This window comes from Dipteris shenzhenensis, chromosome 33 (genome assembly GCF_047967505.1).
Source record: "Dipteris shenzhenensis isolate YYH24624 ecotype China chromosome 33, Dip_SZ_1.0, whole genome shotgun sequence".
In the NCBI taxonomy this organism is placed as follows: Eukaryota; Viridiplantae; Streptophyta; class Polypodiopsida; order Gleicheniales; family Dipteridaceae; genus Dipteris; species Dipteris shenzhenensis.
The window spans coordinates 27,118,861-27,263,039 of NC_141628.1; the positions used below are offsets into that span (position 1 = coordinate 27,118,861).

The 144,179-nt window shown below is 43.1% G+C and overlaps 2 protein-coding genes and 1 pseudogene across 2 annotated transcripts; 2 read left to right on the forward strand and 1 right to left on the reverse strand.

Moving 5' to 3' along the window:
- The first annotated feature begins 1,406 nt into the window (after positions 1-1,406).
- Positions 1,407-82,945, forward strand: SCAB1 (plectin-like protein). The gene is made up of 12 exons (XM_087371563.1): positions 1,407-2,096; positions 2,182-2,310; positions 2,564-2,656; positions 2,927-3,067; positions 3,176-3,244; positions 3,721-3,804; positions 6,106-6,286; positions 44,308-44,427; positions 81,060-81,118; positions 81,361-81,495; positions 82,122-82,271; positions 82,415-82,945. The coding sequence occupies exons 1-12, from the start codon at positions 1,836-1,838 to the stop codon at positions 82,457-82,459; spliced, it is 1,467 nt and encodes a 488-aa protein (XP_087227689.1). The 5' UTR covers positions 1,407-1,835; the 3' UTR covers positions 82,460-82,945.
- Positions 82,946-97,421: 14,476 nt separating this feature from the next.
- On the forward strand, positions 97,422-113,814 carry LOC147879905 (phosphoenolpyruvate/phosphate translocator 1, chloroplastic-like). The gene is made up of 9 exons (XM_087371510.1): positions 97,422-97,961; positions 110,461-110,583; positions 110,723-110,875; positions 111,229-111,314; positions 111,407-111,491; positions 112,853-112,972; positions 113,070-113,138; positions 113,276-113,405; positions 113,585-113,814. Exons 1-9 carry the CDS (start codon positions 97,542-97,544, stop codon positions 113,653-113,655), a joined length of 1,257 nt encoding a protein of 418 aa, XP_087227636.1. The 5' UTR covers positions 97,422-97,541; the 3' UTR covers positions 113,656-113,814.
- A 27,016-nt stretch (positions 113,815-140,830) lies between these two features.
- Positions 140,831-143,813, reverse strand: LOC147879906 (uncharacterized; annotated as a pseudogene).
- Positions 143,814-144,179: the final 366 nt, after the last annotated feature.

A 144,179-nucleotide genomic window follows, 5' to 3' on the forward strand; every position in this document is an offset into this window, starting at 1 on the left:
TGGAATAAGGTGCACTTAGGCTCCTTATGTGGCCTAAAAGGATGCATCTTAGCATCATTTACAATGTGGGGTGATTGCTTTTCAACAATCATAGCTCATAAGGATTATGAGGAGCTAAAGGAGCTAAGTGGAATCCAGATGGAGAGGACGCCTTACAAAATGTGAAACTAGAATTGTCACTTCATCAATTTGTTGCTATTATGTTTTTAAATAGACTTTTGATGTCATGATCACCTTTTGGGAGTGCATAGGTTTTTTTATATATTTTTATTGATGAGGATAAGTCTATACCTTGATCCATACAAAAATCATTGTACGATTTATTTAAGGCCCAATTCGCATGGGATGCACATAAATAATAAAGCTTGGAAAATGTGTAATTTTATTGAAAAAATATGGTGTAATGCATAGCGGATCTCATAGATTTAAGTCATGAGCTTGCATGTTATAGAAATATGTGATGGTTGAGGAAACAACATATCTCCAAAGCTCTCAAAAATATAACTACCATTTAACATGAATATACATTACTATTGATTGCTCCTTTTGAGAAGGTAAGCACGTATATTGTTTTATATTATTCAAAGCAAGCACATTTCTTCAAATCTCACTAATAATAAATATTAGTGCCTGACAAGTGCCATGAGGAGTTTGCAAAATTTATTTGAGGAGTACCACGTCAATGGAGACAAACAAGAACACTTTTCTTGAATAAAGTTAGTGAGATATTTCACTATTGCACTTGAAAATGTTGATTCTTGCTTTATTGAAGTGATTACATATTATAAGATACTCTTAATTTTTAGTCCCATTCATGGGTTAAAAGAGCCTTTTTCTTATACTTTAGTTGCCACACTGTATTTCAATTAGGCAAAATGTAGTGGTGAATGGAGTATTGCAAACACAACAAATCCATGGTCGATTATGCTAGTTGCTATGCTCCAAATTTGCCCAAAATAACGTTTAAAGTACAATCCTAGAATCAACATCTTTTTCATTAACTATGGATATGATATGAACTTTCGATGATACTTGCTTTTACCAATAGGATAGGATAACACTTAGACATATTCAGTTGTCATGAAGATAACGTATTGATGTCTAGGCACTCATCTTTTAGTATGGTGAGGGTCGTATGAGGAGAACAAGAAGGCAAAGGTTTTGTTCAAGGAGTTGAGGTGTCCTGATTTCTTTGATTAGGTGAAATCTGAAAATGAAAGAGAGGTTTGAATCCTCACTATGTTGGTTTTGTGTGGGGCACTTCTTGTTTACCAAGTATTGAACTCCATTGTAAAGTAGGTGATAACATACATTTTACATGCAAGTAGTAAGAAGGTGATGGGTGTGGAAACCTATCAAGGAAAAGGCTCCTTGTCGTATTGTTTGAGGATGCACCCACTTTTTGAAAGTGTGTTGCAAAAATAGGTGGAGGTTTTTTGTGCGAGCCAGAGAGATGGCACCAATGGAATGATGTTCGGTTAAGGCTTAAAATAAGGTACGAAGAGAGAAGTTTAGAATATCGAGGCCGGGAAGAGGCGTTCAAAAACTTGCAAACAAGTAAGCTCAGAAGCTCAGAAAGAATCAGAAAAACGCACACACACACACACTGACGGGATTCTCCTTCCTCCTCCAAGCTCTGTCACTCTTGTATCTGACCGGGCGTCTTCTTCGCCATCATCTTGCTTAGCTCGCTTCCTCGCTTGCAGTATACTTGACTCCACATTCTGCTTGCTTGCCTCCCTCGTCCTCCTCTCGCCTTCCTCCATGCTCTCCTCCCCTTCCCCTTCCTAGCTCCTCCAGCCCTCCCTCCCTCCCTCCCTTCCCCCTCCCCCATCATGCAGCGCGCCTCCGTCCAAGGCGTTGCCGCAGATGTCACCTTTCTTTCCACCCGTTTTCCCAGCTATGGCGCCGGGCTTCACAGCGACAGTATGGATGACGACGAGGAGGCTTCCTCCCCTTCCATCAGAGAACTCGTGGCTAAAGAAGCCGCCGAGCTTCTGGAACAGCAGAAACGGTTCTCAGTCAGGGACCTTGCCAGCAGATTCGAAAAAGGGCAGGCTGCTGCACAGGCAGCTGTCGCTCAACTCTCCGACGATGTAAGAGGAATGCCGGCCTACTTGTCTTCTCGTTCTAATTGTCATCGCCGGGTTGCTGAACGTACTCAAGCTTTTGAATATGCAGATGCGGGCGCGGGAGGCCGCGTCACTCGATTGGCAGGTTCTTCTCGAAAGACTCCACGATGTTTTAGAGGCATTGCGGGGTCGCGTTGCAGGGCGCAACAAAGACGATGCAGAAGCAGCCCTAACCGAGGTAAGTGATTCCATCACGCGTCCTTGATCTTCGCACTCCATCGTTGATAGTTGCAATGTCACTTGATTCTGCCGTTTCATATGTACGGATAAACAAGCATGGGGAATATAATGGATTTCCGTATTCGTTAGGTTTCAGACATTCTGTTCAATGTCCTGTTCGTTCACCTACGTATTGAAACGAGTTTAAGCTTTGCTACTCAAGTGTCATATCGTGACGGCTATGTTTTCCATCGAATCTGGCTGCCCTGCAGGTAGAAGCATTATCTGCCCAGCTGTCGCAAAGGGAGGCAGAACTAGCCCAAGAAAAAATAGAAGTCAGAAAACTAGCTGCTCTTTTCAAACAAGTAAGTTGTACAGTGGAAGAAGTTCCCGTCTAAGTGGTAGGGTTTGTCAGAAGATCTTCCACATGTAGAGTACAATCTCCTCCCATATCTACAATTTATGTTTCTTGTGTACGATATTCTGTTTTGTTTGTGTGCTCTGACTTTGCCTTGCTTGGAGGATATTTAAATCTTTCCATTTCCAAAGAAAGGTATAAAGAGTGTCTTTATTTCTCTCTCTCTCTCCTCCCCATTAAGCAATGGCACATTGGGCGGTGCATCTTCTCTGGTCAGGCCTCCGATGATGCCAAAAGGATGGTGGAAGAGGCAAGAGCAATTGCACATGTAGAGATCGAGGCTGCTAGAGCTTCTGTACACAGAATCGAAGAGGGGCTTGAAGACAAGGAAAGGTTTCATGGAACGTTAGATAAGCAGGTATATCATCAATAGCTGATGCCTCTTCGCTTTTTACTTCACATAAAATCTTAACGGTGATTTATATAAATCACTCACGTGCCACGTAAATTTTTTGATTCGTCAAAGGAACTCGAAGATATGAGAAGAGAAGTTCAAGAAGCCAGAAGAATAAAGATGCTGCATGAGTCTAGTAAGGTGAAGAACTTCATTATACTACCGTCTCCTCAATTTGGGTGCATTCCAATACCTAGTTTTTTCCATGTGCTGGTCTTTTCTCAAGACTATCTTGGGTCACAAATCTATTGAAAGGCTTAAAATCTGGCAGAATGCCTGGTATGTTGAACGCAAGCTCATGAAATGTCGTTGAACTTTGATTTTCTGTTTCTCATTGTTCTGCTATGCGTTAGTTCTCTTCTTATTTTCTTCAACCTTATGTGTTCCTACTCGAAAGCCTTAAGTTTCGTAGTATCGGTTTTTCATTTTGTGTGAGAGCGAGCTTTACAGATCACATGGTCAAGTTGAAGATTTCACAGTCCTGATTTGTCTTTGTTTTTATCATTTTACTCATTTTCCCCGGACTATTCAAAGCCATGTTTTGAAGAATCGCTGTGAGCTTGAAATTTTAGAACTACGCTATAGGTAACTTGTCTTAACCTTGGATGCTTTAGCAGGCAATGGATATGGAACATGAGCTGGAGGGATTGAGGCAGCAACTTGTCCAGAAAACAATTGAGGTCACAAGGCTCCGTAAAGAGGTTAGTCAGATCCACATGCGTTTACTGGAATGTGTGGGTTGTCAAAAACTCCTTGAAGCCTGGATCATACTGAGTAAAAAAGGGTAGAATGGAAGAGGTTTGTGTTCCTGTGTTTGCAAGTTATTTTAGCGTAATGTGTTAAAAACTGGCAGTGGCTAACTCTAATTTCATTAAAGGGCAGGCCTCATAGGATTGGCAATGGAAAGTGAGAATATTCCTCAGAGAGGACACGTTATGGATCTTTTATGCTCTCTCCCTTTGGTTGATGCTGCTTGCGGGGATGCTATAATTAAGAGGTGTTCTATAATAAGGTATCCTGTCATTTGCCTTAGCCTAGATGATTGTCCAGCTAGACTTGAGTGAAAAACCAAGTCTGCCCGGTAAGTTTAGGAGAGAGAAAGGAATCATCCATTGAAGAATCCTGGGAACTGATTATTTTAAGTGCGAGAAGCAACCACTTTATTGTTTGAGTAAGGACGTGGAACATGTGCGCATCAGTTTTGTGACATTGGGCAATAATATAAACATTGTGCAATAGTATGTCCAAGTCAGTTGAAGCCGAAAAAAAGATGAAACAGATGGATATTGGTTCTATGAGGTGAGTTTGTCAAAGCCGCTCTTTGACACTCTTATTTTTCAGAAAAAGTACATTTTATTATAACTTTGAAAACAATAAAAACAGTCTATATCTGTTGCCCTGGCTTGGAGTAGCTGCAGTAGCTCAAAAACAACAAACACGCGTGCAGAAATAGGTCAAACTTTTCTGAAGCAGCCTGGAAGTGACTGCAGCAGGTGGCGGAAGCACAGGACAGATCTGTACAGCTACTGTGCGACAGCTGTACAGCAATCAGGATTGCAGGATCTAGCTCCAAGGGCTGAAAAACAGGTTTTCGCGAGAAAAGTGCTTCCCCAGGGCAGGGGAGGCACAGGGGAGCAAGAGGCAACCTGCTTTGATAACCAATTTGTAAGAAATGGAAGTGAGGTGCAGGACAGTGGAGGAGAAAGAACTCATTGAACTGTTGTATTGAGAATGAATAGTACAAGGGTCTAAAATCCTAAAACCCTAGGGTGAAACTCAAAGTGGGATTAAGACCTTTGAAACAACTAACTCACCACTAACTCAACCACTAATTGGTGGTTAAGGGGAAAAACCTCAATGAAGGAAAAAAGGTCCCTAACCTTATGACTGGTAACATTGATAACTGACTTAAGATTTCTTGGGCCAAGAAGAAAGGAGCTTTAAGTTATTGTACGGCATGAGCTAGAAATGTTTAGGTATATGTTGGTCGAATTATATCCAACGCTGAAGAAACATTTTGGGGCATGTTTTCATTCTTGGTAGGTGTTAATGATCGGTGATAAGGAGTCTCTATGCAAGTGACAAATAAAGGAGCCTGTGTGATGGGATTGTGTCATGCCAAGTCCTCACTTAATCTCTATTTGATGTTTTTTAATTGTTAAGGTGACTACCAAATGTTATCATCACTTCGATTTTATACAATTGTGGGCATTTGCATGGATTCCTTTACATACGATTAGAATGATGTCATTGATTACACTCTTCACAATATTTTTATGGGGCATTCTCATGGAGGCATTTTAATATGATCAGCGTTCACAACAATTTCCTTGTGAAGTCATTGTCCAACTTGCAGCGTCTTGATCTTACAATAATTCTTAGAAGTGACTTTTCCTGTCAGCTTTCTTTTTGTAGGTTTTGTGTTAGAAATGCTCGTTTGGAAGAAACTAACATGAAAACTCTAGACTTCATTAGTGGTTGTAGCTTGGATGAAGAGGATGTGGACGATTTGATTAATCTTCTCTTTTAGTGCTAGCCTTTGTCATGACTGAGTTTGCCCTTTGAATTTGGAGTATTGACAGAAACTCGTTAACAAGGCCCTTGTGTAAATGGATGTTCATGTGTGGGTGTGTGTATGTGTGAGAGTACACATTTTTACTATGTTCTACATCCATTGTTGTGCATTGATGCTGTCAGTGGCTGCCAAATTTTTGAACTTCTCATCTAATGTTGGAAAATTGGGTAGAGGCCTCAAGGGAAAAGTGCCTACTAGTTTGAAGCTAATTGTAGTAGGGAAACTAGCAAGTAAGGTATAAGTGACCCTGTCTTTCTTTTGCTAGTTCTGAATTCGCTCCGAATACATGAATGCCTCTTGTCAAGCCTAATATTTGAAAATGATTACCTGCATTTTGCTTTTAAGTTCTTATGAGCTAATATGGGGTTGTAATTTGGTGTCCTTGAAATTTTCAGAAGTGTTAAACTGGTTTTATTTTTTCTGCCAGATGGAGGCTGTACGATCAGTAGATGGGGAGAAGAGCAAGTTCTTCCGGTTGGAAGGTGTAGAATGCTTGGGTTTGTGTTTGCAAGTGGCAGTTTTGGATGAAACTACTGTAGATATTTCGCAATGCTGTGTTCAATGGCATCGCATATCTGCTGAAGGCAACAAGACAGAACTTATTTCGGGTGGGTTTTACTTGCTTCCTGTTTTGGTAGTTTCCATTGAGCATTGTAACAACTAGTAGTGAATGTTAGAAAATGAGGCAATCATTTGGCTTTGGGGCCAAGAATTGGGAGGCCATCCCATTCATAGAAAAAGGAAAATAGGCGTATGGATAGCCTAAAAAACAGCCAGACTTTGCAGGCCCATAACATTCGATCACTAGATCCAAATTTGATCAAGTTTTTTATTAAATCAAGTGGCAAGGCCTGCAGGATCTATACGAAAAATTATTTTACTAGAGTGATATTTGCAAATGTGTGGATTTTTATGAAGTTACACTTAATTATCACCTCCAAATTAGGCCTTAAGGAGACAACATCACTGAAATGTTTTAACAAGGATGGGATGTTGCCTACTTTAGGCTATTTTCTCCCAAAAAGGTTAAAAAAGGGGGGGGGGGGAGAGCTGTAATTCTTCAAGGGGGACCTCCAAGCACTACTGGGTAGCTGGACAGAATCAATGTATCTTTCCAGAAGAAAACTCTCATAATTGTGGGAACTATTGACCACCATGGCCTTTCCCTATGATAAGTGTACAAAAATTAACTCGGTTCTCAAAAAGATTGTGGTGCATTAAGGTGGGGCTATAGACCCTGATGAGAAGATGAGATCAAGACCACATCATCGGCATCTAAACATATCATGGGAGAAGAAATCTTGTGTAGAAAAAGAGGCTCTAGAAGATTGTTTTGTGGGCTGATAAAAAGCGGTTCTAGAAGATTCTAGAAAGATGTGGAAACTTTATTTTAGGCTTGTTTTCTGATGCTTTTCTTGCAAATTCGAAAATCTTTTAGAGAAGGCGCTTTGGGCCCAGCTTTCCATGTTTTTTTTCTGGCTTTTTCTGTTTTTGGCTTACCAAAAGCAGGCGCCTAGCTTTTTGAGCAAAAACCGCCAAGTTTTTGGGGATTCTTGCCACGCTTATTTAATCCTGATGAGGCGCCCCATTATCTTACATCAGGTCAGAGTTATTTGAGCCTTTTTATAATCTTCTATCCTCTCCATTGGTTCTAATTTTTTTGGGTGTGTTCCAGCCTGTTATTTTCCTCTATCTCCGCTCCGACTTGCAGCCTTCCGTACCTTGGTTAGATTTAACTGCAAGAAATTTCCCCCAGTTGGATGTATGGATGATATAAGGTCATCACTTACGGATTTTTTGTGGATGATTTTAACTGAGTGTTGTGTGATCTTGGAAGTTTATATGGAAGGTCATAAGGTTTAGGATGTCTTAGATGGGAAAAAGAAGGCTAGGAGTGGTAGTCCTAGTTGATGTTAGAATCCGCAAAAGGAGCCATGTGTCACCAAGGGGAGCGCCGGGTGTGGGGGTCCAAATCTCCGCCCCATACCCACGCATGCTCTCTCTCTCTCTCTCTCTCTCTCTCTCTCTCTCTCACCTACCCCCACCCCCCACCCCCCAAAAAAATAAAAAAAAAAGTTTCGAGAGGGATCAGAGAGATTATGTGTGGCTATGGGGCAGGGATTGGGATCCTGCACCCGCTGCTACCCTTGTGGACACGTGGCATCTTCTATGGGTTTTAACATGGTATCAGAGCCAGTTGTTTCAACGGACTGTTTGGTGGCAGTTGTCGTGTGGTTGACGTGTGGCTGTTGTCTCTGGCTCCTGATCTGTAGTCTGGTTTGCAAGGGATGTGATGACCCGCTTCCATTTGATGTAGTACTCAATGTAGGATCTTTTTCTGAGGATGTGGTCTCTGAATCCAATGATCTTCTTAGGTATGTATTGAATATGGCCTTCCTCATCCATGGGAGGCAGCTCTTCCATAACCTAATCTGTGGGGCCCATGTATTTCTTCAAAAGGGATACATGGAACACATTATGAATCCTGGAAGACGAGGATAGCTCCCACCTCACCGATTCTCTGCAACACCTTGTAGAGTCCATAGTATCTGTGTGCCAGCTTTGTGTTTGTGTTCCAATGAAGCATATCTGGAATTATGGAGCCTGAGGAAGCATAATCTCCTTCTTTAAGAGCAAGCTTCCTCCTATGATCATCAGTATATACCTTGGGTTTAAGCATGTGGTCCTTGCATTGCTGAAGTAAGGCTGCCATGTGTGCCAAATCATCAATGCCTCGCTGGTTAGTCGTGGCTCCATCCAGAACAGTTTAGGGAACATGAACTTGTACCCATACATTGCCTCGAATGGGCTCATCCCTATGAAGGTATGCTTGGTGGTGTTGTAACAAAACTCAGCCAAGTGTAGCCATTTCTCCCATGTGGTCTGGGTGTCAAAATAGAAATGTCTAAGCTAACTCCTCCAGCCAATTATTGACCCTTTCAGACTGGCCATCACTTTGAGGGTGGTCAGCAGTGCTTAGAGGGAGGAATGTTCCTATTGCCTTGAACAATTCCTGCCAAAACTGGCCCATGAATTTGGTGTGTCTGTCACTCACTATGTCCACTGGCAGACCATGTAATTCGAATTCATTTTCCATGAACTGAGCAGCTATCATAGTGGCTGAATATTGTGTCTTTGTGGGTATAAAGTGTGCTGCCTTTGTGAGCCTGCACATAGCCACAAAAATAGGTAGGCCAGTTATGAAGGCCATTGAAATGTAGGTCCACTTACCCTATGGAATGGGAAGAGGCTGAAGCAAGCCTTCTGGCCAGAGGTTCAATTCTCTGTTTCGTTGGCAGGGTCTGCAGCTTTGAACATATTTTCATACATCCTTCCATAACCCTTTGCATATAAAGCTTTGCTTCACCCTTTCATAGGTCTTCAATAGTTTAATATGACCAGCCATAGGAGAGGAGTGCATCTCCTGCGGGACCAGCAGCTATAGGTGGAGTTTTGCACAAGAATAATCCTCCCTTTGTACCATAACAGTCAATTATACAATTTGTAATTAGGATGGTCATCACCTTGTTGGGATCCACCCTGATTCCATTGCTGCCCACAATGTGTCCCAAATACTCCACCTCATTTGCCATGAAAGTACACCTACTTGGCTTGGCATAGAGCTGGTGGGTTCTTAAAACCTCCAAAATCTGTTTCACATGAGAGAGATGGTCCTCCTAAGGAGTCTTGCTGTAGATAAGAATATCATCAAAGAATACCAAAGCAAACTTGTAGAGGTAAGGCTGCAAAATTTTGTTCATGAGGGCCTAGAAAGTAGTTGGGGCATCGATGAGGCAACTGGTACAACCCCCTCTCAGTTTTGAAGGCTGTCTTTGTTTCATCCTCTTTTATCCTAACCTGATGATATCCTGATTTGAGGTCTGTCTTGGTAAAGAACTTGCTCCCTTCAATTCATCTAAGAGATCATCAACCCTAGGTGTAAGAAATCTGTTCTTTATGGTAACTTTGTTGAGGTGTTTGTTGTCAATACACATCCTGTAGGATCCATCTTTTTTCTTCGCTAGGATAAGTGGGGCAAAGGGGGATTGGCTGTGAGTAATAAAGTCTCTCCTTCACCTGCCTAGCCACCTTCTTGCTCTCCACTCTTGACGACTTCTAGGGAGCTTTGTTGACTGGTTTGGAACTTGGTTCAAGAGTGATGGAGTGGTCAATGTCTCTTTGAGGTGGGAGATCTTCATGGCTTGATCCTCAACCATAACCTCCTTTGTGTCCTTAGATTTGGAAAGATAAAGGGAATAGACTGCATAAATATTTTTGAGGTCTCTTGCCAACTTTTTGGAAGGAATGACAGCCAATTTATGTGCTTCATAGCCTTCAAAAGTATCTCCTTACCTTTATGAAAGGATCTCATATACATGTGATTCAAATCACAGTGATCTCACCAAGTCGTCTCAGTCGTTCACAGCCTAGAACATTGTCAATAGGCCCCATATCCAAAGCAAATTATTCTCCTTGGAATGTATAATCTGGTGACAGCCATATTTGGGTGGCTTGACAACAGTACCTACTCAGAGCATGCTCCCCATTAGCCACTTGTACTAGACTAGAGTCACCATTAACCATGGTGTCACGTGGAGTAGACCACTAGGGTCATATGGGAAGGAGGGATCCCCTTTGGATCCATGAGTAGACTCAACATCACCCTGGCCTTCAGTCTCACAGCCATGTAATTCTAACTCTGCTGCAGGGTCTTCTGGGATTGGATTGTCCTTAATCTCAATTATCATGCTCAATTTCTATGTTCTGGTCTCCATTTCTCCCCACATAGATAGCATAGGTTTTTCTTCCTTCTATCCTCACTGATGGACTGGGATAACTGTTTTACCACTTTATATTTCTTGTCCTTTGGGTCCTCCTTGGGGGCTGGGTCTATTTGAAGGCTTTGCTTCCTCAGCCTTGTAGGGCTTGAGGTTTCCCATATGGCTGGGATAAACTGAGGAGATCTAGGAATAGGAGTTCCTGTTGTACAAGGTACCACTTGTTTGGACACCATTGGAGGGCTACCCTTGTTCACAGGTCTGCTGTCCATGTGTCCAGGCTACCCTTGTTCACAGGTTTGCTGTCCATGTGTCCAATACCCACACCTTCTCCTTTAGGTTGTGCTGGGATTTTGGATTGACACATCAGCTGCTATACTTGGATGGAGTCCATGAATGAACCCGAGCAGCCTGCTTCTATCATCAATCCCATGGGCAAACAAAGATAGCTTCCAGAACCTTCCGATATGGCTCCTACTGCTGAGTTAGTTCATCCCATTCTTACACCAACTTGTCTCTTGCAAGGGTCGATACAAAGGTCTGGAACATTTGCTCTTTGAAATCCTCCCAAGTGTGGATAAGATTATGTAACATGCAACAGTAATCTGATCGTGTAATTCACAGCAAGACCTTCTTTAAACCTTTAGTGAGGAATTAGCGTAATCCACCATAGTGAGAGAAAGGAGATGAGGGTAAGGAATTAGCGTAATCCACCATAGTGAGAGAAAGGAGATGAGGGTAGAGAGAGAGTAGAGTCAACAACCGATTGGGTCCTTGTACCCATTGAGGGCCCCCTCCCCCAATCAAGGGAGAATTTGCTTTATACTTGGAGAACTGAGAAATACCAAGAACACTCTTCGAGAGAGCATGGAAACGCGCTTTTGAAAAGCTCACTGCGCACATGTATAGCAGACCCAAAGACCTGGGAGGCAACGCCGACCAATACCGAGACCTTGATGCTGTCCACACTGACGATGTAAGACGCATCTGCAAGGCAAGGGAGAGGCTTGTGCTGTCCACTAGAATGTAGGGTTACTGCGTGAGTGAGAGAGCGAAAGCTAGGAGTGATAGATCCTATAAGAGAGCTCAGAGATGATTGAAATAAAGAGCTGAGAATGAGCTGTCTAAAACTGTAAAAGATAACTGAAAAGAGTTGCTGAAACAGACCCCAAACCTTACTCCGTGAAGGGGGCCTAGAAGGGCTCCTATCTTGGGTTGCATGAACACCTTCCCAGAGGGCTGAACTGATGCCAAAGGCTGAGGCTGGTTAGAGGGCCATTGGGGGTGAGTGTCAGGCTGTTCAGAGGGGGCTGAGGAGGAGCTGTAGGAGGCTGAAGTGCTGGGAGAATTGAATGAGAAATGAGGCAAGGGGCTCCCCCTTGAATAGGGGGATGGGGCTGAGCCAACTTGCCCTAAACAGGCCGACTTCTAGTTGGCTGTTTAGGGCTGGATTTGCAGCCCTTTTCCTTATAAATGCCCACCTTGGGTGAGGTGCAAGGCGGCCTATATAAGCAGTCCTCCCCCAGCCCATTCCCCTCCATATGTTCCCTCTTGAGGGGGCCTAGAAGGGCTCCTATCTTGGGCTGGACCTAAACCTAAGATGGAAACACTAACCTACTGTTCTCTAGTGGGTACCAATGAAGAAGAATTGATCTTTTGACTTGACCTAAGGCTGAGAGATTGACTTACGTAGCTTGTGCCTGATTGTCCTTGGACAAGGGCTCACAGAGGGGTCACATCATACGAGAAAAACTCTTATTAGGGAACTATTACGAACTTGTCGATGTAGCTAGTGTGTCACTTTGCAGCCAAGTGCAGGGGTGCATGTGACATTCCCTCCTTAACTTGGCGGTAGGTTCATTGCTTCCAAGTAGTCCGCCAATATCTTGAGAAACTCATGGAAAAAATCTTCGTCTAACCACACTCCTTCATGGGTATCTCGATCACGGAACTTGGTGTAAAACTCTCGGATCCTGCATCTTGACCCATGCTTGAATTTATGAAGAAGGATCTGTTCTGGTTGCAAAACTTCGGCTTCATCAAGAAGTTCAGGTTGTTGCTCGTCGGAAATCCCTGAAAGAGGAGGTCCAAAATATGGCTTCAACCAAGCTACATGAAACACATTGTGCATAGTCCAACTGTCTGGAAGGCGTAACTTCATTGAGACATCATTGATCTTTTGAATAATAGGGAATTGTCCGAAGCTCTTGAAAGACCACTTAAAGCATCGCTTGCCACTTGCTTCAATCTCGCAAATACACCCATTGATCCTCTTTATACTGCATATCTCGTCTAGATTTGTTAGCTTGGCGTGTATACGATGCTTGAGCTTTCACGGACTCCGTAATATCTGCCATTGATTCGGTGGTTTTGTTGGCCTTAAGAGATGGAGACACCATTTGGGTGAGGAGTGATGTAAACCGCCGTCCAAATGCCACTTCATAACGTGTACGACTAATAGTCGAAGAATAGGTATCGTTCAGAATGGCTTGCACAAGTGAAAGAAACTGCTTCCACTTTCCTTGAGCATCATGACAATATGATTTCAAAATATCAAATGCCATACCATTATACTTTTTCGTTTATCCGTTCGATTGCGGATGGAAAGTGTTGGACATTTATAGCTTAGTATCAAATTTATCAAACAAGGCTCGCCAAAAGCTAGACGTAAACTTGGAGTCCCTGTCGGATGTGATGGTCTTTGGCAATGCTCCAATGGGATTCCAATACTTAATAAACAAACGAGCTACATCTTCAGCGTTGATCGTTTGTTTGCAGGGAATAAACATACAATATTTACTAAAGTGACAAACAATAGTAAGACATTGAGTATTACGCGTCCCTACCAATGCTAGAAGTGGTCCCATGAAATCCATACCTATGTCTTGAAAAGGACTGTTGGGGATTGGCAATGGCATAAGTAAGCCCGTCGCTTTCTTGTGGGAAGCCTCGACCTTTTGGCATATTTGATAATTTTGAACATAGCGGTATACTTGCTTTCGTATCTTTGGCCAATAGGAATAGTGCTCTAACTTCTCCAAAGTCCCGTTGATACCTCTGTGACCACCGGTAAGGGCGTCATGGGCATCATGAAGAAGCAACTGTTGTTTGTCTTTGAGTACACATAATGTTTTCTTATAGAAAAGCCAGCCGTCCTCTAATGAGTAATGGCTTGGAGCAAGTGTCATGGCTAACTGGAACTGCATGCCAAACTTTGCTGACTCCACGTATTGTGTCTTCATGCTATCAAGATCCTTTCCTTTGATTTTGAGCACAGTGGCCTGCTCAATGGTTTGGATGGAACCTTTCCGATTGAGAATGTCGGCAACAGGGTTGTTTTTGTCGGGAACGTACTTGATTATTCCCGCAAATTGTTGGAATATGTGGCTCCATCGCTCCATTGTGAACTAGGCATTGTCTGAAGCCACTGAAGGGCTTGGTGATTTGTCTTTACCGTGAAAGTCCGTCCATATAGGAAAGGCTTCCAATGTTTTAATGCCTAGATGACACCGAGGAGCTCTCTATCATAAACTGGATAGTTCTTTTCGGCATTGTTAAGCTTTCTATTGTAATATGCCACGTGCCTATCTTCTTGCTATAATCCTGTCCTGATGGCGACATTGCTAGAGTCTGTGATTACCAGAAATGGATCATCTCAAGAGGCGATCTTCATAACTGGTGTTGTCGTGGCCAACCGTTGCAAGTCATGGAAGGCTTGCAAAGCTTTGCTTGTGACTTGAACTTTTTGTTTGCGTGGCTTTACCCCCTTGAGTAGATCTATAAGAGGGGCTGTGTGTGTCGAGAAACCATCCATGTGCAAGCTGACACAAACCCACAAAGGATCGGATCTCCTGAGCTGTCGTGGGGACAGCCCAACTTGTGATAGCTTGGATCTTCTCTTGGTCAAATCGAATACCTTGAGCACTAATGATGTATCGCAAATATTGAATTTCCAGCAAGCCAAATTCACTCTTCTTTGCGTTGAGGTATAACTTCTAGTTGGCTGTTTAGGGCTGGCTTTGCAGCCTTTTTCCCCATACATGCTCACCTTGGGTGGAGTGCAGGGCAGCCTATATAAGCAGCCCTCCCCAGCCCTTTCCTCTTCATATGGTACAGCCCTGAGGGGGTCCAGAATGGCTTCTATCCTTGGTTGGACCTAGACCTATCACAAAACCTAAGATGGAAACAATAACCTACTGTTCTCTAGTGGGTACCTGTGAACAAGAACTGATTTTCTGACTTGACCTAAGGTTGAGAGACTGACTTACGTAGCTTGTGCCTGACTGTCCCTGGACAAGGGCTCACAAAGGGATCACAACGTACGACAAAACTCCTATTAGGGAACTATTACGCACTTGTCGATGTAGCCAGTGTGTCACTTTGCACCCAAGTGTAGGGGTGCATGTGACATATTATCCTCTTGTTGGTGGTGTCTCCACTATGTATGGGCATAATCCCTCAAGTGTAGCACAACAAATCTATCCCTGCTTTGGTCACTCTTAGAACACAACCTAAAATAGTCCTCCATTTTACTCAACCATTCCTCCAACTCATTGGGGATACAAGGGTCACCCTTGAACTTAGACAAAACAAATTTATCTTTAGCATCCTTGTCTTGATGAGTTGATCCCTTGGATTCAACAGATTTAAGAGTGTGAATATCCTTTTAATATTCTATGGGCTATCCATAGGTGCCACTTATTCCTTGGCATGTACCTTGTAGGCCTAGTTATAGTCAGTTAGGACTATTGGTATAGTTAGTACATGTACCACCTAAGTTAGTTAGGACACTTAGTCCAGTTAGGGCATTTAGCCCTAGCGTTTTGTATTATTGGCTCTCTCTTGATCCTCCATTCATTTTAGCAGCATTTTCAATACAACAGCTCGTTTTTGGCTTTCTCCCACTCATTTCTGAGCTTCCATTGCCTGCCATAGCCAACAATGGTATCAAAGCTGGTTAGGGTTCCATCCTCTAGCCATTTCCAGCTTCTCCAAGCTGTTGGTGACCCGTTCCTGCCTCATTTTGGCTCATTTCCTTGCTGGTCTGCACATTTAGCAAGGCATTGGTGCTTGCTGTAGCTACCCGAGGCAGTTTCCAGCCTTTTCATCGAGGGAAAACATCTTTTTCAAGTTGCTTCTGCATTGTTCGGTTCTTTTTCTGCCTTGGTGAAGCCGTTTAAGTTTGTATGGAAGTCCGTACACTCTGTACGGACTGCAGGCCTCGCACGTGTGAGCCGCACAGCCTCATTAATTGCTGTACGGAACTGACTGAAGCATTTAAGATGCAGTACAGACTGCTGCCAGGTCATAAATAGCTGTACGGACTGTGTACGGATGCATTTAAGGCTGTACAGTCGCATTTATTGCAGGACAGTTCACATGTGTGGTCCATACACTCTGCACGAACCTTTACAGCAGCTCTTGTTACAGGTACGGACCTGCTGTATGCACATTGAATGCTGTACCTGTAGCACCAGAGGCGGTAGGTGTAGCACCAGAACTTGCATTACGTGTAGGCCTGGCCTCATAACTGGAAATTCTTGGCAACCAAAACATGCCCCATCATGTATGACCACATGGGGTAATTGGTGCCATCAAGCTTGTCATCAGCCCAAAGCATACCAAAAGGGTCATCTTTGTTGCTAGCCATTCATGCAAATAGAGCAGCAATATCACAATGGACAAAGGCAAAAGGAGAGATACAACTCTCAACTGCAAGAACTAGTGACTGCACAAACCTCAAGGCTCTCAACTACACAAATATCTTGCTGTACCAAATAAGCAAATGTGTGGCTTCAAGAGTGCAAGAAAGAGCCCCAAATGCTAAAATTGATGACTTTGAATGCTCCAAAGCGTAACAGCAAGGCCCAAACTCCAAAGTCGGTGGAAATAGTCACCCCAAAATGCTGTAGCAAGCTCCAAATGCCAAAGTCGGCTGATGTATGTACTCCAAAAGCTTGCACACTTCACAAAACAGCACCAAACTGCTCTGAACTGAAGAGAAATGCAGGAAAACACCTTCAAATGGCTGGCACACACTTCGAGACACTTCAGGTGATGGGTCTCATGCTACTTCTAGAGCAGCTGCATCTACTACTGCAGATGCTTGGCCTCCTCAGGAGCAGATTCAGTGGGATGGTCGTGATGCCAAAGCACATGCCTTGATTGCTCTTTCAGTGAAACGGGTTATTATTCCTCATATCCGGTCTTGCAAGACAGCTAAGCAAAGCATGGGATCAATTTCCATCCTTGTATTAGGTTCGGAATGAGGCGAGGGTTGTCTATCTCCGCAAGCAGTTAAAGGACTTGAAGCTTGAAGTGGGTGGTAACATGGATGCCTATCTTACTAATGTGAAGGATTTGAAAGAGCAATTGGCAAACATTGATGAGATTATGCTTGATTCTCAGCTTGTTTCTAATACCCTTGATGGGTTGCTTGATTCTTATCAGGGCTTTGCTACTACATTGAGGTTGGTTGTAGGTGGCAATGCCAACCATTTCTCTACTAGCTGGTTGCTCTTCTCCTTCAAGAGGAGCAAAGTCGCACAAATCGCAATGCTTCTATGGCTAGTGATCAAGCCTTTGCCGCCTAGCACAAAAACAAAGACAAAGGCAAGGTTTCAGCTGGTAAACCCCCTCATTCATATGTTGATCATTCATATGGTGCCTCTTCTTTAGGGGATAACAAAAAGAAGAAGAGATGTAACTATTGCAAGAAACCTTGGCATGATATTTCTGAATGCAGGAAGCGGATTGCATCTGAAAAGAAGAAGAAAGAGTCTGGTCTTACAGTATCTCGTTCTTCTAGTGCAGAAGATCGACATGAGTCAGCTAATTTACACAAGACTAGCATTGGGCTTTCTTGGTTCATGATGCTTGCATGGCAGTTTCAGACGTTCATGATGCCTGGTTCTTTCATAGTGGTGCTACCAAGCACATCCCTTCTTGTAGGAAGTTATTCAGCTCATTTGAGCATACATCTAAGACGGGCAGTGTCACATGTGCCAATAATGCATCATATACTGTGAAAGGTATTGAGCAAGTTCTTCTTACTTCTGTCTCTGGTGGTATTTGCTTGGCCTATGCCCATGTGCCTTCACAGACACGCACCAAGTTGGATGATAAAGCTGTCAAGTGCATTTTTATTGGGTATAGCTCAGAGAGCAAGGGCTATAAACTTTATCAGCCTCGCACGAGCAAGTGTTTTGTTATTTGGAATGTTGTGTTTGATGAATCTACCACTATGCCTTCGTTGGACTGTCAAAAACAGCCCATTGTTGATGCTCAAGATATCTTTGACAGCTTGATGCGCCTTTGTTTCCATCGGATGCTCATGATGATGTTCCATCTGAGGATCTCCCTCCTCCATCTATTGGTCATTTGCAGCCACATGTGCAGCCAGATATTCAGTATGATATTCAGCCTGATCTGCCTCTGATTGATTAGGACCATGTGAACATGGCTGTTGACCAGGAAAGAGCTCCCATACAGGAGCCCAAAAAGGTCTCCCGTTGGCTCCTTGATACATTAAAAGACAGCAAACAGGATACTCCTCTGCCAGCCCGTACTAGACAAGCTGTCCGGAAAGAGCATGCTAGTTTTGTTGCTTATGCATTGGTTGCTACAGCATGCAATGAAGAGCCATTATGGCATCAAGATGCCATTAGAATGATTGTTGGTTGAAGGCTATGCAAGCTGAATTGGATTGTATCCATTAGAATAACACTTGGGAGTTGTGTGACTTGCCTCCTGGCAAGAATATCATTGGAACTAAGTGGGTTTATAAAATTAAACGGAAAGCTGATGGTTCAGTGGACTGTTACAAAGCCCATCTTGTTGCTAAAGGCTATGCTCAGTAGCAAGGCATGTACTTTGAGACTTTTACTCCCACTTCCAGGATCACAGCTATTCACATTGTTATTGCCTTTGCTGCCCACTTTCATTGGGAGGTACATCAGCTTGATATCAAGACAACCTTCTTTCATGGGCATTTGCAGGACGAGGTCTATGTTTCCCAACCTCCTGGCTTTGAGGTTGAAGGTTCTGAAAGCAAGGTATGCCGCTTAAAGAAAGCCCTTTATGGATTGAAGCAGGCACCTCGGGCTTGGTATTCTAGGATACAGACTCATTTGCTCTCACTTGGCTTTCAGAATAACCCCACAGAGGCTACCCTTTACATTTGTAAGAGTGGGACAGATTTGCTGATTTTAGTCCTTTATGTGGATGACATGCTTGTGACAGGGACACATGCTAAGCGAATTGTAGATTTTAAGCTTGATTTGTAGAAGAGATTTGCTATGTCTGATCTTGGTTTGCTAGCAGTGAGGGGGGCATTTTGATGTCACAATCAAGTACATTGGACAGCTTTTGCAGCGTTTTCAGTTTGAGGATTGTAAGCCAGCATCCACACCATTAGAGCTTGGTTTTCACTTCTCTTTTGAGGATGGGAGTGGTACATGTGATGTCACTCTCTATCACGAGGCAATTGGTTGTTTGATTTACTTATGCCATACGAGACCTGATCTATGGTATGCTATCTCACAGTTGAGCAAATATATGCACAGTCCATCTACGCACCATTGTCATGCCGTGAAGCGTGTCTTCAAGTATATGAAAGGCACTCAGCATTTGGGCCTTCTTTATGGGGCTGATACTTCACTTGTCATGCATGGATTCACCGATAGTGATTGGGCTGGTTGTTTGGACCCTCGTGTGTCACATAGTGGCAACTGTTTTATGCTTGGTACTTCATGCATTTGTTGGTTCAGCAAGAAGCAAAGTACAGTTGCTACTTCTACTTGTGAAGCTGAATACAGAGCAGTTTTTACAGCTACAGTGGAGTGTGTTTGGCTTCGGAAGCTACTTGTAGATCTTTATGCATGTTACCGTCATCTTTACTGATAATTAGAGTGCTTTGGCTATTGCACGAAATCCTGTTTTCCATGCTTGCACAAAGCATATTGAGGTTCACTATCACTATGTCAGAGAGCGATTATCAGCAGGTGATATTCAGTTGTCTTATGCTCCCACTGAAGACAACTTGGCAGATCTCTTTACGAAGGCTCTACCTCGACCTAAGTTTGAGGCTTTTCGGCAAGCTTTAAACTAGTATCTTTTGTAACTTGATCTGTTGTACTTTGTACAGTCATAGGTTGCTATATCCTACAGGATGAACATGTGCAACTATGATATTAGATATTCAGGTATCCTGAGTCATGTCCAGGGTACTTCAGTCCATATCCATAGGTGCCACTTATTCCTTGGTATGTGTTGTAGGCCTAGTTATAGTCAGCTAGTACTATTGATACAGTTAGTACATGTACCACCTAGGTTAGTTAGGACACTTAGTCCAGTTAGGGCATTTAGTCCTAGGGTTTTGTCATGTTGGCTCTCTCCTAAGCCCCCATTCATTGTAGCAGCATTTTCAATATAGCAGCTCGTTTTTGGCTTTCTTCACTCATTTTTGAGCTTTCATTGCTTGTCATAGCCAACAAGATTTCCATTAGTGTTTTGCTTCTAGGAACGAGTTGCTTGGACATTTGAAGTGTCATCATTGAGCTCTTGTCTGCTACTGCCAAAGGGGTCAATAATTTCATTGCCATCCCTTGGGATTCCCCCACTGGAGCTAACACCCATGTAGCATCCATCACAGAATCATCCTCAGGGATCGGACTGATTTCCAGACCTCCCGCAAGCATCTTGATAATCCAAATCAATTTAAATTTGAGGAGACTGTGTTGGACATTGTCAGATCTCTGTTGGAGAATTAAAACACTGTCTAAATATACCAACACTCTGTAAAACACTTTCTGCAGTCTGTTAGAGGCACTGTTAACACTGAGTAGAGCATTGTTTAGATTCACAGTTTATACATTGTAGAGAACTGTTTGGGAGTTAGAACACTTGCTGAATCGCTATTTGGAAAAAAATGAACAAGTGTTTGTGTTTGGACAGCGTATACCAGCTGCCAAGATAGCAAAATCAGTCCACGTGGCAGTTGTTAAGCATAGCTGGCTGATTTGAAAGGATTACGGTTCAATTTCCCACCAATGCTCCAATCTAGGCTATGCGTGATGGAGTTTATGATTTTTAACCTAATAAGTGACTATCATGACATTGAAACTGCACTATATTGTGTTTTTAGAGGATGGGTTTAGGCATGGTCTTGGACTCATCTAGGTATATGCTTCTGTTGCATTAGCGGCATTGTGTTTTTAGAGGATGAGTTTGGGCATGGTCTTGTACTATTGTTGAAGTCGCACCCAACAATCCAAGAGTTGACATATGGAGGCCCTCTATTAGACACCTCAAAAGTTGGCCGATGTTACCTGCGGGCTCATGCATAAACGTTCAGGATGCCAATCTTGGACTCGCCCTTGCGGAGGCCCTTCCAAATTGCTTGACCTGGGATCATCTCTTCCTGATCAAAAACCTCGCGAGCCACTGCCTGGAACTTGGGGATGCCGCTGTGCTCCCCCCTCTCTAGCCTACTGCGTGAGACCATACCTCCAAGCCTCTCCTCGAAAGAAAATGATGGCATTGGTTGATGCCTTCTGCTGAGAAACATGTGCTCTTGAACAAAGAGGAAGTCCATTGCTCATTCTACCATTGCCTTTTGTAACTCCTGTCGAAGAAGCAAGTGCTATGGTCGACTCCGTGCATGACAGTGAAGTCCATGCACATTTTAGCTCACCATGGCCTTGCTCATTAGGAAGAGGAGAGAGTGGACAAGGCTCGCCAATGTATGGGAGCTTGCACCATGATCTCAGACTTCTATGACTTCGGGGAGGGGGGGGTTGGACAGGGAGCAGTTTGTATGTATGCGCCTTTGCACCAGGGGCATGATCAGCTCAATGCCAACCTTCCTTGCCCAGTGCGTCATGAAGGACACCCCCATCCCAAACCTGTCAGCATACCGTTGAAGCGACAAGTAGGTCGAATGTGTGATCTCCACCTTTGGGGGCAAACGGATCACGGCCACTGCCAATACCTCACTGCCAATCCCTCATGTTGTTGAAAAGCTAAGTTGGTAGATAGCAATATCGTTGTGGTTGAGCCACATGTCAATTTATTGCGGGCCCATCCATTGCTCCATGATGCGATACACGTTGATAGGACAAAACCTGTATCAAGTTTTTGAGCACTGTATAAAGCTGTAGGTAGGCACATAGTTGTACACATCTAGGGTAGGTGTGGGCTTTTGGCCTTCTCAATCTCTCATCATAGAGCTACTTCTCACCTTCATTTCAATTTAGAAAGCTCAGGAATCTACTTTTTGGACTAGAGCAAGAGTGTCCAATGTGTGGTCAAGTGAAATGTTTTTGGGTCATGTAAATCAAGTCATGAAGGGTTTCTTTATTTTATTTTTCTGAGCCAATGTGCACTTGCATGCTACGGGAATTTGATATGTTTTGGTGACCACGTCAAGGGGCTTTTCATTTGTGTGAATGGGGTGGCATGCAAGCTTTAATGTGCATGCTAATGTGTGTGGGAATTGTGTGACTAAAGGTCCAAAATGTGCATTTAATGTGCCTTGGGGGGGATATTTGCATTTTTTAAATGGGAGTGGTAAAATGTCATTGATGAGGTGGCAAATTAGGCTGAGGTGGCTGGACTGATTGGGAAGACATCTTGCTCATGCAAAGGTGGCTACGTAGCAAGGAATGTAGAGCGTTTGGATTGCGATCGATCACGTGTAGAGAAATCTAGAATTTCTGAAGAAAAGAGGAAACAATGCACGTAACTAGCAGTCTCGTAGATGAAAGCGAGAGACTAAGCGCCCATCAAAAAAAGGCCTATATACATGATGGGATGGGGATTTTCGACTGCATGCTTGGCACAAAGGGACTCCGGAGTGCTCCGTTGCTACAGCTACGTGGTGAATTTAGATCGAATGGGAGAGGGGCTATTGCGGACGCTGTTGATTGTCTTCACGTAAGGGAATTTGTGAGCTTGTGTGCGTTGAGAAGACCTTGGCGCTGGAGATCTCCAGAAATAGCGAGCTGTTTGTCGTTGGCTGAGCATGGCTACCACACAGGCAGGACGGTCGTTGTTTGCACGTGAGCTGATGCAGAGAATGCGTGGTCTGGCTGAGATCATATGGAAAGGCTGTTTTTTTTTTCTGATTGAGGAAGCTACCTGGCTGTGCGGGTGACGCTATACATGTGAGCTAAGCTCTCCGTGACAAATGAAGATAGCAGGGCTATTGTTGGAAGTGTCTTCCGTCGGGTTGGTGCATGGTTGGTGATGATTCATGGATTAGGACAGCTTGAGGCATAGCTGTGTATCGTTTTCTGCTAGCTGAAGGACTTTGGGCAACAAAGACTCCTTGAACTCCGTATGCAAAGAGATAGAGGGACCAAGGAATTGCAGGCTAAGGCGCAATGGAACGTGACCTTTCATCGATGATTGTTGTCCTAAGCGAGCTGGATAGTGATAGAGAAGGAGAGGAGGTGGCGCTGTTGTAGCTTTGTGGGAGTTACAAGCTGTTGTCCTTGATGGAAGCTTAGGAGTGTGGGCTGTGGGTTTATAGTATTCTGAGGCTGACTGTTCTCTGAGTTTTGGGGGAAGTTTAGTTCAGTTCTAAGTTTATCTGTTTCGGGCTGTGTAGTCTTTTGCCTCTCTCTGAGTCTGTGTGATCCACGTTCAGTCAGTTTTTGTGGGGGGTTTGTCTCGGTGCCTAATACAAAGATACCTGCTCTGGAACCTGGTTCATAAGTTCATCATCTACGGGCCCACATTGCAGCTGATCCCTATGAAGTCTCAGCTATTTGACGTGGTGAAGTACATAATTCTTGGTTGTCTTTCCTTTTTTCTCCTTATCAACGTGCTCACTCATCATGCAATCGAACAAAGACGGGTTTACTGTTCATCCGGTTGAGGTCCCTAGAAAGAACGAATACATTGATGGAGCCCCGTTTTAGGGGCAATAAAATTAGCATGGTCATCTTCAGTGTCAAAGGATACATATCAGGAACCTCGAGATAGCTGTGTATCGTTTTCTGCTAGCTGAAGGACTTTGGGCAACAGAGACTCCATGAACTCCATATGCAAAGAGATAGAGGGACCAAGGAATTGCAGGCTAAGGCGCAATGGAACGTGATCTTTCATCGATGATGGTTGTGCTAAGCGAGCTGGGTAGTGATAGAGAAGGAGAGGAGGTGGCAGTGTTGCAGCTTTGTGGGAGTTACAAGCTGTGGTCCTTGATGGAAGCTTAGGAGTGTGGGCTGTGGGTTTATAGTATTTGAGGCTGACTGTTCTCTGAGTTTTGGGGGAAAGTTCAGTTCAGTTCTAAGGTTATCTGTTTTGGGCTGTGTAGTCTTTTGGCTCTCTTTGAGTCTGTGTGATCCATGTTCAGTCAGTTTTTGTGGGGGGTTTGTCTCGGTGCCTAATACAAAGACACTTGCTCTGGAACCTGGTTCATAAGCTCATCATCTACGAGCCCACATTGCAGCCGATCCCTATGAAGTCTCATCTATTTGACGTGGTGAAGTACATAATTCCTTGTTGTCTTTCCTTTTTTTTCCTTATCATCTTTTTGGCGATCCTGCTAGGGACAGGAGGAGTTTGGAATTGAGATTGGGTACTCAAGACAAAATGGCCCAGAAGATTGGCTGGGGAATGTTGCTTAAATTTCTGTGTGGTTAGGGATGGAAACTATGAAGACAAAGCCTCGCATGAGAGTGATTCATTGTGAGTTATGTGGGGAGTGTGGACACAGGAGAGAGATAGATGCCTTGATGTTGAACTTCGGGTGATACGTCTGCGTGCTAAGGTTCAAAAGGCTTTGAAAGTGATTGCTCTTAGGAAGAAGAATGCCAGTCAGATGCAAGGTAAGTTTTCTTCAGTAGAGTGATTATTTTTGTTTTCTTCTCAGAAGAGGTTGGGTGGTATTTTTGGTTGGGAGTGTGTTTGAGATAAGTTAGTCAAGAGGAGATATGGCTCATGAATTTCCTCGATTTCATAGGTTGCCCAATGAAGACCCAGAGAGGTTTTTAGAGTGCTTGGAGTTCACAGCTCTTATTAAAGACATGAATGCTCTAGAAGTCCTTCTTCAGATTCTATCCTTTTGTCTGTTGGGAGAAGCGAGAACTTGGCTGCAGACTTTCTTTGCAAGGATGCGTGATGATCAGGGTGTTCACAGAAACCCAACTTATCCAGAGGTGAGGACAGCTTTCTTGGACAGGTTTATGTGTGTTAGAGATCCTGATGGCATTTGGAGAGAGCTATGTTTATTGCAGCAATAGCGGACTCAGTTAGTGGATGAGTATGTCGGTAAGTTCACTGTGTTGTGGAATAAATGACAGGTGGCCTTATTACCTGAAGTTCCTCCTAGAGTCATAAAAAAGGATAGATTTGTTGTTGGTATGAAGCCGGAGATTAGGATAAAGATTGAATGTAAAGAGCTGGTCACTTATGAGGATGCTCTCAGGGTAGCAAAAGAGAAGGAGAGGAAGTACATAAGATTGTCACAAATGATGCAGGAGATGCCAATGGTTCAGCATGTGCCTGATATTATCTCTCATGTGAAGCTAGAAATACAGAAAGCCTGAAGTCAGGAAGGAGGAGAATATAAAAGAAGAAATTTATGAAATGTCGGAGCTTATGAAGAGTTGGAGTTTGAATTTGATGAACGGTAGGGGAAGAGGTAGATCATCGGGTGGTTATGGTAGAGGCAGCGTGCCTTCTTCAAATAATTCAGGCCCGTGGTAAGCAGGACGAGGTCAAGGGTCATTTGCATCTTGCGTGTAATTGTGGAGAGTGGGGACATTATAGCACACACTGTGATAATCCTCCTCGTGTTGGAGGTGATGTTTATCCATTGCCAACAGGGTTAAATAATAGGGTGAATGATCATAGTGTAGAAGTAAAAGATGCAGGTCAGCCTAGTATCTCTGGAATCCATAAAGCCACTACAGAAGAGAAAGGGAAAGGTAAGGTAGTTACATTTGGCTTCAACGTTGGAGTTGGAGGAAGTTAAAGATGTCATGTCATTAGGGAAGAGAGATAGAGAAGAGGAGGTTGGTCCGAGTGCAAAGAAGGGGAAGCAGTCTGAGGAGATGATGACCTACCAAAAGAAGAAGAGTAGGAAGCCCAGAAGGAAGTACAGAACTGCAAATTATTCCATGGGGAAGGAGCAGGAAGATTATGATTTGGTGGAAGATGTTTCAGCGAGGAAACCGGACATTACATTTGCCCAAATGATTGGTCTATGCCCAAAGCTTAAAAAAGAATGGAGGCGAGCTGTAAATCCATCAAAGAAGAACTCTCATAAAGGTACAATTAAGCTGATGTCTGTCTCAGAGTTGCCAGATCTTTTACCTGCTGTAGAAGCCTGGCATAAAGGAAAGGGCTTTGGAGAGGCCTATATAGATGGGGGTGCACATATTTGTGTGATTACCCAGGCTTGTGTAGAGATATTAGGACTGAAGATATCCCGCTCCTCTAGTTATCGCATCAAAATGGCAAACCACTCCAAGGTGAAGACTTTAGGGATAGTACCTGGCCTGGAGGTTGAGGCATTCAGTGTTTCATGTCGAGTGGATTGTCATGTGATGCCTGCGGGGTTGGGAGCCTATCCTTTGATTCTTGGAAGGCCGTGGTTGAGGAAGGTAGGTGCAATTCAGAATTGGCAGAAAGGAATCTTTTGTGTACATATGAATGGGAAGAAATTGAATTTCGATATGGTAAGCATGGCTGAAGTTTCAGATTCAGCAAGTGAAGAGGAAGAGAGAAGTGAAACCAGTAGTGAGGATGAGAGCTCGGTGACTTCAGAAAGTGATGAAGGAACAATAGCATGGGTGGATTTGGTAGATGAGGATTCACAGGTAGATTTTGTGGGGTCAGCAGGGTTCAGTGAGAGGGAGGTGGATAGGTTTGAGGTTATCAAGGATTTAATGCAGCCCAAAGTTCTCAAGAATCAACCCAAGTGTTGATTGAGCAATCATTGAATCTTGATCTCAATGTTGAGGAGAAAGAAGAATATTTGAAGATGTTGCAGAAATACCCCAATTTGTTTATCATCTCTTATGAGGAGATTAGGGGATTTAAAGGGAAGCCTCTGAGGATTGAGCTAAAGGTGCTAAACCTGTTTTTCAAAAAATAAGGAGATTAAGTTTTTGGGGATAAAGGCATAATGTGCTATCCCTTGTATAAGTGGTATTTATAATGCCACGTCATCACCTTATCTATTCTTTGTATAAAAGGCAATAACAAAACGTGTGTTCTCTCTTTTGCTCTCTCACCTTTCTCCATCTCCCTCTTGCTTCCGCTCCTTGCTCCCATCAATTGGTATCAGAGGCTCCCTACCCACCAGCTTCTCCTCGTTCCCTAGCCTCCCCTCGCACTGTGTGACCTTTCCATCTCAGGAAGTCACTTGTTCTTGCTGCCCACGCAGTCCAGCCACTCTCCCTCGCTGCCCCCAGCTGTTTTGTGGAGTTTCATCGCGGGAATCGCTTCTATTCTTGTGCTCCTAGTTGGAGACATCTTTTGGGTGAGTGTACTTGCTGTTTTTCAGCATTTTTGACTGGTTTTTGGGCTGTAGCAAGCGAAATACAGCGAGAAAGTGGTCAAGGACACTTTCCAGTTGGAGCTTTTGGTATTGCTACACCTTCTACAGCAGGGCGACTTCTTTTGGATCACATTTGGTCAGATCTGGTGCTGTTTATGCTGGGCGCACAGTTTTCAGCCACACAGGAGCTGAATTTCGTCTGTCATTTTGGGGTTTTTTCTCCAGTTTTTTGCACTAAATCAGGTCGCCTACACCTGTAGAGGAATCGTGCCAAGTTTGGTTGGATTTTGACTGCCCGTTGCGAAGTTCTTGCTGATTTTCAGTTTCCAGCCACAGGGCAAGTTGCAGATCTGTGGATTTCGCACATTCTACGGCTGATTTGACATCATAAAAGTGGTCGCCTACTTGAAGGGACACTGTCTGCCAAGTCTGGTTGAATTTCGCCTTCGTGGTGCTGAGTTATCATCACTTTTAGGGTTCAGCCTGTCAGAAAGTGACACGTGGCAGTGGATAAGGCACAGAAATTTGGGGCTTTTGCAATTTTATGCATTGGAAGGCTTGCTCTTGCACATTGAAGCAAGAAATTTTCAGTTTGGGACACATTGGAAGAGGGAATCTCAAAGAATTGAGAATATTCCTTGAGCTTGATGGTAGAGGTTATGCATTTGTGAAGTAGTGCTTGGAGCACTTGGATGCATTGACATTGTTGCAAAAGTGGTACTGATTTCCTTTATGCTTGGATTGTGCACTTTTGTGGTAGTCAAAGTTTGACTTTTGATCTCAGAAATTGGGGCTTTTGGTGCACAAGTGCTCAGCAATTTTTTGTGACACTGGAATAGTGTCTTGGATGCCAATTTTGGATGCCTTTGCGTTGAGAAAAACAAGAATATTGTTTGCTGCATATTTATGACTGTTTTTACTGTCATTTTGGGACAGTTTTCTCTGAGTTTTGGATGCCTCTATCTCTGTCACAAGTTGGGACAGAATTTTGAGTGAGTTACACTCAGTTTTGCAGGCATATTTCACTCAGTTTTGGAGTCATATTGGTGCAGGAAATTAATTACAGTTTTGGTACTGTTTATGCAATCAAGGTTGGAATATATATTGGCTGCAAGTTCTCTTCAATAGAGGACAGATTTTATAAGCTCTTTTAATTTCCTTTGCTGTTTTTTATTTGCTGAGATATGGCTTCAAGTGGGAGTGAAGGTGGTTCACTTCTTAACATCAAGAAGTTGGAAGGAGTACACAATTTTGCCATTTGGCAAAAGTAGTGCTATAATGTGCTTCTTCAAAAGCATCAAGCCCGTCCTATCAAGGAAAAGGGAGTGAAGCCGGCAAATATATCAAATGATGATTGGGAAAGCGTTGATGAATTGGCACGTTCTACAATCATGCTTTCTATTTCAGATGTGCTTCTATTTAATGTTGAAAATGAGAACACTGCATGGGATATGTGGAAAAGGTTGGAAGATTTGTATGCTCAACAAAGTGCAGCAAGCAAGGTTTATTGGCTCAAGAAGCTCATGGATCTTAGGATGAAGGAGGGCACAATTATGAGTGTGCACCTCAATGAGTTCAACTCTATCATCAAGCAGTTGGCAAATCAAAAATTCAACATTGATGATGAGTTTAAAGCGACATCTTGCTTTGCACTCTTCTTGAGAGTTGGGATATTTTCAGAACAGCTTTGAGCAATTCAAATCCTACTCTTATTTATGCAGATGTTGAGAGTCAGCTTCTCATGGAGGAGATGAACAAGAAGAACAATTCTTCAAGTAAGTCTTCCACTGCTCTTAACACAAGAGGAAGACCTCAGAATAGAGGCAATGACAACGAAAGGAATAGATCCCGCAGTAAGTCACGTCCTAAGAAGGATATTGAATGTTTTCACTGTGGCAAAAAGGGGCACACGAAGAAAGATTGCTTTAAGCTGAAAAGGGAGCAGAAAAAGAGCAACAATAACAATCAGGATGCCAAATATGATAAAGGCAAGCAACAAGTAGAGAGTAGTAATAGTAGTGTGAAGATTGAAGAGGTAAATGCTCATGAGAGTGAGGATGACATTTTGTTTGTTTCATCACTTGATGCACATGCTTTGGTCACATATGAAGACGGTGACATGACCACTTGGATCATTGATTCAGGTGCTTCCTTTCATGTGACACCACACAGGGAGTTGTTTTGCTCATATACTGGTGGTTTACAGGGTGTTGTGCATCTTGGAAACAATTATGCATGCTCTATTGCAGGGATTGGAAATGTGAAACTTGCATTTTCTGATGGCACACATTTTATACTTTATGATGTTAGGTATGTGCCAAAGCTGAAAAAGAACTTGGTTAGTACTGGTCAATTGGATGATCAAGGCTACTATACTGTGTTTGGTAATAGTAGGTGGAAGATAACCAAGGGAGCCAGAGTCATTGCAAAGGGGTACAAGTGTGATACTTTGTATACTTTGCATGTTTCTGATGTAAAGAATCATGTGGTTGCCGTAACTGAGGTGCCAAAGGTTTCATTGTGGCATGGCCGGTTAGGACACATGAGTGTTAAAGGAATGCAAGTACTATCTCAATTGGGTTATTTACCGTCTCTGAAATTTTCAGAATTTAAACATTCTGAGCATTGAATTTTTGGTAAGCATCCACAGTCACCACATAAAGTGACATTGCAACAAAGATTGACACCCTTAGATTTGGTACATAGTGATGTATGTCAAATGCCTCAGTTGTCTATGGGTGGCCATGAATACTTTGTTACATTTATAGATGATGCCACAAGAAAAGTGTGGGTCTATTTCATCAAGAGGAAGGATGAAGTTTTTGGTGCATTTCAAAAGTTTGTTGCCTTGGTTGAAAATTAGACAGGTAAGAAGTTGAAATGCTTACGCTCTGATAATGGAGGAGAATATGTCTTCAAAATATTTCAGGAATTTTGTGACATGAAAGGGATAAAGAGGGAACTCACAAGCCCTCATAATCCTCCACAGAAGTGGTATGGCAAGCCACCTTCATATAAACACTTGAGAGTGTTTGGCTGTGATGGGTATGTGCACGTACGAAAAGAGCAGCGCAACAAACTCCAACCAAAGTCAAATAGATGCATCTTTATTGGATATGGTGACAGTGGTGAAATGGGGTATAGATTGTGGGATCCCATTTGAAGGAAGATTATACGCAGCAATGATGTGATTTTTCATGAGGAAAGCATGAAACTACCAACTAGAAAGAATGCCTTACCATGCAAATGGGTTTATAAGATCAAGATCACTCCTAATGCTGAGAACAAATACAAGGTAAGATTGGTTGCTAAGGGGTTCAAGCAACAGAAGGGCATTGACTTTGATGAAATTTTTTCTCCTGTGGTGAAAATGACAACATTGAGGGCTGTTTTGGCATTGGTTGCACATGAGGATATGAACTTGTGCCAGATGGATGTCAAGACTGCATTTCTCCATGGTGATCTTCATGAGGAGATTTATATGGTACAGTTAGAAGGGTTTGTTAGTGAAGGCAAAGAAAAGTTAGTATGCAAGCTGAAAAAGAGCTTATATGGGTTGAAGCAGGCTCCAAGGGAGTGGTACTTCAAATTTCATACTTTCATGCAATCTTAGGGATTTAGGAGAAGTGATGTTGATCACTGTCTCTATACCAAGAAAGCAAAGGATGGTAGTCTTATTTGGCTCATCATTTATGTTGATGACATGCTTATTGCAGGCAAATCTCGGTATGAGATCGATGCATTGAAGATGGGACTGCATAAGACATTTGATTGAAGGATCTTGGTGATGCAAATCACATTTTAGGGATGCGCATCATACGGGACAGAAATAAGAAATTGCTCTATTTGTCTCAGAAGGAATACCTTGGCAAGGTTTTGTAGCGTTTCAATATGGAGGGAGGAAACATTCTTGGTACTCCATTGCCTCCATATGCGAAACTCAGTCAGCAAGACAGCCCACAGTCAAATGATGAGAGGGCGGAAATGGCCAAGATTCCTTATGCATCCGTGGTTGGTAGTCTCATGTATGCAATGGTGGCTACACGTCCAGATATTGCCTTTGCAGTGGGAGTTGTTAGTAGATACATGGCAACACCTGGCAAGAAGCATTGGGAAGCCGTGAAAGGTATCATGAGATATCTTAAGGGCACAATGCATGTGTGCATTTGCTTTGGGAAGAAAGACTTGGTTCTTCATGGGTTCACAGACTCAGATTTTGCAGGATGTGTAGACCAAAGAAAGTCTACTACAGGATATGTTTTCACCTTAGGTGGTGGTGCTATTTTATGGATCTCTCGGTTGTAGAAATGCATTGCTTTATCTACCACAGAGGCAGAATATGTTGCAGCCATAGAGGCGTGCAAAGAAGCCATATGGTTATCTCGTCTAGTGGGAGATATTGGTTTATCAGGAGAGGTTCCTATTTTGCATTGTGATTTTGCTCTCTCACCTTTCTCCATCTCCCTCTTGCTTCCGCTCCTTGCTCCCATCATAAGCTCGGAACAGAGAGATGTGTTGAAGGAAGAGGTAGATAAGCTTCTTAAGGCAGGAATAATTTATCCTGTAGTTCACTCTAATTAAGTCCTGTGGTCACCACTATTCTCTGCCTTTTCTGGATGATATTCTTGATAAAGTGGCGTGTCATGAAATGTACAGCTTGGGTGATGGATATTCAGGGTACTTCTAGATAGCCATAGCCCAGGAAGATCAAATCAAGACTACCTTCATTATCCCTTGGGGCTGTTTTTGTCATAGGAAAATGCCTTTTGGAGTTACCAACGGCCCCTCGCACTATCAAGAGAATTCATATCTGATTTTATCACCTTTCTTGGGTAAAATTTGTAAAGTGTTTATTGATGACATCTGTGTCTACAGTGGAAGAAGGGAGCACTGTGGCAAGGTGGATCAGGTATTTTATGAGATTGATAATAGTGGTGGTCAATTAAATCCTAAGAAGACTCAGTTAGCTCAGACCAGCATTAAAATATTGGGGCATATTGTATCTGAGAATGGGATTGACCCAGATCGAGGTAAAGTAAAATCTTTGGTTATGCTGTCCTCTCCTGAGAATACCAAGCAGTTGCATATCCTTCTCTAGAAGGTGAAGTATCTGTCGAGATTTATTCATATGTTATCTTAGATTTTGTATCCTCTTGAGCAGGTGGTAAAATCTGAGCCTTTGAAATGGACGACAGAGAGTGGAGGTGTTTGAGGCAGTTAAGGAATCCTTGACTCATATTTCAAGTATAAAGCCACCAGATTATTCGAGGACTGTTTATGTGAATCCGTCTATAGGACCAGATGCTATTGGTGCTATCCTTTTGCAGCAGGAAGAGGGTTTCAGATATATGAGGCCAGTCTATTATGCCAGCTGGGTGAAGAGTGAAGTAGAGAGGAATTATTCAGCAGCTGAATTGGTCCCGGCTAGCCTCTTGTATGCTTGTAGGAGATTCTATTGTCAAGGCCTTTTGTGGTTCTCACCTCATGTTCACTACTGCCTCATATGTTGAATAGTACAAACATCTCGAGGAGCATGATTAAATGGATAGTAGAGTTACAGGAGTACTCTTTTACCTTCTTAGTTGAGAACTCTACCAGAGCTTCCTTGGCAGATCTCCTCACCTATACAGAAGGACCTATTTTAGTTGAAGATGTGGAGAAGAACACTAACATGAATGAATAAAAAGTACTAGAGGATGCATTTGTTTTACACTTTGATGGATCTTACAAAAAAAGTTTAAATAAAGTACATGAGGAATTGTCATTTATGATCCTGGACGAAAGGAGATTCGGAAAATGGGAATTTAGCTCGAAGCCAGCAGTAATAATGAAGCTGAATATGCAGCCCTCTTCGAAGGTTTGAAAGTATGCATTAGTCTGGGTATTAAGAGACTCATGATTAAGGGAGATGCTCTGTTGGTTGTGAAGCAAATTTTAGGTGTCTGGAAGGTTAAGCATGTTCATTTGAAGAGATGGATAAGTGCGGTGAAGAAACTGCTAAATCGATTGGATGCCTGGACACTCGAGCATATTGAAAGAGGTAAGAATGTAAATGCACATGATGCTGCGCAGGAAATTACAGCAGCTTATGTTGATGCAGTAGGAGTGCAGGAGCCTTTATACAAAGGAAGGGAGACATTGGCTTGTGAGGAAGGCTTCTTGTTAACTGGTAAAGTGCCTGAAGAAGTTCCGAAACAAAGAAAATACAAATTTATTAAAAGCTGTACTTCTTATTGTCTGATAGATGATGTTCTTTACATGAGAGGGGCTGATCTGGTGCTCAGAAGAATTCCCTGGCATGAGGAAGTTTTTCATATTCTACAAGCTAATCATGAGGGAGTATCATGGTTGTTAAGACACTCGTGTCTTATGATAAGACGCTTAAGACACTTAAGACACGTGTCTTACCTTAAGACACCTTAAGACACTCTTGTGTTTTTTTTTTTTTTGGGTGGGTGGGGAGTAACAACACACATTGAGTTTGACTTAGCCATGCTATCATTGATGGTGACTTTGGATCTAGCGGTGGCAGTGACCTAATAGATTCAGATTAGGATAAATCTTTAGAGATTTGAGTCTTGAGAGTCGAAAGCTTCCTTTCAATTATATGTATCGAGATGCAGTTTTCATTCATGTCACATGTGACAAGATTCAATTATTAGTTTAAACCTTTAAGTACTCAAAACTTGCGAGCTCTTCAGCCGTGAGTCTTAACTTTAACTTTTAAGACTTGAGTGACAAGTCTTGACTCTTAACTACATTGTACAAGTGCATTGTTTCTTCTTGCATTATTTAAGTGTAGCTTATTGTACTTCTAGAATCTAGCAGCTAGCTATGCTAGCAAGTTGTACATTTGTATACTTATACATATATTAATTAAATATTTATTATTATAACCACAATGACGTGTCTTACGTGTCTTATCTTTAAGACACTTTAGACACTCGTGTCTGAAGCGTGTCTAACGTGTCGTGTCTTAATGTGTCTTACAACCATGGGGAGTATGTGGAGGACATTTTGCTTTCAAAATCATGCTGAGGAAAATACTTACAGAAGGGTATGTGTGGCCATTACTCCAGAGAGACATAAGACATTGGTGCAGGTCATGCCTACAGTGTCAGCAGATGAGTAAGAGAATCTTACATCTAGAACTTCGAAATATCGTGCTTGCTTATAATATTTTTGAGAAATGGGGAATAGATGCCATCGGTCCTCTACCCATGACAACCAGGTGAAATTGTTATGTGCTGACAGCTGTAGATTGTTTGACGAGATGGGCTGAAGCACGAGCAATACGGGCTGTCAATGCGAAATCTGTATGTAGATTTGTGTATGAGGATATCTGCTGTAGATTTGGTGTGCCACTAGAGTTGCTTTTTGATAGAGGTCCAGGTTTCAGGAGTGAACTGATGGATTTATTATGTGGAAAGCTGAAGATTAAACAAAGATATGCAAGTCCCTATTATCTTCAATGTAATGGGATGAATGAAAAATTTAATGGTGTGTACTAATATCATGGGAAAGATCATGAGAACACATGAGAAGGAGTGGAACCTTGCTTTGCACTGGGCTTTATGGGCTTACAGAGTTGCAGTAAAAGAAGGCACCTAGTTTTCACCATTTCATCTTGTTTACGAGAAAGAAGCTCTATTACCCTTGGAAGTAGAAATTCCTGCATTACATATGTTAATGAAGATAAACGAGGATTCAAATTCTACTTTTTAGAACCAGTTTTTGGATTTGCAGGAAGCACAACTAGACAGACAAAAGGTGGTGGAACATTATGCGCTAATTCAAGAGGAGAATCATAAGAGAGCAAACAGGAAATTCAGGGATAAGAATATGGAGGAGGGTGATCTAGTTTTGTGATACAACAGTAGTTTGGATTCTACCTTCAAGAAGAAATTTGTGACCAAATGTGATGGACCTTTTTGTGTGACGAAGAAATTAAAAAATGGCTCATATCAACTTGAGGATTTGGATGGCTAGCAGCATAAGAATAGAGTCAATGGCTTTAGACTAAAGAAATACTTTCATAGGATCATGAGTATAGGCAGTTGTGGACCTACTGTGATGAAACTAGACAAGCCGGAAGATCTCATGGATGAGGATATCTCTGAAGAAATGCAAATCTTATATACCCCTATCTGCAAGACATGAATGTCTCCAGACTTGGGGATGGGCAAAATGATAGGACAAAACATGTATCAAGTTTTTGAGTAGTGTATATAGCTGTACGTAGGCACATAGTTGTACACATCTAGGGTAGGTGTGGGCTTTTGGTATTTGTGGATTTTCTTTCACAAGCATGATGGACTAATGTATAGTTTTTTGAGACAATAAAGTATGTTTTACAGGGACTTTAAGGGAAATGATGAAATGCATTGTGGTTGTACCAGACTTCCAGAGCAAGGGTGTCCAGTGTGTGGTTAAGTGAAATGTTTTTGGGGTCATGTAAATCAAGTCATGAAAGGTTTCTTTATTTTATTTTTCTGAGTCAATGTGCACTTGCATGCTACGGGAATTTGATATGTTTTGGTGCCCACGTCAAGGGGCTTTTCATGTGTGTGTATGGGGGTGCATGCAAGCTTTAATGTGCATGCTAATGTGTGTGGGAATTGTGTGACTAAAGGTCCAAAATGTGCATTTAATGTGCCTTGGGGGGGATATTTGCATTTTTTAAATGGGAGTGGTAAAATGTCACTGATGAGGTGGCAAATTAGGCTGAGGTGGCTGGACTGATTGGGAAGGCATCTTGCTCATGCAAAGGTGGCTACGTAGCAAGGAATGTAGAACGTTTGGATTGCGATCGATCACGTGTAGAGAAATCTGGAATTTCTGAAGAGAAGAGGAAACGATGCACATAACTAGGGGTCTCGTAGATGAAAGCGAGAGACTAAGCGCCCATAAAAAAAAGGCCTATGTACATGATGGGATGGGGATTTCTGACTGCATGCTTGGCACAAAGGGACTCCAAGTTTGGAAAGGATAAACTCGGGGTGCTCCGTTGCTACAGCTACGTGGTGAATTTAGATCGAATGGGAGAGAAGGGCTATTGCGGACGCTGTTGATTGTCTTCACGTAAGGGAATTTGTGAGCTTGTGTGCGTTGAGAAGACCTTGGCGCTGGAGATCTCCAGAAATAGCGAGCTGTTTGTAGTTGGCTGAGCATGGCTACCACACAGGCAGGACAGTTGTTTGCAAAGGCTGTTTTTTTTTTTTTGGATTGAGGAAGCTACCTGGCTGTGCGGGTGACGCTATACATGTGAGCTAAGCTCTCCGTGAGAAATGAAGATAGCAGGGCTATTGCTGGAAGTATCTTCCGTTAGGTTGGTGCATGGTTGGTGATGATTCATGGATTAGGACAGCTTGAGGCATAGCTGTGTATCGTTTTCTGCTAGCTGAAGGACTTTGGGCAACAGAGACTCCTTGAACTCCGTATGCAAAGAGATAGAGGGACCAAGGAATTGCAGGCTAAGGCGCAATGGAACGTGACCTTTCATCGATGATTGTTGTCCTAAGCGAGCTGGATAGTGATAGAGAAGGAGAGGAGTGGCGCTGTTGCAGCTTTGTGGGAGTTACAAGCTGTTGTCCTTGATGGAAGCTTAGGAGTGTGGGCTGTGGGTTTATAGTATTTTGAGGCTGACTGTTCTCTGAGTTTTGGGGGAAGTTTAGTTCAGTTCTAAGTTTATCTGTTTCGGGCTGTGTAGTCTTTTGCCTCTCTCCGAGTCTGTGTGATCCACGTTCAGTCAGTTTTTGTGGGGGGTTTGTCTCGGTGCCTAATACAAAGATACCTGCTCTGGAACCTGGTTCATAAGTTCATCATCTACGAGCCCACATTGCAGCTGATCCCTATGAAGTCTCAGCTATTTGACGTGATGAAGTACATAATTCTTGGTTGTCTTTCCTTTTTTCTCCTTATCAACGTGCTCACTCATCATGCAATCGAACAAAGATGGGTTTACTGTTCATCTGGTTGAGGTCCCTAGAAAGAACGAGTACATTGATGGAGCCCCGTTTTAGGGGTAATAAAATTAGCATGGTCATCTTCAGTGTCAAAGGATACATATCAGGAACCTCGAGATAGTTCCAGGTTCCTAGCCTCCAGAACTTCTTCCGCAAGGGGCAGTAAAATTAGCATGGTCATCTCCAGTGTCAAAGGATACGTATCAGGAACCTCGAGATAGTTCTAGGGTTCTGGCCTTCAGAACTTATTCCGCAAGGGGTGCCTAGGACGCGGTCTCGGACTTAGTGGTTGAAAGAACCGGCTGCCTGTCCTAGATGTGGCAGGGGGGAAGGCGAGTCAAAGAACCTTTCGTTGGGTCCATTGTAAATCCAATGCTCCTATGTTGCGTCGGCAGCTACAATCCGTGGACTCATATCTTGAGGGGCAGGGGAAGTCTGGTAGGTGGGGTAGTTGACACTAGAACCTCAAGGGATTCCGCACCCTGTTGTTGGGCTTGAGAGTGTGTGCCTTGTGCTCCTGTCACTTGTGGATCATCCGGAAGGTTGAAGGCGGCCTCTTCCTCTAGCGTTTGCGGGCGTATGTAGGAGGCGCTCACTGGATGTTCTCTTGGAGCCTGCGAAGCATGTGCAGGTAGCGACTCAGCATGAGTACCCGAGAAAAGGGGGATTTCAGAGGAAATGGACTTCAAAGACAAGTGTCTCACAGCCAAGTGGCCAAACCAAGCAGGTGAAGCTGGTTGAGGGACCAGCAAAGACAAGTACCACCGTTGGGGTGAAAAGAAAAGTAACTCCAATGGCAGCCCGGGCTTGGTCAAAGTCCTCGTTGACCCTTGAGCAAAAAGAGAAAGCTAGAAAAGAAGGATTGTGCTTCGGTTGCCTTCAGCGACATCAATGGAAAGATTGTCCACTAAACAAAGACCGTCGCACGGCCAATATGATAATATTTGAATGCGACACAGAAATGCAGGAGAGTCCCAATGCGGAACATATGCAGATGCAATTGGCGGGACCTTCTCAGAGGTTAGTACCTGTGTTGTTAAGTGTGTCTGTTACTAAGTTAGAAAGCGGTGCACTTGATAACATCCTTTCAAAGCCCGCAGCAACGGGGTATACGGTTTTCGATGAGCTCGAGTCTAGCCAATCATGATGTGATTGTGTTGTTTGACTCAGCGTCAACGCACACTGTAATTAACTCGAAGCTTATTAAGAGACTCAAGTTGAAAACTAGTCCGTCTGACTATGCTTATACGGTCAGGATGGCGGACGGAAGTTCTACTGAAGTATGGGACCAAAGGGTTACCCAGTTGGAACTTCGAATACAGGACTATGTTGAGAAGCTGGACTTTGAATTGACTAGGCTTGCTCACGCAGATATAGCCCTAGGCATGGCTTGGCATTTTTGGAAAAATCCAGCCATTGATTGGAAAAAGCATATTTACTAGTTCAATATGAACAGGGTAGAATATGTTTTGCGAGGTGAGAAGGATTTACTTTGAATGGATCGGAGTTTTATGTGGATGTTGATCATGATGCTCTGAAACTTTTTTGTAAACAGCCTGACTTGAGAGGCCGCCAAGCTAGGTGGGCAGAACTCATGCATGAGTTTAATTTGACGACTCGGTACCGAAGAGGAAAAGATAATAAAGTTGCTGATGCGTTGTCACGCATTATGCATAACATGAGTTTCACGGTGTTAGAGAGTGCTCTAATGGCCGATATTAGAGAAACTCAAAAGGTGGACGAGTTTGTCCAGAGTCTATGGCCTAAGGCTCATATGTTAAAATCTGGGGAAAATGAAAAGGATGACTTGGCATCTACAATGATAGGAAACATTTCTCTACAGGGTTCAATTCGTTTGAGCTGAACTATGGTTATAGGTCAGCGAATCTAACTATAGTTGGAATACCTCAGAAAGTGCCTAGTGCTGCGAACTTTGTGGTTCAGATGCGGGAGATGCTAGCTTTTGCGAGAGCTAACATTCGCTAAGCTATGGATAGAGCTAAGGCGTATGCGGATGAAAACTGTTCCAATAGAGAATTCAAGGAAGGAGAAAAGTTCCTTCGCACTCTAAGTCTTTGACTGCAGGAAAGTGTGCTAAGTTATCACCTCGATATTGTGGGCCATGGTTAATTCTAAAAAGAATAGGCAAGGTAGCCTATAAATTAGAATTACCACCGGGGTGTAAGGTTGTAACATTCCTAAACTAATTCACTTATCTCGTAATTTCTATAATGGGCGATGGCACTAGTTTTTTCCTCCCATCCTTCTCTCGTGGATCGCAATTTGCAATTGATACGTATTTTTGTTTTTCCTCATGCATATCCACAAGACCCACAACTCCCTAGATGGTTCCCTTTGCCACATGTCATCATTTTAGCCCTTTTCACTTGGTGCACCATTTACCTCTCTCTTGGGGCACATTAAAACCATTTGCCCCTTGGCATTATTGCACATTTAGGTGCACCTAGGCCTTAGCACACAGAACCACCTAGTCAATGCCATTTCACCCTCACCTAGGACCTTGGCAGTTACTTCTCTTGACCATTTTATTTACGCACATTAAATATTACAGAAGTTGGTCATCTAAGAGAAAATGCCCACCGATCTTTCCGAGGTCATGCTATCTCGGCTAGAGCATAACATTCCTTTCCTCTTCAAGAATCAGCGTCCTCGATGATGAAATCTGGGAACACTCTCCGTAACTGGTATACGGATTCCCAGGTAGCTTTCGATAGAGGCTGATCATGCCATGCAACCAACACCGTGGGTATCTTCCGATTTCGTATTTGCATTGTTCCTCGGTCCAGGATTCTTGCTGGTTTGCGTCTTGCATTATCCTCTATCTCTTCTGAGAAGGTCCCGCCAATTGCATCTGCATATGTTCTGCATTGGGACTCTCTTGCATTTCCACGTCGCATTCAGATATTATCATATTAGCCGTGCGACGGTCTTTATTCAGTGGACAATCTTTCCACTGATGTCGCTGAAGGCGGCCGAAGCACAATCCTTCTTTTCTAGCTTTCTCTTTTTGTTCAGGGGTCAACGAGGATTTTGACCAAGCCCGAGCTGCCATTGGAGTTATTTTCCTTTTCACCCCAATGGTGGTACTTGTTTTTGCCGGTCCCTCAACCGGCTTCACCTGCTTGGTTTGGCCACTTGGCTGCGAGACACTTGCCTTTGAAGTCCATTTCCTCTGGAATCCCCCTTTTCTCGGGTACTCATACTGAGTCCCTGCCTGCACAAATCCACTAGTACTGCCTCTGGCATTCTCATAGTTCAGGGCTACTGCAATAGATTCATCTAATGTAGTCACATATTTAGCCCGAACTTCCATTTTAATTTTGTCATTCAATCCATAGATATAGTCTTTTAACTGAACCGACATGGGGAGAGGGTCTGTTATTTTCATGACACATTCCCTGAATTTGTCAGTTTACTTTGCCACCGACAGACTCCTCTGACGAAGATTTCTATAAGCATCCCAAGCTCGGGACTCTTCATCAAGTGGAAGAAAGTGTTTCTTAAATTTAGCTTTAAACCCTTCCCAGGTGGTAGGAGCAACTTGATCCTTCTGTTGCTTTATCCACCATCTATCCGCTGCCTCAATAAACAGGTGAGTGGCCTCACAGCTTTTCTTTAGATCAGATCTGATTTCACAAATGGCGAAGGCTTCTTTCCACTTGTGTAACCAAACCTTGATCACATCAGAACTGCGCTCGGTCATCCGACCAGCGTACTTCTCCGGTCTATAGTTAGCAATATTAGGCACCTTGACCCTTGCACGCTCTGATGAATGTATATTGGGCTCTGGCTCTGCTGGAGCTTTGTCCTTATCAAATCTAAATGGTCTAGCCGATAAGGCTTGCACCATCCCTCTAATCTCATTCTGACCAGCATTCACTTGAAGCTGCTGGTTTATAATTTACTGTAAAGCATCTTCTAATACCGAAATCCTATCCACCAGAGTAGGAGTTGTGTGATGTGACATTTGTTGTGTAGACCGTGCTCTAGACTCACTAGGATTCACCCTGGAATCTTGTCCTTCTGCCTCCATAGTTTCAAAAGGGAAAATAGATTTTTTTGTTTCAAATTTCCCTTTTGTTATGCAGGAAAAATCAACGACAGCCTCTGCTGTACAGAACAACTCGACTGCAAACTCGGATTTTGACAAAAAAAAGAAAAAGAATTGCTCCCTGGAATCTCCACGCAATCCGAGTTCATATGCTCCTCTTTCTCAGACGTACAATCTCCCTACAACCACAAGAAAAGAAGTCCCTCCAATCGCTCTATCCGAGAGCAGGTTGTCGTCTTACTGAATCGAACTCCCTTCAACATCTACGGTTCCTGGATCACGCCCGCTTTCGCAGTCAATGTCGATATCAACTGCTTTGCTGCAAGCACCTGACTCGCCATGTCACTACGGCTTCCCAGAGTTGTCAGGAGACTTCCTTCCTGATGCAGGCCCCCCTTCGAAGTCCAGTCCAAATAGGTTGTGCAGGGGCGTTCGAATGCCTCAGAGGCGGTGCTTCTGCAGATCAGCAAGCGAGATGCGACCGGATATGCGGGCTATTGACTGATGTGACGCCTTTACACTACGTAGACTATCATCCCGCTCCACCCGAAGTCACCTACGAACTCTAGTCAAACCGGATTCAAAGAGCCTATGAAATACGTTTCGTGCAGGTACGGATAATTTTCGCGTCGCTCATTCAACTGGGATCGTCCAAACCTACGCAACACATCAGCCAGCCTGTTCTTAGCCACCACGAAGGTTTCCCTCACACCAAATTCAACCGCCACGGAGATCTTCGTCACAGCCAACGATCCTCCCGTCCATTGCACGTCACGAACAGGCGATGCAAATGATAACCCTGCGTCACCTTTGCGCTCCAAGCCTTTCTTCCGTCACCCAGCTCGTCTCTCTTCCCTTGATCTCTTTCCCTTGCCTTGAGCTCTGATACCAATTGTAAGATTCCTAAACTGATTCACTTATCTCGTAATTTCTATCACGGGCAACGGCACTAGTTTTTTTCTCCCAGCCTTCTCTCGTGGATCACAATTTGCAACTGATACGTATTTTTGTTTTTCCTCATGCATATCCACAAGACCCACAACTCCCTAGATGGTTCCCTTTGCCACATGCCATCATTTTAGCCCTTTTCACTTGGTGCACCATTTACCCCTCTCTTGGGGCACATTAAAACCATTTGCCCCTTGGCATTATTGCACATTTAGGTGCACCTAGGCCTTAGCACACAGAACCACCTAGTCAATGCCATTTCACCCTCACCTCAGACCTTGGCAGTTACTTCTCTTGGCCATTTTATTTACGCACATTAAATATTAGAGAAGTCGGTCATCTAAGAGAAAATGCCCACCGATCTTTCCGAGGTCATGCTATCTCGGCTAGAGCATAACAAAGGTGCACCCAGTGTTTCATGTTTCTCGTTTAAAGAAATTTTTGCATCCTGGTGACTCACTAATCGAAGGTGTTGTTTTGTTTCAGGAGATAGAGGATAATGCAAGATGCAAACCAACAAGAATCCTGGACCGAGGAACAATGCAAGTGCACAATCGGAAGATACCCATGGTGTTGGTTGCATGGCATGGTCTACCTCTATCGGAAGCTACGTGGGAATCGATATACCAGCTACGGAGAGTGTTCCCAGATTTCCTCATCGAGGACGCTGATGCTTGAAGAGGGAAGGAATGTTATGCTCTAGCCGAGATAGCATGACCTCGGAAAGATCGGTGGGCATATTTTCTTAGATGACCGACTTTTGTAATATTTTATGTGCGTAAATAAAATGGTCAAGGGAAGGAATTGCCAAGGACTTAGGTGAGGGTGTATTGGCATCGACTAGGTGGTTTTGAGTGCTCAAGCCTAGGTGCACCTAAATGTGTAAAAATGCCAAGGAGCAAATGTTTTAATTGTGCTCCAAGAGAGGGGTAATGGTGCACCAAGCTAAAGGTCTAAAATGATGACATGTGGCAGGGGGAACCATCTATGGAACTGAGGGCTTGTGGATATGCATGAAAAAAAAATTGAATTACGTATCTTTGGTACATGTGATCCATGAGATAGGCTGGGAGGATATTCGTGATGCCTACGCCTGTGAATCTCAGAACATGAATTGACAGAAAGGCTGAGAGATTAGTTAGTGTTTATTTCACTCCCCCTTGGTCTATTGTCTTGAGGTTAATTTCCTCTGGGAGTTCGGGCACTCCATCACTAGTCAGAGTCAGGGGACCCCGTCATTAGCTACAACCGACGCTGCTATGTCTGGTGGGGACTCTAGCACCATGCAAAAGCTTGACCTATGGACGGGAGGATGGCTCTGTACTCTTTCTCGAGCCTCCGAAAGCTCAGCGTCACTAGAAAGCGGGGTACTTGGTGCATTGTGTCTGTTCTCCACTGTGAATCCATTATACCACGGGAAAAAATATACCATGTGCGGGCCGAGGAAGATCGGGCTCTGCTCACCAAGGGTCAGGGTAGTCTCCAGTGAGCGCAACTATAGGAGAAAGACTCCCCTACCATAGATGGTGATGTTCTAAATGTGGTCACCTCCAGTGCTAAGCTCTCTTGGATCAGTCACACACTTGTCGCCTAGTAGGAGTAAGACCCACGATTTGCCTTCCAATGCTTTATCCTGCAGTGATTGAATTGCTTCTTTGACCTGCTGTTTATCTTCCAAGAAGCGGAAGACCTTAACTGCTGTGGGACTTGAGGATGTTGCCGTGAGAGCCCCTTTGGCTAGACTAGCGTCACCGCCGAGAAAATACTCTCCAAGATAAGGCAAATAACCACTGTTGCGAGAAGGGAAAAGGATGGAAAAGAGAGGCAAAAAGTGAAAAGGGAAAGAAGGACAATCGCCTCCTTTGAATGAAGCACGTTGCATCCAAGAAGTGCGGGCTGCCAAAAGGAAGGGGGGGGGGTTAAAAAGAAAAAGGGCTGAACCGGAAGGATCGCTGGAAAAGGCGGGTGCGCCAGGCTGCAAAAAGCTGTTGTAAAAGCTTCCCACAGCTGTGGCAGCACTGAATGCTGCCCAGGGGCAGGCTGAGGTGCCTAGGTGAAGGCGCAACCAGCCCTTGGGCTGGCACGCAGCCCCCACAACAAGGGCCCAGGCTTGGCTCTTAGGCTTCCGCAGCCAGTGTGGGCTGGCGGGGAAGCCCTAGGCGCTGCGAGGGCGCACTAGAGATGCCCCAGGCACCTAGGCTCTGCCGCAGGGAAGACCTGCGGCAACAGGGGAGAGCCGCACGAGGCCACATAGAGAGAGAGAGAGAGAGAGAGAGAGAGAGAGAGAGAGAGAGAGAGAGAGGGATCTTCTAATTTCTTAGAGGGAGGGGTCCTCTAATTTCTCTTGGTTTCTTAGGTGCAATCAAATTACAGTATGCTCCTGAGCCTTTTGATGTGGGAAGATACTTGAGAGCGGATGTGACCTTACCGAATGGTCAGAAGTCCATAATCTCATCTCAGGGAGTTATTGACCCAGGTACCTCTATCTCAATGGGAAATCATGGCTCAATGAAACAAGTTTTTAACGTTCTTTTCTCCATCTGAAGTTTGACTAAAATTACTCAAGTTATACTAGTAATAAAGGATTTGCTTCCAAAGTGCTGGACGTTGTTCTCATCTGTAGTTTGTAGGTAATTTCATGCCTATGATATGATATTTGGTGAAATGATGATTTAAACTTTTTCTGCTGCTTTTGTAAAGCTGCAATGTCTTGGAAGTAGATTAGAGGATGCAGGGATGGTGTTGTAAAGGCTTCTTTTGCTCAGACTCCTTGTATCTTGTTATATTCACAGTCTCTAAATCACTGTGAGTTGAAGTATTGATAGGAACAATAAGTGTTTTGGAAACAGAATTTAGCTTAAGGGCACCAGCCGGTTGCCTGTTCTTGATTTTGGCGTAGACGTGCTTTAAAGCAGTGTTTGTTAATCTCCAGCATTGGCAACCTCAAGAACTCAACAATTTGGTACAAAATTGTCTGGAATGAGAACTGCAATATTGGATTGTAATGTATATTCCAAAGTAGGTACGTCACAACTATGAGCAATACAATTAATAGCTTGAGAACGCCAAAATAAATGACAGTAAGAATGCCCTTAATGGGATGAACCCAATCTTTCACAGCTTCCACTGCTTTGTATCCGATGCAGCTCAGTCCTTGCTGTGCCAATCCTCTTCTTCTAAGAAGTACATATGCACCGCATCAAGCCATATCAAGCCTTTAGCTTCCTCAGTCGTGCTTTCTCAGGTGACTGGGTTTATTCAGAGATCGCAGGTATAAAACATATGGAAATATATTTTTGACAGTAAGAGAGGCCAGCCTGCTAAGGGTTGCATTAACTAGTTGATTGGGCCGAAACTACCACACTGCAAGTGACCAATAGGATGACAAAGGATGGCAGTGGGTAGGTGACAATGTGTGTTGGCAAGTTTTGTATCTATGAGTCAGTACCATTTTCAGATAGAAGAGTTAGTAATCTATTCAGTTTAGGATGCACAAAATTTATGCTGACAGGAGATCACTGCAATGTGAGAGTGAGAGCTCTCTATACTTTGCACAAAATTAAGAGCGGGGTATAAAATGCCAAAATGTAGGGTTATGGATTTTTGCATACCAAGGCTGCAAGCTTCCAGGAGCAGCTGTTAGGGGAACCTCGACATTCCACCTTACTAGAAACAATGATTTAGCTGGCGAGTGGCTGATTATTGAAATTGTACTCAAGCTTTATTAGATATCTATTTATGAGCAAGATTGCATTTGTCTGCCTGAGTGCAACTGGCTTCAAGAAAGCAAATAGTTGGTTGAGGGATACTTTTGATGTGTGAAGACTTCAGGCATTGGGATAAACCTTGGTGAAACATGAGTCAAAATTTGACTGGGAACTAACTGGAGTTCGTGTGGTATTGCTATTGCACACAGAACCTTGGTATGCAGCCTCCTTAACTCCAAACTCCTGATTTTATAAAGTACTTAATGGAAGTTTGTGTCTTGGGACAAATCAACACTGGAGCAGAGGTCAAACTATTTTCTAGAGATCCCTAGAACTTGCCAATGCTCATCTGCCCTTTCCCAAGTCTTTTCTCACCTTTTTGGTATGCGGATATGTGATTTCAGGAAGGAAATGATTTTCTAAATCTGCCTCCCTTTATATACAAACACCGTGTCACAGGCATATTCAGCCCTTGGCATGCGACTGCCATGTGGGCTGTCCAGTCAGCAGGCAGCAGCCACGTGGACTGCCATGCAGGCAGCCACGTAAGCAGCAGCCAGCTCAGCAGACTGTACAGCGCAGGCACCATGTCAGCGGGCACCGCATCAGCGATGACATCAGCAAGTCAGCCTGCAGGAGGGGTCGGTGAACAGGGAGTAGCCTCATCGGGTGAGCAGCAAGCTGCTGGTCGGTCAGTTTGAAGCCCAAGGGGGCTATAAAAGCAGCCCCCTTGGCCTTCATTCCTCATCCACACCTCAGGCTTTCCAAGCCTTTAGTGCAGCAGTAGCTAGGCCTCCCTGCAGCAGCCCGGCAGGGTGCCTTAGCCTCTACAGGGATCTAGTAGGATTCACCTCCTCTAGGTAGTGTAGTTTCTTTCTAGTTTTGCAGTGAGGGTTTCAGCCCCTCCATATAGTTGTATCAGCCCTTTGGGCATTCATTCATTTCAGTCTTCAGAGGTCCCGTCCCTTTGATTCTCTTACTCACATCCATAGCATCCTTGTGTATTGAGTGCATCATTTGTCAGTTGCAGTTAGTGTTGAGCAGGAGAGAGAGTGAGGGTAGTCTATCTCCCGCTACATTGGTATATTAGCTTCAGTTTTCTTTCCTGAGATAAGGCGAGTCAGTCTAGGGGCAGCTCTATTTTTTAATGGTCCAGACGGGATCTGGTAAGGACACCTTGAGCACTGTCCAACGCAGGGGGGTGGGGGGTGGGTTTCAGTGCCTCATCCACCACCCCCACCCCCACCACACAATCCTGCAGACACTTCCATGTCTGCCATGACATCCATGTTGCAGGCTGTGATGCAGATGCAGCAGCAACAGTCCGAGGCCCTCTTCACCCACATGATCCAGCTTCAGGAGATGCGGGAAGATCATGAGCGGTTCACTTGAGAGCGTGAGAGGCTAGCTCGAGAGGCAAAAGAACACGATCGGGAGGCTCGAGAAGCAAAATAATGTGATCGAGAGGCTTGGGAAGCCAAGGATCTCCAAGACCATGAGGCTCAGGAGGCCAAGGAGCTCCACCTCTTTCGCCTCCTTCCTTCGCCTCCTCTTGCCTGCTTCTACTCCCGCCTCCACCACACCTCCAGCCAGCCACCCCTCCGCCTCATCCCGCCTTTATTTCCTACGCCTCCATTCCACCTCTGCTTCGCCTCTCTTCCGCCTCCTCCTCACCTCCTTCCACCTTCTCACCTCCTTCACGCCTCTTTTGCCTGCCCTCCACCCTTCTTTTGCCCCTCTCCCCCTCCACTGCTTTGTGTTCCCCTCCCGCTCTTCTTCACCTATCTGCCCATCCTCCCTTTGCTGGTGGTGCTGCGCATAGGCTGTGAGCTCCCCTACCTCTGTGGGAGGTCTTTTGGTGCTGCCTGTGGAGCCTGTGTATGATGTAAACTCTCTTCTTCTTGGTGGTGTTTCTTCAGAAACACCAAACCTCGTGAGCCCTTGGAGCAGCTGCAATCCAGCCCCCTTTTTTGAGTTTCTTAGAGCCCTTAGGGCTGGTTTTGCCTATTCTTTTTCCTCCCTTGTAGGAGCGTTGAGTTTTGTGCTTTGTTTCGGAGAACAAGAAACCTTGGTGGTGACCCTTGGTTTGGCTAGAGGGGCTCTATGGCAACACCTTTGAATCCCACAACCAGTAAGGTGATTCTCTCTCTAGTTGACAAGCAACAAGTACAGCATGCAGCTCAGTCCCTCGAGGACAAGGCAGTCGTGGGCATAATTGTGGGCCTCACACCCACAAGGAGACAGATGAGAGAGTGGATCGAGGTAAGCTTGGCACTAGAGGGTGACCACATTCATCAGGTCACTGTCTCCAAAAGAGGCGTCTTCCTCATCTAGTTGAGCTCCCTTGCTACCGCCTTGACACTTGTGGAGCAGAGTCCCATTCTTTCTGGCCTGCATTTGGTATACCTCTTCCCTTGGTACCATGGCTTTACAGTGGAGGACATGGGGACGACACATCATGTACTCGGATTCTTGGTGACGCTCTGCTTCTCGGGGCTCCCAAAGGAATACAGAGCCATCCTCCCCTCCATTGGTAGAGCGTTTGGCACGGTGGTGGAGTCCTCGCCAGATTCGGCAGGGTTAGGCTCCTCCCCCCCCAACCCCTGTAGGGCAGGCAGAGTCAGCAAGCCATGCCCCAACACTCCCTCGGGCAGGAACAACAGGAGTCTCAGACCCCCTGGGTGACACCATTCAGAGGGAGAATGGACTCAAGTAAAAAAGAAATAGAAACCAAGCAAACCGACGCGAAAGCGCCGTGGGCGACGGGCTAGATGTAGAGAGAGAGAGAGAGAGAGAGAGAGAGAGAGAGAGAGAGAGAGAGAGAGAGAGAGAGAGAGAGAGAGAGGCAGCAGCAGCTGCACGAGCCCTTGGTTGGCCCCCCCCCCCCCCCAACCCAAAACCCCATCCCCCAAGCGGCAGGGGCCATTGTCCAGCCATGCGAGTCTCAGGTAGTGAAGGTCCAACGATCTCATTCACCCATGTGTCAGCAGCAAGCCTTAGGTTTTCTTGATGTTGTGATGGCGGAAGCTGCGGAGGTTAGCCCAACAACAATTAGATGCAGAGCCCTGGCGAGCCTAATTAGCAGGTGGGCTTGTGATCATCTCTATTCCTCCCCGCTCCCGTCCTCCTCGGATCCCTCCTCTCGCCCTTGCTCCTTCTGCTATGGCCATCCTCACCACCCGCCCCCTCCCTCCGCCTCCCCCCCCCCCCCTCTCTCCCCCCCCTCCATAGCAGCCTCTTCAACCTCCCCTCCCTCCCACCCCCCCTTGGACCTGCCTCGACTCCCTTGCCATTAGGCAAGGGTAAGACGGTGTCCCCTTCCATTTTCGTGTCTCAGCATCTTGCCCCCTCCCTCCATTCAGGGTGGGATCTAGAGGGAAGGGGCTCATCCTCCCGATCAACAACTCCCAAACTCGAGCTTGGGCGCCCTCTACCGCGGGCCTTTTAGAGATTGGGGCCTTGGAACTACGTACAGATTGTGGACTCTTATCCTCTGCCTCCGGAGGTGAGGCTTATGATCTTGCAGCCTCGGAAAGGGGGTTCGATTAACGTAGTGGGCTTTCATACGCACCCAATTTGGAGATTCTAGTGCGCCTTCATAGGGTTGGAGAAGTGGTCCCCAGTGGTATTTGATGCTATGTTGGGGGATCAGATTTCATGCATGATGGATGAATGGATGCCATAGAGACCGGACCTTTGGCACGTCCATGGTACTGAAGCAAATTTGCAGTTGAGCTTCAGGGGGTCTGCATTCCAAAGGACTTGCTGTTGGATGAGGAGGTTCAAGAGGTTATGGCAGAGACTTGATAGCAGCTAGAGTCAGCACCTTGCGAGGGCTAGGCTTTGTGGGTGGCAGATGCGATTCAGAGGAGCAGTGAGGAGTTGTAGTCTCACGCCCTTAGACGGACGAGGGCTCTTCAGGAGCGCGAGCGTGCATTGAGACGAGATCTCGCCTCCATAGAGAGGCTCAAGGAGCAAGACCTAGGATCTTAGTGGCTTAGTGACAGATATGAGAGCGCGCGCCTTGAGCTCCAGGACATGGAGCTTCCGCAGGATGAGTTCTCCTACCACTCCACTCGGGCTCGTTGGGTACAATAGGGGAATAGGATGACGAAGCAATTCTTTCAGACCACGGGACCTCGATTAGTAGGTACACAGTTACAAGGATTATGGGATCTGCAAGGCATTATGCACATCGATCCATAAGAGATTCTAGAGCTGACCACGGTTTTCTACAGCGAGCTCTTTCAGGTGAAGAGCGTGACTGTAGCTTACCTTGTGGCCCGTGAGCTAGTTTGAGACCACGTTTCGAGGTAGTCTCACGGGAGTTGTGCAGGAGCCTTTCATGAATGAGGAGCTTTGGGAAGCCCTCAAGGTCCTCCCGACCCAGAAGTGTCCTAGCGAAGATGGCTAGACTTTGGTCTTCTTTCAGAACTTCTGGGAGATCATTTCCACTCCTTTTTGCTTAGCTTGCCAAGAGATCTTTGACATGGGCTCCCTTCTTGAGTCCGTGATCAGGGGGTGGATTTGTTTATTTCGAAAGGGGGAGATAGAACAAACATTTGGTAGTGGAGACCTATCGCCCTGCTTGACACCGTATACAAGATCCTCGCTAAGGTCTTGAGTTTGTGGTTGCAGCCTCATCTCACTGACATATCATCTATGACACACGGATTGGCTTTGTTCAGGAGCGCAACATCTTGGGCCAGGAATCACAGCATTTGGCGATCCTTCTCTTGGATTTTGAGAAGGCTTAGGACACGGTGGAGTGGTGTTTCTTGGAGGGCACTACGCAGAGGTTGGGTTTCTCAGATAGATGGATTAGAGGAGTTTGTGCGCTTTATGCGGGGAGCTCTAGTCAGATGCTTGTTGGTAGACACGTACGAGGCCTTTCCTCTATCTCGCTCGGTCCGTCAGGGTTGTCCCCTTGCTCCCTTTCTCTTCCTTTTTGTGGTAGAGGCATTGGGCTACTACTTGAGACCGCAGGTGGGGGGCCTCACAGGGTTGAGGCTCCCAATCCGACTAGAGGAGCTGCTAGACTCAGAGGTTACATATGACACAACCTTGTACGTAGAGGGCACCACAGCGAGCTTGGAGAGAGTCAAGGGAGTCCTAGGTATGTATTGCGAGGCCTCGAGTGCACGGATGAATTGGACAAAATCCATCGGTTTCTTCACAGGCTCTGAGGACAATCAGGAGAGTGAGGGAGTGACTTTGGCTTCCGTTGGATACTGCGGGGTCAGATAGTGAAATACGTCGGATGCCAGGTGGGTATTGATATTACAGCACATCAACATATCGCCCGGTCCTCCGAGAGTGTTCGGCGCAAGCTTCTCTACTGGAGTTGGGCCAAACTCTCCCTAGCAGCCGTGCCCTAGTGCAAACCAAGTCCTTGCTACGGCCTGGTACATTGCTCCTGCTGGTGTTTTCACAGAGGGTGTATTGTATAGCTCCGACGATTGGTTTGGAATTTCCTTTGGGCAAGATTGGACGGCACGAGGAATACCAGAGCTTGGTTCACTTGGCAGACGGTGATCATGCCGCAGGCATTGGGAGGCTTGGGTATCATTGATCCGGAGATGCAGAGCACAACCCTCTTAGGCAAGCTAGTTGTGCACAGTCTCACCCCTACTATAGAGCCCTGGAAGCTTCTCTTACAGCAAGGGCTTCTCAACATCCCACACACGGGGGGACAGTGGCAACAATCACACAGATGGATCTCCTCAGGGGCTCCTCTTCGGGGGAAAGGGTTCCCCCATGATGAGGAGCCTACATAGGCAGTGGCCTCATTTGTGCTCAGCCTTGGTGCAGGGAGGAGTTCGAGCGACAGCTCCTCATGCGGCACTAGGAGATCTGAAATCAGGATGAACGTATGCTTGGAGAGAGCACTCACATTGTATGGGAACAGTGGGACAGCGGCTCGGCTTGCTCCTTTGGTAGACGGAGTGGATTTTTCTTGGAGGCATAGGCGAGCTTGGAGCCTTAGCGCATATGCGAGGGCAGGGCAACGGATGAGGGAGATTGACCTCACCATCCTCGAGTCTTGGTGGGAGGAACTCCGCATGTGGATTGGCAGCAGTTGGTTGGGTCAGTTTTTTCGGAGTGGGATCCCCTTTAGCTTGATGATCCAGCGAGGCAGCAATCAGTCGCGTAGGGCCTGGAGGCTTGCTTCAAGCACTCATTGAGAGAGACCCAGAGATGGACAGGAGTTTGGATGGGATTCATTGGTAGATGATCAGAGTTGTGGGCCGGTTGGGCAAGAGTGGCACATTGATCCCCCCAGCATTCTAGAGGAGGATGCCCCCAGATGGCGCCTTTGGCTTTGCGAAGGTACGCCCTTGAGGGAGGTCCAATGGGATCCGAGAGTGGTTTTGGCCTCCAAGGTCGAACTCACGGAGCGGGTGGACGAGATGCCCTTCTTTTCTTGTACCATCAGGGGTTGACAACAGGCTCGAGATCGACACTTCGATGTGGACCCCTTCAAGGGAGAGACATTGGGTGGCCCATAGGGTGCCCCAGGAGGTCCGTTCCAGGTTTTCGACTGTCCTTTGGTGCAATTTGCGGCTAAGGAAGATCTCCTACTTCTGGCTGGCCGCCCATAGGCCTATGGTTGGAGCAGATGCGGGTGTAGGGGCAGTGCCACTGTTGCTCTGTTGGAAAACTGGAGACGATCCCCCTTTGCCTTTGGGTGTTGTAGCATACTGAGGATTTGGATGGGAGCCCTCATGATTTTGTCTTGCATGCAGAGGACTACACGTGGAAGATGGGGGCTTGGTTGATTGAGGGAGGTCATGCGTTCCAGATTGATGAGGTCTCCCTAGCTTATCGGATGCAGGGTTAGAGCGTTCAGAGGATAGAGCTCCACGAGGCTGTTCCTTCTGATAGTACGGATCTTCGTTCCCCAGAGGGTCTTGTGTCGGGCTCGGAATGGGGAAGAGGATGGAGGTTAGATGTGGAAGAAGAAGAATGAGGGGGTGGAGTGGGTTTTTATAGGAATGGGTTTAGGGTTAGGGTCAAACCCTAAACCCTTCCCGAGCCATAACTTTTCATGTAGCTCAGATCGCTCTTTTGTAAAAAGGGGATTTGTTTGAAATTGTGAGCTCTACGCATTGGTGTTGATTACCTAGCCTACGGAGGATAGCGTGTGGGAGGTAGTAGCCAGTGTCACAGCGTGGAACATTTGGGTTGCTCCCTGTAGCCTGGTGATGGGTGAGCATTTGGTTCCATCCTCGGCTACCACGAAGTTGGAAGACTATTTTCGCTTCCATCCCAAGACTGATTAGGAGCGCATCATCTTTGCAGGTATGCATATGCAGGACTATTCTCACACGTGGTGGTGATATATGAGAGATTCACCTCAAAGTCTAACCACATGGAGGGGTTTTAAAGAATTGATGGTTACTATGTTCGTATCCCCACTCATCTTGAATCAATACTTGGTTGAATTCTATGCATTGTTACGTACTAGTATGGTCCAAGAGTACTTGTAGCGATTCTGGAGGCTTTCCTCGTTTGTACATGACACATTTGAGAAAAGGAAGTTGCGGCGTTTCATCCATGGATTGAGTCCTTCTTTGGCTGCAGATGTGAAGGCACATAACCCTCAGACTATTGAGAGGGCAGCCTAGCTTGGAGAAGTATTTGTACCAAGCAAGTATAAGAATGTAAGGGGCAGCATGCATCGTACTGCACATGAGGATGAGAAGAAGCCTAAGTTGGGTGATTTCATAAGGTGGGACTGATTGCTACTGACATAGATCATGGGTTGAGAGTAGAGGTGGCAAATTGACAGCATATGATCAGTAGAGTATGCAAGGATCAAGTTCTTTGATGATTATGAATTTACTGGTGATCTCTTGGCATTGGATATGGGCCCAATAGATGCTGTCCTTGGCTGTGATTGGTTGAAATCATTGGGTAAAATCAGCATGGACTAAAATGCTTTGTCACTCAGATTTGTCCATAGGGGTAGATCTGTATCTTTGCTTGGCATTTCAACCCCTGATTTGCAGGTTTTCAGCAAGGCAGCTGGCCAAAGAGCTCAAGAAGGAGTGTACCATCTATGTGCTGAATGTATTAGTATCTTAGGAGGGTAGCATTCTCCATGTTGAGGATTGTGATATGCAGAAATTACTCTCAGAATTTGCTGATGTGTTTGCTGATATGCCTTCACAGTTGCCTCCAAGGAGAGATGTTGATCATGCCATAGTCTTCGAGCCTAGCAGTAAGCCAATTAATAAGGCCCCGTACCGTCTCTCTAGAACGGGAAGAAGTGGGTGGCAACATAGGTGCAAGAGTTGCTTGAGAAGAATTTTATCTCATAGCACTTCTCCTTTTGCATCCCCAGTACTCTACTATTAAGAACATGCTTCCGATCCCCAAGATAGATGAGTTGTTGGATGAACTCAAGGGTGCTCAATTTCTCACTAAGATTGATTTGAGGTTAGGCTACCATCAAATCAGAATGAAAGGAGGAGATGAGCACAAGACAACCTTTCACATAGAGAGGTTATATGAGTTCAAAGTGATGCCTTTTGGATTGACCAATGCACTAGCTACATTCCAGGCGCTCATGAATAAGAATCTGTAGCCTCTTCTTTACAAATGTTTGCTGGCTTTATTTTGATGACATCCTCATTCACAACAAGGACAAGCAGGAACACATCAGATATGTCAAGCAGGTGTTGGAACTTTTAAGGTTGCATCAGCTTAATGCTAAAGCCAGCAAGTGCACTTTCATGGCAAAAGAGGTTGCGTATCTTGGGCATATTGTGAGCAAGGATGGAATTTAGGTGGATCTAGCCAAGGTCAAATGCATAAGGGAGTGGATCCAGCCAAGGTCAAATGCATAAGGGAGTGGCCACAACCACAAAATCCCACCCAACTCAGAGGCTTTTTGGATCTTGCTTCTTTTTATAGGAGAATTATTCAACGTTTTGCCAAGAGGGCAGCCCCTCTTATTGACTTATTGAAAAAGGATGCTTTGAAGTGGTCAGAAGAAGCACCACTCAGTGCATAAGGGAGTGGCCACAACCACGAAATCCCACCCAACTCAGAGGCTTTTTGGGTCTTGCTTCTTTTTATAGTAGAATTATTGAACATTTTGCCAAGAGGGCAGCCCCTCTCATTGACTTATTGAAAAAGGATGCTTTCAAGTGGTCAGAAGAAGCACCACTCAGTTTTTTGGATCTCAAAGATGCCTCGAGTAATTCACATGTACTTCATTGTTACTGCCCTTCATTGTTAGAGAGAGATGCAAGTGGCAAAGACCTGGGGGCTGTTTTGAGACGAGCATGGAGTTTTAGCTTTCGAGAGCAGGAAATTTGAGGCCAGCGAATCGAACTATCATGTTAACGATCAGGAAATGTTGGCTATCCTACATGCTTTCGAGAAATGCCTCAACTACTTGTATGGTGGCAAGATTAAGGTTAAGACGAATCATAGTACACTCAAGTATTTCCTTACGCAGTGCAATTTGTCCATGAAGCAGAAGAGGTGGTTTGCTGCAGCTCAGTCCTACGCTTTTTGACATTGAGTACAGGAAGGGGGAAGAAAATGTGGTTGCCGATGCCTTGTCTAGAATGTGGGCTTGTAGTTCATCTCTCTTTCTATCAGGAGTGGATTCATGGGAATCAGGAAGAATATATGCAGAATTGAAAGGCAGCTACCATATTTTGGAGTTACAGGAGCAAGGGCATGCTGAATTTAAGCTGCATAATGGGCTGTTGTACTGCAAGGACAGAATTTATCTTGTGCCGGACTCCAAGTATAGACTGCTGGTTTTGCACGAAATGCACTCATCTCCTATGGCAGGACATGTGGGTATCACTAAGAAATATGAAAAGATCAGACAAAGCTTCATCTGGGATGGCATGTGGTGGGATGTGGTTAAATGTGTCACTGAATGCTTGCCTTGCCAATAGTATAAGATGGACAGCCAGCTACCCCCGCAGGTCCTTTACAGCCATTACCTATTCCATAAGGCAAATGGACTCACATAGCTATAAATTTAATAACAGAGTTTCCTTCTACAGAGAGGGGATGGGATAGCATTTATGTGGTGGTGGATAGAAGGACAAAACAGGCTCACTTCATACCCACTAAGACCCAATATTCAGCATCACAGGTTGCTTTGCAATTTATTGAGCATGTTGTAAGCATCATGGCTTCCCTTAAGAAATTTTTAGCGACAAAGATGCATAATTTATGGGTCACTTTTGGCAGGAGTTATTCACAGCAGCAGTGGGTACTCTCCTCACACCTAGCACTGCTTGCAACAGGACTGCTCCTAGCTAACAGTAAACACTACTAAGTTTAGTAGAATTAGCAGGAAAGTTAAAGTAGTGAAGTACCTTATGTTTTAGGAAAACGGTAGGAGTGGAAGGTCATGGGCTGGACCTACAACAAAGGCTTGTGAGGGGCTGCACAAGGACAGGAGGAAATCAATCCTTTTTAGAATTCAGCTGAGTATTGAACTCTTGCTGTAATTTCTATTTCAATAATGAAGTACAAGTCATGAATGAATAGCCAAGTACAACTAGAGCCCTTATATAGGTATGGCCCAGGGCAGTACAAAGCAATATTGCTTATGGGATTACCTCCTAGGATGCCACGTGGCAACTTATGGTATCCCCTAAAAAAAAGAAAAAAACACTTACAAGCCAATAAAGGCCTTTCTACTAACTTTTAGCCTAAGTTTAGCTTAAGCAAAAAGTAACCCTCTGTTACAATCCTCCCTCAAATAGAAATTTGTCCTCAAATTTGAAAAGGCTGTAACTTGGACATACAAGGCTCCTTGTAAACCTGAACAGCTCAATTCTGGTCATATCAGCTGAACAATGAAGTTTCTCAGTCAAATACCTCCCTGTAGGCATGCTGATCTGTAAATGGATCATATAATATTCCCAAGAAATCAAGCAATCGGGTGGAAGAGCTATGCTGTCCAATATAACAGATCTGATCATATAATCCAGTGAGAGACATGCTGATCTGAGAAAGGATAGTGAATGCTGGCTGCAGCATGTCCATATATGCCATATAGCAAGAGAAAATCAAATATGCTCATAAAGACTCAATTTTGGCCATAGAATTCAGCTAAGCAATTGAGGGTATTCCTCCACAATTGTAGATGGCTGCGAAGAAGACTCCTCATCAGGTAGACCTCTCCATTTGATAAGATATTCCATGTAGGACTTGTTCCTCAACACATGATCTCTAAATCCAAGGATCTTCTCAGGAATATACTCAATTTGGCTCTTCCATAACTTGCTCCTTGGGCCCCAAATACTTTTTGAGCAGTGATACATGGAATACTTTGTGTATTCTAGAGGATGGTGGAAGCTCCAACTCATCAGCCACTTCCCCAACTTTCCTCATACCTATGAGCAAGTTTAACATTGGTATTAGCTTTCAAAGAAGCATGCCTAGACTTATGTAATCTAAGAAATACATAATCCCTTCTTCAAAATGAAGAGCTCTCCTATGCTCATCAGCATAATCCTTCATCCTTGCTTGGGCCCTTACCATATTATCTTTACATTGCTGTAATAGAGCAGTCATGTGAGCCAAATCATCCTTGGCTTGCTGGCTTGTCAATGCTTGATCAATAATGGTTGATGAGACATGAGCTTTACAGCCGAACATGGCTTCAAAAGGGCTCATACCAATTGAAGTATGCTTGGTGGTATTATAACAAAATTCAGCTAGATGCAACCATTGATCCTACGATGCTTGGGTCTCAAAGCAAAAATGCCTTAGATACTCTTCCAACCAGCGGTTAACCCTCTTTGTTTGCCCATTAGTTTGAGGGTGATCTGCTGTACTTGGGGTAAGAAGTGTCCCCATGGAACTGAAAAGCTCTTGCCAAAAATGCCCCATGAACTTAGCATCACGATCACTCACAATCTCCTGAGGAAGTTCATGTAATTTAAACACATTCTCCATGAATTGCTTAGCCACCTTGGAAGTTGTAAATTGGGTCTTAGTAGGAATAAGTGGGCAGCTTTAGTAAGTCTATCAACAATCACAAAGATGTTGTTCCAACCCTTAGAGGTCACTGGCAGACCTGTAATAAAGTCCATGCTGATCTGTGTCCATTTACCTCAAGGTATAGGTAGAGGTTGTAGTAGACTAGCTGGCCTCAAATTCAACTCCCTGTTTTGTTGACAGGGCTTATAGCTTTGAACATAAGCAAGAACATCCTTCCAAAGCCCCTTTCTGTTTTACCTTATCATACGACTTGTTGAGGCCTATATGCCCAGCCATAGGAGATGAGTGAAATTCCTACAGGATTAGCACCTTATAGGAGGAATTTTCAGTAAGAAATATTCCATCATTATACCACAAGAGCCCATTGTGCAACTTGAAATTGGGATATTGCTGACAGTCAGGATCTTGCAAGTCTTGGAACATAGCAGTTGCTTGAGGATCATTGAGATACTCTTCTTGAATGCCATGGATCCAATCTTTATAAACCTCAGTAATAGATGATAAAGTACAAGCCCATATCCTGTCAATGAGAGGAGCTGTCAATTTGGCAAAATGCCTTATAAACCTTCTATAAAATGATGCTAGACCAAGGAACCCTCTCAGTTGGGTGATATTCTGAGGTATAGGCCAATCCTTTACACACTTTACCTTGCTGGGATCCACCTTAATGCCACTACTGCTGACAATATGGCCCAAATATTCCACTTCTTCAGCCATGAAAGTGCATTTACTTGATTTGGCATACAACTGGTGTGTCCTCAATTCTTCCAATACTTGCTGGACATGCAATAAACGCTCTTCTTTCGTTTTGCTGTAGATCAGTATATCATCAAAGAATACCAACACAAATTTATAGAGGAAAGACTGCAATACCTTGTTCATTAGCGCCTGGAAAGTTATAGGTGCATTGGTTAGACCAAATGCCATCACTTTGAATTGATAAAGCCCACGTTCTGTCCTGAAGGCAGTTTTATATTCATCTCCCTCCTTCATCCTTATTTGATGATAGCCTGACCTTAAGTCAATCTTTGTGAAGTACTTTGTCCCTCTAAGCTCTCATCCAGTAGATCATCAATTCTAGGGATAGGAAACCTATTCTTAACTGTCATTTTGTTCAAATCCCTGTAATCAATACACATTCTAAATGAGCCATCCTTCTTCTTAACCAATAACACAGGAGAGGCAAAGGGTGACTGACTGTGTGTATTAAATTCCTTGTGAAGGAGTTCCTTTATTTGCCTTGCTACTTCTTCCCTTTCAGCTCTAGAAAGTCTGTATGGAGCTTTGTTGATTGGCTTAGATCCTGGCTCCAACACAATTGCATGATCCACATCTCTCACGGGAGGGAGATGGTTGGGAAGATCAACAAATACATCAGAGTATTGCTGTAGTAGGGACTGCATGTCTTTATCCTCCACCCACAACCCATTACCCTCTTGAGACTTGGTCAACTGAATAGCATAGACTCCACAAACACTTTTGAGGTCTCTAGCCATTCTTCTTGCAGAAATTAAGGACAATTTAGGAGATTGGTGACTCATCAAAGTGACGTGCTTACCTTCATGCATAAACTTCATATACAGCCTGTTAAGGTCCATAGAGAATTCTCCCAAGGTTCTCCACCACTCATAACCAAGGACAATGTCAATAGGTCCCATTTCCAAGACAAATAGATCTCCATGAAGAGTATATTCTTGAGAAAGTTGCACTTGAGCAGCCTGACAATATTGTTTATTGTGGGAATGCTGACCATTAGCCACCTCAACTTTGATCCCGTGATCCAAAGTGGATGGGCATAACCTCACTGTTTGAAGTGTTTTTGGATTAATGAAGTTATGAGTGCTCCCACTGTCAACCAAAATGTGGACTGGTCTGTTATTGATTATTCCTTTTAACCTAAGGGTTTGAGAGCCCTTGCAGCCCATAAAAACATCAGGAGATATGCTGTACAGAACTGATTGTGTATCCCAATACACTTCATCATCATCAATAGCATCATTTCCATCAGAATTTCTGATCTCATCCTCATAACCTTCAACAACTTCAATGTTCCATTGTCTAGATCTATTTGAGCACCTTGGCAAACTCTCACCCATAAGCATGATGTCAAACATGGATAACCCACCTGGATCAAAGGGGAAAACATGGATAACCCACCTGGATCTAAGGGGAAGGTGGTCCCTTTTTTGGAACTATGATCCTCATCATCATCAAGGCCTTCATTCACATAGTCCTGATTTCAGGAAATTTAGATTCTGCTGCAGAAGTATTAGGAGATAAATCCTCATCAATCTCTAGAATAAAGCTCAACTTTGCTCCTGTTTTTGCTTTGCACACATTTCTATGTTCAGGGGTTCACTTCTCACCACAAAGGTAGCACAAATTCTTCTTCTTCCTGTCATCAATAATTGCTTGAGATAACTGCTTAACCAGCTTGGTTCTTTTATCACCCAGATCATCCTTTGGAGTGGGTTTAAAGGATGACGTTACATCTGTGGGCTTATAAGGCTTAGGTTGTCCCATGCCACTGCCATACCCTGTGGGGAACCTAGAAATAGAAGAAGTTGTAGCAGGTGTAGGAAGTTTGCTTTCATTATTGGAATTCCCTTTGACCATAGGCTTAGTCCCAAAGTGACCAATACCTGAAGTCTTCTTCTTCCCATTGTATTTGGGTTCATAAAGCTTTGCCAATTGCATGGCCTCTTTAAGAGAATTGGGCTTTTGAGCTGCAACATCTGAAGCAATACTAGGGTGCAAACCATGGATGAGCTTGAGCATTCTAACTCTTTTATCAAAACCATGAACAAACAGAGCCAATTTCCAAAACTGTTTGATATAATTTTTCACTGATCCTTGCTGAGTAAGATCATACCACTTACAAATATATTGATCCCTAGTAAAAGGAGATATAAAAGTTTTAAGCATTTCAGCCTTGAATTCATCCCAAGCATTAAAAGTTAACCCTTCTTACTGTAAATGCCTCCACCAAGAGTGGGCATAATCTTTCAGATGAAGAACAACAAATCTGATTTTACCTTGATCACCCTTTGGATATAGAAGAAAGTAATCATCCATCTTGTTGAGCCATTCCTCTAATTCTTCAGGAGAGGTAGAATCACCTTTGAACTTAGGAAGTATAATCTTGTCTTTCATATCTTTGTCTTGATGAACAGGTCCTTTTGGTTCAATAGATTTAACTGTTTGTATATACTGCTGGAATGTCATTGCTGTCCCAAGGTCTGTTGGTAGCAACTTATATTCATGGAATTTTTGACACAACTCTTCAGTTGCTGAAGTGTTATTATTAGGAGTCTTACCGTGCGTTGAATCCTTATCCATATGACGTGTAATTCCATTAGAGTGGTAGGTCCTTCGGGCAGAAGCCATAAAACCAACCGGTTCAGTTACATGTATATGATCATCATTATCATCATCTGAACCTGAGTCTCCATCAATTTGGAGATCCATAGGTCTCTTCCCATCGTAAATTTGGTTTCTCTTGAACTGGTCAAACCTTTTATTAAAAGTGGCAGACGTGTTCTGCATCCTTTGGTCAATCCTCAGATTATTGGTCTTGATCTCATTGGTTAACTCCTTGAATACCTGTAGCATTGGGTCCATACATCTCCTTATAATCTGTGCCTAGTTAAGGGATGTTTGTGCTTGAGGAGTTGCTGCCGAATCCCCTTGAATATTGCCAACATGAGGATCATTAGGCTCAGAAACTTCAGCCTGATTATCAATTGCTTCCTTCTCTGAGATAGAATCAAGGATACTCATTGGCTGCTTACTAGCTTGACCAGTAGACCTCTTTACAGGTATCTTTAATGACTTGAATATAGAGTAAATCCACTGTCTTAAGCCCTGATCAAAAACCAGTACCAAAAGTCCCAAAATGCTAGCGTAGAATTTCATAACATTACACTTGGATGGCTAGAAATTGCTAGAACTTTTGGCAAATAGCAATTCTGCGCTAGCTGTTGCACTGAATTTTCAAAATTCTCAGTAACAAAAAACCAGATTACTATCAAACTTTATCACTTGCATCCATGGAGCTGAGCGACCATATGCACTAAATTTGACCCAAAATGGAGTTATAAATCTGAATTTCCACAGCATTTCTTCTATTCCAGCTAGTCGAATTTGCTCATAGCTCCTCCATTTGAGCTCATATCTCCACAAACCTATAGGAGCAGCACCTAGAGGCTATGGTGACCAGAACAAGCTAACCATGACAAGGTTTGGTGTATTCAATTAGTAGATCGTTGACTGGCTGTCCATTCCATCTGCGACTAGAATTGGAGTGCAATATGGGGTCAAACCTTAGTAATTTCGTGATTCCAGCACATAGGGACGATCGGGAGATCAAGGGCTTTCCATTGATGCAAAAAGCCCCAAAATTTGGTGCACTTCGAAAATCAGGGTTTCCCAGAGCCTGCCACGTTACAGCTTACAACAGAGAGCACTTCTGGCGCTGAATTTTTGCATAGAGGTAGGTCCTAGGCTCAAGAATAGATGCTCTAAATTTCAAAGTAATTGGACAAAGAATTTCCCACAAAATCCCATGAAAAGTGCTCTGATACCAATGCAACAGGACTGCTCCTAACTAATAGTAAACACTACTAAGTTTAGTAGAATTTGCAGGAAAGTTAAAGTAGTGAAGTACCTTATGTTTTAGGAAAAATGTAGGAGTGGAAGGTCATGGGCTGGACCTACAGCAGAGACTTGTGAGGGGCTGCACAAGGACAGGAGGAAATCAATCCTTTTTAGAATTCAGCTGAGTATTGAACTCTTGCTGTAATTTCTATTTCAATAATGAAGTACAAGTCATGAATGAATTGCCAAATACAACTAGAGCCCTTATATAGGTATGGCCCAGGGCAGTACAAAGCAATATTGCTTATGGGATTACCTCCTAGGATGCCACGTGGCAACTTATGGTATCCCCTAAAAAAAAGAAAAAACACTTACAAGCCAATAAAGGCCTTTCTACTAACTTTTAGCCTAAGTAAAAAGTAACCCTCTGTTACACTGCTTACCACCCTAAGACAAATGGACAGTCAGAATGGGTGAACAAATGGGTGGAGGAATACTTGAGGCACTTTTGTCATGATATAGAGAAGTCTTGGGATAAGTAATTCGCTCTTGTTGAATTTGGTTACAACAGTACCAAGCACTTTTCTATTGGCATGAGCCCTTTTGAAGCAATGGTATGGGTGCAAGGTTGGGATGCTGCCTTGTGTTTCAGATATGGCTGCTGAAAAATCAGCAAGCAAGAAGTGACTTGGAAAGAATGGATGCCCTTTTGAAATTCGCTAAGAGGAATATGCAGGATGCCCAAGGCAAGCAAAAGCAGCATACGGATGAATGAATGAGGTATTTGTCTTTTGAAGAAGCAGATTATGTGCGTGTTTACGCCTCCTTTAGAACTGTTATGCCTCGCTGAAAGGTAACACCAACACGAAGCTTGCTCACAAGTATTACTGTCCCTACAAGATCATCCACAAAGCTGGAAAGGTGGCATATGAGTTGGAGCTCTCGAGTACTTCCAAGATTCATAATGTTTTTCATGTTTCCTTGCTGAAGCCACATGTAGGACCGCATGTCCAAGCTCTTCCTGAGCTACCACCTATGGATGACGGGGGTTACATCCTCTATGTCCCGGAGCGCATCATGGGCTTTAGAGACCATGTACTCTGAAACAAGGTCTACATAGAGTATCTTATCAAGTGGTGGGGACTCCTTGAGGATGAGAATTCAGGGCAGCCAGAAAGCATTTTCCAAGACCACTACCGCTCTGATTAGTAGTTGCTGTTTGTTGCAATTTTTTGGACAGCCAGGATGATAAATTTTGACGGCGAAATTTTATTGGAAGGGATGGTTGTAATGAAGGGGGAAAAAGGGCTAACTTAAAGGCCCTTTAGAGGCCTTTTAGGTGGGAAATGTTGAGGGACTATATAAGTCCCCATGCACTCCTCATTGTGGAGTTTGTGATGTGGCATCTAATCCTATGTACTCTCCCTTCCCCTTCCTGCTACTTGCTGCCTATACCCTCTCTTCTCGAAAAGAATGCTTTCCAATGGTCTGACAGTGCCAATAAGAGCTTTGAAGCATTAAAGGAGGCATTAACTTCAGCGCCTATCTTGGTATGTCCTGATTTCTCTCAACCTTTTATAATTGAGGCTGATGCTAGTGGAAGGGGCATTGGAGCTGTCCTAAAGCAGAGTCATGGAGTTATTGCCTTTGAAAGTCCGAAATTGGATGACAAGGAGTCAAGTTTCCACATTTATGACCAAGAGATGTTGGCAATACTTCATGCAATCAAAAAGTGGCACCACTACATTTATCGCAGCCATTTCAAGGTCAAGACTGATCATAAGACTCTCAGATATTTTCTATCTCAGTCTTCTCTATTACCCAAGCAAAGGAGATGGCTATCCATTGTGCAAAACTATGACTTTGACATAGATTACAAGATGGGCAAAGAAAATATTGTGGCAGATTCTCTTTCCCTCTCTCATCCCTACTCCTACTCATTCCTTCCCCATCTCTCTCTCTCTCTCTCTCTCTCTCTCTCCCCGAATATTGGTCAATTTATACAGGAAGGGAGACAACAACGCAGAAGTACATATGTACACCTATAGCAGTGCATAAACGGAGGGCTTTAGCCTCACTTCGCACCCGATCACACCAGCTGCAAATAGAAACAGGGGGATGGAAAAAGATGCCAAGGGAGAGTAGAATATGCCAACTATGTGATCAAGGTATGGTTGAAACAGAAGAACACATGGTAATGATATGCCCTCACTATGCACACATTAGGGAAGAGTTCAATCACCTCCTTGAGGGACATAACAAACTGGCTGATTTGCTGCATAAAGGGTCACCTTCAGCTTTAGGAACATTTGTGTATAAGCTCTTCAAGCATAGGAATCCACCTGAATCCTAGAAGGTGGTTTCTCTTTCCACCCTCCCATCTTCGGGAGGAGCTTTCATGTACTTGTGATATTGTATTGCTCAGGTCCCATAGGCCGGTTTTGGTCTTCAGAGGACGATAATATATTCTTCTTCTTCTTCTTCTTCTCTCTCTCTCTCCTATTCTCTTCTCTTCTCTTCTTTCCCCCTATCTCTCTCTCCCTTTTGCTCTCCTTTCTCTGTTCTCCAAATCTGCCCCTACCCCTTCGCTACACAACCAGTACCATATTGAACCGGATTTCCAGATGCCATGGTACAATATCATGCTTGATGAACACCCCAACAACTATGCTAACATGACCAGGGGTTATTCTTCAAAGGACGACTTTGTGTGTTTCCCTCGTACCGTGCTACCATACTCAATGATATGCACGATTCTTTGACAGGCGGACACAGAGGGGTAACATGCACTCTCGAAAAGATAGAGTGCAAGTTTTTTTGGCTTCATTTTTAATATGTGTCTCATTGCCAAGTATGCCAACAAATGAAGGTAACTCAAGGCAAGCTACCAGGATTACTCCAGTCCCTTGAGATTCCAAATCAACCCTTTGAGCAGATTGGCATGGATTTTGTTATAAACCTTCCATCAACTATTGGTACCATGAACGCCATGTGCCTAACCATCGTGGACTCTTAATTCCATGCAAAAGTACTATTGACGCACATGACACAACCTGTCTATTTTTTTAATGCAAAAGTACTATTGACGCACATGACACAACCTGTCTATTTCTTTAATGGTGGTATCCTATGTGTGGCATGTCCCATGTCATTGTATGTGACAGGGATTCCAAATTCACCAATCATCTTTGTAGAGCCATGTTCGACAACTTTGTACGAAGCTTAGTTTCTCCAACAGTTTTCACCCACACTAAGACGGTGAGATAGAAGTCTACAACCAATTATCCTCCGACATTATGAAATGCTATGTTGCGGATGCTTAGTCCCATTGGGAACATTACTTACCCTGTTCAAAGGATCTTGAACAACACCCATTCTTTCAGTGTGAGTCTGGTTTGCTATGAAGGAGCTTTCGGCAAGACGTTCAAGTTCCTTCTTAGCAAGACATTGGAGAAGGTATACGAAGCCGATCGCATCACAGAGACCTATGAGCAGATCATGGAGTCCGTGAAGGACCTCATTGCCAAAGCCCATGAGACCTATCAAGAACGCAAACCAACAAGCACAGGCGTGACAAGGGCAATGGGCCTATCTTCAATCATGAAGAAACGTCTCAAGCAGATTGGAAGGAAGTGCTCGAAGCTTTCTCATTGGAGTTTTGGACCTTTTCCAATCATCAAGGTGGTGAATGATTTGTCCATGAAGTTGCAGCTACCTTTGACATGGACCATGCATCTAGTATTTCATGTGTCATGTCTTAAACCATATGTGTATCCGACACTAACCACAGTACCAGATGTGGAGCAACCTGAAATTGTTGATGAGGCCAAGATAGTGGAATCAGAGCATATTTTACTTCATCGGTTCAAAAGTGAAAGTGGCAATCGGCAACGCTTGTATCTAGTCAAGTTCAAGCACAGGGGCTCCCACGAAGCACCATGGGTGGAAGAAGATTTCTTCATGGACTATCTAGACCTCTTTGTAGTGTACAATGCGGCTTTTTCTCTACCCTAGTTTTGAGTTTCAGTAGAAGGGGATGTCATGGGAATCCTCAGCCCGTGGCATGCTGGATTGCCACGTGGATTGCAGTGTAGCACTAGCTAGGCCTCACTGCAGCGGTAGCTAGGCCTCCTTGCAGCAGCCTAGAAGGGTGTCCCAGCCTCTACAGGGATTTAGTAAGGATTTACCTCCTCTAAGTAGTCTAGTTTCTTTCTAGTTTTGCAATGAGGGTTTCAGCCCCTCCATACAATTGTATTCAACCCCCTTTGGGCATTCATTCATTTCAGTTATATATTCCTCTTCAGAGGTCCACTACATTTCTCTCCCTTTGATTCTCTCTCTCACATCCATAGCATCACTTGTGTATTGAGTGCATCATTTGTCATTTGCAGTTAGTATTGAGCAAGAGAGAGATTGAGGATAGTCTATCTCATGCTACACACTAACCTATAAAAGTGGTGATGAGTGCTTGTGGGTTGCTTTGGGTGTGATTAGGACATTGGTGTTGAGGTGGTTCTTGTGAGAAAGAAGGAGAGCAAGAGTGAGCAAAGAGTGAGTTGTAGGTCACTCAATAGTGGACTGAAATGAAGTGTAGTACAAAGAAGAGATGAGGGGTTTTGTCTAGGTGACAAAACCCTCTCTAATCACTAACCGTAGTTAGGGATTAGATTGTGGTTAGGGGAAAAAACCTCTAAGAGGGAAAAGTGCCCTTAACCCACTTATTACTTACATTGGCCATTGCCTAGAATATAATAACAATTCTAACACCCCCTTGCAGTGCCAATGTGGTGTACAAGGTAGTGATCAATCACCAAAAGGAGATAAGTTTAGGGCACGTCGCAGCCAAACACATTCAGTTGTCGGTGTGAAAGCTGTCCTGCACTTAGCTTCACATGAGGAAGTAGCCACTGTAGATTGCTTCTTGCTCAGCCAAGAAATACAAGCTTTGCCCAAAAAGGAAACAATTACCACTAGTGGACTGCCTGGTATCATAGTCTCCAGCCCAATCTGAATCACTGTAAGCATGCATCTGCAAGTCACCCCCCTTGGGAAACATCAAGCCCTAAGACTTTGTCTACTCTTCCTGCAACGGAAGTCCTACCAACTCGTGAAAAGAGAGAAGATTACTGCCCCCCCTCAATGACAAATTCAGCGAGGTGTGGAAACCAGGATAGGACTTAGGAAGAGAATTCAGAGCGGTGTAGTCATCTCTGAATCCAGAATAACTTCATCAATATTCAGCAATTGCTCCCTCAAATCTTGAAGCTTTGTGAGGTGAGTATTCATGGAATCCTCCTCATCCGTATGTGTGAGAAAACTCTCGCTTCAGGAAGGAAACTCTGGCATCATTTCTTGCTGCAAACATACTCTCCAATATCTCCCAAGTTGCCTTTGATGTCTTGCATGACTGAATGTAAGGAATAATGAACCTCTTGACAGAAAGAGAAATCACTGATAGAGCTTGTGCATCTCTAGAATCTCATCTTTTCTGTTCTGCTGTGGGAGTCCCTGGAGCAACAGCTCCAACTACTTGTGCTGCATTTTGACCTCTACCCCTACCTCTAGCTGTAGGAGTGATAGCTGTAGCCACTGTATCTGGCCTTGCTTCATTACCATTGACATAATCCCAGAGATGTCTGCCAACCAAGATGTTGCGAACCATTAAACTCCACAAGGAGTAGTTTGTGCCATCCACTTATCCTCCTATGTGAGGACTCCAAACACCTCATTGGGGTTGTTCTGAGCCATTTTTGCTAGATAAACTAAAAAATACAGCAAATTGAACAAGTAAAATCCCTTCCTGGGATGCAAAATGCATGAGTAAAATCTGCCAAAGAAAATCTGCCCATAGTGACAAATACTGTATTAGTCTATCAAAGGCTCAACTTGCGCCACAATGCTCTACTAATTGCCAAAAAATCCACAAATAAAATCTGCAAAAAGTGACAAAAGTCTGCAAATTGACTCACACTGAGTCCAGAACTACTTGCAAACCTCCAAAATGCTCTTTTAACTGCAAAATTGCAACCCAAATGCAAAAGCCCAAATTTCTTGTGGGAAATTGCATACAAAAGAGGGCAAATGGTCTGAAAGCCCCAAATGTTGAAAAATTTGCACTCTACCTGCAAAAGCCCCAAATTTCACGGCAAAATTGCAGTGTAATATCAAAAGCCCCAAATTTCTTCATATCAGAAAACCATTTCAAAGTACTAGTGGTGTTCTGCTTGATTTGTTTGCTGTTACTTTGTGACTTGATTCTTCACCTTGACAAAAATTGGACAGGTTTTAGGGCAGGGATGCGCTTATTTTTCAGTGTATAATTGATGTGAAAACATGGTAATCCAGCAGGTTTCCTATAGGTTGTTGATCATAAGGTCTTAGAGAATTATTTTCTGTGATTATGTTATTCTGTGTGGTTTTTTGATTGAGTATAAGAGCACTGCAGACCTCATTTGTGGCCATTATCTCAAAACAATTCCAGAAATTTGTCTTGTAGTTTGACACAAGCACGGGATGCATAAGCACGGGATGCATAAGTTCAAAACTATTTGGGTTCTTCCTGCAAGAAAACCTAACGATGGTTGAGTTACTGATGCTATTCAGGTGGATTAATGGTTAAACTTAGGTCTATTGTCTAATAAGCCCATTCCTTAAGCCAATACTTGACGAGAAACAGTTTGTCATTGTCTGGTATATGTTTGAATTGGCCAATGATGTTTCTAACACCTGACAATGGCTGATTTGCTGATGTCATCGATCTCAATGCTATTGAGGCCTTTTCGAGTGTGCAATCTTTGTTTATATATTGCCTTTAGCAAAACTTGTTTTGATTGAAATGTGAGCTGTAAAAGGGTTTATGCCTTTTCCTCATACATTCAGCTTATATATAGTCTTGAATTTGTTTTTACATTTTTAGCATGTTGACTATATGTTCTCCGAAAGCTCTCGGGGTGGGTTTCCTAGTGATAGGTTCAGCAATTCTCTTTTCTGGGAATGTTTGAACATTGTTTTAGCACATTGTACAACGTTCAGCTTATGGGTTAATCTTGCGTGATTACTTTAACGTCGCATTTGCAGCATGGTATTGGATGTACCATTCATTAGTCTATGCCTTGTTCTTTGGTTGAACTTTCCTCCACGAAGTTTATAACCTGGGATCATCAGCATGTATGTCTTGGTTGTTCTAGCCCAGGTTATATGTAATGGCCTTCATGTTTGGAACTGAAAACATGTATAACAAGAGAAAGTCCTTCAAACTACATTCAGAAGACCCTACATTTGATGCTGTAAACTGTAGTGCAAGAATTTACATCCTAAAAAGTATGGACATTGCACAATCTGTTTTTTGTAGCAGTGTTCCACCTTGCATTGTTCACTTGAAAAGAGGCTTCAATCTTTGCTACTTTTTCAAATTTATAGATACACGCTTGGAACTCTAAAGAAATGAAGGATAACATGCATGCTCTCCTCAGGAACCCTAAACTCTATCAAGAAGTAGCAAGCATATGGCAGGATTAGGGTATTAGATAGGTGATGCTGATACATGCCTAAACCACCAAGATTGTAATGAGATTTGAATATTGGGAGCATGCTTGTTAATTCGTGTGATGGGCATGAAACTTACGTCACTCCTTGACTAATGAGATACACATACTAATTGCTGTTTGTACAAGTGTGAATGTTAAGAGAGAGAGAGAGAGAGAGAGAGAGAGAGAGAGAGAGAGAGAGTTTATTAGAGTCTTCGAAAGACTGATGGGTCTATGAGAGTGTGAAAAACTTGATCCAATGAGCTGTGGTAGTGGAGCTACTAAACGAGCATCCGCACCAATGCAAAATGCAAAAAAATGCAAAATGGCAGTACTAAGTCTTAAGTACAACATAGTCATATATCGACTATATATATCAATCTCAGCATCATCGTCGGCATTATCGTAACCATCATCATCATCGTCGTCAGCAACAGGACATCAGGATAAATGAGGCTGTGGAAGTGGGGGCATGAGGTCAATAGAACGTTGTCGCCCCCTCAAGGGTGCAGTCCTGGTACGTCTCCTGGTCGTAGCTCTGTGTCTAACCAAGGTCACTTTGACCCCCGTCGGTCGAGCTCCGACCCTAAACAAGGAGGGGATGTCCCCAAGTATGATCTGTGAGTCAACCCTCTGTCTGGCTGTCGGGTCACAGGCTTCGGGTCACGGTCATGTTGAGGTCTCGCCTCGTGGGGGTCTATGTGATCTGGCTGGAAGAACTCCGTGATAGAGCTTTTAGAGGTATGAGTCGAGAGAGAAGTCAGCTCTTGTCTCCGTGCTCGGAGTATCCTATTGCGGTGTTTGAGCACCTCATGAATGAAACCAGCCAAACATGGTTGCTCTGGGTAGGAGAGGAAACGGGCCAACACCCCATAACTATCTCTGAAGAGGCATTTGAAATGCCCTCGAATCTCATAGTAAACAAGACACCTAAAGATGAAATGCTCCTCTGTCTCAACCTCCTGCATGTCACACAGTGTGCATATGCGCCTCTCCCTGGGTAACCACTTTGCTCTGCCGCTCTCGATATGAAGTCTGTGTGAAGAGACCCGGAACTATCCAAGGGAGATCCTCAACGAGTGGGGTAGGTGAATCTGCGTGTATCCTGGTGGATCAATGAAACCCTTCGTTGTGATATGTAAGAAGTGATCTTTGTAGAAGCCCAGCTTCACTGGAAGATTACTTAGGCCCAACCAAGTTTGGAATGTGTGTAGCTATAGCAGATCCTCATAGGTAACCTGGTTGACCTCGTGTGATAGGAGGGGAGAGAAAGGAGCATATATGTTGTACTGGAAAGGAGGTAGTCTGTCCATTTGGAGCCCTAGTCCTGCAAACCATCTCTTTGTGCGTGCATACCAACAGCTCTGTTCTTCCCCTGTTGCAAGTGCCATAGAAGAGGATTGTGCTAGCCATGATATCCTGCTACGCCCGGATGTGTAATCCCCATACTCCTTGACTCGGTACAGATATGTAATGACATGAAATGCAACATCTAGCTATAATGGGGGTGATCCAAACTCCGCTCGAATGATCTAGTGAGGGACGGATGGCTTACCACGGATCATTTGTGAAAACATGAGAACTTGTAGCCGCTCCACCATGGCCCACTCTGTATGCGACAAGTCTAGCCTCCAGCCAGGACTGCCATACATCCTTGCTGGGCGGACCAAGGAGCCAAAAAGCAACCCTTTGGTCCGTGGACCTTGAAAGTGAGAGCGGAAGCACTGTCTCTCTAGTCTAGCCAATGAAGCATATCCGCTACTCAAGCGTGCTTGCATCGCGGGGCTCATGGTGAAGATGGGTCTGGAAAAGATGACCCCCAGATAAGTGTATGATGAAACTATCTGAACAGGGGACCCATCAAATGCGAAATGCTCATCGCGCATGACGGTATGAGATTTATTGAAGATCATAACCTTGGTTTTACCCAAGTTAACCTTCAAATCATGAGACTCACAACAGGACCGTAGTGCGTCAAGGTGTCTCTAGAGCCCCTCTACTGAGGAAGACAAGAGAGCCACGTCATCTGCATAAAGTAATATCCGGATCAGTGTGCCCGCGAGAGAGCAGCCTATCCCATCCTATGCTTGCATCACTGTCTCGAGCTCGTTGATGTAGAGGCCAAACAAGGTAGGTGATAATGGGCATCTCGATAGTGCTCATGATCTCGTCTCTCCATTCAGATCCTGTCCGGACTCTGCTTGAAACTCGCTCATAAAGTTCCATGACAGCCCAAATAATCTCCTTGTTGTAACCCAGATCCTATAGGTGTCATATGAGGTGAGCTTTTTGAACGGTGTCAAATGCCTTGTGAAAGTCCATGCTTCTGTGCCCTCGCATCCTCGATGATACATCTGAGTGCGAGAATGTGGTCCATGGTCCCATGATCCCGCGTGAAACCGGTCTGTCCCGCTGCTCTGAGTCCTCGACACTTCGAAAATCTGTTGATCTCAAAATCAAGTACTGATGCATAAATCTTGGACATGACATATCCAATCATAATGGTCTTGTAGTTCTCCGAGTTCATGGCATCCCTTGCCTTGTGGATGGGTGAGATAGTGTTGATGGTCGAAGTGCGTGGAAACCCCAAGCAAACGGCTTCATTAAATAGCTTGGCTAAGATTAGGGCTAGGAGGTTAATCCCATATGCAATGAACTTAGTGCATAGTGCCTCATGATCCTTTGCTCGGCCATTATGAAGTTTCATTACGGCATTCTTTATCCCCTCCTAGTGAAGAGGGTGCAGGATGTGGGGCGTGGCATATGTGATAGGTTAGGGGCTGGCTGATTTGGGATATCATAGAGCGTGCGTGCATAATCAGACCACACCTGAGTGTCAGTGAGTGGGGGGGGGGCGTCCCTTTAGAAATCTTCGCCAAAAGTGATGCGAGATGTGAACGCAGGGGATCCCATGATGTAGGCCACAACACTAAAGCCTCCCCATGTGGAAAGCAAGTGAAGCCACTTGATGTGGGCCATCTGTCAAGACCATTATAGATGATGAGATCATGCATCTTTTCGAGGTCTAATACTGTCAGTCGAAACTCGTAGCATACATGCCTCCTCAAGGTCAATGTCTGGCAGTAGAGTGGAATCATCCCTGAAGTCAAGGAGTGGTGCCTGACAAGCGCTTGTGAGATCTCGCGTTGAAGTCTTCAACTAGGAGGACTTTCCTGCGGCTAGAGAAGTCAACAATGGACTGATAAAGTGCAGCAAATGGGGATGTCTCCTCCCCTCAAATATCTCCGAAAAAGCAGGAGGTCTTCTGGGGGGGGAAGTAGCAAACTGCAATAAACAGATCATGGCTATCGTTGTGTCAAATTCGGATCCAGAGAAACTTGGAGTGTGGATCTCTTTGCTCTATTGAGATGGCCCCCTAAAGTGTGGATCTGTAAAGGACTGTGACTCCTCCTGATCCTCGAACCCCTCCTGTATCCCTCGTCTCATCTCTGTAGGTAGACTCCCATGTATACAGGCTGACTATTGGTAGTGGGCGCTTTGGACTCTAATGTGTCTCTGTGTAAAAGACTATGTCGTGACCTGTATAGGATTTTGAGAAGTTCCTTGGTTCTGACCATAAGATACCATTACAGTTCCAGATGGTACATGATAGGGTCTCGGATGTCTAGGTCTCATAGACCCCGCCTCCCTATGCGGGAGGAGAGGTGGGTGTCGGATGGGGGCCTGTAAGGAGTCGTCCATCTCGTACTACTGTCCTTCCTCTCTTTGCGGGCCTGATCCTGTTGCTGCAACAAAAACCGCCTCTCCTCTACCTGTAGTGGAGTGAGGTTCTCGTCCATGGAGATCGTTGGCTGGTCTCGTAAGGCTAACCTACGACGTAAAGCCAAAAGTCATGCCTGCGTGTCATGGAATCGTATGATAAGGGGCTGCTCTCGGTTGGGGTCCCTTCCAACCCGCCATGCTCTCTCAATCCTGTGCTCATGCATAGACAATGCATCACATGATTGTTGCATTGAGAGTTATGCCCAATGCTATCTTTGTTTATATGCTTGGGCTTGTCAATTGTGGGATGCCCTTACAATTGTTGGTTCTTGTAGAGAGGGTTGATTTACTTCATTTAGGTGGAGTTAGATTTGTAGGTGGTCGAGTATGTTGGTTCTCTAAGTATGCTAGAAAGCTTTTGCAACAGTTTCACATGTTGGATGGCAAATGTAATATCAAGTTATGGTATATGGATTCATCAGCCATACATTAGGAAGGATTACTACCTAATGTTAGCTTATTCATTTGCACCATCTTGCCAACCCCATGCTCATTGATCACCTTCTAATTAGGTGCTAGTTCACTAAGGACGCTTAGCATACTTATTATACTAGGCTAATACTAAGGATCATAGCTGTCCTAACTAGGCACTACTAGCCGTTAGGCCACTTAAGCCCATTTCTCCTAGCTTCTTAACCCAATGCCACACCCTAGAAATAATGTTACCCCACATGACTAGGGTTGTAAATTTTCCTCCGTAGCATACTGTTTTAAACCTTGGGACGAGTAACGACTGTGCAAGCAAGCCTCCCCTAAATACTAGTCTCGCTCCTGCTAGAGTTAGGGGATATAGCAAGGGAGAAATTGCCTTGGGATGTGCAGGGAGAGCGCAAGCAAGTTCCCCAATGTTGGATCGTTTGACCTCACCGAATAACATCGGAAATTCTAGTGATGGCCTTGTCTCTTTGGTAGTGATTTAGTTGGGTCTAGCTCGGTAAATCAAAACAGAAAAGTTAGAAGAAACATATATAGAGAAGGGTATAACTTTTTAGCTAGGTCAAACATGAATAATCTTCATGATTTTGGGGAAGGTAATATTAATTGGTCTAACTTTAAGGCTTTATTAGTTAGCACTCATTAAACGCAAGTAATTTATGTTGTCTATAACCTACATAGTAGTAATATGCTTTATGTAGGACAAACCTATGGGACAACTTTTATTCGTTTTCAAGAACATGTTAGTGAAGCTAGAAAAGTTCATAGGAAGAATTCCTTAATTGAGAATTCAAGATCCTTATATGCAGCAATGACAAAGTCTGGTTTCAAATCTTTTCGTTGCTTTCCCATTGAGCATATAGAGGGCCATTTTAATAATTCCAAGGACTTTTACTAGGCTGCTCATCCTTGTGAATTGTTTTGGATGAGAACTTTACACACTTTCGTCCCAAGAGGTTTTAATTTGGAAGGAAAAATAAAAAAACCTCTAAAAAGAACCCTTTGATGTGGAGAACTCATATGAAGTCCTTTAACATTCCTCATTACCAACATAGTCATACACCTAATATCGTATGGAAACCTAAAGTTATGTTACGAGGTTGTCCTAGCTCTCTTGCAATCTCACATGTAGTTCGTGAGTTGCCTCCCTCACTTCCTCTTCCTCCACTTCCTCCTCTTTAGTTCCTTTAACTTCCATAGTTCCAAGAGTTTTTGCTTCTCGAGACTATAAAAGAAGACTACTCTACCTAGTTAGATTAATGTCACTGGGTCTTTTTTCAATAAAAGTTTTTGAAAAATATAATGTCAAAGTTCTTTTTAAACTTCAATACACCTTGGAAAACTTCTCTTTTGAGGATTTGAATCTAAATAAGCTCCATTATATACAACCTAAAACTTCGTTGGATCGCTTCTTAAAAGTTAAAGCTTCCTTTCAAAGCAAAGAAGTCTATCTAAATAAGGAACTCTTGATTTTTATTTTTACTTCTTCCTCACTTGACAAGATAGGCTTAAAGTCCATTCTGAAGTCTCCTGTCTCTCCCTCATTTTGTGAGAAGAATTTGGAAGCATCCAGTAGTAGCTTGGAAGTATGTAAAAACTTTAGGACAAAAGACTTTCAACTTTGGAGAGATAGGTAAAAGGCTTTCAGAGCATTCAAAATCTTCTATCCTTAAAGAACCTTGTTGTTGTAAAAGTAAGAGATTCCAAAGCTTTATTGATGCTGATTTAGGACATGTAGTCACAGCTGATACCTCAATTTTGCTTTCTAGTAACCTAAGAGACCTTTTCATGAAAGGCACGAAATTTCGATTGTACTCTTTTAAAGAGCCTTGCCTTTTAAAAGCTATCGATAAGGGAATCTCAAAGTTTGTTTTGCAATTAGAAGAATGTTTAGGAGTTAAAAATATCTTATCAGAATGGAAAGGGAAGATTTTGAAGAAAGTTCCTTTTAAATTGCTGCTTGGAAGTTTCACAAAAGTCCAAAAAAGCCAAGATTTATTGCAATTGCTTGTGAGACTACTTTGACGGATGTCTCTAAATGGCTAAGCTACTGCTTCAAAGCCATGTTGCCTAGTGTCCATGAACTTTGGAGGGACTTATTAAAAGAGGCAGATGTCTCCTCGAACTCAAGCTGGATTTTAAATGACTCTGTAGGAGTGATTCCTGTTGTAAAATTTTTTAATTCCTCTTGAAGCATTCAGGAAAAAGAGTCTCCTATTCTCCTTCAAACCTATAATTTTACCACGCTTTACACAAAGATTGAGCTCGAAGTTCTGAAGTTTAGAATTAAATAGCTAGTGGCTGAAGTTTTCAAGTTGAGATTTGACAAAGATAGATTCAAAGTCCTAAAAGTTGAGAAAACAGCCTTATGCTTTGACTTTTTGTGGCTAAAAAATAAAGATCATGACATAGATTCTAAAAAGAAAAGATACACAAAGGTAGTAAGTGTAGAAGATGTTTGCTCTTGGATAGATTTTCTTTTAGATAATCTTTACATCACGATAGGTGATTCTTTGTTTCAACAAGTTATAGGAATCCCCATGGGCACTAATTGTGCCATCTTTTTAGCAAACTTTTATCTTTTCACTGATGAATTTGAGTTTATGCAACGTCTTATTTCTATCAATACCTGCCCTATCATTTTACAAAAGCTTAGTCAAGTTATGCATTTTATAGATGATTTATTTGTACCAGATGTTCCTGACTTTCAAGACTTTATGTACAAAAACGCTAGAGCTTTTGGAGAAGGAATCTATCCTCGTGACTCTTGTGAACTGAACTGCACTTGACTCTCGTGAACTGAACTGCACTTCAAGAGGGGATTCTTGTGTTTTCTTAGATCTTAGACTTTCTCAATCTACCATAGGATTGGAGGTTGATATGTACGATAAACGTGAACAACCTGAATATAGTGGTTTACACATTATAAAAATGCCTCACATTGACTCAAACATTTCTGATTTGGCAAAATATGGAGTCATTTCTTCCCAATTCCATAGATTTTCCCGCCTTTGTACAACTAAGAAGTCTTTTATCACCCAATGTAGTAATTTGATCACTTTACTATTACACAAGAGGTATAATCCAAGGAAAATAATGAAAAAAGTTCGCACATTCTTAGATATGAAGTCTTTTATCTATGGTGTTTCTGCCTTAGGTTTGTTTAGAATGATTGAACATAAGCTGAAAACAAAAAGCGGGGAGCTGAATAGCCTGTTTCTCTTAGTTTCAAAAGAGAGTTTGTTTGAGCATGCTTGTGCTTTCTAAGTTAGAAATGTATTTTTGCCTCTTTGTAGAAACGATACATAAGTGTAAAGGGCCATTTAGCTTTTTATGTTTTAAATAAGAGAGAGAGAGAGAGAGAGAGAGAGAGAGAGAGTTTCTAGTTTTTTGGAAGTTTCTGTTTCTTGACTTGTTTGTTTATTTTTGCTTAGTCACCTGCTTCGTTCCTATTCTAGAATTGCACGATAAAAGGAATTCAAATCTAGACGTAGTGCACGAAAGGTGAATCTCACGACGCACTTCTTTATTTCTTGTTTTCATTCTCTTTTGTTTATTTGACGTATTTTAGTAAGCACTGGGTTTGCCCAAGAGACTCCGCGGGTCTTTAGAAACCTAGTATAGCTGCTTATGCTTGGGCACTGATGATGACATAAGTGTTGCTTTGCTTGCTAAGTATGTCTTCCTTTTGTTTTTCATAGAAGTTTTTGTTTACCTCTTTTTTCTTCTCTTTCATTTTCTCTTTTATTTTCTTTGTAGATTTTTGATCTTTAGAACAACAAAAATTCTAAATTTGTATGATTGGACTTACTCTAGTCTTACAAAGGTATATATCTTTTTACTTCACTAAATATTCTTAATATGCTTTTCTTTCACATCAAGCCTTTTGGGGGAGGGGGGGGCTGTTGTGGAAGTTTTCGAGATTTAATCTAGTCTATGACAGATCTATTCTCCTCCCAAACTATACATTCAAGTAGTTAACACAAAACACCATATGTAGTCGATGATACGAACCAAACAAGTTCCCTTTTATTAGAAGAGCCTAATGATCCTGTATGGTTGATCAAGAGTTTTGTGGGCCAAGATGAGCATTCATATAAGAGCAATATGTTTTACAAGCTTCATATAACCTTTGAAACTGTAGAAAGGAATTTATGTAGTCTCCTGCTCGTCAGAACCAGAGGGAAAGAATTGAAGCATAGGAAACAAGTAAAATCCCATATTCAAGGAGCTGAAGCAAAAATTGGGCTGAATTATACTATGGTTACCCAGGATATTGAAGAAGGGCTGGCTGGATGTATGTTTCCGAAAAAGAAAAAGAAAATCGAATTGAACATTGTCAGGAGCCAATATGCAATGTGCAAATTTATGCCGAAATACTATACTTTGGCACCAAATATTATGTTGATTCAAAAGATACTTGTCTGCCAGAAATTCTGGCACTGCAATGGCAGAACAAGCCACATCATTTTCTAGGACAAGATATGCTGACTCTGCTTGGAAGACAGAAATAGAGGTTTCCTGTAGATTCCATTTGTAGGATGACTGCCAGTGCATTAGTAGAGATTTGAGACAGAAAATTTTGGAGGAATGCCATATACCCCCATATGCTGGACATAGAGGTAACTCAATCTTTGGAGATATATTTTTACTGGTCAGCCATTTGTAAGGATATACATAAGTTTGTTATAGAATGCCATATTTGTTACAAATGATGCAAATCCTCAAGCTTAGTCTTTGGGAAGATAAGAATATTGTTTTAAAAGACTACTTAAAACTAACCTCGATACGGTCTAAGTATCTTGTTGATCGAATTCATCAATGTGGCAAGTGCATTAGTAAACTCAAATGGGCATTGTTTAAATTGGTAATGGCCCTTTCAAGACTTAAACCAAATTTTGGATATATCATCAAGATCTATTTGCACTTGATGATACCTAGAAAAAGTCTGTTTTACTAAAATACTTAGCTTCTTGCAACTAGTCAAAGAGCTCATCAATCCGTGGCATTGGATACATATTTTTAATTGTAACCTTATTAAAGGCACAATAATTTATGCTGAATGACATAGATCCGTCTTTCTTTTCAACTAAAAGAACTAGCGCAGCCCACGGTAAACAACTGGCCTTTTCCTAAGCTATTCAAACAATTTCCACTCTTGTTCCTTGTCTATTGTTCTATTGAGACAGTGAAGAAATTTGGATATGGCATCAGTGGAACTAACACTATCATATGTTCTACAGCCCCTCGGTGGAGGTAAACCATTAGGAATTTTTTTGGAAACTACATCAACAAACATATATATCAAAAAATAAAATTGAATACAAAGAACTTATACCGATATAATTAAAATCTCTAAGCAATAGTTGTGCATCATTGTGCTTGATCAAGTGCTCCAATTGCATATAGAGATGAGAGAAGTATTAGGTAAATCATGCTTATCTTGAAGTTTGATTAACTGTCCATCCTTTTGAGCAGTAACATAGTTATTGAAATAACTCCTTTGTAGGATATAACCCTCCTCACAGAGTCTACTAAGTGAGCGAGATACTAGAGTGCAATTCAACATGGGTTTGAGTTTCAAACAATTTACTAACAAACTGGTTCACATTATACATGCTTGTGTCCCTCTTATTGGGTCTGGCACCTAGACTTGAGAAGCAGCCTTGGGGGCAGTTTACTCTGCATCTAGTTGTTGGCCTGCTTCTTCAAAATCCCTCTCAAGGCAATCTTGAGAGCATGTGAAGATTGCTCGCTTGTATTAGAATGTGTATATGATATCCCCCATAAAAGAGCATCTTCCAAAAGATCTACCACTCGTGAGCTGTTGATAAAGAAAAATCAGCTCTTTTGGGGCCTGCTTCTCTATATCCTTGCCTCATTGCCTATATAGGGTAACAGGGGAGTGGTTGCCAACAACTAGTGGCAGATCTGGAATGTGCAGGCATGGAATGCATCCATGGATTCATCCATATTCTATTTATGCATATTGTGCTTATTGCACGGGAAAGTCTTGTACAAGAGACAACCTAAAGCTCCTATGGGTTCTCGTCAAGCACAATCAACAACCTATTCCTTGGGGGCAGAAAATGGGATAAGAAACGCTGGCCTGGAGCAAGAGCATGCGTTAGAGGATACCTCCCGTTTGTATTGTTGGTGTTGAAATGGAAACAAGGATGGGGTTTTCTTAAATTTCGAGAAAGCATGTTTAACAAGCCTTGAGTGATTAGTTCAATTCCAATTTCACAGTTGGAGCAGCCAACCAAACAACTTGGGGGCTAAAGCAGATCTGAATTGCAGAAAGAGATAACAGAAATTGAACCGTAGGTTTCCTTTCCTACTCGTAATGTCAGTATGAAGGGTGCGCAAATAGAAAGCAACTTCTCTAGACTTGCTTTTAGACATTTGGTTCTGCATTTCATTTGTCCTATGGATCTTTATGGTCTTCAATAGACATTAATAGAGCATTTTATGTCATTTCTATTAGCTATATAGAACATTGGTTTTCAGTGGACATTAATAGAGCATTTTATATAATTTGTATCATTCATACTCTTGTGGCTAACTTGGCCGGATCCAGGAGTAGCATCAGGTTGTTTTTTCACACTCTCCCCTAGGATTGTCTCAGCACTTTTATACTTGAGACTGGTTTTGAAATTCTCCTACATTTTATTGATTTATTTTTATCGTACAAGGTGGTTCACAGGAATTTATCCAGGTCATTGTAATGTTTGGTTATACTTAATAGAAGCCACCTTTTGGCAAAGACAAAGGAAGAAGGGGTTTTATTTTCATTCCTACACTTCGTAAGGATAAGGTCAATGAACGTTAATAGAGCATTTTATCTCGATTGTATCACTTAAAACATCCTCATTCTACACCTGGTAAGGATAAGGAACCCAGTTATCCCATTATTTTGAGTTGCATGGTGGATTATATTTTGGCCTACTTTTGCTTTTTCGTGTAATTGTTCATGTATGCATCTAGTTGTAAAATTTATTGAAGTGTCAGTCTATGTTGTGAACAAATTTGGATGCATGCCGGGTTTAAACATTGCACATTGATATCTGCAGCTCCAGGTTTAGGAAATTATGTGGAGGCTCTTGTAAGAAAAGGAGGGGCTGAATTTCAGGTAGTTTATCTTTTAGTATGCATAGGTAATCCTATAGAGGAAAGGATCTGTTTGATTGACTGTGATTTTGATTGTTAAGAAACCTTTATTATATGTTTATGTAGTGGAAGGGGAATATTTTGATATAATTCTTAAATCTGTAGTTTTACAGTATGGAGAGTTTTTTTTTTAGGGGGGGGGGGGCAGCAATTTGTGTGCTTTTTAGTCTGCTTTGATAGAACAGGGTTTCTCCTATTGGTCAGGTGGTCATCATTCAACAAAATGGCGAGGTTGTTACAAAACAAAGTGTCCATGGTTTCAATGTTGGGAGGGTACGTATCAAACTGAGAAAAGGTCGTACGACGAAGGCCAAAGAGCCATACTCAGCATCTATGCAGGTTTTATTCCACACAGCAGTGTTCATTCCTGTGTTGTGGCTGCGTGGAGTTGAATTGAAGTTAGTTCCCGTGCTTTAGGAAATTTTACTCCTGGTGTGTTTATTCTCCCTACTTTGGATTGAATAACTCTTGCTGAAATTTAAAATATCGAACCTTATCTGGGGACTAGCTCACTAGGCCAACATACCTGCCAGTCTGGATTTGGATTTTCAAGTCTGTTTATAGACCATTTGTATGTGTTGGCATGCTGGTTAGGCTAGATATCATTTGTTACCTCAATTTGTTATCCTCCATGCTTTTTTTTGTCACCGTTTCTTTACTGTCATTAGCTAACTTACTGTGATGTTTTGGTAAACGTGTTATGTTGTATAATTCTGCAAGTTTAAGTGTTTTCTTTATTTCTTTTGTTAATTATCTGCTTTTTTTTTAATGAAGAGAATGTGGACAACTTTTAGATCAGACTTCCCTATTAATTGCTGGCTTTCATGGTGGCAGAATGTTTTGTGTTTACAGAAGAGTTAGGCATGTTCCTGCAAAATATATTAAAGGAAATACATCTTGTTGATCTGTAGAGGTGATATTTCCAATGGAAGGAAAATGAAGTACTGTTTTTCCTGTAAATGCAGCTTTGTGGCGCAAGAGGTGGTGGACTTGCTGCTGCCCAAGGTTTGTTCTGGCAGGCGAAGAAGGGATTGTCGTATTTGTTGGCCTTTGAATCGGCAAGGGAGCGCAATGCTGCAATTATGCTAGCTCGAAGATTTGCTTTTGATTGTAATGTAAGCTTTTTCCAGAATATGTTTAAAAGACGCGCGTGGAACCTCTTTTTTTTTGTTGGGGGGGGGGGGGGAGATTCTGACTACCAATGCAGAACAACGATCTGTGAGGTCTTTTTGCTCATATAGTGGATATTTTTGCTCAGATAATGCTAGCTGGGCCAGATGATAGAGCTCCCTTGGGAACGTGAATGCCAAGTAAAGATTGGAGACAGGTGGTTCTCACAGATCCTGAGTCCTTCATTATAGCGTCTTTATTGTATGCACTTACTTTTGGAGATTTCACATGAAGAAAATCAGGTTGTATTACGGTCAATGTAGTACTATTTTATGCTGGCACTACGATGTAACTTATGTGTAGCTAGTATACCTGGGAAGGAAGCAGCAGTCCCCTTTTTGAGATAGTGTATTAGCATTAGTATTACCCACCTAGGGTGGTGGAAGACGTTCTAACAATGATGCTGTTTATTGGGCTCTAGAAAGTAAAAAAGTAAAATATTTGCAACAACAGATGATGCCTTGTGCTCTGGCTTTGTAAAAAGGATATCAAACAAGACATGAACAGCAGTCTAGCATGATTGTAATTGCTCTTGATGTCTTGAACTCTAACCTAACTTGCCATCGGATTTATATTCCCATTTGAGGCACTTTTGAGCTTAGAGAGAGAGAGAGAGAGAGAGAGAGAGAGAGAGATGGTATGGTTGTATTAGAGTCTTTGTGACACCCTTCAGGATCTATGGGACTTGTGATCACTGTTAACTTAATAGTGATCCCTTACAGCCAGTGAATAAGAACATTACAAATTGGTTATGTAATGAGTGCTTGTTGGGCTATAGCTTGTGTGCTAGCCCCGGTACCTTCTTGTTTCTCTTGGAAAAGGTAGTGATTTGTCCATGAATCTCGTAGTAAACTAGGGATGTACACCTCCTCTAGTGTGATCTATTGCTCCCTAGGTGTGCATGCAAGTCTCCTTGTTTCAATCCCTAGTTGGTGGGATCAGATCCACAACTGTCCAATGGCAATCCTCAATGCATGTGAGACTCGTTTGTCCTCGAGGTATTGGGATTTGATAATCACTCTCCTCGATTACTAGAAGTAATGTGATAGAACTTAGGTCCCCATTGTTATCGTATGATATGGTTAATCTCATCTTGTAGGTTGTGATCTAATCAATGTACGTCTCTCGGTTATATCATATCGTGGAGTTATGCCAAAAGCCTTTTGAAAGTTTGGATACGCGCGCACATGCATGTGTGCACGTGTGCGTGTGTTTGTCTGTGTGTGTGTGTGTGTGTGTGTGTGTGTGTGTGTGTGTGTGCTTGTGGTTGTGGTTGTGTCTGTGTTTGTGTGTAGAGAGAGAGAGAGAGAGAGAGAGAGAGAGTAGACTCCGTTCCTAGAGAGAGAGAGAGAGCATGTAGACTAGTTCCTATTCATTTGATTGTGAGTATTTGCATGGACTTGTTTGTTGGTCTTCCTTTTATTCATAAAAGCCATTGTAAAGTTGTAAATCTATGGTTAACCATTGTCATGTAAGAAGAAGCATCTTGAATTGAAATTTGAAAGCCTAGAACTTACAAACGATGAGGACTTGCTATATGAAGGCATCAATGTCTAAATACACAAGCAATGCTTACTTTCTATAAAGTTACAAGATGTGATGCCTCTAAGAAAGTTGGAAAGCTTCATCAAAGATATACATGAAAATACTAAGAGATTAAGCACTAATGGCACGCTTGGTGTTCCTAGGACAAGTAGGGACCTTCATTGTAAATACATAAGCAATGCTTACTATCTATAAAGTTACAAGGTGTGATGCCTTTAAGAAAGTTGGAAGCTTCATCAAAGATATACATGAAAATACTAAGAGACTTCAAGATTAGGTACTAGTGGCACGTTTGGTGTTCTTAGGAAGAGTAGGGACCTTCATTGAACATTTATTAAGATTGGATTCAAATCTGATCTAATTTCAATTGGGAAGATGTCGGACCCTAATATATTGGCTTGAATAGATGTGAACCTTAGAATGTGCTTTAGACATTTTTGTGAGCTAGAAAAATGCTACCATATCTTGATATACTTATTCATATAACTAAGGCAAGAATCTCAAAGGACTCAACTTTTGTGAACTTTTGAAAGAAAAAGTTGACCCCTTTGAATTTTAGCAAGCTACTTGGGTTATGTTTGTGAGGGCTTCATTAAAAATAAAATCATCATTGCAAGCTTATTTGGTTAGATTGAGAAAGGGGTTGGTAAATATGTTAATAAGAGTGTGATTTTGCGATCATATGAAGAAGCATGAAGAAAGCATAATAGGTAGAATCCCTATAGTTGCCATGCCAAAAGGTTACTAGTTGTACATTAATGATTGCAAATTGAGATGTTAAATTTATTTAACTAGATGATGCATACAAGTGCATTGGAAAGCATTGTGAAACCTACGTAGATAAAAGGTTATAGTTATCACATCCAATCGACAATAGGTGCCACATCATTGAGTCCTTGTGTTCATTTGACATTGTTTGAATGAGCAACACATCCCTTGAGTCTTTGTGTTCATTTGACATTGTTTGAATGAACAACACATCCTTTGCGGCTGGCTCCATAAAACAAAGCTCTAGAGGATGCATAAGATATTTGTAGGATGTTGAATTGGATTTGGAAGATAGGTTGACAAACAAGCATGCATGGAGATGAGTCAAAGCCATTGATGACCACCTTTTTTAAGCTTAGCATCAGGTGCAAGTCACCATGAGCTCTATAGGAAATTGTAGCACATGCCTAAGACTGTAAAAATTATCGCACTACACGATCGGTGCGGAGCTCTTTGTATAGTTGTAGACCTTTCATGATCCACATTGGAACACAGACAATGCTTGCATTGAGTTGATTTTAGGAATTGACAATCAAGCACTGAAGAACTTAGTTTAGGACTAAAGTTATGGAGTGAACTCAAGGAGTCAATCACATAGTGCATTGCGTAGTGAACTCAGGGAGTTGCAAGTTTCAAGTTGAAACTCTTGAAGTTCCAGTACTCAATTGCGCAACGAAGTCTTGAGTGAAGTCACTCTAGGTTCGAGTAGAGAAGCACACTTAGAGAGGAGCGAAGCAAACTTAGGGAGCCAAGCGCACTCAATGAGTCACACTTAGGCAAAGATGCACTTAAAGCCCTCATTTAAGGAAAACATGATCCACACCATCTCTTCATTGTCCAAGTCGATGTGTCATTGTAAAAGGGTTGAATCTCCTTGTTAGTTTTGTGTTATCAAGAATCGATTTCAATGCAATCTCCACTTGTGAATTTGTGTGCATCATGTTGTTCTTTTGTTGTATTTGCTAAATGGTTGAAGTAGAACTTTCATTTAAGAATCTTTCAATCTTTCAAATGGTTGAAAGAGTGGAATCATGCCTTGAATTGATGGCAAATACCTTGAACATGGAAGATCCAACAATCTCAAAAGAGGAATTTGGGTAAATAAGGAAATGAGACACTTGTTCCACTTGCCAAATAGATGGCTAGAGAAATTGTGCAGTGGCTACTTATTATGGGCAAGAAGTACATCACATGGATGTCAATTTGAAAGCATACAAGTATAACTAGAACGTTGTACTTTAAGAATCAGAACACCTTGCATGTAAACTTGAGGGCACTATCAAGGTCTCAAATAGGCACGCAACAAGTGCATGCAATCAAATACTTTAGGAAGAAAGCTTTTGTCAAGAGTAATGCATATTCAAATGTATGTGTTGAACATGATACAGGATGTGATGTCTATTATTCTATGCGTGGATGATTTAATAATAAAGAATAACAAAACGACAGTAGAGGTCGACAATGATCAAGTAAAGAAATTTGAAATGTCAAATTCGGGCTGTTGCATTACTACTTGGATAAAGAGGCAAGATAAAGTTCCCTTAACTTTCTTATAAAAAAATGTGCCATAAAATTTATTAAAGACTTCAAATCCAAGCATATGCTTACTACGGTATCTATTCAATTAAAGATGAGAAAAATTAACACCATCATTTTTTCTTGGTGTTTGCCCATTATCTGGTTGGTTGAGTGGGAGATGTATCTACCATGGATTTGAGTCTGCTTGGGTGAAATCGTACATTGGCGTAATCTATTATCAAAGTATTGTGGTGTAGGGGAAGGAAGTTACGCATTGGCAAGTTGATATTTGGGTTTGATTGAAGAATTTGCCTGGCATAGAAAGGTAAACCTATTGTGAGCAATCTTAGAGAAAAACAAATAGTTGGGATCTATTATAAGATGAATGGTGGCAAGTTGGGATGATAATTGGATACATATTGAATGCCTTGCATGTTCGTGGTACCCATTGCATTTGAACAAAGACGTTTGTTGACTTTTGTTTGTTTGTTATCGTTTACTTAGCTTGCAGATAAGCTCAACTAGGGTCTTCTTGTAGCAGTGGATTTGAGATCAAAGAAAATCAGGTTTACAAACACACAATCACATTGTAGAGCTCCAAGACTCTACACTTTTTGACAACAAGATCATGTCTTAATGAGAGTCCATGATATTATCAAACCTAGGGGAGGTACGGCCACTTCGCCCATGGATACATTACTCTTTATACATGAGACAGGGTTAGACTCACGAGACCCACTATGGTTCACAAGGCATGATTATTGTAGCATCTCAATGTAGGGTCTTGCTACCCATGAGTACATACAACCACAAGTACATCCTATGAAGAGGAGTCAAGGATGCTACTGATTGATCTTGCACATGCTCTAGAGGCACCAAGGATTTTTACGACATCTTATGAAGAGGACCCAAGGATGACAATGATAGTTCTTGGACATGTTCTAGAGACATCGAGAGTCCCACGAGGACCCTATTTGTGTCCATGTGGAGCTTAGAGTAATGATTGACACAAGAAATGACATGGCATTAAAAGAGCTCCCTTAACACTTAGAATGTCTATTTCATTAATGAGGTCCCTAGATTCCATCTAATTTCATCTCACTTGTTTTTCGAAGGTGTGATACAGACCCCAATTCCCACCATGGTGGTTTACTCCATGTTGGTTGGATTTCATGGGTGTAATAGAGACCCTAGTTCCCCACATAGAAATTCCCCACATAGCGGTGTAGTCCATGTTGATTGGGTCTCCATTTTCCTTGGTCTGATAGGCTTTTTTTGCTTTTATCCCAGTTGACATCAATAAATCTCTCTCTCTCTCTCTCTCTTAAGCAAGCGTTGCCTAGTAGGAGTGGGAGAGAGAGTGTTGCCTATTAGGATTCCCACTCCTTATGGTATAGTTGTGCATGCATTCTAAGGGTGGAAAAGTGCTAGAAAGGATTCTCTCAAGTGGACTTAATATGCCAATATATAACATCCTTTCAGTTCTTCTTTCCTTGCATATGGGACTATTGCGCCCTAGAGCCCACATTCGAAAGTGCATCTATTAAGGGTCATTATTCCCCAATAGTCCAGTAGACATAGATTCCTTTAGGCTACCAAGGGATAGGCTTATGTAGGTTGGAACCTTTGAGATAGATATGCCAATACAATGTAATAGCCAATTGACCGCATGCTCAAGCCAATCTGCTTATGTTGATTAGTCAACCACATGCTCCAAGATGTGTGCATTGGCTAGTTACATTGCAAGCACATGTTACCACATTGTATAGGCAACCTTGGGCTACTCATTTATGATGTATAGGGCCCGATAGCCAGAGACAATCCTCAATATTCTAGCCTTGACTAGTTAATAGCTACCACCACAAGTCCCATAACTAGAGGAGCCACTACCTCCACTAATGGATTGCACTTATCTCCACACTATAACACCTCACATGAGGTCTTCCACTTTATTTTTCTACACTACAATATAACACCTCTCATGAGGTCTTCCACTTTATTTTTTCTACACTAATTGATATGCCACTATTGCACTATGGGCTCTTGTCCCGACATCTACACACATTGCGACGTTGAGCAAGAGCCATAATGGTTCGTGTAAGGGACATTGTCTATTGACATCTACCTATTGAGGTCCTTTCTCCCCAATGATTTGGACTAGCCATGTATGCACCTGAGGGTCCCAAAATGCTAGTAAGGATTTCCTCTTGTGGTCATAATACTCTAACAACAATATAGCATCTTTTCATTTATGCCTTCTTCGCATATGGGACTTTCCTAGAGGCAGAACCACATATATTGAGGGCCATTATGACCATATTATCCATTATGCATATATATTTTTGGAACACCAAGGTGGTAGGAGGACAATGCCTTAACAATCCTCACATGCGCCAAAAAACATCAAGATAGTTAAGGCAATCCACCACTATTAGAAATGCTTTGGTCAACCAACAATGTGCCCAAGCCAATAGGCCTATGTTAGTAATAAGGATTGGTTAGACTTACTGATTATGAGGTGACCACATGCTACCACATCATAAGGGTACCAAAACTACACGCTTCCCACTATCATGATGTATATAGGCCTATTGTCACAATCCTTACTCCATACTCCAAGGTTGCCTAGTTAGTAGTTGCCACCATAGCTCCCATAGTCTAGAGATGTAGTTGCTGCCATATATTATTTAAACCAGCTACCATTCATGCATGCATAAGTCATCGTGGGTCATCAAGTCATGTGTGGTATCTTCCACCACCCATGTGCAAATTGTCATGCAACCTTGGTCACTGTGGGTCATTATATTGTGCCACTTTTTACACTAATTTCTTATAACAATTTTTGTGCATATCACGTACAATCATTTGCTTGATTCTTTTACGACGACTGATGCTAATTTGCTTTTGTTGACTCACAGGAGTCCAGGTCAGTGCAACACACATACCATTTCTACATTTTAGATGATAGGGAACATGACACCTTATTTTTGCAGCATGCTTTTCTAGTGCATTGGGAATAGTTGAAAAAGGAAAATCCCCATGCAAAAAATATAAAACAACATTGGGTGTGGTCAAATGGTGCTGCCTCTCAATTTAAATCAGCCCGTGGATTCTACTTTGTCTCAATGTTCAAATCACGCACTGTGCCAACTCTATCTAAAGTCGTCCAGCCATCAGACCACACATGGCCCCCATCTGGTGTCCAAACCCTAAACATGATGTGGAATTTCTTTGGGTTTAGCCATGGCAAGGGTGAATTGATGGATGCGGTGCTGTTATTAAGTAAGCTTTGTTTAAACACCAATTAACATGCCCTCAAGAAAAGCTCAATGATGCCCATGATGCTGTAACATGGCTTATAGCCAACCTCTCCACAGGCGTGCATACAAAGCTTTAAGAATAGTGTAGTATGCAGAGTGTTCCATGAAGTGAAAGTGGATGAAGTGCCAAGAGAATTCGGCATGATTGTGAGAAAATTAAAGGAGTTCGTGGTCTACACAACACATGGTGCTTTTCAAACAACCACCTGACTAAAACAAGAAAACCTTCTTGTTTCTGCAGTGCGTGCATCATAGGGGATCATGACGATTGTGAGAACATTGCAATTATGAAGACATGGGAGCAAGTTCAAGTTTTTCCTCTACATTCAGATGGAGTGACAAACAATGGAGAGACAAACAACGACTCGCCATAGTTTGGGGAGAGTTTTGATGACCTCATTGACTATTTGGAAGAGGGGGATAGCTTTGCAATTGTCGCTGCCTCTAGGAAGAACGAGGAAGATGACCCATACTTTCTGTTGTTGTGCACAAAACCTAAGCACAAGGTTGAGGAAGCATTTTTAAGGATAATTGCAGAACAACCTATGAGAAGTGGGATGTAGTAGTTGGAGCTTTTTGGTATTAAAAAACATCCAAGAGAGGCCACAATTATGAACTACTACATAAGATTTCACAAACATTTGTGTACTCTCATATAGTAAGAGCTATTAAGTTCCAGATGCAACCTGTGCCACAACAAAACAAGGGCAAGAGTGTCTTCAAATTGGATTTAGACATGCATGAGCACATCTTGGGGTGTCTTAAAGCAGTGGACAAGAACGACTACGATAGTTACTATTGTGCTATCCTAAAATTTGTTGCAAAGTGCTATACTAAAACAGTCCCCTTTAGGCTGGTTATCTTTAACTATCAGATTTCAGCCATCGGGCTACTTAAGACATTAGAGTAGTCCTTTTTCATCACTTCATCCACCTCGTGTATTCAGTAGTTGCATATAAAATAAGATCAGTTAACATTTTACTTGGGCAGACCTAAGATAATTCATATAGGCTCACAATATATTACACTCACATATTATCGACAGAAAGAATAAACCACCTCTCTTTCCAGAGATATTCAAGTATTAACATGGAAGCAGGATGACACAAAATCATGTATTACAAGCACCATATATCATGGACGATGGCAATCCGAGAAATTCCACGTGTCCTAGAAATGCCTGCAAGATTTTTAAATTTTCAAAAATACAATGACATTTTGTGGCTCAAGGAAATTCCGAACTCCTGACTATCTTATCAACCTCTTTGTAGCAAGCATCTCCCAGCTCTTTAGGCCAGTCTGATGCACTATCGCAGACCCCAACACACACTCTTCTCACTTATTGCTTACTACTCTCTGCTTGCTTATGTGCCCATAGTAACTTCTCATTTCATTGGGGGTCCTCTTCATCCTCTGCTCTCGATGCTCTTTACATCGTCGAGCCTTTGCCATGTCCTACCAAAATAAACATACATCATGAGCTTGACAAGTATCTTAAAGGAATATGAAAAATGATAGCCATGGAAATTCTTTGGGTCTGTTTCTGCAAGGAGCTCATCCAACATTGTTCTCAGATAGAACATGAGCATTCCAGAGTCTTTTGGGTATGCCATAGATTTGCAGTAGGTGGATTGGTGTACAGACTTTTAGGGCTAGGGGGAGTGACAAAGTGCTCATCATTTTATATGTGGATGATCTCATTGTCACTGGAAATGATGAGCAGCTCATAGTTGGAGTGAAAGCTCAGTTCTAGGTTGAATTTGAGATGAAAGACCTTGGAGAGCTACGCTTTTTTCTTGGCATAGAGGTCATCAAGGAAGGTGATGACACAAGGATGCTACAATGTCAGCGTGCTTTAGACATGCTTGTAAAGTATGGTATGACTACATGCAATCTCGTAAGGACATTGCTTGATTCGAATGCTAAGTTGTCAGCACATATGGAGGATGAGATAGAAGATCCAAACATGTATCTAAGAATGGTAGGAAGCTTAATTTTCTACACCATTACTTGTTCGGATCTCAGTTATGTAGTTGTAGTAGTTAGCCAATTTATGTACACCCAAGAAGCCACACTTGGATGCAGTTCCCAGGATCATGCAGTATGTCAAGCATACACTTGGATATGGTTTTCACTATAGGGTTGGTTGAGATTCCAATCTTTATGCATACACAAATGCTGATTGGGTAGGTAGCTCGAATGACAGGAGATCTACATCAAGGTATGTATTTAGTTTTGTAAGGGCTATAGTTTCATGGTCTTCAGGCCAACCATTACATTGTGTTCTACAGAGGGACAATAGTTGCAACATGTGAGGACGTCTACTTATGCAATCCACTAGCACAGATTGGCTATGATGTGGTGGGTTTGATACCTCTTTATTGCAATAAAATTAGCAGGATCTTGCTAGCTAATAATCCCTTGTTTTATGCTCACATGAAACACATACAGATCCACTACCATTTCATTCAAGAGAAGATCCTTAATGGAGAGGTAGACTTGCAGCATGTGTCTACCAAGGTGTAGATTGTAGACATATTCACAAAGGCATTGCCCCATGAGAGGTTTGACTACTTTTGCCAGTTTTTGGAGGTACATTGCTTGAATAGTGCAAGCTCAAGCACTCATCCTCCTCGTGACTTGAGCTTGAGGGGGAGTGTTGAGATGTATGGAGATGTACATATGGAGGCGCACGTCTCTATCCGCCTACTCATCCCATTGATAGGTGGAGCACACCGTGACCAATAAGCGGGACATGCAACTTATCTTACCTACATTCTAGATGTGATTGTGTTAGTTCCCATGTATATATGGCACACTTAGTCTATATTCTATTGTGTGAGATGCTCAGTTAGAAGAATAAGAAAAAGGCTTCCTCCATCTTCTCCTCTCTTGTTGTGTGTATGCTCCTTGATTCATATCACTTCTATAACACAATAGACACTTGGTTGTACCCAGAGAACCCATCTAAGAAACTATAAGCTTCCTTACCAACGAATCTCTCCGAGACATGCTCTGTAAAGGGCAGTGGGTATTGGTCCTTATGTGTCTCAGCATTAATTTTTTAAAGATCTACGCATACTCTAATCTTGCCTTTATTTTTTAGGACTATAACGATGGGGGATACCCAGTCTAGATGCTTAATCTCATAAATGAATCTTGCATTGATTTCTTTTTGTATCTCTTCCCGTACAATCATCGTGTACTTTAGATTCATCGGTTAGGGTCTCTACCGCACTGACCTTATGTCAACCATCATACGGATGGTGTGTTGTACGAACTCGGTCAGCACACCCTTCATATCTGTATAGTTCCAAGCGAAGAAATCTTGGAATTCATGCAATAGAGCAAGTAGGGCTTGTTCTTGCTCAGGGGGTCTGGTTGTTGGCTATATAGACCAATTTAGGGTCTTCACCTTTGTTGGCAAGGTCCACTTCCTTGACCTTAGCCAGACCGTCATAGCCATATTGGTTGCCTTGGTTTGCTAGCCGCTTAACTTGCTCAAGAAGTATCTTGCAATCCTAGACCATGTAGGATTCGAAGTTCTTAGGGACTTGGAGTAAATCTGGTTCCTCTTCTTCATCATCCTCCAAGGCTTTTAAAGTGGGTTGCTTCTCCTTCAGAGAAGTGTTAGCGTCTTTGGACTTTGAGGCCTTGCCTTTCTGTGGTGGCTTAGTTTCTAAAGGGGCCTTATCCCAATTCAAGGGGCTTCCTCTTCTTTAAGGGATCCTTAAGTCTGTCTAGTCTAGCTCCCCAATTAGATGAGTATTCATGGTGTGCTATAACTGCACCATGTACTTGAACCAATGAAGGTCTATTTTTACTTTTTGGATCCCCTAGCCATCCTTTGGTACCCTCAAGATGTTGATCATGTTTAGAGGGACTCATCTTTAGCACCTTGGGATCATGGGCCGCCATTTTTGTTCCTGTCTTCGAACTGCACCTATGGTCTCTAGGACATGGATCTAGTTCTGTGAGAACTTGGGCTTTGGCAGCGGATCATACCAGTGGTCATCTTGGTCCTCACCCAGGTCCTTCTTGTTACATGCTTGGAACACATTACTAGGGGCGGTACATTGAGTAGTGTCCGATTCAGCTACCAATAAGTTGTCGATCATTAGGTGGGCTTTCCATGTCTATAGATCGACCCTTACAATCTGATCATCCTTGCGTAGATAGATTCCATTAGAGGCACAGTCATGGACCAGACTTGTGGCCCAATTATGGACCAAACTTGCAGCATGCATAAAGGGTCTCCTTAAGATGACATCATAGCTATCGGGCTACCCGTGGAAATCCATCACCACAAACCAAACACGATAAGTAAGATTGAAGGTCTTGATCTTTATGTCCTTCAAGACTCTCACAAGTTGCACAAGCTGGGTTGTTGCATCATGAGCTAATTATATAATTAGGTTGGTGCTTTCCATTTCAGGCTTTCCCCATTTAGCCTAGCACTGCTTAGTGACAATGCTGACTCTCGCTCCACCATCTAGTATTGCTGTGGCCTTGTTATTTTAGCAAAAAATCGGGAGCACAACATTTCTATCATTATCTCAAAGTACTAGCCCAACTTGTTGACCGGTATCTTTAGCAAATTTGGCTCGTTAGTGGGGGCTTCAACTACATCAGTGGCCACTTCCTCCAGGGTGACTATTTGTCCATTCATCCAATCGAAGAGATCTCTCCAAAGGATGGGGCTCCCTCTTAACAGGGCTACTATATGCATCTTTATTTCTGTAGACAATAATGCAGCGAGCCCTGTGCCACATCCCGAGGTTGCTTGATCGATTCTCGGCCTTTAGACTGTAGTTCTTCAAACCGATAAATGTACATGGGGTCCTTGTCTACAGCCTGGTGCTAGCTAGGATCCTCTTCAAACAGCTTGTGATGTAAGAGCGAGCGCCTACCGATGCACTATTTGAGACTACCGCATCTAGATTTTCTAGGGTAGGCAAGGGTTTGGGAGCTTTTCTTAGGGCCGGTGGTTTGGATGGATGGTTTCCATACCCTTGTTAGTCCTAAGCATTTGGTCAAATCTCTATTGACACTCACGAACTAATTGCTATGCCTTTGTGAGGAGTTGCTTCTCAATAGTAGAGTCGAGGTATTCATTATGGCTGACTGGACTTAAGTCTCAGTCTATGTGGCTATGTCTCACTTACTTAATTCTTTTCCTTAAGCCATAGTACCATAGGATCCAAGGTTGCTCGAGCAGGTCTCGAAGATGTGGATGTGGACATTGTAACAGTGTCTTCGTCCAAGCCATTCTGAATGATGACTCGATCTGAGCCCTTCCCTACTTTGACCACACTTGTCCATCCTTAAACCTTTGGACTGAGATGTGGCTACTTTATCCCTCTTAGCCTATTTTCAGAGTTCCTTGCTCATGGCTCTGGCTTGGGCCCTTGTAATCACATTTAATGACACCAAGGCCACTTGGCCTCTCTTAATGTTCAACAAATTGATGCTAGTTTTACGATCAGGGGTGGTTCTAGGTGCTCTTTTCATGGGGCAATCCTTAGATGGTCCACTCGTAACTGAAGCATAATGGAGCGTTTAGGTTAGTTGTAGATGTTCACGGCACGGGTAGGTCATCCTTGTAGGGATAATCCTTAAGGAAGTGAGGTCTTTGGCACTTATGGACCAATTGGTGGTTGCCTTATAAGGACACTCACTTGCATGATGCGGCCCTTGACAAGTGTAGCATTAGATAGCGTCCTGTGATTCACAATGTTTAGATCCCTAGCTCGTTGCATTGTGGGAGCAGTCTGCTAATACACTAGAATATATTGTTTGTCTTGCATGATGTAATGGCTTACCTGGTTAGTCTGATACACATGACTTTCATAAGGTGAGGGATGATATGCTAAAACGGCATAGTCAAGATCCTCCCACTTGCTCAGTAGTTCTTCAATAATAACCTGATTTATGGGAGTAATCCATGGTGGCGAGTGCTACAGTCCTAGAGGAGGTGGTGGCAGTGGTAGGTTTTGAACCATAGGTGGCCCTTGGTTGGTCGAGGGGGCTCCTTGTATAACTAGCTGGCCTTGGTTGTACTGGTTTGGTGGTGTAGGCAAGGATAGTGGTTGCCTCTGTTGGTACATGGGCTGGGGGCATAGTCTTGGGGTATCGACATTGAGAGGTCTCATGTTTCCCTATCTAGTACAGTAAGCACAATAGAGCATTGGCCTAGCCTGCAAGCGAGGGCACACCTTGGTATGTGGTTGCTCATGCATTACCACACCACACATTGTCTTGTCTTGGGAAGAAGTGCAGATTGTTGGGGCCTTCTCTGCCCAACGACCGCAATGACGATAGCCTACTCCATTTCCACAACCAGCTCCACCCCAACAACCACCCACGATGTAGAATCCAATGATCAAGGCCATGAAATTCAAAGGCAAGAAAGGTATGACCCCGACAGTCACGTGGGACAATTCAAAACATGATGGATAGCCAGTGGCTTAGCACATACCGAATGCAATAAAAAAGGAGCAATTTGCTGCTACATTTGAAGGTAAAGCTATGTCTTGGTTTATGCAATATGGTCTTGCACATTTTGCTACATATGATGAGTTAAAGTAGGCTTTTCTGGGAAGATTTTGCAAAGAAAAGACATCAGAAGCCATTCTGAAAAGGTTGAGAACACTCAAACAAAAAAACCTTTTGGTAGAGGACTATGCCCAAAAATTTAGAAGTCTGAATAGAAGACTAGCAGCACCACAAAGGCCATCTGAGGAACATTTAGGAGATTAATTTTGTAAGGGTCTCCACAAGCAATTAAGAATTACAGTGGTAGGAAGAGATCAGTTAGCAGGAGCCAATGATTTCAATAACCTTGTGGAAGCAGCTTAGCGAGCTGAAAGAAGGTTTGGCATCATCAAGCCAAAGGACAAAAGAGGAAAAAAGAAGGAGTATCAAGACTCCGACATAGATGCATAGGTGATGGAGGATGAAGGAGGGGAGAGGCTTTGGGAGCCACGATTTGAGGCAAAAATCGAGAGAAGTAGGAGGAACACCAGAGCTTACAGACAAAGCAAAAGCGGAGGAGGGAGGAAGGGGCAACCATCCGAGGACTCTGGGGAGGGACATGGTGCAGAGTCCTGCAAACAAATGAGTCCCGCTCTATTGCCTTCCTCCATCAGCGTCCCACCCATTTAAGGCTACGGGAATTTTCCTTGAAAAATTAGGAGTTCGATGTGCGTTCAAAACGATGCGTGGATTAGTTGATCTGAATTTTTAATTCAGAGCAACCCAATAGTCTGTATTAGTTAGGGGAGCTTTAAATTCAACATCCAAACATGTTTACATATGGAGGGGTGTAAACAATTATGTAACACAATCTAAAATTCTAAATATAGGGGTATTCCAAATACATGCTTGCTTGTGCCCGCTAATCCCAATGACAACCGCTCAATAAATTCAAGTATTATCAATAACTTACATTGTTCCACGTAGCATCCCAACAATATGCCAATATGGGTGGGCTTTTGTCTCCAATAGTGCCCTTAGGCTGAAACCATACATACTACACAATCCATTATACACCCCATTATACAGCTTGAGGTAAGCTACTGCTAAGTCAAGTCCACATAGGATCATTAACAGGCATTGGTTAGCATGAGATCGAGCATCAAATGGTAAGCATCACCAAATTTAACAATCATACTAGTCACCGCAAATTCTAGAAGCAAAGCATCACGTCTCACAATTGCTAATGTTTGTTGCAAGACTATGGAAGCTTTAATACCATGAAAGATTGCTAAGGGAAGCATGAAGTATGAGGGCCTACATTGTTGCCGATAGCCATTAAAGCCTCCATATGCCTCACCCCTATGGCATGGTATTGGGCCGTGTGTGGGTCAACGTGGGGGCTTAGTTTCAAATACAACATGGATTCCAACATCCTTTGTGGCAGTTCTTTGTGGTGGCAAAATGGGGGCTGGATTAGGTGGCCCGGTTAAGTTGAAGTGAGTTGGCCGATCGTTCCGAAGTTGAAGATATGTGCTATCGCTCCGCCTGCACATTCATTTGTGCAGGCAGCAGGTGCGATCGAGCACGATGCAGGGGAGCTTGGCTGCTCGTCAGCCCGCCTTCTTTTCTCAACTTCAACCCTACGAATTTCCTCAGGGAACCATCCGACGAAACACATCATGCCTCGCTCGGCCGGTTGCTTCTTCCTCCCCGGACCGCCTTTTCGTGCGAAAAACTAGCGACTGCAGCCAGTTACGGCATTGCTCGCTCCTGCGACTCCCTCCACAGTTGACGAATGCAGACCTGGGACTTTTCAACCACAAGAAAGGAGACGCGCTTGTTAAAGCTAGTGCGGTAGCCAGCGATGGGGGTGCAGATCCGAACCCCATTCCCAATGCCTATGCGGATGAGGAAGAGGGAACTGAAATGGGAAAGACGCTGCTATTGGGCTCTCTATTTGGGCTGTGGTATCTTTTCAATATCTACTTCAACATTTACAATAAGCAGGTCTCTCTTGTTGAACTCTATCTCGCCTTTACAAGAAAAGTTGGTTGTCCGCATTTAAAAGTCGAATCCCTGGAGCAGCTCCCTCGCAGACTTCTTGTCGATACTTCAGGCAATCCTTAGGCTTTTTCACTGTAAGATATTGAAGTCCAGCATCGTGGTTGCAGAAATACACAATCATTCTTAACGTTGCCTCTGTCAAGCGTGTTCTCTGGTCGTGCATTCTTAGTGTGAACATGCTTCTAGGCTTACAAAAGGGGCATCATTAGCATCCAATTCGGATTACAGTAGTGGCCAGTCATAGGGCACATTAGGCTCCATTTTTAGACCGGTTAACAAGCAGCCCAGCCAAAGCTGCTGCCAGGCTAACAAGACGGTAGGCTCAGCTAATTGGTCGACCTGGTTAGATTAGACACAACGAGCCTTGTTGGTCAGTAACCCTCCGACCAGGCCCTTGGCCATGAAGGGAAGGTTGCCGGCCTAGAAAACCCCTTGGCATCCAGATTCCAGTTGGACTTACTGTGTTTCTTGTCTCTCTCCGTTTGCAGATGTTTAGTTCCATAGCCTAACGTGCAAGTTATTAGAAAATGAAATCCCCACAGAGGGTATCCTGCAGCAGAAGATTGATAGATAGGCCCAGGAATTACATGCGTAAGTGTTTCTCTGTGGAATCAAGCTTCATCATCACGTGTGTACTTCACAACCATTAATGTGAGTGCCAGCCGGCAAATAGACTTTGCTTAAAGACAAATATAGAAGCAACACTTGTATATTTCTGTCCGTCCAAAACCGGACACAATACAATACCAAAATGTCCTACTATATGTGTGGCACCTCTATAGATCTGTGCCCACGTGCTCCACTGAGCATATGTAGACTCTCTGTCCAAGGGATCTCTTCCGCCTTACTGTCTGGATACCAGCCTAGGTGGGCTGTCAGTCTGCAGCTTCTTCTGGGTCACCTGCTCCTCTGAATGTAGGCCCAAGGCTGCCCCTTTGCTGCTCCTGTCTGCTGTCCTGAGGGCTGCTCCAAGTGATGGTTTATGGGGCTGCAAATGGCACCTTTTATAGGCTCCAAGGGCCCTGCAAATAGCCGACCCAGTAGGGGGATGAACCGACCCCCTCTGCCCAACTTTGAGGTCTTTGGCAGCTGATCTGGTTGGCTGGCTCCAACCAGCCCAACCAGGCCCTATAAACGGGCAAGGGGCCTGCCCCCTTCAGCCCTTTTACCTGCATCTTCAACCCCCTTTGCTGCTGCACCAGTTCTGTCTCCTGCGAGGCCCTCTCCAGCCCCGTACAGCCTTGTACCCTGTTCCTCATACCTCCGTACAGCCTTTGTACAGTTCGTACTCCTGATGATGTCAGCACCACCTGTCCTGGGCCTGCATCTTTGCGCAGTTCTTGCTCCAGCAGTCCTTGATGGCCACGTGGCATACCTGCGGTCCTTTTGCCCTCCATGGAGCCTCATAACTGCCTGGTACCCTTCTTGGCGTGCTGCCTACATGGCAGTCCAAGCTACCCATGTGGCAGCCCCATGTGTTCTCTTGTTTGCTGTGAGGTGCTGCCCATGTGGCAGCCCCCTCTCTTTGTTTTTCTCTTTGCGTTGCCGACACGTGGCATCCAATCAGATGCCCATGTGGCAATCCTAACCCTAGGTTCACCTCCCCCAAGCTCTCCTCATTTGGGGGCTTACAAATGGAGAGATGGCCAACCCCTCTCACTGACCCATTTTGGACCGATGCTCTAGTGGCTCCTATATCGTAGCCCTCTGGAACACTTTGGCGTCCTTCTAGTCTTCTCTTGGCTTTTCAACTAGTGGCTCCTTTGCCTTCAGGTCCGGTTCCGCTTTCACACACTAGTCTGGTACACAGGTCCATTTTTGGCAGCACCTAATGGCACCACCACCTTCAATCATGAACCCGCTTTTGAACTGGAGCTCTCCATGTACCAACATCTGCCAATTGTCCCCCTCATGATGGGTGAACAGCCCAAAGTCTTCGAGGCACCAAGGGCTCAGGGTCTCTTTCAACCCGTCCTTCGACTGGCTAGGTCTACAATCAAACAACATACCCGAGATATTGTATCCTAGGCATGGATCCAGATTAGTTGGATTGTGAAGCTCCAAGTGTGGTTCTGTGTGTTGTCCCCCTCTAAGCCATAGCCTCTCTTTGACCCTGATTCCTCAGGTCTTGTCGAAGAATCCCCCTCTAAGTCACAAAGGATCTTGACTCCTCTTCCGACCAATCCTCAATGTCTGACATTCTGATTGTAACACCGTGGTCCATGTACTTAATCTCAGCAGCACCCGGAGTTGCCACGAAAAGTTCCTCTATCGTTAGCTGAGCCGGCGACTCTGACTCTGAGCTGGCACCCTCCTCCTTATCAGCCTTCTTCTTTTTGCAATCTTTCATAGAATGTCCTAGCTCATTGCAATTCCTCTTTTTCTTGTTGTCTTCATGTGGAGAGTCCGCTCCGTTGTCAAATTTGGGCTTGCCTTTGCCAGGCTTATCCTTGCCCTTGCTTGGGCTTGCCTTTGCCAGGCTTATCCTTGCCCTTGCCTTGGCTCTTGTTCTGAGCAATTAGGGCCTTGTTGTCCTTATCCGTATTGTCGTACTTCTTTTCTCGAGTTTCTTGCTGCAGCAACAGTGGGGCCAGCTCCTCGAAAGCACGGATGCCATCCTAATTGTAGTCACAAAACCACTAAAGCTCTGAGGGAGGAGTCCCAACAACAGCCTTGCCATCCTGGTCGAGCTTGTCCTTTGACCGGTTGCCGCCAGCTGATCCTGCACCACCTTCATCTTGGTGCCAAGATTCTCGCCTCATTGTTGAGCTCATACATATCCCTCAATGTCATCCAAGCCTTGAAAGAAGCGTTCGCGAGAAGGGTAGAGGAGAGTGGAGGGTAGAGCAGGCTACAGCATGCGGGTAAAGGGTAGAGGCAGCACGCATGAGCAGCGAAAAGAGGCAGCGTGTGCAAAAACGGTGCAAAAACCCACAATTAGGGTTTCCCCAAAAAACAGGGAAACAAAAACGGTCGTTTCGGCCGTTTTTGTGTCTGACGGCCGAAATGCCGTTTCTTGCAACTGTGTGGGGTTGGAGTAGTTACGGTGGCCTGAGGCAATATCTTTGTCCTCGTTGCAATCCCCGATGACTCCTTAATACCAAGTGGCTCTGAACTTTCATATTCCACAATGGTGATTTGGTCGTGTCGAGCTTGCCTGTCTCACGAAAATTTGGGATTTGGTATCTATTGGCCAATGGCCATGAAAATGAACTGAAAGAGGTAAAGAGTTTTCGAGTGTCGTACACTTATCTGATATTGAGCCTTCCACCTGGGTATACTCCTTCAGTACGCCTGCTTGAACTTGAGCCTCCCGCCTAGGTATAATCCTTCAGGCACCAAAGCTAATTCCTCAGAGCAATGAATCAAAGTCGTCCTTCAGCAAGGTCCTCTTTTGAGAACTTCTGTCAGGGCTATGATACCATGTTAGAAAATGAAATCCCTATAGAGGGTATCCTGCAGTGGAAGATTGATAGTGTAACAAAGGGTAAATTTACTTAGTTAGCTTTTCGAATGGTGGGCCTTTTAATGGCTTGTAAATAAATAGTTCTTTTAGTAAGGGGAGCCATAAGTTGCCACGTGGCATCATAGGCTGGCCATCCCATAAATAAACTTTTAATTGATGCCAAGCCCACACCTATAAAACGGGGCTCTGCTGTACTATGTACTCAATTCATTTCTTAATGCAAACTTGTGGTCACTCATTACAGCTGAAGCTTGAAAAGCTCTAAGCTGGACTAGGAAGTTTTCTCCTAGCCTAGGAATCTCCTTTCCTAGCCCTGTTGCTGGTGTACCCGTCACTAGCTATGGATCTACACACAAGCCAGATATTTTGATGGTTCCAGCTCTTGAATTTCTGCAACCTACATGCTGTACTTTACCTTTGTATTCATTTGCTAGCATTTCTACATTATTAGGCTGTGAATTAGACCTACACTAGCAGGTTGTACGCAGTGTCATCAGAGCACTTTTTTGGGAATTTTGTGGGGGAAAATCATATTAGTTTGTTTTGAAACTTGGAGCCCATCATCTTGAGCCATGGGCCTACCTACCTGCAAAAAACTGTCGCGGCCATGTGTCTAAATCTGCAGATATAGACATGGCATACCCTGATTGGACAAGGATCCAAATTGCTTCACTATGCTCAGCTGGATCTCCTGATGAGAAGCCCTAAAAGTCTACAGTGGAATTTCTAAATTTGACCTAGGATTGGGCAGAATTCCGTGGTGCTGGCAGAAATTAAATACTGCAACGATCTTGCAAGTGATGGCTTCAAATGTTGATTTTACTGCATACCCTGAGTCGCCGCTACCTATGGGACACCTTCACCAAGTTTGGTACTGATTAGATGTCATTTGCCCCTACTTTTGCCTTGAAATTGGTTCAAGCAGGTGCATTTTTGACTATCAGAAGTTATGGTTTCTCTAAAATTTGGGGCTTTTGAGTTTTTCCAGCTATTCTGACCTATTCTATTTCATCTATACCTAATCTGAACATTTGGTTGGGAATTGAGCTCCAAATTGGGCCAGACTGTGAACTGACCGGTCAGAGATCGACATGTAGCAGTGAAGCAGGTGCATTTTTGACTATCAGAAGTTATGGTTTCTCTAAAATTTGGGGCTATTGAGTTTTTCCAGCTATTCTGACCTATTCTATTTCATCTATACCTAATCTGAACATTTGGTTGGGAATTGAGCTCCAAATTGGGCCAGACTGTGAACTGACCGGTCAGAGATCGACATGTAGCAGTGAACCTGCTGCCCTGGTCAGTGACATCTGAATCAGATAGTTTTTTTTTCCACACAGTGGGCCAATTAGTGTTTTAAATCTCACACAGTGTTCCTAAGCAGTGTTCTAAGTTCTGCTGTTCCTAAACAGCTTGGTATAAGCGTAGTGCTGCTACAGAGCTTGTGACAGTAACTTCTACCTAAACAGTGTTTAAATTACTGTTCAAACAGTGTTTTTACTTCAGAATTGATTTGGGGTTATCAGGAGGCTTCCAAAGAGAGCTAGAAATCAGTCGAAGAAGCATCAGATGGGGAACTTTGACCCAATTCCAGAGGATGATTTGGTGTTGAATTCTTCAAGAATGGGCATTGGTTCCATTTAGGGAGACCAGGATGATGGCAATCCCTCATTGGTGGAAATCCCTGGTGGCAGTTGCAGACAGGAGCTAACTGATGGTACTTCCAATGCCCAGGCATCTCAGGCCTAGGAGCAAAACTGGAGTCAATAAGAGGTACTCTGCCTTGGGTTGTCCCCCAAAAATGAATGTATTGACCACCCAGTTCAGAGTAAGGGGGATGACGAGTGATGGCTTGCCCTTGCCGGTCGCAAGCTGACGGAGAAGTCACTATTACACGGGAGGTGTTGGATAGTTGGACTCGCTCTTTGCAGTATTGTGGTGAAGGGAGTATCGGTCTACTCTGTGTGTGTTGGGTCTCACACTCTTTGCTCTGAAGGGGGGTGTTGGAGATATCATAGCCAAATAGTGTGTTAGGTGATTTAGTACTAGTTCATGTGTGTGAGTCTTGTGTGAGTGCCACATGTCATCATGGGACTTATCCCATAGGTACTAGGTGCTAGTGTGTGAGTGAGTAGCCTATATAAGGCTTGTACTTCACTTGTCTTGATGTACTTGATGAACGAATGAAAGCCTTTGTTCATGTCTTCATTTGAGCATTATTTCCTCACACCCTAACTCTCTCTCTCTCTATCTTCCTTCACCATATTTCTAACACTTCAGTGCTCAACAAAGGCAGCCGAGAGTCCCCGCAGTAGACCAGCAGGGTAGCCTTTGGCCTACAGGGATCATCAGTGTGGATTCACCTCCTCTCGACAGTGTCTAGTCTAGTATAGTTTTGCAGTGAGGGTTTTGGTCCTTCATACAGTTGTATTCAGCCCTTCGGGCATTCATACATTCAGTTATTTATTTCCTCTTCGGAGGCATTTCCCACCTAAATGGCCACTAAAGTAGCCCCTTTTCCCCCCTTCATTACAGACCTGACCCAAATAGGGTCGGTTAGGTTGTTTGGCCCGACCTGGTTGGGTGCCCAAACTCGGGCCCAACCCTACCCAAACCTAGGTCCTATGTGGCCTCTATCAGCTAGTCTTTGTCAGGCCCACAACAAGCCTGTATGCTCTTCTCTACCCCTCTCTCTGGCCGAGCACACCCACAAAGAAGCTCTCTCTCAATTGGATCTTCAATTGCTCTACTCGCTCCTCACTCTTCAAAAACCTACAACTAGCAAACTACACAGGATTTCGATCTTCGATCAATTGGATCAAATTCCTAATTTTTGGAAAAAAGTTCATGTGACATTTTTCAGTGGGAGGCTGAAAGAGGGAGGTGAGAAGGGGGACCTCACAACATAAGGCTTTGTACTTCTATTCACTCAGAGGCGTACCTCTCTCCGTCCTTGCTCCCCCTCTCCCTCCCCCTCTCTCCCTAAGGATCATTTTGGGAAGCGATCTTTCCCGTCTTTCCCTTCTTCCCTTACCCACCCATAATCATTTTAGATGCGCTTAAGCGTGTCTTGTACTCTCTCTGTCAGAGTCGCGAGTGGGGAGGGCATTGGAGCGTTCTTGCATTCTCTGCCTTCCGGATGTTGCCTGCTCTATTTGTGCGCGAGCGCTATCCGTATTTATATGTGCGTGAGGCGGTGTGGGAACTTATGGAACACAGTTGCGAGGACACGTAGCGAAACATCAACGTGCCAATCAACCTTACCTTATTTTGCCCGATTTATCCCCCCATCCTCCCCCCTCCACGAACTAATTAATGATTTTTATTTTTGGGAATGTTGTAGGCATCTATTCAATATGAGATGCCATAACTTTAATAGATCCCCAGGTCAGGCCTTGTTGCACTCTCATTTCAGGGCTCACATGTAGGGCAGCCAGTGCTTCTCTTAAATGGTTTTTAGGAACACAACATGCATGCCAAGTAGGTACTAGAAATATTGGATGCATCAGCTTTACGCTAAGTTCAGAAAAGGGAAATGTGGGGGGGAATGGCCGCAGCCATGTAACACTCCCTGACCACCCCCCCCCCCCCCCCCCCCCTCCCTCTCCCTCTCTCCCGCGCAAAAAAATAAAAAACATCCAACACCCCCCATCCGCCACCCACTCACCCTCCTTGCCCCAAACAAAAAATAAATGAGATCTTGTGAAGAAAGATGCTCTCTTTTCTGAGGAAGGGCATGCCAACTTTGAAGATCTGAAATTTTGTTTGACACATGTGCCAATGTTGTTTGTGTGCAAAGGCTGACATTGGTTGAAGACAATGTGGTGTCATAAACTTTGTAGAGATGGTGGTGCTGATGCATGCAGTGGACCCTAATGACTCTCCACAATGGTCAAAGTGATACTGGAAGGTTATGTGGTAGACCTTGCTGAAGACTTTGTGTTAGGCCATAAGAATAGGGGAGGTTATAGGTTATGGTTGGCCCAAGTCTCTAACCTTGTTGGAGATGTGCAAGAGCTTGGTTTCAGAGATAGTCGCCCCCCCCCCCGGGGCTCTCGAGAAAAAGAACCTTCCATTAGAAGCTTTGACAAATACAAAGGTGCTAAATTAAGAGTGCTGGCCGTTCTGCAGCCCGCCTCTCAGGGTCTCAACTCACTCCCTAGAGTACCCTTAACGCAGGTGCCAACAGCCCCGCTGGGGAAAGGGGGTGTGGTATACAACCAATGGCTACCTCGATCCTTGAAAAAGTAGAAGATGCTTGGAAGGACAGGTTTTGTAGGATCGCCCATACCTTTCAGTTTTGGCAGCTCCAATGGCAGAGATGAGTTTGAGCAACAGCCTGGATGTTTGAGACAAGGAGCTTATATGTTGGGGCAGCGCACGCACGTATGGTGGCCTGAGTGAAAAAGTAGAGAAAACAGCCACTTGCAATGATGATACATATGCATTTTTGACTTGCAGTTAGGACTCTTCTACGGATGCATTTGCTTTCAGTGTCAATGAAACACTGAACACTTGGTATTTTGACAGCGGTGCATCCAAGCATATCACTTCTAGAAAGTGTCTTTTTACTTCCTTGCATCCGCCTCCCGTTGGTAAGAAAGTCACTTGTGCCAACAACTCATCATATTCAGTACGTGGCACAGGAGATGTTGAGCTCACTGCCATTGATGGCTCAATTTCCAGACTTTCAGATGTCTTATATGTGCCTGGCACAACCAAAAATCTTCTTTCAGTGTCCACTTTTAACAGAGGTGGATTTCAGGTCATCTTTGAGGATGACAAATGTGCTGTCCGAGACAGGGAAGATGACTATGCCTTAAGGTTATCTGGTACTCTGCTGCGTGGGCTTTTTCAGCTTGATCTTTTTGAGAAAAGAGCAGCCCATGCTCTTGCATTTTCTACCCCTACAACTGCCATGCAGAATGCAGAATTATGGCATGCCCGCTATGGCCACATGCATTACAACAGCTTGATGACACTTCAGAAGTATACCATGGTTGATGCATTGCCACCCCTTGAGATACCTCCTCCACATGCCTGTGAAGGGTGCATTTTAGGCAAGATGCATAGATTCCCCTTCAAGAAGGATGGTTCAGTTAAAGCTGTCCGCAAATTACAGCTTATACATAGTGATGTCTGTGGTCCCATGAGGACTCCATCGTTGGGTGCTCATCTCTACTTTGTTACATTTATTGATGATTACTCCAACTTCACTTGGGTTTTTGGACTGAAACGCAAATCTGAAGTGTTCACGGTGTTTAAACACTTTGCAGCCATGGTTGAAAATGAAACCGGACTCAAGATATAGACATTGCGCACAGATAGAGGTGGGGAATACTTGTCTGCAGAATTTGATGCTTTCCTGAAAGGCAAGGGTATTGTGCATTAGCTCACAGTCAGGCTGACTCCTTAGCAAAATAGCAAATCTGAGAGGAAGAATAGAACTCTCATGGAGATGGAGAGATGTATGCTGAAAAGCAAACACATGCCTCACAAATTCTGGCTTGAGGGTTTGATGTGTGCCAATTACATTCTGAATCGGGCTCCCACTAAGGCTTTAAAAACAAAAACTCCTTATGAGGTCTGGAATGATAGGAAGCCTTCAGTGGATCACTTCTGAGTCTTTGGATGCCTTGCTTATGCTCATGTGCCAGTTGAATTTAGGCACAAATTGTCAGATAAAGCCATCAAATGCATATTTGTTGGATACAGTGCATAAAGCAAGGGGTACCGTCTCTACAATCTTGCTACACGCAAGATCATAGTAAGTAGAGATGTGATATTTTCTGAAAATTCAGCTCACACTCGGGCTGAATTTCAAATGCCTTCTTCTTCAGAGGATGTCTTTGAGGGGTTGCTACCCATTGCCTTGGGTTCCCCTGCTGATTTTTCTGATGCAAATCAGAATTTACAGCAACCTCCAGATGCTTTAGTTCCGCCACAGGATGTCTTGCCCCCTCCACAGGCAGTGGAACAGGTGGTGCAGCAAGAAATTGCAGACATACATGCAGCAAAAACAATCCCAAACTGGCTGTTACAGACTCTCAGGGAGAGTAAAATTGATGCTCCGTTACCTAGCAGGACTCGCAGTGCAGCAAGGCACATGGAAGGTGCTAATTCAGTGGAATCAGCATATGTAGGTACTCTTCTTGATGAGGAGGAGCCTGCCACATTCGAAGAGGCAAAGGATAATGTGCATTGGATGAATGCCATGCATGATGAGTTGCAGTCCATTGCAAAAAATTAGACTTGGGATGTTGTAGACTTGCCACCGGGTAAACATGCCATTGGTACACGATGGGTTTTCAAGGTCAAATGGAAGCCAGATGGCTCCATTGACAGATATAAGGCAAGGCTGGTTGCTAAAGGCTATGCTCAGAAAAAGGGCATAGATTATGAGGAGACATTCGCTCCTACATCCCGGATGACCACCATCCGATCAGTTATTGCAATGGCTGCACATTTTGAGTGGCATGTTCATCAGTTGGACATCAAAACAATGTTCTTAAATGGGGACTTGCTGGAAGAGGTGTAGGTCAAACAACCTCCGGGCTTCGAAATTACAGCAAATGCACTTCAAGTATGCAAGCTCAACAAAGCTTTACATGGGCTGAAACAGGCCCCTCGTGCATGGTATGCCAAGATCCATGCCTTTTCGACCAGCAAGGGGCTGCACAATAGTCCTACTGAGAGCACCCTCTACATCAAGATGGATGGGGGGGGAATTTTAGTCATCCTTCTTTATGTCGATGACTTACTGCTCACAGGGTCCAATGAAGACAAAATTGCAGATTTCAAAGCTGATTTGCAGACCAACTTTGACATGTCAGATTTGGGGCTGCTTCACTTTTATTTGGGGATCGAGTTCTCTCATGAGAGACGTGGCGGTGTTATGTCTCAGTCCAAGTATGTTCAGAAACTCTTGGACAGATTTAACATGCATGAGTGTAAGCCCATAGCCACTCCCATGGAGCCGGGGCTGAAACTCACAATGCATGATGCAGGAGAATTAGTGGATTGCACACTTTACAGTGAGGCTGTTGGATGCCTCATATATCTCTGCAACACTAGACCTGATATTCAGTTTGCAGTATCTCTGGTGAGCAGGTATATGCACAGCCTAAAAACTATGCATTGGCAGGCAGTTAAGCGCATCTTCCGTTATTTGCAGGGCATGAAGTCTTTTGGCTTGCTATTTCCCAGGGGGGGTGACTTGCAGATGCATGCCTACAGTGATTCAGATTGGGCTTGTGATTATGATACTAGGCAGTCCACTAGTGGCAATTGTTTCTTTTTGGGTAAATCTTGCATTTCCTGGCTGAGTAAGAAACAATCTACAGTGGCTACCTCATCATGTGAAGCTGAGTACAGGGCAGCTTTCACAGCAACAGTTGAATGTGTCTAGCTGTGACGTCTATTTGCTGATCTTCATCTGTCTTTGGAGGGTCCTTCTCCAATTCTCACTGATAGTCAGAGTGCCATTGCAGTGGCAAAGAATCCAGTGTTTCATGCTCGCACGAAGCACATTGAGGTTCACTTTCACTACGTCAGAGAGAAGTTGCATGCAGGAGAGATCAGTATGATCTTTGTGTCCACACATGACAACGTTGCAGATATTTTCACCAAAGCACTACCACGTGAAAAGTTTGAGGCATTTCGCAGTGCCCTGAACTTATATCTGTTTGGTGATTGATGAGCCTTGTACATGACATTGGCACTGCAGAGGGGTGTTAGAATTATAGATATAATTCAGCAGTGACCAATGTAATTTAATAAGCTAGTTAGGGGCACTTTTCCCTCTTTAAGAGGTTTTTCCCCCTAACCGCAGTTAGTTCACTAACTATGGTTAGTGACTACTAAGGTTTTGTCACTAGGACAAAACCTTATCTCCTTCTTTTGAGTTGTACTCTTTTACACTCTTCTATTGCAACTCAGCTTTCAGCTTCCAAGCTTCCAGCTGTCACTCTCTCTTGCTCTCTCTCACTCACCATTTTCTCACATCCCTGTGCGACCATGGCTTGAACAAATGAGGGTGGATGGGGTTTGTCACTACTGGGACGCCTGTATCTAGAGGATTGCTCACTGCTTGTGTAGTTGTCTAGGGGCTCAAGGATTTGGCAGTGTTTCCTCAAGTTGGTGACAGGATGCGACATACCAGATAGGACTTCACTTGGGGCATGGCAGCTACTTTGACATTGCGATGAGATGCTTTCCATATCGAGATGGTCTCTCCAGCCTACACGATAGATTGTTTGAGTGTCGCTGTATTTGATAACGACGACACAGTCCCTTCATCTCGCCAGAAACCCGAGTTCTCTTCGAGAGAGGGCGTGTGGTAGAGGTTGCCGGCATCGCAGCCTGGAATATCTGGGTAGCACACTGCAGTTTAGTGATAGGGGGGGGGGGGTCAGTCAGATTTGGGACTGCAGCCATCCTTCTCAGGATACTGCACGATATGATCTACACCCTGGGGGCCACTTGGGGGCAGGGCACCAGGAAGACTGCCGACCTGTGGGAGTGTTTCTGTAAGGTATGGCCTGCAGGAATTTTTTCCACTCTCACTGATCGTGGAATCTGCTGGTTGTATAGTCCCCCACCCTTTGTTGGCACCTAGTTTCAGGAGACTCTTAGGCCACCTGAGCTGGGGTTCTGAGAAGCAGGGTGCATAGCAGCCACAAGCCTCCCATGATTTCTGATCTGTGTTTTTTCCTCAAATTTTTAATAGAAGAGACAAAACAGCTTTTACGAGTAGGTGTGTTATACCATACAGATCTCTCTGTGAATCTAGAAGAAGGCTTCAAATTGCATGAGAAATATTGAAACATTTGTTTGTTCAGGTTAAATATCAAAGTTGAAACCCTTGTTTTCAAAGCACAATTTTCAAATTCATCATCCAATTTCTGTGTATCAGATAACTCGGATTTATTTCAGCAGTTGCTAGTTTTATGCAAATTGTTTTTACTGTCCAAACAGGTCTTGAAGGTTTATCAATTTCCTATGACAGTCACGGAATTCCAGTTTTTTGTGGGTTCGCTTGTTGTTGCAGTCATGTGGACCTTTGGTTTCCACCAGAGACCACGGGTATCCAAGTCTCAGGTGCTTTCTCATTACTGAGTTTTAACTTCTAGCACCGCAACCTTGAATTTCATGTTTCTTGTTCAATTATGAGATTCTTGATGAAGTTGTAAGGCGTCCTCATTTTTCTTCATTGGTCTTCATTGTGTGACATTTGCAGCTCCTTGCTATACTGCCATTGGCTTGTGTACACACATTGGGAAATTTATTTACAAACATGAGCCTTGGAAAAGTTGCAGTGTCATTTACACATACTATCAAAGCCATGGAACCTTTCTTTTCTGTACTTCTATCAGCACTATTTATGGGGGAGGTGTGATTTGGTACTCTTCAATTATCGCTTGAAGTTATTGAGGCATTGCAGAGGAATTTGGGGGAGTATTTAATGGCTTTTCATAGGCTTCAGTACTAGTTTAATGAATAGCTGCTGTTAAATGAAAGTAGAAATCTTCTTTGCTAGATTTTCTACTGTTTCCATTATTCTCTGTTGTGGAAGATATAGATAAAGAGAGATTCCATCATCGACTTAAGGTCCGCTATAAAATACAATGTTGTCATAATACTTCTAGATAAACTAATTTTCTAAGACTTCCTAGCATTAATGACAGCTACTTCACGGGATCTTATTAAGTTCTTGGATTATGCTTCTTTTACTGTTGCTGACAGTATCCTAGCCTACTGGTAGTGGTGTCTCTGCTACCAATCGTAGGAGGAGTTGCTCTGGCATCTCTCACAGAAGCATCCTTTAACTGGTAAGCGTTTTACAAAATGTTCTTAGACGAATTATTATGTTATATTCTTAATGGGATGCAGGCCCACTATCTTCATTCTTATGTTTTAACAGGGCTGGATTTCTGAGTGCTATGGCCTCAAACGTAACATTTCAGTCTCGGAATGTGTTGAGCAAGAAGCTTATGGTGAAGAGGGAGGTGCGTACATTCACAATGGAAGGTTAATTTTTTAAGAACTGAATTGAGCCAAGCCTATGTGTGCCATGGAAACAAGCATCTGAGATTCAAGCAAAGCATTAGCCTGTTGTTTTGAGCTGTATTTACACTCCAGGAATAGTCACAAATAGTCATAATTTCTTTGATGTTATCTTATTCTTTTGACTTTCACTTTTGTATATCCACGAATTTATAGGAACGGAAAGAATTAATATGCATTAGCAAGACAGTGGAAGCAATCTAAACTCAAAATAGTTGATGCACATTAAGAGGATGGAGATGAACATGTAGATCTGACTAGATGCTGACAACCAGGCTGAAATAAAAGTCCAACACAACAAATAGCCATCTTCTCCTTCTATAAGATGTCAGTAGTCTCCTTTCATCTTCCTGATTCAGGACGGTTGACAAAGTGATGCCCAAGTTCTCAATACATTTGAAGTGATGGGAGAGTGAGGTGAGATTACTGTAGGTGTGGATCGCTTGTTCCCTCTGCTACTCACCCTGAAATATGACCTGTGCAGGTAGGAACTCCTGGAATGAATGTCTGCCCCCAAAGGGGGCCTATTTGCAGCCCTTAGACCTGGCTGACCAGTCTGTAATATAATCGACTCAGCAGTCAGGTCGGCCAACCTGCTGCTGCCTATATGCTTGTTCCTGCTCTAGCCCTGCTGCAAGCCTCCAGCCCTTTTGTACTGCTTGTACTTGACCAGTAACAGACGTCCTGCTGACCAGTATTTGCTGCTGTGCTCCCGTACTGCACCTGCTGCTCCTGCCAACCAGACCTCTTTCTTCTGCAGCCCTTCTTCTGGCCCCATCTGGGCGCCCCTTTGCTCCAGCCTATGTGCACTTACCGATGGTCTACCTTTGCTGCTGGCCAAGGTGACCCATGTGACTGCCCCAAATCAACACCAAGAAGGAGATCTATGTGTTGTCCATGTGGCAGCCGGTCTGGTGCCCACATGGCCACCCTAAACCTCTCTCTCTCTCTCTCTCTCTCTCTCTCTCTCTCTCTCTCTCCCCCCAATCCTAAAGAGTATGTCATCCTCCCCCATGTCCTCCTCCTATGGGGGCTCACAAGTGGGAGGTGACCCCAATATTCCAACAATATCTGCAATAGAACTTTCAGGTCTCCCCCAATAGGGAAGGAACACAGTTTATAGGCCGTTCACATCTGTTTGTTAGCAGCAAGCTCAATGCTGGTCATCTAAAAAATCACATTCTTGTATTCCTAAATAACTCTTTTTTGAATATTGCCATTTCTGTGGCCATGGCATAGGAACTGTGAGAAGGTTTTCAAATCAGGCAATGATTTTGACATTTATTTTACTGTTTATGGACAGGGTTCAATAGATAACATCAATCTATTCTCGATCATTACTATCATGTCATGCCTTTTATTGGCTCCTTTCACACTTGTGCTAGAAGGAGTGAAGTTTACTCCTTCATACCTTCAATCTGCTGTAAGTTCACTCACTTGTGTGCTGATGACGGCTGGTAATTTCCTATTGAAGTATGAATTAAATTGAAATTTCACATCTTTGAATGGTTTTTCTCCAGGGTTTGGATGTGAAAGTTTTGGCTCTGCGAGCACTACTTGCCGCAATTTGTTTTCATTCATATCAGCAGGTTCTGCACCCAGTTTCTAACCTTGTTAATTTTCTTGCATGTCTGCAACACGCTTCTGTGTAATTGTTTCCAGGTGTGCTGTCTCAGGCTTGTTAAATTTCTCTCTTTATGAATATTTTCCTATGAATGCTCTACAGGTGTCCTATATGATATTACAGAGAGTGTCACCAGTAACTCACTCAGTGGGCAACTGTGTCAAGCGAGTCGTCGTGATTGTGACCTCAGTTCTCTTCTTCAGGACTCCAGTTTCTGTCATTAATGCTTTGGGTGAGTTTTTTTGAGGCTGACCAGGTGGAAGTAGTACCAAATGCATTCAAAGTGTTTTAGAGAAGCTATATTTCTGCTATCTCCTTGTTTGTTTGACCTACTGGGCATGAATTGTGTTAATTTACTAGTGGTCCTACTGGGAATATAATGTTAACAAAGCCTTCCTAAAAAACTGGCAGGCACAGGCGTAGCTTTGGCTGGAGTATTTGCATATTCCAGGGTGAAGCAGATTAAAAAAAAGTCAGAGTAAGGCGCATAAATACTAGTTGAATTCATTATTTTGCTCCTTTCATTTTTCAACTTTTAAAAGAGAAGCAAGCTTCGGCTCTGATTTGAGCTATACAATTTCTTGTTATTCAAGATTCTCTAATAGTAAATTTTAAGTCTTGTCAAAAGATCTGTTCTTTGAGCGTCCACCCCCTCCCCCCCGCCCCCCCCGGTGGCCCTTAGGGGCTTTGATTGGGTAGCATAAGTTTAATTTACATCCACAAGCATATGTCAAGCAGGCGTATGAATCTTGAAGCGCTGCCCATTCTCATTTGTCTGCTGTGCAATCTTATGCATCCATAGCAAACATTGACAAAGCAAGATAGAAAGGAGCTTTACTTTCTATAGGAAGCTCTGTACATCCATCATGTCCAGCTGTTGAAGTTACCTATTATATCGCTGGAGCAATGAAATCTAAATGTAACTGAAATCCCTCAAACTTCACATAAGCCATAGGGTGATGTAAGTTGAGTAGCGATACCGAGACCAAAATTAGTGTGCAAGAGGGTCTTTGTAATGTCCACAATGGTTGCAGCATGAGCCTTCCCGCGGTCAAGAAAAGTTTGTTCGCTGTGCTTTTTTTCCTAATATGAGTGACCCATGCTGTCGTCAATCATAAGGATTACAGAGGTGGATGGATTCATGGGATCCTCAGCTTTGTCTATGGGCCGAATGGCATTCAGTTTCCAAGCTGATACAAGGCTTTCCCATACTCCTTCATGAAGGCACTTGCAATTAGGAGGGATCTCTTTGTTTAAGTTTTTTTAAAAATTGCGACTGAGTTGCTGCTGTAAAACAATGAGAGCATCTTGTCTCACTATAGTGATTGATTGTGTGTGTGTCCCTCCACAAAGAGAGAGAGAGAGAGAGATTTACTAGCGTTTGCAAAAGACTAAAAAGGCATATAAGACTAAAAGCCTCGATAGATCATACTCAAGAGCATCCCATGTAGGGGATCTAAAGCTATCTAGCATACCATATGATAGTGTTGGCTTAAAAAAAGTTGAATACAAACAGGTCTAGCAAGGGAAAATACTAGAGTGCTTCTAAGGCTAGATTACTCAAAAAGTACAATTAGGTAATTTATCTTAAGCATCGTGTTGGTCTATAACAAGTTGGGCGAATTATAGACCATGTTAGAATATTGTAGGACTCTTGACACTAGATTGGTTTAAATACAATGCAACTAGATGACTTGATCCTCACAAGTGATTCACCAAAAGAATTATAAACCATGTCAACGATTGGAGTGCTCTTGAGACTAGATTGCATGAATATGTAGTTTAGCTAGACAATTTGATTCTTAGGAGAAGTTTGTCAGAGGCATCATAGATTATCTCGAGCAACTAGAGTGTTCTTAAGGCTACATTAATCAAACACAATTTACTGAGAGTATTGTCTCATGAACATTTTGTTAGTGGCAAACCATCTCAAATGATTGGAGTGCTCATGAGGCTAGAATGCTTAAAGTTTGTGTGTGGATAATGTCTAGGAGAAAAATGGCTAAAGAACAAACTAAAGAGCCCATTAAAGCCATTCCATATCTTGTTTTTGATCTCATTCCATTTCTCCTTCTAACTCATCTTTAAAGTAAATTCAATCCCAAGATTTTGCACTTTAAAGTATATTATAAAAACTAATCCTCTGTAGCATTTGTCTTAGTGAATGTATTGATTGATTGGCTTTATGAGGTTGTAGCAGTTGCATCTAACGACGGTCATATGAATGAGAGAAACACCACATATGAGAGAGAGAGAGAGAGAGAGAGAGAGAGAGATTAACTTGTGCGAGAGGCCTTGCGGGCCTATGAGACAAAGTGCGAACTCAAGGAGTACCTCATACAAGTCACTGAGGGCTGAAGCAAAGGGTTCACTAAGACTCTTGCTAAGAACTGAAAACTAAAAAGCTAAAAATATGATAGCAAAAGCTAAAATGTGAACATGCTCAGCTAGTGAGCAAAACAAAATACTAGAGTAGCAAAGTAATAGAAGTGTGTTAGGCTATGAGGGCTAGCACTCCTAGTATGCGCTCAGGGTCCATATATCTAGGTAACCTGGTGGCACTTTGATGAGATGTAAGAAGCTCTCATATTTGTGTTTGTCGAGTTGTCTTGCGACCTGGGGGAGGGCGTGGTCTCCTCCATCTTTGGATCCAGTGGGCTATGTCAAGGATAATGCCTGATCTCTAGCAGTCGTCTTTGAGAAGGGATGAGATAGGTCGGACCTCAATCGTGCCTACTTTGGGCTCTCTCCATGTCGTATGTGGAGTGCGTCACTTGTTTGACCGCATCTTGGTGGACAGTCCTTTTCTATTGATCCATGATGCTCTCATCTCATCAAGCTCCTCTCCCTCAGCTACATTGGCAGTTGACTCTGATGCATAGAAGTCTGTGATCTATCGATGGTGACTTGTGGCATCAGTCCATGCTGCTCTCTGTCGTATCGCATCAGTGTCTTTGTCGGCGCACCTCAAGCTGGTAGAGCCATACATAGACTTGATCATGAAAATGTATCAACCGTGTGAGTGGACCAAAGCCATGCCCCTCCTGAAAGAGGTAGTGATATCATCCTCAAATCTCATAGTAGACCGGACACACTCAGAAAATGCTCCTTCGTCTCGATCTCCCCCATCTGGCATAGTGTGCAAGTCGTTTGCTCTCTGGGTATGCATGCAACTCTCCTTGTTTCAATCCGCAGTTGATGTGATGAGACTCATACTTGACCAATGGTGATCGTCAGTGCATGTGAAACTATCCTATCCTCAAGATACTCAGGTCTGATGATAAGACTGTGCCTTGAGACCCTCACGAAGTGATCATGGTGGTGGAGAGATCCTCCCCCCCCCCTCCCCAGCCCTAGATGTATGGAGCTGGAGGAGGTCCAATTGTATGATACGGTTGATCTCATCTCGTGGGATCATCTTGGGTGGTGCGTCCAGACTGTATTGAAAGGGGGGAAGTCTGTCCATCTGAATGCCGTGATTGCCAAACCATGTGGATATTTGTGCGTACCGTGCCGTCTCAACACCACTCTCTGCTAGTCGCTTGAAGGACTCAAGTGTTAACCTCGATAGTCTCCCTTAGGGTGAGGCCCAAACTTTGTGGATGAATGTCACTGTTTGAAAGATGGCATTAACCTGGAGAGGGGTCATGGCAAACTCTACGTGTATATAATCTGATGGGGGACTGAGGGTTTACTCCGAATCTTGGATCCCATGGTCACTTGCAGTCTCTCAAATCTCTTCCACTCCGTCGTTGAAATACCACTCCCCCAAAAAGGTGTTGCATACATGACAGTCCATCTCACCAGCATGTCAAAGAGCCAGCCCTTCGTCGGGGGGTCTTAGAAGTGTGCCTGGAAGCATCACCTCTCTAGTAGGGCCATAGCACCCCGACCTCGTGTGAGTCGTGTTGGATTGCACTATCTCCAAATATGTGTAGGATTGCACATACAACAATATTTGCACCATCAGGTAAGCCAAGAGCGAACCCTCCGCCTAATCGATCGACAAAAGAAGTGATCTCGTCAATATAGAGCCCATGGGATCACTTGTCTTCTGTATCGATACTATGGTGGTGGTGCTCCAGGAGAGAGAAAGAGAGAGAGAGAGAGAGAGAGAGAGAGAGTTTATTAAACGTTTTTGGAATACCAAAGGGTCTATGAGATTAAAGAAACTTGATACGATGAGTTGAGGGGTGGAGCGACTAAGTGGGTGTCAGCACCCATAATGAGTACAAAAACTATAATCATGATCCTAATGACATTAATACAAAGAGATAAAACTCTATTCGGGCTCAGAGGATGAGAGGGATTTGTAGTACAAGAAGGTTGTGGTGGCTATCAACATGTCTGGCCCGTTGTGGTCTCTTGGCTATGGCCTTGCAAACGAACTAGCACCACTTCCACTTTTGTGGGCTATGTCTCTGGTTTGGTGAGCATTGAAGGAAGGTGCCCTAATATGATCTGCACCTTGGTCCACTGGCAAGTTTGTCATATCTCTAGCTCAGGTCCCCTTGGTCGTCGTCTCTGTGAATCCTATTGGTCGGTGTTGCTTGGCTAGAAAATCTCAGTGTGTCGTGCTCTGGGAGGGGTCTGGATGTATACCTTGATGTCGCCTACGTGTTGTGAGCAACCGCTCCTTGTGTCGGACAACTTCATGGATAAAAGTTGCCAAGCATCTTTGATTTAGGTAGGACAAGAGCTCGGATAAGGGTCCGAAACCATCCGTGATGATAGCGACCTTTGATCTTGTAGTATACAGCGCATCTGAAAGCGCATTGCTCCTTTGACTTGATTTCTAGAGATTGCATAGGGTACAGATGCGGCCCTTCGCCCGACCATGCTCTAAAAGGAGTTGGTGAGATGACACGCGGACTTGTCTCATCGATATCCTCAAGGAGTGGGGGAGGTGGATCCATTTGTATCGTGGTGGGTCAAGGCCCTTTGTTGAAATCCACAGGAAGTGGCCTCTGTAAAGATTTAGCTTCAAAGGGAGCTCTCGGGGTGCCAACCAAGTCCTAAATGTGTATAACTGTAAGAGATCCTCTTGATGACTTGGTTCACCTCATGATATGTCAACATGGTGGATGGGTCTTGACTCTGTATTGGAAGGGAGGTAATTTGTCTATGTGGAGCCCTAGGCTCTCAAACCATCTACATGTTGGCATGCTTGTCAAAGGAAAAATAGAGTACAAGAACTAAGGAAGGATGCATAGACCTTGGACATAACATGTCCAATGATAATGGTCTTATAGTTTTCTGGTCTCATGGAATCTCTTGGCTTGTGTATGAGGGTAATGGTGTTAAGAGTCAAAGTGTGCGGGAAGCTTGTGTAAACCGCTTTGTTGAAAAGCATCCCTAAGATCGAGGTGAGGGTGTTTGTCCCATATGCAATGAATTTAGTGTGTACGACCTCATGATCTTGAGCTTGATCGTTGTGAAGCTTCAGAGTTTTGTGTTTGACACCACGGCTTGTTCAAAGTGTGCATGAAGTGTGGTGTGGCACATTTGAGAGATCAAGTGCTAGCTGGTTAGGGACATCATATAGCGTGTGTGCATAGGAGTGCTAGGTTTTGGTGTTTGTGAGAGGGGATGGTGTACATGAGAGAGCCAAGTTTTGTAGGAGTTGTAACCAATAGAAACATGAAAATATCCTTCTGAATTTATCTTGTATATTTTGTTTTTATTAGTTTTTCCTTACAACTCAAATAATTGGTAAATGCTCATGTGAATGTGACTCTTGAAATTCTCTCTGTAGATTATGGAATTGTAAATGTGGATATGGAATTTTTTTTCATGAAAAATGTGGATACAGATTTGGATTTGTGTCAGGTGTATCTATGTGATCACCTAGATTCTGGTCTAGGATTTGATCAATCTACAGAACAATGACCCATGTGTTGGGGATTTCTTTCTTCAAGCAAGATGTATTAAGCATGGATACAAGTTTTCATGACTAGCCATTACTTGGAATGACTAAGGACATTCGAAAGACAGTTGTCAGGCTAAGTGATCACCATGAAAGATGCACTATCACCATGCAGGTGGCAAGATTGAGGTCTATAGGTGTGAGTAGGGAGACTAATACATCCCAAGGACTTGTTGTGTTGTCTGGTGGAGACACACGTGTGGTGGGGATGCTGGAAGTGTGCCGACAGAGCTCCTCACTCTCGTGCTACTCCTTGTGGGAGTATTGCATGGTAAAGCCTTCACTCATGTCACTCAGTGCCTACCGGATTGTTGCAATGGGGTTTCCACCAAGAAGAAGGGGAAGAGAAAAAAAAAAGAGAAGGAGGAGGGAAGAAGGGAAGGGGAGGGAGAAGGAGAAGAAGGTGAAGGGGGATCGTGGCAAACACCAAAGGCAAACAAGGAGAGCAAGCAAACTTGAATCTCAACACATGGGCAAGAAGAAAGCTTGTATTTCTCAAAGGTTGCATACAACAATGAAGACCAAAGTCAATCACTTGGTCTTTTATACAAGTCACCTTTTGAAGGGAGGGCCAACCCTATTCCTTGTACCACTCTCTCTCTCTCTCTCTCTCTCTCTCTCTCTCTCTCTCGTTACAACCACTTGGGCCCATATGGCACCAAGGCATATGCTGATCCTCACAACCTTCTCTCTGTCTCCAAATGGCTCTTGTGTTATCCATATATGGGATTCAAATGGCTCTTGTGTTATCCTTGCCAATTTGGGCGATATCGATGACTACCTCGATCTTGAGCCAATCTGGTTGTTGCAATTGTGAAATTTGTCGTCAACTGGACGACTATGGGCAGGGAGATCTTGGAGCAGCAGGGGATAAGGCGGTTGAAGTGCACTGCGGCTACCATCACGGGGTCAGGTACCGAGCCGTAGGTATCGATGAATGATTGAAGACGAAAGTAAAATCCTTCTTGAGTCATTTCCTTTGGGGAATTATACCTAGGGAAGTGATATGATATTGTGATCTTTCTTTTGGAGCTCTTGGAATCGAGCCTAGGATCAGCGTCGTTCCATGGGCATATAGAGGGGATGGATTTGCTGCTCGAGGTGTGTGCTACAATAGTAGTACCAAAATTGTGCCTTTTTCAAACATGGTTTAAGGACGGTGTCTGTGTTGGTAAGGGGAATGGGCATGTCTAGGGCTAAGTGGTAGCCACCACGTCGCTTTGGGTTGGATTGCCTCCATCTGTTGAAGGACTAAGTGATAATTGTAATGAGGGGGCAAACTTCCATTATTTCGTACAGGTGAAGGCAAGAGCCTTCGAGTTGTGCCTTTTAATAATGCATGAGAGCACGGTCGAGTAGGTCCTGGAAGGATTGCAGGTCAAGCCACCATTGGACGTCTTCTGGTGGGGAGAAGGGGGGCGTTGGAGGAACATCATCATCGACATTTAGCATGGGGTCCTCCTCCTTTGCATTTCCTATGGGCGAAAGGTCGATCGGTCGATGGACCAAAATTGCCGGCCTAGCAAGATATTGAGTACTTCGTCTAGGAGGTCGATAGGAGGGTTAGAGGATATGGATTAGAAGGCCCTATGTTGTGCGGTGCTAGTGTTGGAGTTAGAGGAGTATTCAGGTAGGTTTGTGCTGTCGAGAAGAGGAGGCGGGATGGGATCGACGGGTTGTTGAGGGGGGAATACGGGATTTGTAGGGTGCGTGGAATTTGGGTGAGGAATATCTGCAGGGAGCAGTAGTGTTTAAGCCGGCGATGGCTTCCTTCCCTTACTTGGTGACATCTTCGGGGTATGCTACATGAATTGTTTCAAAATTATTGACCAAGAACTCGAGTGAGTCTTAGAGAGCTTGTAGCACCTTGTTGAACAAAATGATGATGCCGAGGGGGTGGTAGGTCATGGAACGATAGGTAGCTAAATGGCCTTGAATTTGAGCTGTCAAAGCTGGGCCATAGGTTTTGGTGATTACTTGACACCACGCATGGAATTTTAAGAGAATGGGGTGGGCAGCTAAGGCTTGAATATTGAAGGGACGGACTAGGGATAGGCTGGTTGGCTGAAGCTCACATGGCGAGAACGGGGTGACAATGATCGAGATTGCGGCAGAGGATGGTTGGGAGGGTGTTGAGTGGGAGGGGCCGGTGAGATCAATGTGGAAGATGAGATTTTGTGCATGGAGGTCTTGAAGGTTGAAGGTTCATAAGAGTCCCCCCCTTGGAAATCTCGTGAGTTTCCAAGGCCGGGCTTTTATCTCGCAAAGTCCCTCATTCACGGTTCTTCATCTTCCATGCGCTTTGAGTCAAGGTGTCCTGTGAAGACTGTGGATCTTGAGTACACAAAGACAGCCTCAGTCCCTACCTGTGGCTCAAGGAATGGGTGTCACTAGCCTCCCCTTTTCATGGGCATGCTGGCAAAATGGTTCTCCATTTCTTCTCAATCCAATCGGCCTAACCGCAAAAACATGTTGGATATATTCCCCCTTAATTTGGAGGCTATGGAAGGAGCAGGGGAATGAGGAGCTATGTTGAAGTAGCAGGCTTCGGAGGCCCTCGGACCAGGCCCTCGGACCAGTGGGTTCTTGCATTTCCTCGTTCAAGCTCTTGATCTCATCTAAACTAGAGGGATCACTACGTTGGGGCCCTAACACTGAGTGAGAGCTAGGAATTGAACTCCCTGTTGGAGCTAAACGAAAATTGGGGCGAAATGTAGGTTGCAAGTAGTTCGAAATGTTGTCCTCTGGCTCTGGCTCCTTGGACAAAATTCTCCTGGACCTCAAATGCATGTATGAGATAACTGCGAGGGTACACCCTACTTTAAATTCAGCTCTATATTTTTTGTTAGAGAATCTGTTCCCAGAGCTATCCCTCTGGTCAGAGGGTTAGCGATATGCCAACGGGTCATATGGATAGTCTTAAGGCAACGGTTGACATGATAGCAACTGACATATGTCGGTGAGTTAGGTTGGGGTTAGTATGCCTCCAAGTCGGTGGGTTAACGTAAAAGCAACGGGTGGCGGGATATTCAAGTCGGCGGGATGTAAGTATGGCAATAGTAGTTGGGTTAGCAAGAAAGCATCAGACGGTGGGATGGCTTACCTCGGAGGGATACCAAAATGATACCACTTGGAGGGTTAGCTGTATGCCTTTTGGATCGTAGGGATAGTCTTAAGGCATCGGGTCAATGTCTGTCAGGCCGACGGGATAGCAAACCTTGACACATCATAAATAAGGCGACGGGTTAGATGATTGACATGTGTCAGGTTGGTGGGATAGAGCTAAGGCGATGGTTCATAGGGATAGTGAGCTAAGGTGACAGGTCATCGAGATAGGAATTGTTTTGGAACACACCATGTCGCCAGCACCCTTCTAATGATTCTTGGTGGTTCTCCAAGTTCTGTTTCAAGTTTTGTGCATGGGGGGGTTGTTAAGGACTAAACTACCTACCACAAATAAAAAACATCACAAAATAATAACTTTTGGTACACAAACGAGTGGTTTCTACAAGTTGGACTATTAAGCATCCTAAACCACTTTGAAATTCCACTCCAACCTTCATTTTCAAGTGTTTTTAGTTGGATTTGACACTACAACCACCTTAGCAATCATTCTAGCAACCTACTTGTATAAACAAACATTAAAAAATAATAAAAAACAAGCTCAAATGCATGACAATGTCTTTATGGATAGAAAGTTGAAAAGTGAGCTTTCCTACTCTAAAATCACTCTTTCTTTACTAATTTCCGCTTCCAATCCACTCCTTATCTCCACTGACAAGACCTAAGGGCATGCAAAATGCATGCTGCTCCTTGTGGGAGCATTGCATAGTAAAGCCTTCACTCGTGTCACTCAAGTGTCTATTGGATCATTACAATGGGGTTTTCGCCGAGAAGAAGGAAGAGAGAAAGAGAGAGAGGAGGGGCAGGGAAGAAGGGAAGGGGAGGGAGGAGAAGAAGGTGAAGGGGGATTGTGGCAAACACCAAAGGCAAACAAGGAGAGCAAGCAAACCTCAATCTCAACACATGAGCAAGAAGAAAGCTTGTATTTCTCAAAGGTTGCATACAACAATGAAGACCAGTCACCAAAGTCAACCACTTGGCCTTTTATACAAGTCACCTTTTGAAGGGAGGGCCAACCCTATTCCTTGTACCACACACACACACACACACTCTCTCTCTCTCTCTCTCTATTTTGTTACAACCACTTGGGCGCATATGGTGCCAAGGCACATGTTGATCCTCATAACCTTTCCTTTGTCTTCAAATAGCTCGTGTTATCCATATATGGGATCCAAATGGATCTTGTGTTATCCTTGCCAATTTGGGCAATCCCGATGATTACCTCGATCCCGCACCATTTGCGTCTCAAAACCCATAGGGTTTGGGCGTGCCAGATTTGGTAGCATGCTAGCTATTAACATTTGTGCTTTAGTTGTGAAGCTTTCTATCCCATTCTATATATTGGACTCAATGCATATGTGTCTTGTTAGGTCATGATTTTATAGGAGTGCACAAAGTTGTAAGGTCTAGCCAACCTTATAGTGATCCATACTAGGTTTGAATATTAAAAATTATGAACTATGTATGTAAGGGGTCAATCTTGCTTAGTACAGTCATAATTCCATCGTAAGTTGTAAACAAAGCAATGTTTGCAACATGCAATGTTGGATATGGAATTAGAACGTAAAATTAGCTTAGGGGAACCATCTCTTAAAATTATGGGATGAACCATGTTTTGACTTTTGATCAATCGTCATTCCCATTGTGTTGACCACGTCCAAATTAGTCCAGTTGGGTGAATGCATGTATCAAATAGTTTGTGGACCATGTTTGTATTGAAAAAAATAACTCTAATTAACTTTTGGAAAGTATCTTTATTGCATGCAAATAGTGGACCAAGTCCTTGGTAGTCTTCGTCTTGTAAGAAGGTGGTTGTATTGCATGATAGAGGCTTTCAAGCAGGGGTCACATCTTCACCCCCATTACGGTGTCTCGTGTGGAGAAGACAATGTTTCCAAATATGATGCAACTACAGGGTCGATTCTCCTAGAGAGAAACATTTGGAGAACTTCCAAGAGAAAGATTCCAAATCTTGGCAAAAACCTTATCAACTTCCTTTGTCCAACCGAACATTGCTCTAAGAACTATCGAAAGCCCAAACAATAAGCAAGTTGAGGCTTTTGTGGGTAAGCATCTAAACTTGAAGATTAGTGTACGTGGCTTGCTTCAAAGGCTAAACTAAGAGATGGATACATGGAGTAGGTAAATCCAAAAACATAGGATTCACTGAAGTGCTCTGTGTATCCTTAAGGCTCTATGTCTCTCTCCTCATTCTCCCCTGTAACACTAAAATGACACAAATCTCCCAAATCGTAGCTTGAATTGCAAAGTTGTAAAAAGAAAAAATGCTCAAACTTGTGATCTCTACGCATTAAGATTATCAAAGTGATTCAATTAGCCTCTCTCTCTCTCTCTCTCTCTCTCTCTCCCCTTTTGTGTCAAATAGTGGACCAAGTCCTTGGTAGTCTTGGTTTTGTAAGAAGGTGGTTGTATCGCATGATAGAAGCTTTCGAGCAAGTCCTTGGTAGTCTTGCTCTTGCAAGAAGGTGGTTGTATTGCATAATAGAAGCTCTCAAGAAGGGGTGACACCTTCACCCCTAGTATAATGTCTCGTGTGTGGAGAAACCAATGTTTCCAAATATGGTACGACTATGGGGTTAATTCTCATAGAGAGAAATGTCAGGAGAACTCCCAAGAGAAAGATTCCAAATCTTGGAAGAAACCTTATCAACTTCCTCTGTTTGATTCAATGTTGCTCCAAGAATTATTGAAAGCCTAAATAGTTAGCAAATTGAGGCTTTTGTGAATAAGCATTTAAACTTGAAGATTCATGTACATGGCTTGCTCTAGATACTAAACTAAGAGACGGATACATGGAGTGCTTAGATAGATTGGGATTCGCTGAAGTGCTTTGTACATCCTTCTCTGTCTCCCTCCTTGTGCTCCCCTCTAACATTAAAACGATCGTATCTCCCAAATTCTAGCTTGAATTGCAAACATACCAGATCCAATGATGCATCCCCATCATATAAATAAGGAAATACATCATTGCAATTAGGAAAATACCATGAGGAGATTGTCCCACAACACTCACATAACATTGTCAAAGAGAGAGGGAGGGATACACTGAGTGCATAAGAAAATCTAACAATGTGGGATTTAGCTATGTACTTAGTCTTGTTGTTTGTCTATCTCTCTCTTTCATTGTTGACAATATCTTAAGTGTTTTGTGATTATTGTGTTGTAGATAGGTCATCCATATTGTAGTAATAATGGCAAGAACCAGGTTGACTTCTAGCAAGCACTTAAAGAGGGATTCGGTAGCATCTAGAATGAAACCTATAGGCTTCATAGCAATCGGTCCACAACACCAGGCCATCTAGTGAGGTCCACAACACCTATTATAGTGCATGCTGATGCAGTGTTGGCAATCAAGTTCTAGATGGTGCACAAGTAAAGCACAAGATTAAAGGCCACATAGCAATGTATGGTGTCCCCTAGAGGTGCATGAAAAAATATTTGCAAATGTTTTGTTGTGAGGTATTCATGATAGTAAAGAGAATTGTATGCAAATGCAACTTCGACATCAAACACTTTCACTTTAGTACTTCTTTCATCACTGATTTAGTACTTATTTTGCCATGATTTAGTATTGATTTACAGTTGATTGCTACTATTTTATACAGAAGAGGTGTTGATCAAGTTATAACAATGTCTATTCCTGATGTTGAGAAAGATGCAATCCTTTCAATTAACCCATTATAGTGTTGCTACATTCATATTTATGCATGCATCATTTCAAAATTAGATACTAGTCAATTGAAGAGCAAAGAGAGGCTTTCATCATGAGGATTTATTCTAAGCTCATTATAGGTATTCATTCCCCATTTGGAAAAAGAAAGAAAACCACAAAACTCTCCCCCATTCCCAACATGGTATCAGAGCATACCATGTTCCCTAGAGGTTCCCTAACACCAATTTACAATTTTGATATACATATCTCGATTCTAGAAGATGGTCAATAGGAACGTCAATGATTTTTTGAACCAAAAGGAGGGCTAACAGATAAAAAGAGGGCTATTTTATTATAGAACCAAAAAGACTTCATCATGTGTACATCTCCTTTCAAAGGAGCAAAACAAAAGTTGAGGCAAGTGCAACTAGGGTAAGTAAATTGGATTCTTGAGGGGGGCACAGTAGCGTGCAACTCGAGGTAAGTAAACTGAATTCTTCACTCCTACTTTGCTCCATCCTAAGAGGGGAACACGATAGCTTGCAGCTCAAGGAAGACATTCCAAATTTTATGTGTAATATAGCGAAATCCTCACTCACAAGAGTATTGTCCTTCTTGAGGTTGTCATGGACCTTACGATTATTAAGGGCTTTTTTACGGCTTTAATATAAAACTTTTGGGGCTATATGCATCAACCAATGAATAGTTAGCTCAAATGCAACAACTAAGTTACCTTCCAAGCAGCAATGAAACAAACTCTTATGCTACGACCAAAAATTGGCATAGAGGCAAACATAACAAGGTCTGGGAATAGAGTATGTGGGAGAACAAAGCCCAATTATTGGCCTCCCAATTGCTAGACCTTTGGTCAAGACTTCAAAGATCGCGTCTATGAAGCATTCTCCCAAGTTCCAACTTCACTCAAGAATATTGAGCTCACAAGTTTTGAATCCCGAGGAAAAGCAAGGATCATTCAAAAGAAACGTGTTGATACCTGGTAGATTTCCCCCCTCTCTTTCATCAGCTTGAGCAGATGTTCCACTAGAGAAACATTGGCATCCATTGTTCACTGGCATTGGAATTGAACCACACTCAAATGCAACACTAATATGATGTAATACTGATATACCAAATTAGTACTAAGTCAACATATTAGTGTTGATTTAATGTTTTGTTAGTACTATAATAGTACTAAATTAGCATATCAGCATTAGTACTAATCAACATATTATTAATCAGTACTATGTCAATATTAATACTATATTAGCATACTGTGTTTGTCAATATGGCCCTTGAAGGGTCCCCTTTAGGGCAAGGGCCATATTGACATATTAAATGTTTGTCAATATGGCCATTGAAGGGTCCCCTTTAGGGGTAGTGGCAAGGGCCGTATTGACATGATAAATGTTTGTCAAAGTGTTTATCAATATGCCCCTTACCTCCCCAAGAGGGACCCTCAAGGGCCATATTGACAAACATATTGACAAACATTGCACCTATTTTATCTCTATTTTTTGTGAAAATGGATTTTTGAAGCAAAAAAGTTTTGTGCCTCAATTAAGTTGAAGGCTATGACAAGTTCGTGGGTGCTTACATTGCTGCTTGGATTATTCCTCTTCCTTAACTTATGAAGTCACTATATTGCCTTAATGGTTCCTCTTTGCACCCATGAATACAACCAGTTGTTTTAGTAGAACTCTCCTCCTTTGCTCTCTTCTTTTTAATTGATACTGCAACATGGGTAAATAGACAAAAAAATTGCAACACTCCTTTTTACTTGATATTGCAACACTAATAAAAAAATGGTACTTGATACTGCAACACTATTAGATAAACAAGAAAATTTTTACTTGATATTGCAACACTATAAATTTTAAAGATTGCAAGGAGGGAGAGAGAGAGAGAGAGAGAGAGAGATCTCACAAGAAATGACATGAATAAATGAAATTGTTTCTTTTAATATAATTGGTGACCCAAGGTCATTACACCATGTAATAATATATCCATGTACAAGCTATCTTCATGTCCCATAGAATGGGGGATAGTGTTGGGCAAAAGGGTTTAGTGCAAGCATTTCTATCAACACGTCTATGGGTAGCCTTGCAATTCTTTGCATCACACCTGGCTAGTTTGTAGGCACTGGATCAACCAACATAAATCTAATAATATTTTTAGCATCAGACATTTTCACCATAGCTCCTAGAAAATTCTCCAATGAACAAGCAAAATGGGTGCTAGACCAGAATCATATGCTATGGTATCGATGACATGACCCTCATAGGGAAACCTTGAAATAAACTCTAGGATAGTTTCCCTCGAATCTGCTATCTTCCCCAAGTATGGAAACAAGAACTTACATAACTAGGATCTTCATCATATTGGGATGAAGTGATCAACAAGTTCTAGGTAGGTTCAATACCTCCTTTGGAGGCTTGTCATCAGTGAGCAATGTGTGTTGTGAATCAAACTCAATGCCATGCCTACATATTGCGGTCTCCAGGTAACACAAGTCATCTGATCATGTTTGATGGTGGTATTCTTTAGAAGTGCTACATTATTCTTGTAAAAATTTGAACTTAAACTTGAAAAAACTGAATCCACCATCCCACCCCATGTTTCTCTCTATCAAAGCCACCAAGGGCTCTACAGTTCTCTTGATAATGCTACTCCACAAAGCGACCTCAAAGCGGGTGCACAAAAGTACCAAAAATTTCATCAAGCTGAGCCACAAAGACACAATGTGTGATCCAAACTGGTGAATGTAACCCCCTTTGCCCACCGGAGGAGCATTCTTCCACCACGTCATTAGCAAGATTCCATTCACATAAAAAATAATCATCTTCTTTGGAGGGGTGACATTTTTAGTAGCACCTATAAGGAAGGACATAAACACAAAGCTAAATACATTGTCTCGTATACAATAAATAAGTTTAGCAAAATTGATATTTACCTACTGACTATATCACGCAACATTCCATAGTAGTTTCTATATGACTTGGTCTATTGGCACCTCCTGTCCTCCCAAATCTTCTACCGCCTTGATAGTAGCTCTACTGTAAAGAGTAGAGAGACCTTTTGTAAAAGGTTTCAGTTTGTTGCCTACATGGGACTTGATTGTCGTTTGAGTATGTTGAACGAAGCCTACCTTGTAGCCTACTTCAAGTAGGTGCCTCACATGAACATGAACTCCATAAGAGGGAATGCTAGCTAACAAAAAATTGTGGTTGTTGTAAGCTATTATGCCTAATACTTGGGCAACAATCTCAACATCCTCCCCAAATATAGCCGATATCAATATCAACTTCCACTGGCCGCAACACATCCTTGTATTTTTCCTTGAGCTCCACCACCTACTATTCTAAGGTAGTATATTTCTCTTTTGAAGAAGCCTTCCTAAGCTTGGATGCTTGAGGTATGCTTGGATTATCAAAACAAGTTAACTTTCCCACCAATTTCTTGTGCCGAGTAGGATTAGATGGGGGAATTTTCATATTCTCTTTGAATTTCCAAAATCTGTCGAGCGTGTCCTGATCATCGCAATGGCCTCTCTAGCTCGATGATGAGGTCTATATGTAGAGTAGGTCTAGTGCATCTATTGCATTTCTAGAAGCCCTCAACTTACTAGTAGAGCATGGATGTTGAGGCAACATATGAAATGCTACATCATTTCTCTACCTGCCAACATCTCATCAATTTAGTTGCTATAGATCTTTTGTTTTTCTCCGATCAATTTGAAGTAAAAATCATGTTTATTATTTAAAAGAAAAGCTATATCTTTCTCATCCATGCCAAAGCTAAAATCTATGCCATTTGGCCATGGTGAGAGTCACAATAGAGGGGGTCCTGGTAGACTATCATTTTTCACTGAGTGATAGGTAACTAGAGAAGAAGCCTTCGTATGCTGCCACATTAGCTTCACCTTTGCTTAACACTAGGCAAAATGAGGTCATTCTTCTTTTGCAATAGCAAGCTTTTCTTCTTAGAAAGGAGAATGCTGAGCTGAAGCACAAGTTTAGGAGTTACAAGAGAGAGTACAAGTGGCTGAGATTAAACTGGAAAATCCAACTCCCCATGCAATTTTAGATGATGAAGCTATCTTCATTCAAAAGGAAAGGATGCATAAGAAGCTCAAGGGAGAGATCCAAAAGAATCTCAAAGGAGAAGTAAAGAGCTCCTTCAATGCACAGATGTCTACTCAAGTATAGAAGGAAGTAAAAGAGCAAGCTGAAAGACTAAATAACTCAAAGATTCTTAGGATCAAAGGCTTACCAGAGAACTAGAACTTAGTAGAAGACTCTTATGAAGTGACTCGTGAAAAATCACCAAAGCTTTATTAGGTATTGAATGGGCAAATTTGGAGTTTGAGATTGGTTTAGAAGGCGCAATGCAATCCTTTCTTTCAATACAAAAGCTAAAAGAACCCAATTATCAAACAATCTAATAAGTAAAAGGATTATGAGTGTGGATGCCAGAGGAACTCACAAAAGCTCAACCAAACATTAAGACCTTGGAGCTTTGAATTTGACGATCACTATATGGATGATCCACAGTTCTTATTTTCAAAGTAGTTTCCAAGCTCATAAATAAAACGGCTTTTAAATTTGCTATCTTGGTCACTAATGATATTGGTTAGTAGCCCATACAATCTATAAATATCCTTGACAATTAGTTTGTTAATTCAAGAGCTTTAACCTCTTCACTGGTTGGAATAAATTGAGGCATCTTGGTCAACCAATCCACAATTACCTACAAATTCATGCCCCCTTTGCATCCTAGGCAATCCAATAATAAAATCTATGGAGATACTTTTTCATTTGCTAGATGGAATCTTCAAAGGATGTAGCAGACTGACTACCTTAATACTTTCAAATTTACTGATGGCATTTTTGGCATACATTATCTTGAATGTCCTTATGTATTCTAGGCCAAAATAAAATTTCTTTTAGAAGTGTGTATGTCTTTTGAAGTCCCGGGTGTTTGCATTGGGTCTATCATGACACTCAAAAAGGATTTGGCACCTAGTGTCATTATTATCCAGGACACGTACTCTATCTTTCTAGAGCAAGTAGCGATCTTTGATACAATATTTTTCTCAATTGACTATTTTATCACCTTGTGGTGTCACCATTTCTATGTGACTCCTCAATGAAAGCTTCTCGACCTGTTGGATCCCTCCACATAATTCCTTTCTCTATTTCAAAAAAATGAGTATCAAACTCACATTTTCCTTTCAAGGACTCTAAGAAATCATTTGGAATTGAGTAAAATTCAATTAATTAACCATTGTTATTTGGCTTAGGGAATATACTACCACAATCTACCTAGCTAGGCTTTCTTCCTTTAAGCTCTAGTTGATTTCAAATCCATTTGATACTTTCTTGATAAAAAATGATCTCCAATTTAGCATCATGTAATTAGTTCCCCCCATTTCTTTAAAGCATAACCTATAGCATATAGTTCCTTCTCATATCCCAGATAATTCCATAGAGTACTTTTAAACTTTTTGATTTCAAAGCTACTAGTTGACCATTTTGTAAAAGTATTGTCCCCATAGCAAAACCACTAGTGTCATTTTCAACCACAAATAGTTCATTGGGCTTCTCTACCTTTAAATAGGAGCTATAATTATAGCTACTTTGAACATTTTAAAACTTATCCTTTGAGGTTCATACCATATGAAGGTACCTTCCTTCCCCTTAAGTTGATCCGTACTTTGAACGGACAAAATTTTTAGCATGTTGTTAGATGAATCTCCTATAAATTTTAGAAAAACATAAGAATATTTGTAATTTCTCTGTAGTTATAAAATCCAAACAAACTTGAGAATATTTGTAATTCCTCTACATTTACAAGATATGGCCGTCCCAATATGGCCCTTACAGTTTTGGGATCCATACAAATCCCTTCTTGGGGCACAATATATCCCAAGCACTATCCTTCCTAAGAATATATGTAACTTCTCTGGGTTTGTAGGATGTGGCCATTCCAAATATATGTGTAATTCCTAAAAACAGATGTAGTTCCTCTGGGTTTGTAAAATATATATGTAATTCTTAAGAACAGATGTAGTTCCTCTGGGTTTATAAAAGATATATGTAATTCCTTTAGGTTTGTAGGATGTGGCCATTCCAAATAATCTTTACTTTTTTAGGAATGATATAAATCCCTTTATGTCCCAAGTACGATAGTTTTTTGCAAATAATTCACACTTGGATTCTTTAGTAGAAAGAAAGTTGTATTTAAGCAATTGGAACACTAAAAAAATGTTCCATATGTTTTTTCTTGGTCTTTGTATAGATCAAGATATCATATAAGAATACTACAACAAATTTTCAGAAGCATGGCCTTAAGACATTGTTCATAAGTGTCATAACTATTGCTCGAGTATTGGTTAAACCAAATGGCATTATCCTAAATTGATAGTGCCCATACCTAGTACAAAATGATGTCTTACGGACATCCTCTTCTCTAATTTGTACTTAGTGATTTCTAGATCTTAAATCAATAATAGTAGAATATTTAGCTCCTTGCAATGATCAAAGATCTCACCAATGTGAAGCATAAGTTATTTATTTATTATTGCGATTTTATTTAAAGCCTATTAATTCTTTGCGTAAATGCATAGTACCATAATTTTTCTTTACCAATGATACTAGCGAAGACCAAGGTGAGCTAGTAATACTAGTGAAGACCAAGGTGAGCTACTTAGCAAATACTAATAATACTAGTCAAAAGACTAAGGTGAGCTACGTAGTTGAATTCAGCCTTTTTTAAGATATTCCTTGTGTGAACATCGTGGGTGTTGCTGCTGTGTATTTTGGACCAACGTGGCTCATTCTGTGAGCATTTTTGGAGACTTTAAGGGCATTTTAAAGCTATTTCGTAAGTTCTTCTTCTGATGCTATCTTTTGTGAACTATGAGCTTGAGTCCAGCTACCACTTCGAAATCTCTTCTGGGCCTCCATCTAGCTTTTAAGAAGCTCGAGAGAAGTAGCACGAGCAAGAAAAAACCATTGAAAACAATCATTTCACATTCTTTGAGCTCGTGGAAGCTTTGAACGCTTGTGATTTGCTAGTAAACTGCAAGGGTTGACTCTCCGCTTTGCATCTATTGGTTGGGATTTCGGAGTTCCAATAGAAGAGAGGTATTTGCATATTGCCTTGCTGAGTCCGATTGTGCAGTGACGCCCATGTCTTAAGGCATCCCAGGTACTATTTTCACTAGCGGTCCTTGTCGTGGGGCCGTGATTTTTTGGTTTTAGTTTGAGTCGTATGCACTCATTCGTGGTGTGCATTGGGTTGAAGTGGATGCTTTATGGGCCATTTGGATGCATTGCGATCCTTGTTGGATGCGCTGATAGGCTTAGATTGCCTTGTGGGATGCTCTATTGATGGATATTTAGCATAAAGATGCTATTTTGTGCTAACGAACATATGTGACATATTGCAGTGGATACATTGGTTGTGCTATGTTCTCTTGGATGAGACATTATTGATTTTAGCGGGTCAACTAAATGATGCTAGTTTTCAAACCACCTTTGGCTTTTAGAGTTGGAAAATTCAAAAGGGCTCTATGGTTTTGGCAAGAGGTGCCAAGTGTGGGACATTGTATCCATTATATGTATTAGGGGTGTTTGATCTTGTTGTTGCAATAACGGAGCAGCCAAGTGCTTCTTTGTGGCACTGCCGGTTGGGGCACATGGGACAGATAGAATGAAACTCTTATGCCGTTTGGGTTATTTATTGCATTTGAGTTTTTTTGACTTTGAATTTTGTGAGCATTGTCTCTATGGGAGGCAGACTAAATCAGCCCATAAAAGAATGGAAAAGAAAGAGCTTGAAAGGCTTGATTTGGTGCTTCAAACATATATGGTTCCATGCCTACACGGTCATTAGGCTCCTAGGACTGAATACTTTATGACATTCATTGATGATGCAACTTGGAAAGTGTGAGCTTAAGCCATAGCTCGGAAGATCGATGTGTTCTAGGTATTTTAAAAATGGTTGGATTTGGTTGAAAATCAGTCAGGTAGAACGCTTAAATGCTTATGGACTAACAATGGTGGAGAGTATCTCTCTCATGACTTTCAGCATTTTTGTGATACCACACATGGGATCAAGAGGGAGCTCATGTCCCCTCGTACTCCAAAGCAAAATCTAGTTGTAGAATAGATGAACCACCATTTAGGAAAGGTTGCAATGTATGCTTTCCAATGCAAGTTTTTCTTGTGGTTTTTGGACTGAGGCAATGAAGACTACAGTGCATGTGATCAATAGATCACCTAGTAAGAGTTTGGATGGTGGTATTCTTGAAGAGGCATGGAGTGGCAAGAAGCCCTCTTCCTATCATTTGCATATATTTGGGTGTGAGGCATATGCACATGTGCCAAAATAGCTTCGGAAGAGGCTAGATCCTAAGACTAGGAAATGCATCTTTCTGGGTTATGGTGAAAGTGGAGATATGGGCTATCATCTCTAGGATCCATAAGTAAAGAAGATCATACAAAGCTAGATGTGGTCTGCAATGAGAAAAAGATGCATAAATCACCCATGAGGGATGTGGAAATGAGGAGAATCACTTTCCAAGATGTGAATCCACCCACATATGTTAATAGACAGCAAGTTGTCCATGCACCAAATGTGCAAGAAATGATGCCACTAGGTACTTCCACAGGTACAGAATCAAGGGTAGACGATGGATCTTCTATTGGTAGAAATGATGAGCCAAATGTGGCTAATATGCAGGTGGGACAGCAAGCTGAAATGCCCTTGAGAAGATGTTGCTAGAGTGTCTAGACCGCCTGATAGGTTTGTTCTACGGGCAGACTATGTGATGTTTACTGATTGCGGGGAGCCTTCTTGCTACAGAGAGGCTATGATGAGCAAGGATTAGCACAAGTGGGAGTATTCTATGCAATCAGAGATGAGTTCACTCATGAAGAATAAGACTTGGGAATTGGTTTCTTTGCCACATGGAATAAAAGCATTGCCATGTAAATGGGTCTACAAGATGAAGGTCATCACAGGTGAGATGTGCCCAAGTACAGAAGCCCATTTGGTTGCCAAAGGGGTTCAAGCAAGAGAAGGGTATGGACTTTGATGGGATCTTCTCTCCGGTTGTGAAGATGACACACTTAGATGCATACTTGGACTTGTGGTAGTAGAGGATATGCAGCTTTTGCAGATGGATGTCAAGACAACTTTCTTACATGGGGATCTGCATGAGGAAATTTACATGGTGCAACCGAAAGGCTTTGAAGAAAAGGGCAAAGAACGTTTGGCTTGCAAGCTAAAAAAGAGTCTTTATGGCCTTAAGCAAGTGCCTAGAGAATGGAATCAGAAGTTTGATTCTTTCATTCGGTCCTAGGGTTTCAGAAGGAGTGAAATTGATCACTACCTCTACAATAAAATGGGTAAGAATAATAGTCTGATACCCCTAGCACTTTATGTGGATGATATGCTATTGGCTAGCAAGAACTCTTATGAGCTGGATGCATTAAAGGCCAAGTTGCATGAGGCCTTTGACATGAAGGATTTGGGACTTGCAGGTCATATTCTTGATATGCACATCACATGTGACTAGAGTAGGAAACTCCTTTGGCTTTCATAGAAGGAGTATTTTACAAAAGTGTTGCAACGTTTCAATATGGAGGGGGGGAAGGCAGTAAGTACTCCATTGCCTCCATATGTGAAACCGAGTTAGGCAGATAGTCCCTAATCAGATTAGGAGAAGGCCATGATGACCAAGGTTCCTTATGCATCAGCTTTGGCAGAGGAGAGATGCGTGTACTTGGGTACATAGATTCAGACTATGCAGGGCATGTGGATAGCAGGAGATCTACTTCTGGTTATGTGTTCACCTTTGGAGGTGGTGCAGTGTCGTGGATGTCTCATGCACAAAGTGTGTTGCTTTGTCTACCACTGAGGCCAAGTATGTTGCAACCACAAAGGGTTACAAGGAGGCTATATGGCTTGATCGGCTAGTGGGAGATTTGGGGATTCATATAGGTGTACCGACATTGCATAGTGATTCCATGAGTGCTATTCAGCTAGCACGGAATCTGTTCTTTCATGCAAAGACCAAACACATTGAGGTCAGGTACCATTTCATCAGGGAGGTACTTGAGGACAAGCGCACAGAGCTTGCCAAGGTTCATACAAATGATAACCCTGTAGATATGTTGACGAAAGCACATTGGCCTTTAAGTGGGAGGTTGTGGGGGTTAAAGGCCATTGTGCCTTAACCCCAGTTATGTAAATACTCAAATACACATATATATGGCTGACATAGAAGCACCCACCAAAACTTGTGTGGCTCTCTTTTGGCTCTCCCTCTCTCTCACCCTCTTTCATTCCGCTTCTGCCGTTGTTGAGATCTCTCAAAAGGCATCTTCATTCCATCATGACTCTTTGGGTGAAGATTTTTACTCTAATACCATTGAAAGAACTCCTACCCTGAATCTTCCACCAAGATCATCTTCATTGAACCGCAAAAACCACTGAGGGAATAATCTAGAACTCACCACCCAATCATAGAGCCATTGGCTGCCATAGGGAAGACACACAGTCTGACTCTAGTTTAGTAGAGTTGCATGTCCCATACCAAGGAATCCAAATCCACAAGGGATGCATGAACCTAGCAAGTTAGGTATAGCCATGCAGCTAGCAAGTACCACTACTAGGTACTAATCAATGCCCCTAGCACCAAGCCCCCTATGCTAATATATAGCCATAGTCTATAGCGATAATCATCCTATAGGCTCCATTCCCTTCTAGGCATCCTTCCAAATGTAGATATTACTCATCTTGACATCCTAACTCCACGCATGGGTCTCCTTTGGCTTGCAGGTGAAATACTAAATGACTTTGGTTAGCTAAAGATGTAACAATGTTGCTTGTCATTGCTGGATCCAATTCTCCAGGTCTCTCTTAAGCTCTTCATGGATCTTATCTCAAGGACTCTCTTGAGATCTTCATTTTCATGCATAGGAGATGTTGCCATAGGGGGTAGCTTAGCTTGAGTGCATGGATTGAATAAAAATTGTAGCTGAATTGAATGGAAGGAAAATTGCCACATTGTGCCTTCTTGATCTCCCGATAGGTGAGACATTAGCTAAGGATGTAGCATGTTCGAGTAAAGGGTATAGTGCTACCTGGGTTTGCTTAGCTTGAATGCATGGATTGCATGGGATCGAGTAAAATCTATAGTAGAAATTAAATGACAAGAAAATTGCCACATTGTGCCTTCTTTATCTCCTTGCATTTTTGCTCAAGTAACAAGCCGATCTCACATGCGCCTTTGCATTCCATTCTCACAACTAGTCAAAGGCTATAGTCATCATCGATAAAAGTTACAAAGTACATGTATTGGTCCAAGGATCTTTTGGCCATGGGACCACATATGTTAGAGTGAACCAATAGGTTTGACAGATCTTGTGTTGGCAACTAGTGATTGGTGGGAACCCATCCACCTATCCAAATCTATGCATGGATTTGATTAAAGGCCACCTGCATTCTATTCCATGCAACCTGACTAACTAACAGTGGGTTCTTGAACAAGCCTAAAACGTATGATACTTCCCAAAGTACCCTTTGCTCCTTGGTGATAGCCTTGAAAGGCATGGATCCAATTCCCTTAATGGGATAGCTCTAATTGTCACCCATGCTAATGTTAGATCTAGAGCTAACTGTGGCAAGTGTCTAGAACCACTCATGGGTATGCGCCATGTGCTTGGAAGCATTGCCATCTATATACAATCTCCACCACCTAGAGTCATTGCTAGTACAAAACACCCCTCTATTAGTACTCTATGTTGGCTACCTCTACTCTTGTAGAATCTAGTTTGGCATTCTAGGGCCGTTCTATCCTGAACCCATCTTCTTGCTTCAATTGTGCTTGGCAAATTCTTCTAGTTTTCCATTCTTGAAGCACATTTTGTGCTTCCAGTTACATATGATCTCGTGAAAACTTGAACCCTCATCTAGCTAGCCTTTGTCTTGCCTTCCCTTACATATAATTTAGCGTATGATCTGGTGAGAACTTGAACCCTCATCTAGCTAGCCTTTTTCTTGCCTTCCCTTACATATAATTTAGCAAAGAAATCCTCGTCTTTGGATCCACTAGCTTTCTTCTCTTGGCCTCTTCCTGAAGGTGCGATGTAACTAGCTAGTCAAATGTAACTTAGATTGACTTTTGTGGTATAGTCATCGTTGTAAAAAACTATTTGTACCTTTCAAGAAGCATGCCTGACACTAGTTTGGTGTTTTAATTTGACTTTGTTCCTTGACCAACTATAGCCAAACGATCCCAAACCACCACCTTGGTGATGGAGTCGTCCACTAGATTTCCCTCGTCTAGCTGTTGTAGAGGTCCATTTTGAGGTTGAGGATTTGGCTTCATTGTTCACCTCAAACGTCTTTTTGGATACATTCCAAGCTTCCACTTATGTTTCCTCCAATTGGATGTAAGGATGGAATTTGTAGTAGTATTGCTAACGATAGCTAATGCCTCCATATCTTGCATGATTACAATTGGATCCATTGTAGTGGTCACCACTCTACTATGATTCTTGATATCTTCAAGTTGCAACTCCATTTTAGTTGTGTGTGGAGGGAGGGAGGGTGTGTGCGCGTTTGGGCAGGAGGGGGGGGTTGGAGAGAGAGAGAGAGAGAGAGAGAGAGAGCCCATGCCTGTACACATGTGTGGGTATGCACCTGTGCTCATGCATGCATGCATGTGCGTGCACGCCCACACCTGCCCGTCTTTCCATTTAGAAGTCTCTCCACATGCTGGACACGATGCTTCTGTATCGGATGTGCTCGGTGTAAACTTCAGTTGGTTTTGCACATAGTATGGAAAGTTCTGCACACTGTATTCATATTGGATTCAGCCTTATCTAGAGCATAAACAATCCAGATTAAGATGCATTTAAAAAACTCTGGAATACCCATCTACATTACAAATAGGTCAAACGCCTGTACACATAAAGAGGGGCTGCACAACTGTTGAAAGTTTAGAATGCCTGATAAAAGTACACGTGGTGTTTTCTGCCCTCCTTGAGGTAAATGAGTCTTCCCCTTATCTGACTTTGGGCAGCAACTTTTGCTGCATGTCTGTAGCAGAAGACTTGGCCTTTTCACAACATATGGACTGATAGAGGTAGCAATGCTCGTGAACATGGCAGTTGAGAGAAGGGGGGGGGGGAGGGGGGGCGAGGAGCAGAGGGAGAGGGGAGAAATTTAACCAACAGAAATAATCCAACTCTCATATGCAAGATTTTTGAGGCAAGATTTTTGAGTAAGCACCACTGCCAGTGCTTCACGCTGCATCTCCATGTGTCAAACCACCTGCCTCACAAATGTTCACAGAACCCTATGCTGATACATCATTGATCAAGGCGCATATTGGAACACTCTGTCCAGATGCTATTTACATGATAATATCCCAACCCAACAGGTACCTGCTTTTCAGTTGCTATTCCTCATTAACCCCTTCTCAACATTTGGAAAGTCACCTCTTCTCAACATTTGGAAAGTCACCCCTTCTCAACATTTGGAAAGTCAGGCACCCATTTCTCAGTAAATAGCCGATTTTGTCACTGTCAATATTTAGACACTCATAAGAAAACCCTGATAGAGACTGAGAGACCTCTGTCTCATTATTTGCATTCGAGAGCAAAACAAGAAAGGGAATAATAGAAAAATCAATGCATTGCAAATGATCGATCTCAATCGTGCACAGAAGCAGGACTTTCTGCAATATCTTCAGTGGCGTGGCCTTGGCACAACCACATGCTCGTCACGGATCCATTCTTTTTGCAAAGAATTCTTCAATATTATGGGCTCTAATGACTAAAGATTCAGAACATAACACTGACTCTTTGTCATGGTGGATTCTTCAATGTTGTGGGCTTTATATATACCTTCTTCCTTTTCTTCCAGGCTAATAGGGTTAACTTGGAGAGAATACGAGGTGTTGTATTGCAAGAGTACAGTCACAAAATACACAGGAACAAGTCAATAGGCCCCATCTCACATAGATCTAAAATAAAATGCAATATTCCAAAATAACAGAAAATGTAGCATCTCTTACTCTACGCTACGTTAGACAAATCCCTATGAGTAACAATGTAACTTAGCACTTGTTCACATCACTAGCATACAAGCAAACGTGAGAGCAAAGCATAGGGAAAAGATTGCTTGCTTCTCAGCAATAGAATTGGTATAGATGAATAAGCTACACTTTGAAGTCCATCAAAATGCTGCCTATACTGTTTGAAGAGATTCAGATTAAGAACTATTCTAAAACTAAGGTAAACACAGAGAGAGAGAGAGAGAGATTGCACAACACTTTGAAGTCCATCAAAATGCTGCCTAAGATGCTCTTCAAAACTAAGGTAAACAGAGAGAGAGAGAGAGACAGAGAGTAGAAGATCAAAACATTGCACAACCTGAGATGAGAAAGTAGTGATAGGATTAGATGACTGAATGACAAAGATTGTTCTTACCTATATGGAGGCAAGAAACCCATGGAGCAATTGCCCACTATTGGGCCACAACAGACAAGTTTAGTCAATGTCAGGTATCCTTGTAAGATTCAATTGCCGTTTGCCATAGAATCCACGTTTGAGTGATAATTTTTTTTCAAAGGTTCATTTGCCATGCAATCAAGTCCACAACAATCTCAATGGCCATGTTGCTCCACCAAACATACCTGGACCCTGTACATTTTAGAAGAGATAAATTGTAGCACAAATAAAATTCCTAAGGTAAAATTGATGCCTGGGGAACTTAAATCTTTTGATTGGAACAAAACCTCACCATACTTACAGAAAGGTCACGTAGACTAAAGTTTGGACAGCAGGTTACAAACCATTATCAACTGGAGAATCCCGTGAATTGAAAGCTTTCTAAAATCCAAAAAGGCAATAATAAATCTAGGTGTTTCTCATATAATTGAAGTATACACGCATAAAGCTTGCAGAATTTGCACACACATGAGAACAAAATTTGCTGAGATGTCCGGTAAAAATTGCTCAACAGGTTACGACTTCTGATAGTGATCTCATTGGAGCTCATTCCTTCAAATATTATTGTGGACCTTTTGAGTGATTTCTGTTTTCTTCTTGTTGACACCCTTGATAAAGAGTGCGAGCAATTCCATGGAGCAAAAGACTTAACCAGAAGCACTAATGCTCTTGCCCTCTGTCCGTTAAACTGAACCCGACTGTGCACACTGGAAAGGACCAGTCATTCTTCGGGGATATATATTGTCACAGTTAATGTACAGGATCATTGTATTAGGCTTCAGAATCCCCCATCCCCCAAAACCAAAACCCTAAAAGGGGAAGGATGTGAAAAACATAGTACAAAGAATCAAGTTGAATCCTACAATGAATGTTACAATGTGGTATTAAGAAAGATTTCATCAGATATGGCGTCATCATCACCGAATGCAAAGAGCTCAGCATCTTTATCCTCCTCACTGGTGAAATCCTTCTTATCTAACCGTGCTTGTGAAGCAATGAAAATCATTTTCTGTGCCTTCTCTGCAGCAAGCCTAGTACTCCCATTTCTGTACACCCACTTCCAGATAGACAAGTTGCATTTAAGACTACTAGAAGTGGCATTCAAAAAGATCAGACGAACAGCTACCTTGCCTAGTACTTTAAACTCGCTTAAGCATGTCTCCCAGACAAGTCTTCTACTCTGAGGAGTCACAGGCTTCATTTTTCCAGTCGTAGGATCTCTCTCTTTCATCTGGACTGCCTGTGCATAAAGTGGGTCCAATCCGTTAGCCCTCCATTTTAGAAGTTCCATCAATGCAATGTGAGCCTCTTCACGAGAAACCAGCCGTGTAATCAAACGATCAACATCCTTCTCCTGCTCTGCTGTCAAACATTTAAAGGGAGGTAAGTACTTGCCACTGGTGTCCCTGATAAGATATAGAGGATCAAGGATGAAGGCTGCAGACCAGGCTGGATGATAATTCCTTTTGAATCGCTTCTCAATTACTTGATCCACAGGACCCTCATCCTTGTCATACCTGGCACACCAATCCTTTACTCTGGTCCTCAAATCAACCCACAATGGAAGACATTGGCTGACTGAGGGCCGTTCTGCTTCAACTTCTTGCACTGTCACTTTGACAAGCCTTACAAGCGACAAGACTGCCTCCAGATCTGACCAGAATCTCATGCCAGATAACATTTCCACAATCTCCCTTCCCAAAGGATCATCCGCATAAGCAAGTTTGAATGAATCGTCCATTCCAGCCATTTGCAGTACTCGTGCAGAATTGGCAATGTCTTCAGCTACAGCAATAGCATAGAGATGCTGAGGAGGTTCTGAAAACTGGACATCAGGAGGCGGAGTTCTTAACAGCTTCACACAGTCATAGTCATCCCCTTGTAATTTTTGAAGGTAATTCCAAGCAGGCGGCTTGCTTGAAAAGAAACTCGTCACCTTCCTGCATTCATTGTCAACGGACCTGAACAAAGCGAGATGCTTATAGAAAGCCTTCAAGAGACTGCTGAAGCCCTGAATCTGGCAGGAAAGATTAACCATCCATCTGTTCCGATACTCTAATTCCTGCAACGCCTTGAGGCATTGCTTATCAGTGTCTGCAACTATACCCACGCAGCGCTCGAGAGTTGAGCCACATATACCGACAACTGTTTCCCATAAGGTTTCTTCAATAAGTTTCGGAGATAGAGAATTCCCGCTGAAAGTCGCAACCTTTCGAAATAAACTCGTTCCGTTCGGAAGATTCAAGGTCACATTTATGAGTGTTTCACCCATAATTGTAGCTTTTTTCCACCATCCATCCGAAGCAAGCTGGAAGAACATCGCATCCCGCAACCTTGCCTCGCACTCCGTCCGTACCTCCTCGAATTTGGCATCGAGCTTGGGTCCTGCCAGATACCTCCTGCTAACGGGAGGAAGACCCACCTGGGTGAGAAAAGCCTTGAATTTCGGGTGCTCCACACAAGAAAACGAAACGGTGCCACACGCTTCGTAAAGCCACTCTGCAAGCGAATTGAGGGCTACGTCAATCTGCCCTTTGCTCAATCCCTGTCCAGTACCCTTGCCACCTGGACTCTTCAATTTCTTCACGTTATCCTCGAGCAATGCCAATGCCCCTAGATCCTCCTTGCCTCCGGACAAGATCAAAGGAGGACCTGCATTTGCCCTAACGGCATCAGAGACCGGACGAGAAACCTCCAAGGTTGCAGTTGAAAGGGGGGGTGAGGGCAGAGAAGGTGCAGTCCTTTTCCTCGAGGTTGAGCCGCTCGCTGCTGGAATTGCTCTTAGGGGTGGAGCACACGCTAGAGGCCTGATAGCTCCACTGAAGTTGGGGCAAGTGCCGCGTTTCAGATGCTCGGAGGCGGTTCTAGACGGATTGGAGGCAGAAAAAAGGGCAGCACATAAGCCACAGCGCAGCTTCACAGCCTTAGCAGCGCCGGTGTCTTGGTTCTGCACCAGAATTGGCTCAAGGTGAGCCCAATACCAGGCTCCTTTGCCTTTGATCGCCTTGGTCCGCACGGTGACGAGATTTCGTCAACGCCTTGACAGATATGTCATCGTCGTGGGCATGGCCAGAGGCAGCCATGGGGAGCTCAAAGGAAGCTCTTGGATCTCCTCCGGGACTGGCAGTGGACACCCATCGCTTCCTCACACCCCGGGTCCGGGAGGAGGAAGCGCAAGCTGGATCTTCGACGACAGGATCGCAGAAGGCTACATGATGTGCGAGCGAAGGACAGAAGAAGCTGTTGAGGAGATGATGAAGAAGGTAGGGGGGGATGGGTCGCCGTGAGGGACGACGGAGGAGGCCTGAGCTGGGAACTAAAGGTTACAAGCAGGAAGAATGTCGTTGGCGTGTAAGTAGGTCATAGAGTAGTAGTACTAGGAGTAGAGCGCCCGAGGGGAGGGGCAATGTAAACAAGATGAATGCTCTTAAGGCATTCATAAGGCCTGCAGCTATCAAAAATGTAGACTCATCTTAACGTCCCCTTGCTTTACTTTCACTTACATGGGGTTTTGCCTCTACAAACAACAACAAGCAATTGCATGCCACCACCTCGCAGGTTGCACACTCGTCTCTCCCTCCTAACTCTCCTACCCTTGATGACCTTGCATTTTCCCCCCGAAAAAGGAGACAAGGCTCCTAACTTGAATCAAAGTGGTGGTTAACAAGACATAGAAAACTGAGCAAATCAAGCATGCTTCTAACACACCTTCACTTACCACTTCGAGGGAGCAAGGAAGGACACCAATTCTCCACA

Bases quoted from the DNA above. Each gene is read 5' to 3' on its own strand.
- LOC147879905 (XM_087371510.1), top strand. From the start codon at position 97,542: ATGCAGGGGAGCTTGGCTGCTCGTCAGCCCGCCTTCTTTTCTCAACTT. The intron at 110,584-110,722 runs GTGCTTTCTCAT...TGACATTTGCAG, and splicing joins CACGGGTATCCAAGTCTCAG to CTCCTTGCTATACTGCCATT. The intron at 111,492-112,852 runs GTGCGTACATTC...GTTTATGGACAG, and splicing joins AGCTTATGGTGAAGAGGGAG to GGTTCAATAGATAACATCAA.
- SCAB1 (XM_087371563.1), top strand. From the start codon at position 1,836: ATGCAGCGCGCCTCCGTCCAAGGCGTTGCCGCAGATGTCACCTTTCTT. The intron at 6,287-44,307 runs GTGGGTTTTACT...TTGGTTTCTTAG, and splicing joins CAAGACAGAACTTATTTCGG to GTGCAATCAAATTACAGTAT. The intron at 81,496-82,121 runs GTTTTATTCCAC...CTGTAAATGCAG, and splicing joins CATACTCAGCATCTATGCAG to CTTTGTGGCGCAAGAGGTGG.